General features: G+C 45.2%; 1 protein-coding gene across 2 annotated transcripts; it reads right to left on the bottom strand.

Moving 5' to 3' along the window:
* Positions 1 to 3,330: 3,330 nt before the first annotated feature.
* On the bottom strand, positions 3,331 to 72,781 carry TOP1 (DNA topoisomerase I). Of its 2 annotated transcripts, none has more exons than XM_082325752.1 (21): positions 72,467 to 72,781; positions 71,775 to 71,799; positions 41,952 to 42,054; positions 30,518 to 30,644; positions 29,885 to 29,940; positions 26,956 to 27,051; positions 25,651 to 25,726; positions 24,542 to 24,639; positions 19,889 to 20,004; positions 16,452 to 16,573; positions 15,600 to 15,722; positions 13,944 to 14,131; positions 13,154 to 13,298; positions 11,926 to 12,069; positions 10,566 to 10,751; positions 8,897 to 8,965; positions 8,140 to 8,254; positions 7,278 to 7,405; positions 6,058 to 6,152; positions 5,119 to 5,268; positions 3,331 to 4,718 (listed from the first exon to the last, which is right to left on the bottom strand). In XM_082325752.1, the coding sequence occupies exons 1-21, from the start codon at positions 72,497 to 72,499 to the stop codon at positions 4,616 to 4,618; spliced, it is 2,298 nt and encodes a 765-aa protein (XP_082181878.1). In that variant the 5' UTR covers positions 72,500 to 72,781; the 3' UTR covers positions 3,331 to 4,615. The 2 variants fall into 2 exon arrangements, with proteins under 2 accessions (XP_082181878.1, XP_082181879.1); XM_082325753.1 differs by lacking the exon at positions 72,467 to 72,781 and adding an exon at positions 41,046 to 41,612 and having other exon boundaries at positions 71,775 to 71,802.
* Between the last annotated feature and the right edge of the window lie 30,134 nt (positions 72,782 to 102,915).

The following is a 102,915-nucleotide window of genomic DNA, read 5'->3' as shown; positions in this document are numbered from 1 at the left end:
GGCATCCTCCTGCCCCTTCCAGGCATTGCAAGATCCCTCTGGATTACAAACCGGCACCTGATGGGAAACCCGCTGCAGCTCCAAGTTCCCTGTCCCCGCTCCCCGATGTTGCTAGGAGAGCACACGCTTTTTTAATATCCCAAATTCACCTGGTTTCAATTTCCAACCCCTGAATCCTGTAAGACTTTAAGGGGGATGGGGCTGCATCCAGCAGGGTTTGCAGCCTCCCCTTGGCCATCGGGCCCTGTCCATTGGTTCGCAATGCACAAGATCCAGTTTCAACCTAAATTTTGCCCCCTCCACTGGTCACGTTACCGCTGCCTCAGTTTCCCTCGCTGCCAAACACAAGCCCTATTGCGGGGCAGGAAAGCCATACTGGGGTGGTGGCACTGGGGCAGGCGAGGACCAGGCGCTGCAGTGGTGGGATGCAAAACGGGATGCAGCGTGTTGCATGGCCATTTCTGTTTGCACAGCGAGTCACCGGGATCTGGGAATTCTCCATTCGAAGTGCGGGATGTGCCACAGGCAAAAATATAGATTAAATCCTCCTCAGGTCCCCACCCGGGACAGAGCCGGCGGGGGAGCGCCGAGTGCCTTTTCAAGGGCTGGTTTTGCACCAACATACTTCTCCCTTCCACTACCAGGGAGAGGCACGGCACACTCCAGCCTGGGACACCAGCCCGGCCTCGCACCTCCAGGCAGAGCACGGCCCGAGAGCCGCAGCCCCCAGCCCGGCCAGGGGCACCCCGCCCCGGCCGGGGAGCAGGCGGATCTGCCAGCATTACATATTTGGGGTGGGGGATCCCCCCTGCACGAGCACATCCCTCCCCGCTGCATTCAACGGGGCAGGGGGAGAAGCGCATTGCTCAGCAGCATAGGGTATGGGAATTTAATTTGGCTGAGGGCTGTATAAATAGAAAGGATATTTTTATGGGCTGCGCTGTTCCAGGCACGGGCAGGTCGGGAGCACAATGAGCCACTTTCCCTCTCCGCTGGCATTTTCTCCGCTGCACCTTGGAAAGGCCCCAGCGAATAAATGGTAACTCCTGCCAAACTGTAAGTTTTTGCAGCCACAACAAAGCGCCTGAAAATATCGCAGCGGGCAGCAGGAAGGCCTGCTCGGCGCTGGCTGCCGGGAGGCTCCTGCAGCTGGCGGAGCCCGACCCCGCGGCCACCCTCGTGGGGTTTGGGAGCCCAGCGAGTGCTGCCTCAGCATCGGGGTGACCGCGAGGTGCCTGCGGAGGAGCCGGGGTCTGTGTCTGCTCCAGGCTCCCCAAGGACACAGGGCTGCTCTCCAGTGCCAGGGAGATGGATGCATCCATCAGCCTCATCGTCCGTGTCCCTGCCCAGCCTCCTGCCCTTCCCAGCCACGAAGGGGGGAGTGCTGCTCTCACTCCACCCTCCTCCCTGCGGAGGGCTGAGGGCTAATAAAAGGCAGCAGAGAAACCATGCTGGGAAGAGCAGCTCAGGCCTCATCACATCCCACTGCTCTTGCTCTCTGCTGCACTGGGCAGGGGTTTTCCTGGGAGCAGGTGAGAAGAGAGCCCGTGGGAGGCAAGGCAAACCGCTGCCGAGGTGCGCTTGTATGGAAACCCACAGCGACCACTGGTCAGGCAGGGGTGAAGCAGGAAAGATCAGAGCAAGGCAGTGCTCCGATCCTCCTGATCCTCCTCTGATCCTCCACAGCCCTCCCGGCTGGGGGGAACACGGGACCCCCCTCTGCCAGCAGCGGGCACTGCCAGCCCCTGGGGTCCATCGTCTCTCCAGCGGGAGCCGAGGATCCCGAGCTTGTGCAGCACGGGGGAGAGCAGCCCCTGCCCTCAACCCCCCACCCTCCAGCTCCTTGTGCCGAGCGGTGCTCAGGCACCCCAGCACAGCCCCGCTTCCCGCAGCCCCCTCCGCACCCAGCGCCAGCATCAGCCCCAGCAGCCCGGCCCCGGCCCCTCTCTCCTCCGCAGCCTCTCCCGGTGCGCTAGCTGGAGCACTGGGCTGCGATTAACCTGCTTTTGGCCGGAGCAGGGACGTGGCTGCCAGGGTCCTGAGCACACACCACGGCCTGGGCACAAAGATCAACGCAATGTTCCCATCAGCAACACGGAGCAAAGGAAAACCCCCCCACTCACGATGCCCTTCCCTGTGCTTGCTGGCGCACCCGGCTGCAGGTCTCCTGGCTCTCCGCACAAAGGCACCCTCTTCAAGAGAGGGTGAGCTGAAAACCACCTTGCCGCAGGGGCCACCCGGGCCCACGCAAGCACCATCCCACCCCTTCTGCCTGCCACAGGTCGCTTCCCGTTTCACTAAAGCAATGGCCTCCGTTTCCAAGGATGCTCGAAGGGACCCCAAACGCAAAGCCACGTTTCTGATGTTCCCGCTAACTCACAAGTGCGGCCGATGAGTCCCAGAGAGGATCGAAGGATCTTTACCTGGCATCTGCAGCCAGGCCTCAGGGCGAGGGCAGGCTCCGAGGGCTGCTGTGCAGGCTGCACGTGGACAGGGCTCCAACAGGGACCAAGCAGCTTATTAAAAGGGAATAAAATCCTTCAGGCGATTCCTGCTGGGGTTGGGAACAGGAACGGGGCAGCTCTGTGCCCAAAGAGCTTGGAGAGTCGGGTTGCTGACATTTAAGCGCATTATTCAAGGCAGTTTCCCCCGGGGGTGCACAAACCAACCCCGACAAGCACACTGCCACGCAGGGAGCACCGATGGGGGATCTGGGAACCAGGCGAGCTGATGGAGCACCTCGAGCCCCAGCACTGCTGTGAGCTCATGAGCAAGCAGCAGGAGCGCAGGCTGGCGGGACAGCCTGCTCAGCTCCCTGTGCCCCTACCCAGGGCTCCAAAACACCCCGCGCTGTGATGCTGCAGGACCAACTCCTCCACCCACCGAGGGTCTGGCTCCACGACCATACCGACCACAGAGCCCCCGTGACTCAACACAAGCAAGCAGCAATGAGTTACTCAAAACATGAGGGGAACATTAGCAGCTGTGGAAAGCGTTATCCCTTCCAAAAGCCAGCCACGGCCAGGTGCTTCCTTTCAGATCCCTGGCATCATTAGGAACCCACATGCTCTCAACTCACCCCTGACGAAGACACAGCTGCTGGGTCAATCCCAACGCACCTGGCCCTTGCCGTGCCCTCAACGTCCTCTGTGCAGCCCTGTTCAAACGAGAAAGGCTCAAGCGTCTCGCTACGGAGGCCGCAGAAACAACACGGTGCCGGGCCCACCATCTCCCCCCCCCGACCTAGGGGACCTCACGGCCCAGGGCCCGAGGTGAAAGAACACACAGACACCAACACTCAGTTAAGTTGTAGGAATTTATTTTAAATAACCTACAGTTGATTAAAAGGGAATTCATGATAAAAATAGAAGATACTTGTTGAGGAAAGGCTGCAGGAAATGGTCTTCGCACACACACTACGCTAACAATGCCTCTAAAACTAATGATTATAGCAAAAAAAGGTTTCACATTAAAATTCTGCTTTTTAATTTTTTAAAATTTTTTTACACAATTACAAAAGAAAAAATAAAAGCCCTAAAATCTTGATTATTTTCCTTTTTGGACCGATGCTCATTTCCCTCGAAATTTATTGACCTGTGAAACTTCTTTTTACACAATAAAATCTTTCAAGTAAAAGAGGGGAGTGGGGCTTAGAAAAAAAGGGGGGGGAAGGTAAAATAGTCTGACAAACCTAAAAAGTAGATATTCTTGAAGTGTACAGAGCGTGTTCAGAACAAAGGGTGATGGGAATGTCATTTGTTGCCAATTTCACTTGTCCTCAAATTCCACACGCATCTCCCCATCACACGGCCCCCTCCCTCCACCCGCTCCCCAAATCTACACGATCTTTAAGATCAAGAAGGAAAAAAAAAAAAACCAAAAACCTGTTTAAATATTTTAAAATAATTAAAAGAAATAAAAATTCACATTTAAAAAAGGAACACTCAAGTCAGGAGGCCGATTTCCCATCACGCTTTGCTCTGAACAAATGTGGTGGATATTTGTAATTCATGTTCCAATGCCACAACTGTTTCAAGTGACAAATTAAAAAAGATTGGGGTATTTCCATGACTATAGTGACAGCTGTAACAGGTGCGTTGGGTTTCTTAAATTTTGTTTATTTGTTAAATTCTGAAATGGGGCAGGAGGGGAAGGGGAAGGGCAGGGGTTAAGGAGTCCATTTTCTATTAAAATATAGAAGTTATTGCAAAACCCTAACTGTAAAAACGCACCAATATAATTGGATTTTGTATACAGTAGCTAAAGATTCCCACGCTCTCAGTGTGATGGTGAATTTGCCTGGCGGAAGGTTGACAAATCCCCCATCCACTTGCCCTGCCTCAAGAGAAAAACCACACAAACCAGACAGCTAGAATTTGGATCTCTGAAACATTTTTAAATAAGTTGTCCATAGGACAACTGGCTCAGCTCCTTTAGGATATTTCCAGGTTATGCTTTCTGCAAGATGTTGGCTGTTTTATCTGATGCTCACTTGCCCCTTTCCTCCCCCTTCCCCAGCATCCAAGGACAAGTAAGGCTCACAGTTTATCAATCTCCCTAAAAACCAGGCTACTCCCCCTTTTTTTCCCATAAAATTCAGCTCATTAAAAACAGGTTAAAACTCATAGTCTTCCTCTGCCATGTCGATAGCCCAGGCAAATTTCTCTCGTTGGGTTTTGTTATAAATCTTCTCTATAGGGATTCCCCACTTCTTACACCTGCAGAAGAGGAGATGCTGTTAGAGTCAACACAGCACAGGCACTCAACCCCTCGCTGTGCAGCAGAACTGCTCTCCCCCGGCACCTTCCTAGCTCCGCTCCGTTACAGGACACACCACCCAGCTGAGGATGACCAGCCTCCCCGTGTTAGACCCTGCAGGTTCTCAAACCCACCACCTCCCAGCGCGGTGCTGGCTTTGGCTGGCATCTTACACTTGCCTCAAGAGACTCTCTTACAACTTCCTGAAATTATTTGAAGATACAACAGAAGGCCACAGAGACAGAAGTCTCGGGCAGGACAGGGGCACTGTTCTCAGCCACAGCCCTCATCTGCTAACTGGGGGGACAAGACACAAGTGCAGGGGTGGTTCCTTCCAGCACACCCCGGGCAGACGCTTACCAAGCAACGGAGATTCTGGGATCCAGATAGTTGAGTTTGGAGGTGCCCAAAGCGATCTGCTTGTTCTCCTCCCTATCTGTAGCCTGAACCTCCAGCTTCATCAGTTGCTCCTCAATCCTCTGCACTGCTTTCTTCTTGCTCTCCACTGTCCTGGGGTGGGAAAGAATCAAAGCATTTACTGCCTAATGCCCTGCTGGGCTTGAGATTGCAGCACTGTGGGAATCCAAAGGGACTCTGCTCAAGGTAAGCAATGCCACCAGCCACAAAAGGCAGGTGTGTCAGCACAGATGGTGACACAAAACACTCAGCACATGCAATTAAGAACTGACATTTTCAGAGGCAGAGCAGAAATCTCAAGCAGCAGTTTTGTTTAAAAGGGTTGGAAGCAACAGCCTGAACTGTACTGATGCTACACCCACTTTAAAACCAGCCCATCTATCCCTCCGTAATAGTCATGCTGTGATTCTGCTTTCAGAGCTCCCTTAACTCAGCACCCCTGTGGCTATTCTGCAGAGACCACACGGAGTCCAAGTACATCGTCTGCACCGCAGGCTTCCAACAGAGCAGAGCAGCACCCAGAAAAGTGCATGTGCAATTGCGTAACTCCTGGCTCCCCATTAATATGGCAATGCTGCGCATCAGATCCATTCCTCTGCTTGTCCCTGGGCAGCAGGGTGGTTGAGCACTGGTTGGTGCTCAGCTCAGAGGGATGACACAGAAGAGACTAATGCTAGTGACCACATCAGGAGCTGCAGTGTCAGACCACCCTATAGTCCTTAGCTTGAAGGCCATTTCTTCACGCACAGAATAAAGAGGGGACAAGAAAGCCTGAGGAAGTCTTCCCAGATCACAGGCTGGGGAAACAGGACACTGGGTGAAGGACCCATTTGGAGCTGAGAGTACTGGGAGCATTGCACAGCCCGGTAACACCAGCCTTACTTTTTAGACTTCTCATCCCTCCGGACCTTGGCATCAGCTTTGGCGCTTTTCAGTTCTCTCCTGGCATCAGCTAACTGCTCCTTCTTGGCATCGATCTAGGAGAGGCAAAACCAGATGGCAGCACTGTCAACAAGCTGCTGACAACTGTGGCAGTCACCCCTGGGCAGCGTGACCCAGGGAGTGAGTTTGTGACCACGTTCACAATCTACCAGCGCTCAGACCCACTTCTGCACAACAGTTAGGCCACTGGCCTTTCAGTTTGCTGCAAAGCCTAGTGTGGTGAAATGTTCCCCTCATAAAACAGGGCCCCACACATTTCCAAAGGCAAGGTGGCGCTGGGAGCTTTCTCACACAGCGACAACCAAGCAGGTGAAGGAATTGGCTTGGCCTGGGACTGGCCAACAGCCCCTCCAGGCAGCCTGTCTGCCTCCACTGTATCCCGCCAGTACCAGCTCTCTGATGGTAACATGGAAGGATGATCCCTGTTCCCTCAGCAGGAATCAGTTCTTGCCCCAAATCCTACAGGCTGAAAGCTGTTAAGGCTTCAGGCAGTTCTTCTCCAGTAAGTTTAGGATTCAGGGAGATTTAGCATTTTGCAGCCCCTGTTCAACCATTCCCCTTCAACATCCCCCAAGCTCTAAGATCTAGGGTGAAGGCAGCCATGTTAGGTGTTACAGAAGCAGGGGACACTGCAGTGCCAAACCAGAAGTCCTTATTGTGAAGGTTATTCTAAAGCCAGACCAGGAACAGACCTAACCCCTTTGGACCTCATGGCCTTCACCAGAAACAATCTGCAAAGGAAGAGGTCAAGTCAGAGGGGCATAATGTACTATGTACACAGCCTGCACTGACAGTGGCCTGGGGTTCATGCAACAGGAGTGGATACCCGCTCTGGGTTCTTTAGGGGACACAAATCAGAGCTAGAGACTGTTGCTCTGAAGTTTCAATGGCAGCAGAACATATAGCTATGGGAGGAAGGGCAGATAAAAAGGGTCTGGTCTTGGTCTTTACAAGTAAAAGACAACTCAGACTGAAAGGTGTCCCTTTCAGCTCACTATTCCTCTCCAAGCAGGCCCATCTCCGAGGCAGCACTAACCAACTCCCGACAGGGAAAAGCAGGCTCTGCTTTCATTTCACCCCAAGTGAAAGGAAACGTGACTCCCGAGATGCAGCACTGGGAGCCCTGCCCCAACCCAAGAGCTGGGCAAGGGTGGGGGTACCTTGCTCTGCAGGTTCATCATGGACTTCTCGAAGGTCTTCGGCGGAGCCCTCTGGTGGTTACACAAAATGGCAACCGCTCTGTTGGCACGGTTATAGGAAAGGATCTTCGCTGGGATGTTGTCGTCCGCTGCAAAGTACAAGACAGTGGTGAAAAGGTGGGTTCTCCAGGGCTGTGCAGCCCCAGCCAGCGTCCCACCAACTCTGCAAGCTCACAGTCACTGCAGAACTGACCTTCCCCTCTGATGTGCCAGTCTCAACACTGCACTCTAATTACAGTCGTAAGAGCCTGACCACTTCCATCCTGGGCCCTAACTCTTTCTGGGACGGTTTCTTCAATAGCAGCAAAGACACCATTTGCCACTCAAGAGAGGGGAAGCACATCCATGCTCAGAGCAGAGGACAGCAGGACCATACTGCTCAAGACACTGGTGGGCTTCTCGGATGCAACGTGCTCACTTTGTAAAGTTGTTAAAGTGTAAGCTAGCAGTACTCGACAGAGAAGTTGTGAATGAGCAGCCAAGAAACACGGGGCTGTTACAGATGCATCTGCCTTGCCTGCCACCTACAGCACTTTAGAATTAACAGAAAGCAAATAAGAGGTTTGGTAAAGGACAGGCATAAACTAGCAGGCACATCTTGGTGTGCTCACAAGTCAGCTCTGCCCTGCCTCAGTGCTGGGCTGCTCAACTACCCCAAAAAGATTGTCCAGCAGCAGATTTTTGGTCAGACCTCAGCTGTCTGACATTTGCACTGGGAGAGGAAGTGGTGTACAGATACAAGACTTGTGGCTAAGCCAAGGAAGCCAGGTCTGTATTGCAGGATAAGCTCTGTTCCCCTCACAGTTTCAAGGACAAGACTTACGATTAGTGAGCTCCTTGAGCTGCTGCTGTAGCGTGATGGAGGCATTGTAAGTACGGAATACCTTGGCTGTCAGTCCCTCCATAAGGTCTTGAAGGTGTTTATTTAAGATACTGGTCTAAGGAAGCAGAAAGGAGATGACAGTTAGCACTAGAACCGACCACAGCATTTGTGAAATTGTTGGATGCACGGCTGATGAAGACATGCAGCTCAAGGCTGAAGCCTAGTGTACTCAGACCTGACCACACCAGAATGGCCACAACATTACTGAAACCACAGGAAAAGTGAATAAAGAACCAAGAAGTATTAGATTGGTATCAGGTACCACAAGTGGCCAAAAGTTTTCTTCAGTGTGGAGATTTTGGTTCCCAACAGGTAGAAATGTGCCTGTCCCATCCCAGGGAAGGTGCCTGAACCACCACAGTGCTCCCATACAGCCAAACGGGCAGATGGGGATGGCGTCTGAAAATCTGTCACCTCACACAATCATCTTCTCTGAACTCTGAAAAAACCTCCCCAAGTCAGAGCCAGACAGGCTCGCCAGGACCAAAGCCCTTCGCTTCAGGAACCTGCAGGCACAGTGGACGATACAGACACCAGACTGAGACAGACTCTCACTGCTTTTAGGCCGCTCAGGCCAGCTCTGGAAGAAAATTGCTGCTGAAACCATTTCTGGAACAGAGCAGCTGTTACTGTCTGGTGCAGAGTGAGCCTGTCATGGTGCTCTGCCACCATCCCTCACCATTAACTATATGCTTACATTGAGGCGGTCAAAGAGGTCATCCTCAGGCTGCTTGTTCTCCATGAACAGCTGAAGATTCTTAAACACCTGCAGGAAAAGAAAATCCGTAACTTCAGGCACAGAGACCAGACAGTGCTGGGTAGCAGTAATACATATGGAGGCAACACTGCCAGGGAGCCACTTAAACTGTTTTCAGGCAACAGTGACGATGCTGGATGTTACTTTCCAGCAGGCAAAGACTCATCTCTCAATCCAACGCTTGTGTTGAAGGTTGCTCTCCAGCAACAGGAATGCTGAGCATTCAATGCCCTTTATCCTCATCCTTTAGATAAAGATTGCAGGAGACCTGATTGTGCTCTGGCTTAGCTGCTAAAGAGAAAGAGACCCCAAAGCTACCACCTTTCCCTTACTCTCTGCTATTACTCTATAGCCAAAGAGACCCCTGAGCCATTTCCCATGGAGTGAAGCTACTAAAACCCAACCCTTCTCATTGCTGCATTAAATGTTTCATACAGTTCCATCCCAAACAGGTCTCACTGGGGTAGGGAGAATAATCAAAGCATCTTTGATTATACAGAGATCACAAATCCCAGCTCTGCCTGCTCCAAATCCCCAGTTCCCAGCTTCTCAACAACACGCATTCTTCTCCTATAGACGCCTAATATAGAAAGACTTCTATTTCCACAATAATCAATTCCCCATTGTAAGCGCTGAATAAGAGACACCAAGAGATACCAACACCAATACATTTATACAGGAAAAATGTTTTCTTCTTTAAACAAGGAAGTAAGAATTCCAGCACACGCTCATTTTTATAGCAGCCATAGTTTGGTTTTTTTCCCAGTTGTTTTGCTCCCTAAGAGGTCAACATTTACTGCCGATTGTCATTACAATTACCACAGTATTATACATGTGGTATCTAACATACTGTGCTGACTGCAGAGCTGTGGGCCAGATGCAAAGCTGTTACACCCACAAAAACAAAAGGCATTTTGGGTAGTGCCCTCCAGGTTCACACTGCTGGATGGGGATTTATTCTGGAATGAAGTCAAGATCACAGCTGATTTGAAACTGGTGGATGACAAAGAAATAAAGGAATTAACATTGCCTAGAAAAGAAGTCTTGGTTGGTAGATACCTAGGTTCATAGGCCAGAAGTATCAGTGCACCTACTCTGTAGGCTCTTGAGCACCCAAGATCAAGACCTACCTCACTGAGGACTCGGCTCCAACATGAAAAAACCACTGTGACAGAGAAGCTAGTATCATCAAAGCCCAAGCTGAACTGCTACTCCTGTCCAGCGCTGTATTTCAGAACCTTTTATGCTACTACTTGTCATATGGGCCTAGAACTCTACCACCTACAGGTGATAAAACCAACTCTGCTGACCAGAACGAGACCCAAGAAACTCATCTAACATGGCTGTTACAGTTACGTTATGTCAGCTCTTGACACTGAGACCGCAGGGAAGAGCAGTAAGATGTTTAAACATCTCATCTGCTGGGTTATGTCACACCACCACAGCCTTATCTTCCATGGCACTGCCAATAAAAAGGGAAGAACATTAACTGACTTATTTTCTGGCTAGGTATCTGACCAGTGACAAAGCACTGTTATTGCCATCAAAACTGTGTTGACCACATTTTTCTGCAATTCAGTCTGTGTATGTGTTTGTGGAGATGCCTTACCCTCTTCTCCACGGGGACTTTGTTGTAGTATCGGATGGAGTCTTTTCCGAGGAAGTCGAACTCAACCACGTATTCCTGGCCATCCAGTTCAGGATGCAGCTTGATATGTTCTACTCTCAGAGAGCAGCAGCCCACAGTGTCAGCTGTCTCTCCTTCTTCTTTTTCATTACCAGCTCTCAGGGCAAGCTACATTTATATCAAGACAAGAGAGGTAAGCATTTCAAACCATCCCAGTAATGTAGAGATGCTGTACATTTTCAGACACTGGCCTAGAATCAGCAGTGTCCATAGGAGAAGAGAAAGGGAGAAAATGCGTTTGAGCGGATAAAATCGACACTTATAAAATTCTAATAAAAACACCCTTAAGTTCTCTTTAAACCTGTTTTAAATAACCCTACACTAAAGCCACAAATCTACCAATCTACCAGAATACCTCATTTTCTTTAGGAGAAGTTTAAAGGAAGATGTTTTACCACTCATTAAGTAACTCAAACTGTAAGTTGGTTCTGACTAATGGAAATCCATTTCAAAACGTTTGATATTTTTTAAAAATCAAACTGACTCCCATGTGAACTCAACCTGATACAAAATAATAAAGTTCAGTTGTTCATCTTCTATGATCCTACCTCTTCACTGCACACGAAATAAATACACTTTAAATAGCATATAGGACACTTTGGGTTATATAAATAATCTAAAGGCTAGATTCGGCTCCATAAAAAATGTGTTTTAACAGTTCTGGCTAAAAAAATTTCTAATTTTTGAAGAAAAACCTTCAGTGTTCATATGAAACCACAATTATTCAAATCAAACTTCCCTAGTTTACACCAAACCATTTTGAACAAACCCTGTTAATTTAGTTGGTCAAGACACCACACACTACTAGGGCAACAGCTCTCTGGGAACTGGTTTTAAGTAGCTTTAAATGCATCAATATAACTGCAGTTTTCTTTACACTGTGGCGAAAAAATTAACGTAATTATGAAACCTCACAACTGTGACCTCAAACTAAAGAGTTGACAAACCAGCAGAAATTCCCAGCAGGAAAACTGAAACAGCTGGAGACAAAAGGCCCACACAAACTTCCCAGTAATCCAACTGAGCGATTCTGGAACCAGGCTGTGAATTTTGCCTGAACTAAAACAATGCTGCCTGAAATAGCCATGGTCAGTACAATAGTTTATTGCTCTGGATTCCAGGTAATGGGAAGGAAAAGGAGACGTGAGCCTGCCCACCAGGAAGTCTCAGGATACCTTAGTAACTGGGCTCAATTCTGCCTTAGGAACAGACACACAGCATTCCCAAGTATTCTCAGCAGGACAGGAAAGGTACGAGGAGCGTGCTGGGGAATGAGCCTTACTTTATCAATGAAGTACAGTGCCACGGCTCTCTGCCGTACTTTCATCTCTTTGGATTTCCAGTCTTCTCGATATTGATTTCGGATTTTATCTACGCACTTCTTCAACCTCCGAGCTGTCTCATACTTCTGCCAGTCCTTCTCACCCTGCAGAGAAAGTTGGAATCCAGTCAGCATCAGAAAGCGGGCAAAGGATCAGTTCCAATTTGCATCTCAAGGATTGCCAGTCTGTGTGTGGCAAATGGTCTCACTGTACAAAAGCACTGAGATTTTGCTGCTAAACAGCTCAGCTTCAAACTATGCTGCCACACAGCTGTAAGCAATTCAGATTTCCACGATATTAAATGCTTCCATGGAAGCGACTATAAAGACACAAGAGATACTATGTCTTCCATGCTTCTCAACATATAAATGGTTTCCTCTGCTTTATTCAGATGACACTTATGTTCTTTCAGCTGTGTAATTAAATACCCATAAAACATAAAAGCAACATCAACAGTTCATCATCATTATTATATATTCAAGCCATGGCAAAAAGAGGCCATAAATTCACAAGGAACAGATATTTTTCCCTATACTTGTAGGAAAAATCCCTTGTTTCCAATCCAGGAAAAAAGTCTCTTAAAAAAAAGACTTAATGAGAAGATCTTAAATCCTACCCCTGAAACTGAAGGCTACTTATCTTTCAACAGGTTTATCATTGCTTTGATGGAACTGATCCGTTGACTGGTTATTTGCTCCCACAGCAGGGTTTGTTTTCCTTCAGTCATGAGCTCCTTACCAGCCTTCTCAGCCAGTAGCCTGGCCACATTTTTAATTTTACAATTGACTACTTAGCAACCCATGGTTAGAACTTCATTACATGATCAGGCAGGGTAAGTTAGGACCAAAAGTAGATAAAATATCCACCAGAGCAAGTCTGTTCTTGGATAAATTGCTTCCTTTTAGGTTTACACAGAGTAAAGGATTCCTACTAGGAATGACACAATGATGCTTTTCAATAGACATTTTCCAGATTTCATCTGCTCTCCTGTGCAGCAATTGTATTCTTTCTTTTCAAGGGGAACAGAAGCACAGAAACTTTCCTATGTTTTTCAATCAGTGTAGGATGAAATAGCAAGACAACTTTACTTCCTATCTCTCTCCCAGCCAACAGCTACGTTTGCTTCTTGGAGACATGACCAGTAAGATTTTATTTATTTATTATTTTTTTTTTAAACTAGATCTTTACCTTAATTCTTGAGCTAGGGTTCAACATGATGTATTTGATAGAGCCTTGGATGTTCTCAGTCCATGACACCAGCCAGGTAACCTTGTTATCATGCCGGACCTCCTTCCATTTGTGTCCTGGTGGAGGGGCAGGGATCTTGGAATCCCTGCAGAGAATTACAAAACAGCAAATAAAAACTATTTAAAGAGACTTCCACAGCATCAAAATAGAGAAAGTAATGAATACCGTCACATAAAGATAGCACAGGGGACGAAACTGAGGCAACGTAACTACATATTTCCACAAGCAGGAAATCAAGTGAATCAAAGTGAACAGTCAAAGATCAGAAATTTAACTGCTATCAATATGTATCTGCGGAAGAATTATACTATAGGTGGGAACACGCGTTGCTAGGACCAGCTTTGATTTGTGGACACTGCAATAGTGTGGACACTTATCAGGACAAGACTGAAGAGAAGCCCACCAAACCTTAGCCTTCGACATCAAGGAAGACAAAGTAGGGCAACCTACCTAGAAGAAAATTAATTTCTGGCAATACTAGCAGGAAAGACTGTTCAAGCAGATGTAGGCTGCAGGCACGAGGAAGAAAATATGTTGACAAAGTTCTACATGAAACCCACGATAGCCTTGTTCAGTCTTTGCTTGTATGACTCAGTTTCTTATCCATATAAGAATAAGATAAGCAGCATGCATATTTCTGTATTCTTGAATATCAACCTATATAGGATTTTAAAAAAGAAGCTATCCTATCTAGAAAGCAACGCCAAGGTGTGAAGCATCCAGTGCTCACTTGCTGCAATTAATGATGATGTCTTCTGGCATGATGCGTCTCTTCAACATGCCCATTTTGGGATGGTTCCCACGACCTCTGAAGAGACCTGGGGGTTCGATCTTGAAGTTGGCAATCCTCTCCTTGTGGTTGTCCATCACGCAGTAACCATATTCCTTCAATAGCCGCTCATTCTCCTCTTTGATTTTCTGGAAAAAGCCCAAAGCAAAGATGATACGGTATACCCAGCACCACACACATCTCTAAGTGCCCAGACTTAAAGAATTTTTGTATTTGAGCCATGTTGATGCTGAATATCCAACTCAAAACCAGATCACCATCACGCCAAGTGCTGTATCAACACACAGAGCAGCAGACTGTCCAGAAAAGCATTCATAAATGCAAGCAGCACAAACAAACCGGAAAAGGGGAAAGAATGTGCAAAAACTCTCTTAAAACTTATATTTGAGGGAAACAGATTAGGGCTGGTGAAGACAGCTACAATTTTGCCACAACAGAGGCATTTACCTCTATCAACATACCACAGCTACAAGGGCAGCCCCAGCACAGTACTGCTGCTTTATAATCTATATTCAGCATTTGACATCCACCGGACTTTACATCTTGTTGTTTATGTACAAAAACCTCAGACTTGTGTTTGAACTCAGCATTGGAAAGCAGAGGAATGTCTCCAGTCTGCCGCATGTCAAGCCTGTGTCAGCAAATGCTCTCATAACTAGAACACAGTCTCCTACGTAAAAATGTGCTGAGATTTCACTGCATACTTCTGTGCTTGAACTTTAATTATATGGAAGGAAAAATAGAAACACTGCAGCCCAAAATAAAACATCTGACCCATGGACAGCACTGGTGCACCCACTAAGAAACTAACAGAAAAAGCCACTTCTGTTCCATTGTAATAGCTACCACGGATGGAACTGAGAAGGGCTCACCCCCATGTTTATCAAATGGCAACAGCAATAAGACATGGGCTCTCTATTTTGGTGGGACCCCTCTGACCCCAAAGGCCATACTTCCAAGCTACCAGGCCCCTCACTCAAAGGACAATTACTGTAGTGTTACAAGAGATTAACTGAGAACTTGGGGCAAGTTTCCAACTTCCATTGCAGTAAGTCTCAATCATCTAAAAACTATTTATTTCTCTCCACACAAGCCACTGTAGCCATACTACTGGAAAATAAAGTTCGGTTTTTTTATTCAGAAGACTGCATTGCCTGATATTTAAGATTTGTTCTCTCATTTTATTCACTAATGTCATTGCTGCACCCCTTCCACCACCCCAATTTTGCCCTCCAAACCCAAGGAGCTTCTAAAATGAAAAGCTATCCTTAACTGAGTATCCACTGCTCATTATTGGCCAGGGACCAAGGCTCCCATGGAGGTAGCACCTCTGATTCTCTTTATTTACTTCAGCAGGATCAGGAGCCTTAGCCCTCTCAATACCATTTTAAGTCAGGATGAAGATTCAGCTGTAAACACAGTGCTTTGCCCTACCTGCGCTGCACAGTAAAGATTCCTACAGTTAACATGAAAGTAATAATTTGAAAGCTAGTAAACACTGCTTTATAAATGACAAGGCAGGCAGAGGAATGATTACACAAAGATGTTTACAAGCCAGCTAAGAATCAAGACGTCTCCTAGAATTCCCCCTGGTACCTGTTTCTCCTCCTTGGACATCTGTTTCCTAGCTTCCGTTTGAGCTTTGAAATACTGGCTCATGTGGGTGAAGTCACACTTGCTGAGGTTGGTGATAGTGCTCTTCTCTTCAGAGGTCATTTCCTTGCAGAAAGAAAGGAGTGCCTTAAGTTTTCATACATAGTAAGTTTTCATGCATAGTAGAGCTTACCCTACCCCAGGCAGTTTAAACAGGGAACAATAGACATGCTCTCACAGTAAACCCCCAAGAATCCCCAAATTCTTGCACATGCTCACTCCAGCTAAGGTCAAAGAGAAAAGGACACAAAGCAGAGCACATGGAGTGCTGGCCTTCCAGCAGTCTGATCTCTGTGAGCGCTGGCAAGGCTGCACCACCTCCCAAAGCGCTCTCACACTGAACAGTGGCTGGGACTGTTGAGGAATAGGGAGAAAAATCCAGTAACCCATTCAGGAAAACTGCATCAACTGATCTAAAGGTTTGATCTTATGGCTGATAAGTTCACTGAGGCGAAGTTCTGAGTTTTAGGTCTTTGGAAGGGGTTTTCTTCTAATATAAGGCTGACTCTTCAACAAGGCATGGAACAGTCATATCAGCTATAGCCCATCATGCTATAGCAGGCAAATTTGGCTGGGAGAAGCCTGACTTTGTTGGTGTAGAAAGCTATTTATGATAGGGTCCTTCCTGGTGAAACTACAGGATAAACTGGAAACTTCACAGCTACAATCTGAGGCAGCTTTTAGTTGCCCCAAGCTAACTTTCCTGTGCATGGAACAGTAGCCCCTTTTCACTGCCCAGTGCTGAGGAGACACTGGCCATGCCTGCAGTCATTGCGGCCAGGACTACACGCATACCTTTCTCCAGTCTTTGAAAAAGTTTTTCCTGAAGATCTCCTTTGTAGTGTACTCATGATCAAGCATTTTTGCAAAGAATGTGGCAACTTCTTCTGCTTTGGTGCTCAGCTTCATGACTTTACCTACAAAGAAAGGTTTTCTTTTTAAACAAATGGTAAACAGGAATTGAAGCCAGAAAGAAGACATAGTAACTACCTTAAAGGACACTATTTTTACCACAGAGAAGTTTTTCTTAAAAATGTTACATAGTACAGCAAATTGGATGGACAAAGGAAACAGAGAAGCACAATTGCTTGACTTTCATCATAAACATTTTGAAAAAAGTTTCCTCTGGAATCTAACCATTAAAAAAAAAAAGCAACAGCAATCTGATGAGACAGGTCTGAGAGACGCAGGGCAGGAAGGGGAAAAGGCCTCCTGCAGGAAACCCCATGCTGAGACACCCCAGTGCTGTGTATGCTCCTGGGCAGATACTGCTGTTTGAAGTGGAAGAGGCAAGGGATTTTATTAAATTTCATGTTCCGGCACTCCGACATATGGGAAATACAGTCTCTGTATTCCTCTTCTACCCACAGAGGGACTCCGCTCTGGAACACCCCTTCTAGCCTTTAGCTATTTCTAGCCAGGAAGAGCCCTTCCTATGTATACGCCACAAATAGGCTGGAAAGCGATGCCAAATATTTAACTCCCCTTCATTGCAGGGAAACGTGTCAGGATTCTGCTAATCGTTCACTTTGCTGTGGGAATGCACTCCTGCGTCTCCAAATCAGTCTCAAAAGCCAGTGATTTTTAAAAAAGACTGAGCTTTCAGTGAATGGAGAGGTCACGTTTCAGCTTCTCTGCAAGACTGCAGTACAAAGCGAAATTGCTGCAAGGGAGGACTTTAAAACACAAGGGAAAAGAAGCTGCTGCAACATCGAAGCTGTGGATTCGACATCTAACATTCCTGTCGAGCGTCTCTTTGGTCCAGATTGCATTCCTGACAACACTTGAGGTGCCAGTGATCTCTGTGAAGGATTTTGCATGCAGCTCACATCTCCAGCTAGTTGCAAGAAATATTTAAAGTCCCAATGGGCTGGAAGACAGTCAACACCTGTGGATTTTTTTAATGACCATTTTACTGCACAAAAGTCAATACAAGAAACGCTACTGTTGATTCTATGCTCTTGGAAAAAAACACCACACTTTTGATTTACTACATGTTTTAAAAAGTTGCATCATCTCCAAAATTAAAGCATGAGAGTCAGCTATAAAGCGTTAAGATCTATAAACCCTCGTAAAACAGGACTTAGCAAAAGGTCCTCCCAACGATCCGAGAATATTCCACAATTAAATTAAACCAACGGTAACTCTGCCAATTTTTAAGCTGCAACCTAAAATACAGCATTTGTTTGCTTATAACAGGAAATGGGGGAAGGGAGAGACAGCAAGGGAAACGGTTTTTCCAGGCTGCAAGTCTAGCTTGAAAGAGGCTATCAAGTTAGTAACATGTTATGGGGCTAAAGTGACTGATATTTTTCCCAAATTGCTGAGGGCTCAGTCACCTTTATCTAATCACTTTAGAATATATTTCATTGGACTCAATTTCCTCTTTTTTTACAAAGGTTTGAAAAGGCTTTCAGTGACAGGGCTGGAAAAGAAAAAAAAAAAAAAAAAAAACAAACCTCTGTTTATTCCAGAGCTGTGAATTTTAGTTACCCGACTTAAAACAGACAGCAGCCAGGGAACATAACCAGAAGAGACTGAAACACAACTGCCACCATCTACTCTCCTACTTTGCCCCATCCACAGAAAAACATGCAAGTTCAAGCCACCTCTAGGGTATGAGCAGTAGCTTGTTAACCCACAGTCACTCAAACACATAGACAACCCCTAAAAGATGGTTTTGGCATTTCAGGCTCCTTCACTGAGTCTGGTATTGTAAGCACTAGCAATAGGCCCAGCAGTCATTATGTTAGATGAAAACAGGCAGTCTCACTGCAATGCAATCACTAGGCAAGGGACAGATTCCTCCAGCGAGAGCCTGCAGCCTGGCAGCTGGCTGGCCAGCCACAGCGTGATTATTGGACTCTACAAATCATCCTAGGATAATCTTGAAATTAGACAATGCCTTGTGAGCACAGACAGCGGCTCTCAGCAGCTGCTGTGTAAATCAGACATCTGATTTTTTGCCTAGTTTCTCAAGGAAGACTTATGTGATTGCTTTATTTGCCAGACACCCCTGCCCACCATGTAATTGTTGAGCCTATTGATGAATTTCTGCCATGAGAGAGACAGAGGTTGCAAAAATCCCTGCACTTCCTAGAGGTTTCGTGAAATAGGCAGCTAGATAGAAGAGGAGCTTATTGCTGCCTGCACCAAAGGGCTAGCTACAGTGCAATTTGCCCTCCCCTTCTCTAGACAGCCAGAAACATGTCATACATTCTTCAAGAAAGGAAAACAATTTCCAACTTCGTATGAAGTTCTTATCAAAGCCTAAGAAAGAAGTCTGTAGACATCCCTGATCGCTGTGCTACTTGCTTGCTGATAGCCTTTAATAGGATGCAATATGTTTACTTCACTATTGTTGCTGAAAATGAATGCCACCTATTTCTCAGTATTTAAAAACACTGTGCCATGTCACATGAAAACAGCATGTTGCTCCTGGAAGAGTTCCATGCACAGATGTCCCCTTCACCAAAAATTACATTTTCATCCATTCAAGTGCCTCCCACTTAATTCAATCCTGGGTTAATTTGACCCTTCATTTAACATGATCACAGGACTACAAGGAAACACACGGGTCATCAAGTCTGGTCTCCAGCACGCATCACATCATATAATCCCTTCCACGTGAGCCTCTAACAACCAGTCAGCCCAGCATATTAGACTCCTACATCAATTAGTTCTACCACATACAATGGTTAGCGAGTGGGATCATGACTTACACCACAGGGCTTTGTCCTTGAGGCCAGGGTCATCCCATGCATTCCTAGAAGATCCTAATAATCTGTATCAAAATTCAATTGTCTTTTATTCCACTCATGCCACCAAATGATCATGAATTTCATCACAGATGATGGAAGTTGCAATTCATAAGGTTAAAGAAAAGAGAGCAAGCCTAAAGGTGACCAGTGATGAAGTAGTTACAAATACGTACTCTACTGGTTATACACTGCTACTCTCAGGCATAAGACACTCTCATGCTGTTAAGTAACCTGGGAGATTTACCACCACCATAGCAGAGTGAGAACAAGTTCATCTCCATGTCAACTCAGTTCAGCAGGCTGTTCCTTTACTTCTACAGATCATTCTTCCACTCAGCCATTGAGGAACTTCTTTTAAGCTAACCACTAAACAAAACCACCTCCTCATCTCTTCAGTCCCCGGAAGAACACCACGATACCCTGAGAATGTTTATTTCTCTTCCCAGCAAGTGGAAACACAGATTAACTCACCATCATAATAAAACTTGACATTTTCAGGCAGAGGTTCATATGGTGGAGCAAATACAGGACCTTTGTGCTCTAGGAACTTCCATTTAATGCCTTCAGGGTAGCGCTCTTCTTCCCACCTTCAAGAGAGAAATATGAACCAATATAATTTTAAGCTCCTAATCTTCATTTTATTACTATGTGTGTATAAGAGTATGCTAAAGAAAAATCAGCAAGCAATCATTGCTTTGCCAGGCACAGACCAAGTACAAATGTCACCATTAATTTCCTCCCCCCCTTCTTTCCCCTTTTTTTTCTTTTTTTTTTTTTTTCTTCTTTTTTTAAAAAAACACAACCATGTCCATGAACAGAACACTCTGGGTCACAGGTTATCTGATAAGACCATAGTCCTCACCTCCCATTTGCTGCTCTTTTCACAAAATCACACAGCTGAAAAAGCTTAGAACTTAAGAAAATGAAGAATTCAGTCTTGCAAAGCAGCTAGGATTATGCCAAATTAGAGTCAGCTGTGATCAGCATCAGGTCCAGGATGCCTGCTCAGCAAAGCCAAACAATTGTAGAATATTATGCAGCTGCTTTCAGATGTGGACAAGTATGCCATTAAGGGCAGAGATAAAGAAACAGATGTTCATTTATGACCTAAATGAGAACAAACCTGCTCAGATGAGAAAGACTGAAACCTGCTTTGTCATTTTAAATTCATTCCAATTCTTTGGGTAAGAAAAGCATACTTGAAGAAAAACAGAGTAGCACAGAAAAATTGCAAACTTGCCTTAAAGCACCTCTATACAAATGTTTTGCGAATGATGCATTAGGTATTGCAACACAACAGGGTAGGCACCACCAATCCCACATTCCAACTGAACAAACTCACAGGGTCAGCAATTCATCCACAGAGAAAAGGGGTCCTGCCAGACCAGTATCCTCCCCGCAGTTCCCAGTACTCTGTGCCCAAGCCACTGATTCTGTACTCCTCCCCTCTACACTTCTTTCATGATTACCAGAACATTACTGCTACATGCTGCTGGCATAGGATTCCCTGCTGAGAAAGGCTATTTTACCTTAGTGATTAATCAACTGGAAGACCATTAACCTGTCACAGCACTCAGTCTTTGAATTGCCCAGACAACTTTGTTGAGCAGCCGTGACAATAAAAAAACCAAAAAGTTTAAGCTTCCCTCTAGTGTCAGCCCTCCGGAGCAGTCTCGTTCTGGGTGCAACAGCAGCTGAGAAAAGATGTGCATGTACTGCCTGCATCTCAGGAATCGTGATGCACAAATACACATCACTTCATCCCCAGTGAGGTAACAGGGTTACCGTACAGAAGATAAGCACTGCAGAGAGAAAAGAGCTTCTGCTAGAAGACACCCAAAATGCTTCACTGGTGCCTGTACATCAATAATTTAGGAACAGCAGCAGTTGTATGGGACACAATGCTTTGCTATACTTGGAAAGGCACCATCTTTGACCACAGCACTAGCTGACTTTTTCTCATGAGAAGCACAGTAACATCTTTAACAGCAAAGTGCACATTCCCAGCTATCAGTACAAAACCTGCATGTCAGATTTCAGTCCCTGGCTGGGAAGAAGGCTTGAGTAAACTATGTTAATATAAGAAACTAATATTGACATTTGACGTCTAGATCCCAAATATTTACATTCCTAATGATTGTTTTTTAAATTAATTAGAAGCTAGAAATCTAAATATTTTGTCAAACATAGGCCTAGGTTCTTGCACACAGAAGCTCCTTCTAGCAAAATAAATCTAAACCATTTGCCTCTCCTCCCAGCCAGCGAAAGGCTATCCTCTCTGACAATGAGTATTTTTATTCTGGTAAGAAAATGAGGGAATTCACAGTAGCTACTACTTTACAGGATAGGTTTGTCATTCTTGCTTTTCAGCCGTGGCTTTTTAAGATTTATCACTCTGGTATTTACTTGATGGGAAATTCGGTTCCTCTACCCATTCCTGTTCTTTTATAAAGGACGCATGCAAAAGGAGTACTAGAAAGGTAGAAGTTTAAATAGATAGCTGAAGCACATTGTGCCTTTTGGGAAGGCTACAAGGAAACATGGGATCCATGGGGTGCTTTTGAAGCCCAAAGCTACCAGAAAGTTTGCCACTAAAAGATCACAAACCATTCCCACCTCCACCTTCCTAAACCTCGTACATAAACGTTACGACAAAAGGTAAAAGTGAGCCTCCTGAGGTTAGCCAATTTTTCATCCTCATTTGGTTTTAAACAAACAAACAAACAACCCAAACCAAAACAAAACCAACAAAAAAGCCAACCAAACAAACAAACAAAAAAAAGCACTACAGCAACACTGCCCAAGGTAGCTCCTGGTCCTAAAGCAATGTTCTACACATGATTTTGTGGGAGCAAGGAGAATGCTGCCTATTAGGAAAGCTGCCTTACTGATTTCAGCAGAAACTGTGCTAATCAGTCATACAGGTTCTTTGATTAAATCCCATATCAAACCTGTCTAAGAATGCCAGGGTGTCTCAGGAAGGTAGAGCTGGGGAGGGTTTTTCAAGTGGAATGCAAATAGAGAAGATTATACACAGAATATACCTCAGGGATATGTTATTTCAAGGAAATGAACTTGCTATAACACAAGGTGGGAGAAGTGCTCATAAGACATACTTCTGGATCACATATTCTTCACAGGCAGCAGGGTGTGAAAATGACCTCTAAAAGAGCTCCACATGGTGATGAATGAGGCCAATGCCTTGGGAACGTCTAGCATCGAGTATTCACGTAAGTGACGACGAAAATGCTCAAGGCAGCAAGCACTTGAGGAAGCAGCCAGAAAAAGATATCAGACATTCAGAAAATTGACTCAGATGGAACACAAAATGCCCTTAAAAGACACAATTGAAGTGCAGATGAAACCCTGTCCAGCAAAGACACGCTATACAAAGCTGCAGATGGACGACAGAACATCAGCAGAAGGATGCAGTTACCTACTGCCAAATTTTGCAAAACATGCTTTCAAAGGCAGTTTTCCTCAGCAGTAAGCACAAATCGCAGAGCTTAACACAGCTATCTAGGACTGTGCTGCCAAGGCAGGTGAGGGGAGAACAGTATGGCTTTCCAGTCAAGGTTTGCTGTTGAAGGATACAGACTACAATAAAAGGGAGCTGTGATAACAGAATATTTAGATAACAATATTTAGACAGAACCAGCAAGGGCAGCTGAGACAAAGCCAAAAAGACAACAGATAGTTAACGCTTAAAGAGACCTTCTGTAGCTTCCTATTGCTTCATGTCCCTGTAGTTTGTTACTGTTAAAGCACATAAAAAATATGCTGTCAAAGGGACTGAGAACAACAGTAGATTGCTCGGGGGGGGGGGGTGGGGGTGGGGGTGGAGATCAGGATAGTTTTGGGGAGGGGTGCGAAAACCAAATTTCTAAGAGTTTACAAGTATGGAAAAAAATATGCAAGTGCTGATGTTCTGAGGAAGCTGTGACAATCAAAGAGAAATATGCAAAGACTATAAACACTATAGAAGAATTTTTCTTTTTAAAGGTGAATCAATAAGAGTGACAATAAACAGGTGAAAGACTGAACCTGAAAGGATTGAAGAAGATTGCAAAGGCATTCCCCAACACTACAGATCTATTAAAAACCGCCAAATGATCTGAGAAAAGAAAACACTTGGAAACATCATCCCCAAAAGGTCATAAAAATACATTGCAGGAGATTACAGGAGTGCAGAAAACACACATGCTTTTGAAAACTAGATATGCATTACACTGAGGGAAGTACTAAGGCCCAAACTTCAAAACACACAATAGCTCCTCAAATCTAGCAATAACAATAGCTTAAATTACTGTGGATCGTTAAAAAAAATCCAGCCTGTTTCTTACAGAGAGCACCACTGGTGCAGCACAGGCCTGTCTTCCAAATGAAGCACGAAGTTCAGATTTATTTAAAAAAAAAGTTCTAAAAAAATTTAAGAGTGAGTGAAAACACAACTTCCGTTGCTCCGTGATGTTACTTTAGGATCCTGGGCAAGACAAAAGTGCTTCCCGTTCAAAACGTATTTTCAAAATTCATTTTCCAAACAGCCCAAGCTTAACCGGTCACTTCACCAACTTTCATTTTTGTGCCAGGGGCAGGAGCAGGTTTGAAAGGCACACAGTTGACATCCAGCTAGAATAAAAAGGTGGACACCTACTCATGTTGTACCCTCTATATAACACAGATAAGATCTACTAGAATACTAGTTAATACCTCGGCATATTTATATATTCCTGCTGATACCCCCAAGCCTAGAAGTTTTCATATTGCTCTGAAAAGTGTCAGCAAGGAGCAGGTTCTGGGCATAAGAATACTGGTACCTGATCATCATAGGTAGCCTCTACATTCTTTAGATAGGGGGGAAAAGGGAAAAAAAAAAAAAAACAACACAAAAAACTTCTTTCTTGTTTTAGGTATACCAAAAAAAGTATTTCACTTCTACTTCAGAGGATGAACATAGTGAATGAGATATTTGTTTAGAGCTTACCAGAAAGTAAGCCAATTATTCAGAACAAATCCTCATGAATCAATGACAGAGAAAGCCAGATGTGCTTACTCGGTCAGCATGGGAGGTAACAGGGAAAGCCCAGGTGCAGAGGGCAGCCTACATCACTGATATATAGTTACCATTTCCATTTTTGCTCCTCCTCTTTTTTCGGCTTCTTTCTCTTGTCCGCTTCAGGGACTTTCTTGTCTTTGCTCTTAGCTTTCTTTGCTTTGCTGTCCTGCAAAACGAGTAAGAATCTGTCAGCACAAGCTATTGTATTTCCCCCCTCCCTGAAAAGATGTTTTAAAACTAAAAGACTGTCGCTTGGGGTATAAAAGTTTGACCACAAACAACTGAATTCCTGTGGTCTCACTACATAAATGCGCTCTTAGATCATCCTATTAAGTCAAAGTCTGCTGACAGTCCCACTTATGTTTTAAGTCAAATTCTTTTACTTTACACTTGGGACATGCTAAATGCCCACACAGCCAGTTATTCTGCCTCACCTGATAAGCGGCAAGTCTGGGCCATAGCAACATGATTGCTTGGTTACAGAAACACCCTCCTTGGCCTGCACTAGTGTTATCTAGTCTGGCAAATGCTACAGAGCACACCACTGTGAGGTGGCTTCTGGGAACATACTGGTGTATGCTCACTACAGAGACACTTTTGTTGAAGGGAAGAATGAACCATGTTGCCACGAGGTGCTTGCAACATGTGTCTCAGAAGGGTAACTTTGCTAGATGCGGAGCGTAGTTCATTAGTCTCCAATTACGGCTAACCTCTCTTTGCCAAGTCCCTCTCCAAACAAATTTCCACCCTAAGCTCCATCTAAAAGCTGTAAGTGTCTTTCTAGCAGCTAACCTCGGTTTCCTCTCCTCTGCTCCTGGACTGTGCTACATCATCTGTGCAATTACCAGATGTTGTTAGTGAGGCTCCTCTACCCTCTGTGAGCTACTTAACAGAAGGACTGTGAATTGCCTGGAACAGGCTGGAAGTTCACATCCTGGAGGCATCTTCTCCATCCGTTGTTTTAAGAGTAGGAGAGAAAGTTTTCCTGACTTTTTATACATTATGGCTCAGATAAGTTAACCTGCACCATAGGTTAATCTACCACATGCAGCTTTGTCCCAGACTGGCCCCTGCCTTCTCACCCTTGAATCAGATTCCTCCTGCTCTACATAATTCAACACCAAATTGTCAGCTTTGCTGTTCTTGATCATAGAAATAAACTTGTCTTTCACATTACCTCTTCTTCCTCTTGTTTCCTTTTCTTTGCTTTCTTGATGTCTTCTGTTTTGATTTTCTTGGGTTTGTACTCAGCACTGTAAGAACAAAAAGACTAGCTGATGAAAATAATCAATTTTCCAGTACAAAAAATAAAGAGAAGTCATACTTACACAAAGTTTGGGTGCACAAGTTCACACTATTTCTGGCATGTTTAATTTCTAAAGAATATAATTTTATGCCCCACTCTCAGAAAACTGAATAATCCCTATCCAGCAAAACAGCCTACAAAACCCTAAAACCCATAAGCTGTTACTGTTTAAATATCTCTCCACAAGTTTCAGACTGCTGAAGCAAAAGTCTTCCTTGTTGAAGAATCGATTCAAAAGCGTGAGTAGCTGCCCAGTGATTACATGGGATGGAATAAACGGCCAAAAGCTTAGTGGCATGTTCTACCCTTTCCAGTCCTCAGTCTGGGGTTTGCCCACAAGACTCACTTTTTTTATCTCCCACTAGTTCAAACAGTAACAAAAGTGACTACTGGCAAATTCTTAATCTTTCCATTGCAGACATAAGATGGGAGGTCACAAAACCAGAAGACAGCAAATGATTACACAAAAGATGTCACACCTACCTCTCTTCGAAACTGAGAAATACCCCATAGGAACAGAATGCCACTATGGTTAAACCCTTCCAATCCTGTAACTCCAGACTGCTCATAAGGTCACCCTATCTAAAGAGCTGGATGCATAGATGGTGACAGATCACAGTGTGATCTAACTGGGCTTTTATTTTACTGGTTAGGCTACTATATCGGGCAAACATCATGTGTACTTTTCTTTTGATTTAGAATCAAAAATCCTCAGCACAACCCACGACATATTTAGACTCCAGGCAAATCATGCCAAGTGGTGCAGGCAAACTTCTCCCCCACCCCCAAAGAGGCTGACAATGCATTTTCCTCCTCTTGTGCAGTCACTTCCTCACCCAACAGAAACCACTGCAGCCACGTAGCTAGCATAAATACCTCACTTGCTCAGATTTATGTTTTACAGTCTTTATCAGTGTATTTTCTCTACCTACCTTCTGGGTTTTTTTCTTTTTTATCTACTAGCACTGCAACATTTTGCAGCAGCAGGTAATGGTATTTTGCCTTGGACACCACAAATACTATCCTCGCCCTGCTCAGGTACAGCACAAGGAGTCTGGTCTGCAGTCACCCATCTGAACAAGTTTGTGGTGACAACCTGAAATCCCACCTGCTCCCTATGTTATCTTTTTAAAACTAAAGGCAAACATCCAAGTCATCAGCACCCACGCCACTTACTCATCATCTTCTCGAGGTCTCTTCAGGGGTTTGGAGTCCTCTTTAGGTGATGCATAAAACCCATCATCATCTGGTTCATCTTTAATACGTGGTGGACTACGAAAGAAGCAAAGAAAGGTGGTTCAAACTTCAAAGAAGTTTCTTGGAAACTAGCGACAACTCAGTTTTCAGAAATTGTCATCTGCAAAATGGGCATGTCTTCCAGTCTTGGAATGTGTTGTCATCTTAAGAGCCCAAAGACCTGAGGTGTGTCATTCTCGAATATCCACAGACAGCACAAGGAGAGAGTCTTTCAGCGTCTACGTATTTACCATTTCTCAAGCAATATCAAGATCAATTTCAACTCCTTAGATTCTACTGTGTTTCTTTGAGGTTTTGAGTAAAAACAACTGCAGCTTCCAGCATTTTCAAATATACTTAAAACAAAACTGAAATGTACGCATGTGTGCAGTCAAATAGCAGACATTATTTAGTTTCAACTCAATATCCTTATTGAGCCTGATAAGAAAGAAAAAGATTATCAACTAAACAAAGATGCAAAAGCTATTCCCCTGAATCTTTTGCCAACTAAATATTGAGGCATGTGAAAACCAGAAAAGGAAATGAAGATTTGGCAAAGTTAAACTGATCAGTCCCTTTGCTTGCTTCCCGCAGTTTGGACAGTGAAATCTTCTCCCTTTCAACTGACCGCAAATATTAAATTAGGCTCAACATTTTCAGCCATAGTGTCCCAAGACACCACTAATAAGGGGGGGTGGGGGGGGGGGGTGGGGGGGTGGGAAGAGTATGAGTGCAAGAGAGACCATCCCTTTAAACAAACTCATTATTTCTAGATTTCAGAGAAGCATTTCACTTATCTTCATAAAGAAAAAGATGTCTCAATAAGTCCAAAATTACTTTTTGAAGCGCTTAGTACTGCTCCGCTCAGGTAGAAAATGTAACAGTGCCATCTTGGGCTTTCCTCTTCATATTCAGTCAGCAATTTTTATATCAAATTGACTCAGTTTCCAAGTCAACATGCGGATTTTGCAATTGCATGGAGTGGGAGAAAAAAAAAAAGCAGCATTCTGCTTTGTAGATCACAGTCAGCAAGAGACATTACAGAGTCTTATTTTAGCTGGTAATATGTCCATGAAGCAGAACAAGGTAGTTTGCTCTTTCATAGCCATAAAGCCGCTGCAGTGCGGGCAGATGCAACCCAGGGGAAACAGATACGTGCTGCCATAAGAAGCCATTTCTGTGGCATTGCCTGTGATTAACTAAGACACAAGTCTGTGGCATGTAGACAGTTGCAAAACTTCTATGGAAAAAGAGGTATTTGTCCCATTTAATTTATTCTCCCTTCCAGGCAGAAATGTAGAACTACTGTTTATTAAGTTGATAGGAATTTTATCTAATCTATTTTAACATTGAAATATTTCGCAACATTTTGTAATAGTAGGAAATAAAGTGTAATTATATTAAAAGAAAGGAGCTGTATGACCAAGCTGAACCCTGACTTGCATTGTTTCCAAGACTGTAACATTGCTCATCATACCAAGTCTTAGGGAAGAAAATCAAAACCATCTGAGTAAGGACATTTTTCTCTTGTGAACTTGCAAAAGAACATTTCAGCAGGAAAAAAAGAAAATAATTACTTTACTCTTAGCCAGCTTTTGGCCCTGAAGAAAGCACAATTGTGATGGCTCCTCCAAGCTTTCCTCAAACACAAATAAATGCTCTTGGACCTAAAGAGAACCCAGTTACCTTGATATGAGAACACCCAATGTCTCTGGTGAGATTAGCATATGCTACTTCTGCTGAATAGTAGAGGCTAGAAACAGTTATTAACTATCTCCTACACCACAGAACACCTAAATGTCATTGCTTTCTATTTCCAGAGCATCCCCAAAAGGGCCTGGAGAGGGCGCCTCTTCCCTGTGCCAAGCGTAACTACTTAGTTTGCATTTTTAAATAGGAGTCAGAAAATGAAACAGATGGAAAGACTCATATCAAGAGGGCACATTCAAGATACGCAAAGAATAACTACCAGGCATGGACTAGACAGGGGTCTTCTCCCAACCTCTCTGCATCCACAGAACATGGTGAGACTGGAAGGATTTTGTCGTGGTTTTGGGGGTTTTTGTTTGTTTTTGTTGATTTTTAAAGTGGATTCATAAAACTGGACACAGGATTGAAACCTTTTCCTGACTAACAGATATGAACACATGCATCCACCATACCACAGACCTGCAATAAGTCAGTTGACTGGATTTACCACCTTAAAAATAACCAATTGTTAGATTTAAACAAGTCACAAGAGATCTTAGTCGACTATTAAGAAAAAGTACTCTTCTATCAATTGCTCACTTCAGGTTTTTAATAAGACTACTTAGTGATGACTGATACAACGCCTAAGTCCAGGAGGCTCTATTATTAGCAGGAATTTAGTAGAGTAGGACATCTAGGCATTTTCTGAAGGTACTTCCGATTTTACACAAGCACCCTCCTTACTCGCCACTCCTCTGCAAAGGCTTTAGGCTGTAGTCACTTACAGAAGAGACACTCAGAGGCAATCTGGACTGTATTTACAAGGCCCCCTCTCCAGAAGACTGCCTGCAGGGTTCAAGTACCAATTTTACAACAGAGATTCTTTCAACTCCAGCTACCAATATTTCCATAGTTCAATCTGTCCTCAGCAGAATTCAACTATTTAATACTTGGACAAACCCAGCATGCGCAGGCAGATACCAGGTATTCAACAGTTCCCATCTCCAGTTACTAGGTAAGCTGATCAATTACCAATTCCCATAATTGAGAAGAATATACTGTCTGAAGGGGTAAAAGCATTCCAATTTTTTCCTCAAGACCAAGTGAGAGGAGTCAAACACGGAGCACCTAAGAAAAGTCAAACTGCTACTTTTTTTAGATCATAGACCTGATTTCTTACCTGGAGAAACCATTTTCCTTTTCCTTCTTTATTTTTATATCACCAGATGATTTCATCTGAAAAACATTAAAAGTAGGAGCTGATTAGCACTGCCCAGAGCACCTTATGTTTTTCCAACATTCAACACAGGCAGGATATTTAACTTGCGGAAGGAACCAAAGGACACTGTGACTGTTTCTTCATCCTCTGTAGCCCTTAGTAACCTACATGACACACCAAAAAGGCAACATTTTCTGTAAGTCTTAGCCAATTCAGTATTTTCTGGCCCTCCAGTTTCTTCAATAGTTAAGTGTATAGTTTGTTCTTGCACAGAATAAATGTGATCTAACAGATTTTTCTCCCTTGTCTCTAAATCTAAGCATGGCAAAGTGAAAAGTAACAGGGAAAAAAACGTGGAGCCAGTAGACACAGCTCCACTGTGGAACTGTTTCCATTCACAATACCTGCAGATAAAGCCCTTACAAGTTCATATCTAGCACTCCACAAACCAAATCTCTGGGTTAGTGTTGAGATAATTCTCTCCAGGTTGATAAAAACAGGGAAGTATAAGCTACATCTAACCCACTGAGTTTGTACCATTCAGTAGTATAAACGAGAACCATCCCTCTTGTCTCTCCCACAGGAGACACCTACCTTCTCTTCCTTTCTCTTCTCCTTGTCTTTATCTTTGTGTTTGTCTTTGTGTTTCTCTGAGCTGCCATCTTTGTGTTTGGTTTTCTCCTTGTCTTTGTGTTTCTTTTCCGAGGAATCTTTGTGCTCACTGCAAGACAAAAGAGTACATTTGCAGAGGGGAACACGAGGAGATTTGGCTAATCCAGACAACTTGCAGTGGTAGAGTGTCACAGGTTTTGAGGATGACAAACCCTACAAAATAAGGGATCACCTTAACAGGAAGATCTACCACAGTCTCCCATCACATGTCACCCATTCTCCTCAGGAGGAAGAGGAACAGGAGGGCAACATATCACAAAACCACAGCTGCTACATGCTCCACTTCAGGAAAACCCCCGACAGCCTGGATTGCTGAGGAAATCCACAGCTGCTACACTAAACTCAACACTTTAGGTTTAATTCCCACTGTCTTTTCCTCTTTTTCCTAGTCCACGTAAAAGGTCACTGGGACAGAGCCGCCAGTCCCATCAATGCCCGTGTCAGCTTTTGCTCAGACAACAGTTTGTCATTGTAGCAGCTCTCATCTCTGGAACTTAAAGAGAAAACCGCTGATCTCTATTATTCCCAAACAGATGGGAAAACCAGAGCAAACAGGATATGTGATGTCCTTGTGTTTATGCAAAGTCAAACAGAAAAGGCAGGAATAATGCTGCAGTCCTCAGTCGGAGCCGCTTCGTCAACTGTGCCTCACCACCGCGGCCAGCCCAGCTCCGCTCGGCTGAGACGACCCTGCCACGCAGGACGGGAGCTCACCAAAGGTGTTTCCAAACGAGAAGCTGGTCTGCTACTACTCAGAGTCTGGTGCTAAGGATAACAGTATTGAGAGTTTAAATACCTGAAATTACTTAGTCAGAACAGAGGAAAAAAAGCCCCCAAGGAGAAGAAAATCAATCTTTTTTTATTCTGTTTCTACCTCCTTCTGATTTCTGAGACATTTGGGTAAATTTGGATCACATTTCCACGTTTTTCATATCAATCAGAAAGATGCATGGCTGTTTTCAAATAAGAATTAGTTTTCTCATGGAACAACTTGACCCTTGGATCCAGAAAGTGAGGAAACGCTCTCAGGAGACTCACAACAGAAACTGCAAGAACTGGCCATGAGGATTAGCAGCACCGTTGTGGAAGGCAAGCAGCAAGCCTGTCAATTCAACAGGCCTTCAATGCACTTTTGTAAGGTTGTGTGGAGTCCTTGAGGTCACCCTAGGCTTAAGCAAGCCAAAGGCATGGTGGAAATCAGGCTCTCTTCTACTGGGCATGGTTAGGCACCAAGCAAGCTGCCTTCCTCATGCTGGCAGTTCACGCTCCTCCTTCCTCAGCACTTCACTCCCATCACTACTGCTCTCTGGGACACACTCTGCTTCTCCTTAGGACTACGCAATGCAATGCAAAGCTTTACTAGAAATAAGCAGCTTCCTTATTTCAATTATTTCAACACTCAAGCGCAAGCCCAAACCGATCGGGGGGAACACAGCCCTGAAAAACAGCAAGCCTGGAAGGCCAGGTAAGAGTATGATTTTTAAGAACGAGATACGCTTCGAGTCTTCTTTCTATCATAAAAACCAGATTGCAAAAGGGTTGGATGCTTGATGGCTATAGAAAGCAAGCAGCACATTAACCAGCTCCCATAAAGCTTGTGTGTGATTAAGAGGAAGGCAACCACAGTCACAAATATGCCAACCCACACCCAGCTGTACAAGTGCAGAGTAAAGTCCAACGTGGAGAGTTTCAGAGCCTCACGTAACACTAGCACAAATGGACCTGAACCTGCAAAAGGTCTAAATTATTCAAGCTCAGAGTAGCACACACTCCAATAAATACAGACTAGCATTCCAAGCCCAAGCAGCTAAAGCATGAAAATCCATCTCTGAAGGAAATCACTACATTCACACAGTGTCACATTAAGACATCAGTAGGAAGAGAAACCAGTTTCGTTTCAACTCTCTATCAACCTCTTTATACTACATATAAAACTGTAAAGGAGTATCTAAACATTAAAAGGCAACTGGCACTCTAGAAATTCTTGTAGATAGACACACAGCACCACATGTTGTCTGTGAGTGAAGATTCAACAACTGCAGACTATTCTTACCCAGCAGATCGTGTTATGTACACTGTGTGATCAGGACATGCAAGTACATACACAGAACATCCTGACACTGGATCTCGGAAATCCACCAGATGCCTGCTACTCTTGCTCAGATTTGACATCCCAGTTTCTGTACCCTGTTTATTCATCACTATCTCAGACTCAAGACACCTATTTCATTTTCCTTTGCTCCAACAAGATTCATTGACTGTCTGAAAGCACAAACCCCACACATGTTATTAATCATTTTTAAACTCAAGAAGGTCTGGAAATTCTGACTTCATATCTTGTACTGTTACCTGGATGCTAGGTATCTCATTTGCCAAAGATTTAAGTTTTACAACAATTACAAAGGTATAACATCATACAGGAAAAAACATAACGAACAAACATGCAAGGCTTAGACCTATTTTGCTCTCTGCAAGTCTGCTTGTGTCTATTTTCTGACTCTTTCTTGTTCTTATTTGGTATTAAAATCCTACCTGAAATAACATAATTTACTCAGACAACAATTTGCATCTTCAAAGCACAGTACACACTGCAATCGATGGAGTTAGGTCTCTAAGGTAAAGTTCATGACAGTGTCTGTTGCTTGGGAGTTTGGAATAGCAAAAAAAATGGAGAAAAAAAATAGTTTTAAGTTTTCAAAAGCACCATACTCACTCTCGCTAGCAGCCAAAAGCACTAGCTTTCAATACGTGACCAGTAGAGCCCTGGGAAGTACATAGAACGTTTCTAAAAGCAAGTTAATAGATTACAATCTACACCTGCAAAGCTAATACTGAAAAAGTAAGAAAATCACATCGCCCTAGAGAAGCAGTGGCAATTTTTGTGTGAGTTGAATGCTTACAGACTACGGTAGGAATTAAAAGAGTGCTAAAACTTAGGCTTGCTTAAGTAGAAGCTCAAATAACATCCCTCTCAAAAGAGAATAAGTAGCCACCATTGAAAAGCTGTTATGCAATCTAAAGCGGAGATTTTTCAGCACCAGAGTCAGAATCAAGAAGTCTGGATTCCTGAGTCAGTCTTTGTTGTTGTTTTTTTTTTTTTTTTAATCACAAGACTATCCTTCCCCTTTGCTCTGCAGCGAGCAGTAAGATTTCTCACCAAAGCAATGTGGGCTCAGATAACCCAAGGGAAGTCTTGTCTCCAGGTTCACTCTGCAGCTTCATTTTCAAAGCAGCAGTATTGGTGGCTAGGCCCTGCGGTCCTGCTTGCTGCTGCTCCTGGGATGTGACTGCAAGAAATACCCCAGATAAAAACTGATTTCATGTGCTACTTGCTCCAATGTAAAAAAGGAGCACAAATTTCTTTCCCTCATTTGTAAGTAGACTGCTTGTCAGCCCTACGTGTTTCTAGACACTGGATCGCAGCTCTGACTTCAACAACTCAGTCCAAAATTTTCTGACATGTGCAACGATGGATGCACGTGCCCCTCTTCCCTAGGAGGGCCTGAAATCTGCATCTCTCGGAAAAGCTCATTTAGAAATGCGCTGATAACAAAGGCCTCAAGCAACAATCCTGAGAAGAGTAATTTTTTTTTTTCCCCCTCCAAAAGCAAAGTAAGTTGCACAGATATTACCTTCAGTCAGCAAGCTGAGCAGCTTTGGTCTTTCATTTGGCTAAGATACTTATGTGAGCCTCCAGGGGAACACAATTTAACCACCAGACTAATCTCAAAAGAAAAGAAAAGGCAACAGGATGCCATCCTTACCCTGAAGATGATGTTTCAGCCTTTATCAGAAAGCTATTTCCAGACAATCCCAAAGCTATTATTAGGAAGGACTAGGAACAATTTAAAGATCAGAAGTCTGTCTTCCTGGCTGATTCAAAACTGAAAAAAATCACTTTTCTTTAAAGAAACCAAACACAACCAAACAAAAAGGTCTCAAGACCGCATGCACCCCGATAATTTTAGCCTGAATTCATGTCTCGGAGTACTGTGGATCCTTCGTTAGCTTTGCTGCGCATACCCCTCTGCCAACAAGCCCGCTTGAAGTCACTGAAGCAGGACAGCAAAACCCCCGTAAGACAGAGGGAAGCTTCAGTGCAAGTTAGCCTGAGGACAACTGGATCATGAAACAGTTGTTCGCGATCTGTTTTAGAAAGACACAGCTTTGCTGACAAAGATCCTCCTTTTCACTCAGAGCATTACAGTTGAACCACTGCAATGGCACTCAGAGTTTTACACCTCTGAAGGTGCTTAATGCTGACAACCCGCACTGTTTTTTTTTTTTTAAAGGTAACGAAGTACACTAGGACACCATACTAATGCAGGCAGAACCAGCAATTACATCATCTAGAGACTTATCACAGTACTGGCTTAGTTTAGACAATGGCCAGATGAATAGAAGTGCATCTCCTAAAGCACTACAGCCTTTTTGCTAGCTTGCTTACTGTCTTTCACTTAGAGTTTTAGTGTGAACAAGGACATCTGAAGGCCTTGGAAGACTCAGGCTGAAGCGCACGAAGCAGCAAATGCAACAGAAACAGCCGCTTCCCTTGAAAGCACGGCTGTATTTCCCAGCGAGGATGCCTGCAGGAGGACAGGAGGGAAGAGGGATGGGAATGGAGAACAGGCACCTGGCAGCAGCTGCTCAGGCTACGATCACACGGGAAAGTCACAAGTGGAAAGTGTTTCCAAAGAATGGCAGATGTGCAGATCACAGCTTCCTTCTTCAAACTACAACAGCTTTGCAGTAATTTAACACCGCATTCTTCAGGTGCCATTTATGTACGTTAATAATCCCTTCCCAGGCCCTTTCCATTCCAGCTTCAAAAATCACAAGCTGGGAAGGATGCTTTATCTAAAGTGTCTCTTATTTCCTCTGTCTCATATTCTCAGCTGTAATTAGCTCGTGACCGGGAATCTGCTACTAGCAAGCACCAGCGCCTGCTGCAAGCGGAGCTTTGCTTGCCTACTCGGGAGCTGCTACAATGCAACTGAAGCGCAAAATGACAGGGAGCTGTGATTTTAGTGAAATCTAAAAACGCAACAGGGACAGGACATAGGTTACACAGCCCATGTCTCGTTTGACGTAATAAAGTATTAATGGAAAACTGTGATCGTGTTCAGACTAACGCATACCAAGGAATGGCTGACTGTGCAGGGAGCATTTCAGAAACAGAAGGCACACTAGCGAAGGCCAAGTTTTCAGCTGGCTTGCGGTATTTTATGCTCGCTGGTAGAGGGTTATCATATGGTATTACAGGGAATGAACACGTGAGCCCCAATGTTCTGCTGGGATTTCAGCAACACAACAAAAAGAAAAACCTGAAACCACTTTTCCCAGAGTTGAAAGGAGTCTTTTCACCAGTTTTCACAGATAATAGATCAAGCCTTCAGCAAGAGGAACAAGATAAAAAGCTGGACTAATCAACAGCTGATAGGAATATTAGAAATTAGAACAGTATTCGCACATTGAGATGAGGATCAGGCTTAGCATGCACTTTCTATAGATGTGTAAGAATCAGGTATACTATTAAATAAAAAGCAAAAGTTTTTACTACTGGAAGGCAGCGTCACATTAGAAAGCTGATCAAGGTGACCTGTGCGCTCAAATGGGGAATAAAAAAAAAACCAAACAAAACACCAGTGCTAGGGAACAGGGGGTGCTGAAATATTTTTTTTTTTTTTAATTGCTTTTCCCCTTCTGTCAGATATCCCTGCCTCTTCCTGCCCCCAATGCACACAATTCTTAGCGGTTCAGGATCACATAATAAATCAAAGGAGGTGTGCAAGAAGTCTGAACTGAAATTTATCTTCATTCACGACTAGCAAACGCCTGGAATCTGTGTTTTTCCTAGCAAAATCATAAAACTTAAAAGGTGCCAGTGAAGATCAGGTCTATAAATCCCTTATGCGTTCCACACTTCTGTTCATCTCAAGCTGTGATCACAAGAGATTTAGTAAACGGAGGAAATATGCAATGTGACAGAAGATTTCTCTTCCTGCGGCTCAGATGCTTGTCACATTGACAACACGGATCAGTGCTGCAAAAGCAGCCTCTCTACTCCCATTCCCTGTCACAGCCGTTTCTGCACTCTTCAGTCTACTGGCAGCCCACACTCCGTGCACAAAGCCCAAGACACCTGGCAGAAAGACACTTGTTACTGTGAACACTTCGAAACCAATCTCTAACAACTCTTGGCTTCAAAGGACTCGTTATTTCATTATTTTGCATGGTCTACTTGTTTGAAACGCTCGTCTCCCACAGATCAGAAACCTACCGCCACATCAGATTTGTCTCATTTTATTTTTTTAACCACAGACATTTATATTTAATGGGTGTGTACTACATTTTCTTTTGGGGATTGGGAAGTACAGGGCTGAGAAAAGGAACAAAAGAAAACACTTTGCTTGACAAAGGTTGCTTGATAGCGATGTGGATTTATTCTTTGATACTGATTTTTCTTAAGTGGGCTTTGCTTTTTTTTTTTTACCTTGAGGGGTGACAGAGAAGATCTGAGGCATACAAATGTTCTCTCCCAGTTTACTACAGCTGTAAATGAGTGGTTAAGATACAGAAGTGTCATCTTGTGGGTGGGAGAGGAGGAAAGCAAGAAGCAAAATTAAGAAGTTCTACATACCGCTCCACACACTTCTGCCATATGAAATCAAAATTATCTATTTTAGGTATTTCTGAGACTTATCTTGGCAGTTTAGAGCCTTCAAAGTCTGGATACAGGAAACGTTTATTCTTCTGCATTGGAGTTGTTCTGCCTTCTTGATGCAAGCTTTATTTTAAAAGCCTTTTTTAAGTACAGGGCAGGAAATGAAATTGCCAAACTATTATAGACAGAAATTAAAACGATCTGCTTCAAACACCACCAGACAATGCTCTTAACTGTGTACAATGTCCGATGCAGTACCATACTTCTCAGAATGCACCGAGGGGACTCTTCACACACTCTGTATAAAATGCCACGGAGGTACAAACCCAAGTTTCACCAACAACACTGGCTTGGATTTCTGCTCAAGCACTGTTCAACCTCTTCGAGAATTATCAAAGATCCAGCACATCGTTTGCAATAGCACAGCAGCTTTTCTGAAATACAGAATGGATTTTCTGAAGATCTACATGCAATTCTATTAATCTAAGATAAACTTTTCTAAAGGATTCGTTTTCAATTTTAGCAACAGGTGACAAGCTTTTATTAAGTGCTTTAAAAATTCCCCATACAGGTAAAAACCATTGGAAAATCCCACATTATTGTTATGTTGGAGATTTTTTTGTTTAATTTCTAATGGAGTAATGGCTATTTTTTCACTTGTTCTTCATTGTCAAAGGAGAAACTTCAGTAAAAACAGGCAGGGGTTTTTTTTCCCCTTCAAAATTTTTCTGCGAAGAAATATCTCCTATCAAAATGGCTGTTACCATCCTCAGCAGGGCAGAGGCTCTCGGGGGTCTGCTGCGGTCCCCTGCAGTCGGGCTCAGCTGGTGTCTTTGCTGCAGATGGGAGGTGCTGGATGGTCACAATGGAGGGACAATAACATGGTGGCACTGCTGCGGGGCTGGGTTTTGGAAGAGGCACTTCATCATCTTTCTTTATAAAAGCAAAACCTTTGACCCAGTAGAGTCCTTACAACAAGTTCTAATGAGATGGGGAGCGACCATGAAAATCTCTTGTACCAACAGAGGTTCACCGCTTATCTCGCAGCAAATGGCTTAAAAGAGCTGTTGAACTTCAAGAGTTTCTTTTACAAAAAGGCAAGCGTTGCAAACTTGCTGATGACCGGTTGCTGTCAGTGGTATGCCACCTAGCAGATATTATCCAAAAACTAAACACACTTAAGGCGCCCCTTCAAGGTGAAGGTGCCATTTGAATAACAACGGGTGAGAAAATAACTGCTTTTCAGAAGAAACTTGTGCTATGGAGAGAGCATCATGAAAACAGATCCATCAGTACGTGATTTTGTTGCCAAAACCAATGCAAGTGTGTCACCAAGAAAAACTCTCCTAGCTGCACACTTGAAAAACTTGGAAACAGAATTTTCTAACCTGCCTGAAAATCTTCCAAGTGAAGAGTTACCTTGGGTTTTGAACCCATTTGCTAAAAATGCAACACCTATCAGTTAGTTTGCAGGCACAACTGGCTGACACCAGGGAAGATGGACATTTACCAGCTCAGTGCCAAGAAAACCCTTTGCCCAAGCAGTAAATGGGTTGAAAAAATAGTATCTTGTTTAATAAGCACAGCTCACTATGCGCTTCTTCCATTTGCATATACACATCTGCATGAGGAATCATTTTCAGTAGTGATGGCCATGACAACCAAGTATCAAAATCAACCGGACCTAGAACCAGCCCTTTGGATGGCTCTAGCAAAGGCCTAAGCCAAGATTTTAAAAACTAACGAAGTGTAGGCAATCACAGAGCCCTCGCTCTTCTTCTCCCAAGAACAATATTCCTTTGGGTCTGGCTATACCGCAGCTAAGAGCCCTTCTGAAAGAGGACAATTCTCAAGTATTTCCCCACAAGCAATTTCTTCCCCTCCCACTGCTAGCAAAATTAAAAGCTATTAAAAATGGCAAAGTGATGAAATGCTCCCTTCTCACCACTGCAACCCATCTGCTTAGCACTACAACACTAATGGACACTGGACTGTCACACAGGCCATCCTAAAATTCTGATTTCTCTGTTCATCTTGGCTCTGTCCAGGAAAGTATTTTAGTACAGTGACTGTAATAATGGAACCCAAACTGTAACTCAGCTTGCTTCAGTCCTTCCCTGTCCTGTTCCATAACTCACCAGTCTGGCCTCTGCCATCCTTGGATTCACACCTTCCATGTGAACACTTGGGAGTTGCCCGGCCACATTCAGGTCCTTCCAGCAGCTCTGCTCTAAGCAATTCCCTGCTCACCACAGATCTTCCTCCATCTCCCACATCGTGGGCTGCTGGGCTATCTCCTTCACAAGACAATACTTATCTAAACCTAATCTTCACAGACTCGACTTACATTTACGGAAGTATGTGGATGACAGCTGAATCAAAGGGTTTGGGGAAGAAATGCATAAATTTCGACTATGAGGTCAGTTATTTCTAAAAAATTTGTCTTCGAAGTCAGCTGGCTTCACACAGCAAGCAGCTGTGTACCCTGTGCATGGCTGAGCATGAACAGGGAGTGAAGATTTTGGAGCACTCCTGAAGGAGCAATGCAATCAGAGCACCACAGGCGTGTCCGCGTACATTATCTTTCCTGAGTACCACCTTCAAGACCAGATCTCATGATTCAGCACTGTAATACATTCATTAAGGTGGCAATTTTGAAAGCCAGAAAACACACTATAGAAAACTTCCGCAAGCTGTGCACTCAGCCTGGGGAAGCGAAGTCCCATCTCATGCAGGGACCTGGGGCCAAAGCAATATTGCCTATCTCCCCCCAAAACATGCCTTGAACAAAACCCCTGCACATACATGCACTCAGTCATGCCATCCACATAGGTGTACCCTATTACAGAACTCAAAGATGCAGTACATTGTGCTCACAGGACAAATGAACACGTAACAGATAAATGAAAGTGACTGGAAGCTTTAGGCACAGTGCCTAGAAAACATGATGCCTTCCTTACAGGGATTTCAAGGCAACACTGTAGGGAGGAAGGAATGACTTCAAGATAAAGCATGATTACATATCATCTCATGAGCCACACCTCACCAAAACACACCAGCCATTCTTATCTCCTTTCCACTGTTTTGGTATTTATTGTTTACACAATCAGTAGCATGCAGCTTCAAGTTATAAGCCACAATTATTTCTTCCAGTTAAAAATACACTGACCATTTCCAACTCCTCCACAACTAAGGTCAAATCATTAATAAATTCTGGAAATTTAAAGATAGTGCTTACATTACTCCTTACAAAAGGATGTACTTTAAGATTGCAGGAGAACAAGTTTTCAAGTGAAGCAATGAACACCTGGAAACGCAAGACAGTATTTTGGGGTGCATGCTTGAAAATCAGAAAAATGAAAATCAGAAATCAAGGCAGTGTAGATATGTGAGCAAAGAAGAGTGCAAACAATGTGTCCAAAGCATTTCATCTTTGCTGTGAAAGCCAGTAAATGCTGCAAGTTATTTGGCCTAGATTTTTTCCCCTCCCATCAACCATTTACTTTCAAAAAAAAAAAAGAAACATACTATGGAACAGTAAGGTTGTGTAACTTCTCAGAAGTTCACAGAAAACTCAAGTGTGACCCCAATAAAACAAACCCACTGCTCAGCACAGACTCTCTCATTCTTTCCGTGTTTCTTTTTATTAGAAATCAGTTAACACAAGCTTTTTTATTCATTTTCAGATTGTGTTATCACAGTTGCACAGCAATTACTTAGTAACACTTGCCTGGCCATAGCATAAACACTATCTGCCATTCAGCAAGTGTCACAACAGAAACTTACCCTCCAGGGACTGTTTTTTTCAAGTTTCATTGCCAATGTAGGCTCTGCAGCACTCACGTGTCAGGAGTTACAACTGGTAAAGCTTTTCTGAGTATCATCCTGTGTGCGGTACCTGCCCTGTGCTCCACCATACCAAATCACCACGGACAGACCTGCATGTCCTGGTGCTTGCAGTTCACAGCCTAGGCTCGGGTATCAACTGGACCGTTGAATTCACCACCTCAAGGTCATCACAGAGTAAGTAAATGTTTATGTTCAGTATGGATGATACGGCAGGTGACTGGCATGAAACACCTTCCCCATATAGTGGCAGTGCAGTGTATCAATCACATCAGACGAAACAGAATGCAAACCTTTCAAATTCATCATCTAATCCAGAAGTTCATAACACTGCCTCACAGTGTTGAGACATTCAGCCATTGTGGTAGGAGGCCAAGGACATCACCATCATTCTGGGGGATCATCTTTCCAGACACTTCTAATTATTAGGAGGCTGAGCAGTCACATCAGGTTCATCTATGCTAGAACAGTGGGGTTTATACCACCACTTGAGAGAGCTCCACATTTCTGACAGACAATTGGAAGCACACACAAAAAAAGATTATGAACAAAACTGATCAATCTTCATGAAGACGGGGTTAAACTAGTTTTCAATGCCTTTAATAACACTAAGCTACAATAACCTTTTCCACATGAGTATTGGCTCACGTTTGCAAGAAACACTAGTTCAGCTACCCATATAGAAATGCATGCAATGACAGAAGTTACGCTTAAAGCACCTACACTCATATAAACCACACTCAAAATATAGCAATTCCGTCCTCATATATTATCAGAGTAATTCTTTTACGACTGCACGTGCAACAGTGATTTAGCCTATGAGGACTTCAGCGACTTTTTCCTCACCTATTACTGTGCTTGGACTTTTCCCGGTCTTTTTCCTTGTCCTTCTTGTGCTCTTTGTGCCGGTGTTCTCGGTCTTTGTGTTTATCTTTGTGTTTGTGAGAATCTGCAAGCAGAGAGGCAAAAAAAATTAAGAAATCAAGTTGGGAGAAAACTCCACGCCTCCCTCATGAACCTCTGCATTTTTGCCCACCCCATACCAGTATTTTCTGTGATTCAAAATGTGTAACAAAAATCTTAGTTTCAGAGGTCCTAGATGGATTCATTGTTCCTGCAGCACAAGTTAATTCACCTTGGCAACAGCTGCATTTATATGGTCTTTAGTTCAATGCTTTACAGACCCTGAAGATATGCAACCTTCTTATTAAATAGGTAAGTACGGCTATAGCAAGTTCAATCTTATTCGGCAGATGGGAAACCTAGCTTCCTTTGCCTGTAAGTATTTCATGTAAAATAGATTATAAGGATACAGGAATAGAGCAAAAAGCTGAAATGCTAGGCCTGCTGAATCCTAGTATTTAGACTGCTGCTTCCACAAGTATCTAGTTTAGACAAAGCAGGGTCCCCCCCAAGTTAAAATCATCTTATTCTTATCCCCAACAGTGCGTGATATGACAGGCATATGGAAAGGGAAAGAAGGAGTAATGAGGGAAAAGGAAAAGAAAGGGTGAAAAGAAGAGGGCTAGGAATTCTCTCCTCATGCTTCTCTTCTGCAGGAGACACTTACCTCCCTCCGATACCAGCCCCACCAAGTAAATCCAACATGACAGCTGTAATGAGCATGTGCTGGTGGTAACCCACCTACACAGGCTAGGACTGGTCCAAATTAAGTGACAGGTCAGAAATGGGAGATGGCACTCAAGCAAATCTACATGAACACAGCGATTTTATTGGTATCAATTTCTATTCTGAGTGACATTTCCCATCCTCAGTGACAACTGTACTGTACAATAAAGTCCTTTAAAGCACCAAGGAAATAGATCCAGCAGAGAAAAAGAGCAACATAGTTGAATTGTAAATAAACTCACTCACAAGAATCTTTAGGTCTTTCAATGTTCTTTATAAGTAGATGAAAAAGGAGCTGAGGCTGAACTAGCACCTCAAACCCACCTCAAAAGGCACTATCGTATACAGTCGAGGTCACTGTAATGTTGGGAAGAATGTGTGCGTGCCCAAAGACTCCCCCATTTGGGGGGGGGGGGGGTGTTGGGGTTTTTTGGTTGTTTTGTTGTTGTTGGGGGTTTTGTTTGTTTGTTTGTTTTGTTGTTGTTTGTTTGGTTTTGTTGGTTGTTTTTTTGGTTGGTTTTTTGTTAACATGCTTCTCAAAGCTACTAAAATTAAGTAAGCTCCTCAGGATATCTAAAAGGCTGTGCTGACTTTGGCAACTGTTTTCAGATTGTAGCGCCAGAATTTCCACCAGAGATCTTGGATGCACGGTATTAATGCTCAAGTAATTGTAAAGATGGTACCGTGCCTCTAAAAAGGCTGCTATCCCTGCACTAAGAATAGGAAACTGCAACACAAGGATTTTGTGACTTTCGCAGTCACATGGGAAATGCATTGCAGAGCCAGGAACAAGCCTCATTCTCCTGACTCCAAGTCTTTCACCACAAATTCATTTTTCTCCTTAAGTGACACCAGCTCTTACAACCTCAAAACATTCAACTGGTTTTAGTGGAAACATACCCACAGTGACGTTTCCACAGAATATGATTTTAATCTATTGCTTTCTATAACTTCAGGTATTGTTTTCAGACACCTGCAGTAAGACAACATAAAACAACATATGAATGCTGACATTCAAGCCTCCGACTTGCCTTCTGCGTCTTTCCTCAATCCTCCTGAACTTGGCGACATTTCCTAGTGCTTTGGTGTATACAGCATATACATTTAAAGCACAAGATTTAGTTTTCTGTCTTTTGATTACAGGCACGTGGCAGGTTATGTGGACCATTTGGTGTTACAGCATAAAACACCTAAGAGTTTTCAAGTACCGAAACAGTAAAATCTATTTCACAGCAGGCAGAGCTTTGCAGGCATCTCTGGCAAACTGTGTGGGGACCGGACACCTACACTCTCTGAACTGCCAAGAAGCAATTTCTCAGTACCCTTCTTCCCACCAGGACAACACACATTTCACTGGCAAAAATGTTTTCGCAGTGCATTTCACACTTGAGATTCTTCAGTTCAGCCAGTAGCTGGAAGCTCAGGCTGTTTGCAAACTGCCTGGGTTTTATTCCACAGAGAGTTTACTCACTGATTCCTAAAGCACTGGCTGAAGTGAACAGCCATCTATTTACACTTGATGAATAGGTAAATTGCTAGAAAAACCATCACGATGCTATACATAGAACTATGTACACTCATTTTATAACATACTCACTTTTTAAGGCAGCACATACCAACAGAGAGTCCATTTTTTTTCTACCAACCAATCGATGGAAAACGTGTGCAACTAAGCTCAAAGCTATTCTCTTTAGAGCTTAGAACCGCAAGATTATTTTTCACAAAAAAAGCGGAAAACGGAACACTCTCTTACCTTCATCACCAGATTCCCTTCCAGCTGACTTGTGCTTTCCAGCTGAAATTAATATTTTCTCTTGAAAAGTAGTTCCAGGGCTATACCCTGGAAATGCTGGAGTCAGACACCTATTTCCCCAATCCTCTGCACTGCTTACAATGATTTGGTTTTTTCAGACAATTAAAGCCTGGTACAGCAGCAAAAAAAGTGCCTGACCAGTTAAACTAGCTCTGCTTGCTCGTATTTGTCACAGCTCAGCTTTCCTTTGCCGTCTACCAAAGGATTTCTAGCTGGAAGGTCTTTCATAGAGGTATTCTGGCTAAAAGGCAGGCCAAAGCAGCGGGGGAACGGGAGGTTGTACGCACGGTCTTGAAAGCAGAAGGGAAAAAAACTGACAGGAGAGCTTTCACCCAAGTGTAGTCGTGGCTGCACAGCTATTTCGCCTCTCACACTGGACAGCACTTTAAATTCAGTACTTCCATGGAGATAAGGGTACTACCTCCCAGACACATCTCCTAAGAATTAAATTATTCTGGAATATTTACCTAGTATTCAGACTCAATGGTGTTGCTTTCTGACATGATGCCATGAGGTAGATTAATAATGAAGACTTCAAAAGAGTTTATTTAATAGTCTTGAGCTGACATATGTATGTCTTCAGAAGGCATTAAAGCTCTTGGTCTTTTTTTTTTTTTTGAGGGTGGAGCTGGATGAAGTTCAGGAGACTGGGTCATTAAAAAGGACAGAATTCTTTTTTTGACATATCACACAAAAGTGCTTTGTTCCAGATTGTCTTTATCTAGGAGTCCAAGTTGATGGTTACTTGGTGGCTGACATGAAAACAGTTCAGCCATTTCATTCCAGTTTATGTACCCACTCCACAGAAACCAATACAGCATCACCTCCAGCTGAATTACACAGGCAACAGATGACTGAATTGGGAACAAAACTTTAAGACACCATGGGCCACCTCGCAGCAAACCTCATCAACACAGAAGCAATCAATGGAAGTGTTCCTGTCTGTAATATATCTTCTTCGGTATATTTAGCATATTGATTCCTAGAAGAATCTTCCAGCCTCCAGTAACTCTCTCCCAGCTTGCAGCTGATCAGCAGTTGACTGGGTCCAGCCTCACATGAGCTATGGAATGAGGTCAGACATTATCACACATTCAGATTTGTTTCCTTCCTTTTATGTCTTCCATTAAGTATGTCTGCTCCCTCTAACACTAAACAAGGAGATAAATACTATTCCTTCTCCAAGAGTACTAGCAAAATCCACTCTCTACTGTGAGCAAAGTTCAAACCTCCAAAAGCTTGTGTGATATTTAAAGGATTTCAGAAATCAAAAAGTCTCTCCCCAGCATCAAGGTTACAGTGGGGACAGGGGTTATGCTCATTGGGCAAGGATCCATTACTCCTAAGGCTCTCCCTTCAGTATCCTCTAACCCAAACAGAGCTTTTGGCATCTCTTCTGTTCCAGAAAGCTTGATGTCTTTGGCACTGGATTTCTGTCTGTTAATGTCGAGCCTGGTATGTCTCCAAAAGATTACTGCAGTCCCCGTACTATTCCTGCCATTCCCCCTGTACCTCCAACAGTCACGAGCAGCTCTGCATTTCTGTATGTTGATTCATCTCTCAACTCTGTTTAATTACAAGGATGCCTGATTTAAGGATGGGAAATTCTAAGCACTTTTGGTCTGTGGCTCTGTTTTGTCCCCGTCCTCCCCCCGCCTTCGCTCCACCGCTAAGTCTCTGGGGAAAGGCTGAGTCATAACCCTATTTGCAATACTTGTATATACGTATTACTGGAACAGTGCAGTTTTACTCCTTATCCAGGAACAGAGCTGTAAAAGGCTAGGCATCTCTAACTACGGCATGATAAGAACTGAGATGAAGTAAGGGAAAGCCCTCCTCCAGCAGGCAGTTGCCACCTGGAGAGGTAGAGTGCCAACAGACAGCAAAGGTGAGCCGTCTCCTTTCATAAGGAGAACAACCCCTGGATTAATAGATTAGTCTGGTGGCAAAACAATTATGTGGGACTATACTGTTTTAATTAATGAGATAAATGAATTTGCTTTTAAAGCACTTTTGAATACCGTTCTCCACACCCCACTCCTCCCCAAAAAGATTACTTGCATATTACAATCAAGGGAAGCAGGCCTACTTCCTACATTAATCTCATTTTTGACGGCAACTTTTCTAATAAAATCCTGAAATCACACAGATGGGCATAAGTTCTTGTATGCCCAATGAGTACAGCTATCAATATTATTTGGGAGAATATTCCTGGCACATGATACAGGATGCTGTAGATGCCATTTTATCCCACTCCCACAGCCCACTTTTATCCCACTTCCATTTGATCCCATTTTCATCATTTTGCATTAGAATCTTTTTTTTTTTTTTTAGAACTGAGAAAAAGATGTGAGCAACAATCTGGCCCTTCTCATTTCTCCTAAATTAAGTGAGATGGCTGGCAAATTAACACCTGGTAACCCCAATTTCTGGTCAACAGCAGCTTTTCCAGATAAATCTATTAGCCATCCATATTTGCTGTCTTTCGGTTCACATCCTTGTAAGATTTTGTGGGCACAATTTGAATACCTCATTAACCTGCTTACAGAAAGGTTTCTGCAAGCAGTCTTTGTTCTTTTGAAATGTTTTACTAGGTTCTAGGGATAAAGACTTTTTGTATTTTCTTTCAGGTTCCAGCAACACCCCAATTGCTTTTCCTCTCAGACAGCCTAGAAATACCTCAACTGGTACGTACGCTGGTATTTTATCCATTTGAAGCCTCATCTCAATGCTTCTCTACACTGATGTCCAGAAAGGCGATTTAAGCTTACTTGATTCTTGGGACTGAAATCTGTGCCCAAATCTGAAGACACAGCATGAAAAATTCATCACATTACCAACAAAGAAAAACATTTTCACCTTGTTCCTCCAGTAACTCTTCTGCTTCAGATGAGTGGCTGGAATTTCTGCCCCAATTTAAGTCCAGTGCCTTGATACTAGTTATTTGTTACAAGAGAAGCATACAAGCTCTCAGGACCATTGCTCTGTACGAGTACAGTGCTCTCCATTACCAGTACATTCAGCCATCCTGAACCTGAAGCATGAGCAAGAAGCCCTTCGCTCTCAGCACAGAGGACATGTATGATGAAAGTAGCAGGGTCTTTTCACCCTCTCCTCTGGAAAGGAGAAGAAAGTCTTAAAAGACTTCTCCAGTTCCACTGCTAAATTATGCAGCTGAAAGGGAGGTAATTCAGTAACACTGGATTAGGTTCAAAAGCTGGTCAAGTTCAAAAACTTCTCATGAGCCTTCCTGTCACTTGAGAACAGTCAGTCCCTTCTCAGCTGAAGCTCCACCTCCACGTTAGACCATTTACTCAACAACTGCAGCCTTTTCACTATTTAGGGTGATTTCCTTCTCACCTGTTGTGGTGCAAAAGTAAGCAAAGCAAAGAGACTCTGTATGACCTAAATGAAACAATTTTACTAATTTTTCTCCTCCCCCACAGGCTCTCCTCAAAAGTAGTCAGCTTAAAACTGCACATCATCAGAAAAAGACCTCTTACTTTCAAGTTACTCAAGTTCTCATTGATTACCATTTATTTTGCCAAATCATATTACTTTTAGAGCTTTAATTTCTTATATCCTGGGTATAAAAAGACTACTATTAAAATTATCAAGGTTCAGTTGCTGAAATGATGCCAAGAAGGGCAAGAAAATTCAAACATGTGAATGCAGTTCAGAGTATCTACAATACTCTTCATCTTCCTGGCAAAGAACATGTACTTCTGCCTTAGGCATCTGATCAAAATGGTTCAGTGTTGTACTAACTTTTACAAGATATAGATTACATCAGCAAGTAGAAAGACTAACATTTAGTCATTATCTAAGATCTTTAACATGAATAGTGATGGGGTTAGCAGATTACCTAAACAGGCAACGGTAATCCCACGTGTACAGGTTGCTCTGTGAGGTTCTGGTCAATTTATAAACTGTCCACCTGAGAAAGCAACTACTGTGCAGGGATGAACAAAAACACATCTATAGACCCCATTTGGCCCCGAAGAGCAACCATACAGAGAAAGTGGCATGGTCTCAGGCACAGGGGACCAAGATCCTCACCGTTAGACAGGTTATGACTTTGGACTAGTCATCTGACTTTACATGTTTTGATTTAACAATTTTAAAGGCATGTACAATCATCCCACCTAACCAGTCTGGAAGAGGTTTAAACTTTTCTAAAATATTTGTATTCCAACAGGAGGAAGTCACAGTATGGTCATGATGTTCCAGTAATTGATGACACAGTGTTTCTGGCGCTTGTTTAAATGGATTGCCATTGCCGTAGCCCCAAAAAGGGGGAGGAAAAACTAGTGGACAGAAAACAGAACTGCATCCAGGTATCGGAGACAAGACAACACCTTTCCCAATAAAGCAGGGCAGACTGGGGCGGGGGGAAGAGAACTGAAGGTATGAAAGATACAGAAACTGGAAAACATCTATATGCAGCTGGAAGTGTCAAAAGCAGAAAAACATACCCAGAAGGCATTGTTCAGAGATGTGACTGTATTGTAGATGATACTCTGGAGCAGAAAACCATAATCTAAAATAAACTTCCCATGTGAAACTGGATATGTCACTTACTGGCCCTATTTACACAACTACAGAATACACATAAAACATTTACCCTGGAAAGGTACTGCAGGTCTGTTTGCTGTGCTGTTTTATTTCTCCAATAACTGACTGCAAAACATTTGGAATCCTGAAATGAGAGTTACTGAAACAGAGACCATGATTTGAGTCCCCCATAACCATTACCTGGATACCAGACTCAAAGTGAGAATCACCATCATCATCTACTCTAACAGAAACAGAGTTAGGGGAAGCAATGTTTCCCAAGCATGAAATTCAATAAAAGCAGCACGACCTGGGTTTTCAGTAGGTGTCAAGAAAGGAAAGCAACTACAATGATACTGAAACAAGAGTGCTGGGCCTCTGCTTCCTCATTCAGAGTGCCAGGCTTAATGGCACGGATATACCTTTCAAAAGCAACTTGACATGCAACCCTTTACCAGTGTTGAAAGACATCTCCACAATCAACGTTGCTACAGAAAGCTATTTCTAAATCCTTAAAAATCCTTCTTGAAGTCAAATTCAAATGAAGTGCAATTACTGTGCTATCACAAACTTATTTCACTTCAGGTGCATCACTCGGGCAGATGCTCCAGTTCAGGGAGGCTGACACTTCAACAGTGCTCACTGTTTCCCTCCATAAACCAGAATAAAATCTGAGTTTTATAGTTTACTGCAAAACAACTACATTAATTTTGACTAAGCATAAGGAGAACACAGAAAGCAGCTCTTGGTTGTGAAGCTTCAGATCCTCAGGCATTTGTTTTCCAATCATACAAGGGAAGAAACAGAAAAAAAAGAAGTGTGAAAGCTTCATGAAAAGGCAGCCTGGAAGAGTACAGCAGAATAACCAAACAGTTTACCCTCTCTAAGGCAGGAACTTCATTACTAAGACTCCAGAGTGCATTCTTCCTTTTTCTAAGGGTTCACATGAAGAAATATATCATCACTGAATAGATTTGAGTCAACCTATTTTCCAGGCTACAGGTACTCCCAGACAAAACTCCTTCTGAGCCAGAATGGACCACACCACATGGCATCCAATTCTGCCAAAGCTTGAAGATGTAATACTTTTGATAAAAACAGAGTAAAATCAATGACCTTACAACCCCTCTCCACACTTCAACAGTTATTTGAGGCAAAAGATACTACAGGGACAGACAGATATTATGCCTTTTTCCTTAAAAGGACTGTGCTGGGAAACTTGGCTTCAGAACAAGACAGACCCCTTAGTTACTGCATTCTTTAATTTAAAAGGCCTGTATTCCTTTCTGTTGAACAGAGGGAAAGGAAGAAACTTGTGGAATTACTTGGTGATGAATCTTGACAGGGATACATAGATGGATAATCGTCTCCAGCCATTCTCTGTCCTTTAGAATAGCTCCTACCAACTTCTTGAGAAGTTCCACCTACTCTCCAGCAGAGTTTTACTACGCAAGCAAGAATCTTACACTGCTTTTTAAAAACAAGAAGTTTGCAAAACAAGACCAATGCACCTTCTGCTCCACCGAAACCCCAGGGTAACTTCAATCTAAAGAAGAGAGGTAAACAATGTGACAGGACTGCTAACAGTGAGAGAGCTCGGGAGGCAGAGGACCAAGTCTGCAAGCTAAGCTGTACAGTCATTTATCCATCCCAAAATTTAAAAGCTTATCATGGATAGGTTAAGGAGGCCAGAAAAAAAAAATCTCAGACTGTTCACTTATCTTGTGTGACTGAAGCCTCTGGGACATGAAGTTAACCTGAAGCAAACGTCATCACTAGCATTTCATCACTCTAAACCAACCTGCAGAAGCTGGGTAGGTAAGCAAGACTTGCTGCAAGAGCTTATTCGGAAAGAGAAGGACAGATACTCTTTAGTGCACCTTTTGAGCCCTTCAAATCTTTTTCAGCCACACTGGATTAATCGCTTATTTTCTGTGTGCCTCACTTTCTCACTTGCTGGGAAGTACCTAATATTCTGCAGGTAATTAATGCTTAAGTAATTGAGGTAGCTATGTGGTATAAAGGGATGCTGACCTTAAGAAATTGCCACACTGCAAGCATTTTGCAGCAAGACAACTAATGGTGTAGACAGCAGCAGCAAGTTTAATGACCTGTCAGTGCCTTTTACATGGCCTCTTCTGAAAGAGGTGGCACATTCACATATGCCTATTCTGCAGCAGATCTTAGTTGCTGTGTAACAAACGCGTAAAATCACTACAAGTAGAATTGCAGTAGACAATATTACACAAAGGACAAGACTGAGGAAGCCTTATAAAGCATGAAAATACATGTTTGATCAGTACAGAAAGGCTAATTTAATAGCTGCTTCTTACACATGCCAAAGGGCTCCCAACTGAGAGGCAACAATGAAGTTTCAATCCATTATTTGCATTCAAAAACAAAAGAAGCCCAATGTGAACAGAAACATGTGTTTCCAGGGATTCCCAAGATGTAAAACATTCTCCTGTAATTGTATAAATAAGAGTCAAAGACTGAAACCCATTAGTATGTTTCCACTAACAAAGCAGAATAAAACAGAACAGCAAGTTAAAACTTCAGGGAAAGGACCAGCATCAGCGTTCAGCTTAAAATGCTGCTGTGCTGGCATGGGAGAGAGGAAAGTCCAGAGTAGTTTCTTAATGAAACAAGATAAGAGCAACCCTGTTCTTGTCCCTAGTAATATTTATTCTTACAAGGCTACACTCTTTTAAGAGTAGAAGTACTTACTTTCCATAGCCTCCTTCATTCAGAATTTGAGTACCTTGCATACTAACACTCTTCCCTTCCCTTACTGGGGCAGATATAGTTTCAGCAGTTTTTTCCTGTTGCTTTATGAGTCTACATGCACATGAATAAACAAAGTTATGCACTGCATGTGCATCTTCAAAGAAGCAGCAAAGCTGAAGATACACTTTTGCCTCAGGTTTCAAAAGCCATGGCCCATCACATCTCTGCACATCAGGAGGCCGGAATGAGGCAGAGACCAGGATCTCTGGAAAAATCCACGGTGAGCACTGTGGGACTCGGGAAAGCTCCAGGACACCCCAGAAATAAAGCCGTGCTGGAAGCACATGCAAGTTTACATGGTATCTGCCCACTTCACTCCTAGCTGTTGTCCTGTCCAACAACTGCCTTGCTTTCAGTAAGCGCTTATTCCTCCTCCTCCCACCTCCAAGTGGCCCAGAATGACCTTCCACTGCCAGTGAAGGGGTCCAAACAAGATAGAAAAGTGGAAAGCAAGGCAACTGTAGCAGCCAATGACCCTTTCCAAAGCCAACTCTGCCTGTATCTGAATATCACAACCAGATCCAAAAATGCAAAATGTAAGAGCAAACAACAGACAGCCACAACAAGCCTGAGCTTCATTGCCTCTCAGGTTTCAAAAGCCTTATACTCCGTGCAACTAAATCTGTACTCCAATTTGCTAATACACATATATACAGGACTGAGACCCTGGAGGACTTAAGGGTACATAAAGTGAATGTTGCTGAGGGGAAACAGCTGTTATCAATCAGCTCAAGGAAAAAATTTTTGCATAAAAAAGTAGTTACAGGTACATTCCCTGTGGATTTCTTTTAGATACCGAACAATTTTTACTAGAGCATCTCATCTCAGGCTTTTCCAAATTCGCACCCGTTTCCTCCCCACTGCGCAAAATGCAGTTACCATAACCGGCACAGCAGGAAGGACGGACTCACCGAGAAAGCCTGGACAATTGTTCACAAACCAGTCTAGCATCCAAGAATGTAAAACTAGTTTAAAATTATGAGAGAAGGTAAAATTTAAGGGCATTCAAATACATAATGCAAAGGGGACTAATCTCATTTTCAGAGTTAGAAAGCAACCAACCTTTAGCACAGAAACCGTCACGGGTGCTAGCACACACAGTCTTCTCTCGGGAAGAGACAAAGGGAGGGACGCACGCGCCCCACCGAGGGATGTACGCGCCTCACCGGAGACAAGAACTGCCCAGGGTCACCCGCAAGTGTCTCAGGAGCAAGAACCAGAGGCACTCACGCCTCTGCTCGCCTTCTGCCCTGGTTCTCTGAAGTGTTTGCTACAGCAGAGCAATTACAAGATTTACAGTCATGTTTAGACTTCAGAGCTATCAGGGACTGCAGAAGATAACCTATCCCTTACTTCAAAACAATCTAAAACAAAGTGGTTCACTTAACCCTTATTTTTCTGGTTTGCAGGAATCCTCTTCCTTAAGGAGCTCTTGGCTAGCAGTTTGGGCTGCGGAATTTTTGGGACAACACATTGCTCTTCGTCAATCCCCTCTCGTGAAGGATGTGCAAGCCAGGGTGGATGGAAACACTCACTTTTGCTCAGCCATGAAACCCACTTACACCAGAGACACTTTTGCTCTTTGGCTGCTTCACAGCTCAGAGAACCCCAGCTTTTGCTCGACTGTAGTGTAAGAATCAAGCCTAGACCTTAAGCGAGGAGTGCAGTGACTGTGCTCCTGCCTGCATCATCGCTGTCACAGGTAGGTGGGCTGAATCATCTTCTAGAGATTTTTGACAAAGAATTGCCCAGGGAACAGCTTTGAGAGTTACTTCAGTAGAGTGGGTCAAGTGCAAAGAAAATCTTTTGGTGCAATCTGTGACAAATTCACACTGCAGACAGAGAACTTCATGTACTGTACTCCATCCGTAGACTGAGTCAGTGCCCCTAGCAGAAGGTTTTTCCGCCTCCAACTGCTCTTTGTACCATCATTAGAAAGGTGCAAACAACACAATTTGTGATGCAAAGTCAACAGCTGCTTACTGCATGCAAACTTTGAAGACAGGTGAATCAAGAGAAAATAAGGGCAAACAACTATAAATCCTAGTCCTTAGAGAGGAAAATAGAAACTTCAGCTATATTAGAAAATAAAGTGATTGATATTATTTTTGGAGCATAAGAAAAGTTTCAGTTCTAAAAACTGCACTAGCCAACAGGAAAATTGCTGTGTTGTCAGGAATAATTACACTGCAATGATGTCAACCAGAAAAATATTTTCACTTGCTAACTGTGTAAATCACTAGCATTTTTGGATTCACTAAAAAGAAGTTTGCAAAGACTCCCTGAAATCCTGACACTTCCTCAGTGCAAGAGTGATGTCTCAACAGTAGCTCACACAGAGCCTGCATTCGCACCAACGACAGACGAGGACAGGGCCGGCATGCTTGACTATCCTGGGTTTGACCTAGAACGAGGGCTCCCCGCAAGCAAAAATTTTACAGAAGATCAAAAAAAAAAGCAGTTGCGTTGCAATGCTTCTCTTGCAGCAGCCGATGACCAGCCTCCTGTCAGCAGTCAGGATCACACACAGTTTATACACATGGGAGTGGTACAGGCTGTGCTCAGTGTCCTCAGCGGAGAGGCGCTAATGGCATTTGTTCAAAGCCTTTTATTAACCATCCCTTGACAACATGATGTGGCTTTGGCCAGTGCTGGTCTCTTGCTTGCTGTAGGGAGGAAAGATTTGAAGACGCAGCACCCTTGGGAACAACATAAGGCCTCCGCAATCCTCAGTATTAGAGCATAAATCAAGTCTGCAAGACAAAGTAGTTGGTACGATCTTGAAATCACCTCTGCCAAGCCGTACTGCTGTTTTACACGCTGGAGTCAGATATTTCTCCTACTGCTTGTTTAGTATCATGCCTACTAAGCTGAGCTGATGGGGGAAGCATGGCCCAAGTTTTTATAAAAAGTTTGTTTCAAAAGTCCAGGCACTTATATTATTTTTTTCACACTCAAGCTGGTTCCTCACTGCAGGAAGAGCTCCCACATTGATTCCAGCTGGTGGTTTGTGTGTGGTTTTTTTTAATATATCTACAATCATTTCTTTCAAGTATAGGGCTGCACTGGATGGATACAGCCCAATTTCACCTCTGTTCCCATTGTGGGCGAGTTAAGTGGTCACTCACCCACGCCAGGCTAATTCCAACAGTTGTCTGCAAGCATCTTATCACCGGAGTCAGCTTTGCCACAAGTCCCACTCTCAGGAGAAGGGAGGGAATGCAATTCCCCTGCCTTAAGGGGACATCACTGCAATTAGCATACAAGAAGAAACCTGCTTCTAGCTAAAATACACAAGAAAGTAAACAAAAGGTAAATGCTTAAAGACAGTTGAGATTTCTGCACTTCCAGCTGTACTCCAGAGTCTTCTGAAAGGGATAGAGTACACAAAAAGAAGCATTACCGCAGCAGTGTAGGTCACAGTAGCTTTAAAAGCGAGTTTTAAAATAAGGGTATGATTGCAATACTTAAATGTAAGTACAGCTCCTAGATATGGTGCACCAAATTTCACTGGAAGTCTTCAATTTACATCAGTAGGCATGAAATGTTACTTTAAGTCACTGATTTTAATCTCATTATGCACCTGTAATCTGTTTATTTTGTTAAACCCAGGTCAAATCTCACTAGCTGGCAACTGCTAAATCACACTGATACAGAATATAAAATATAACCTGTTAATGCAGGATAATATGCTGTGGTTACTTTATTATGCACAATAACTCCAAACTTTTTCAATTAAAAAAGCTCCACACAATATATTATCAGTTTGTTGAGTTTCTTTGTTGGGCTTTTTTTTTTTTTTTTAAACTAATGGCTTGCACCTTTGGATGGAGATCAGAATTTTATTAAATGCACAGCCAACGTTTTCAGATTCCACCTTATGCAAAACTCACATCTGCCTTGAATGACACTTATGAAGTGGAAGAAAAACCATTTGCTTAATTTGTTTCACATCTAAAGTCTATTAAAAGAAAGGAAGCACAATCCTTGGAAATTGAACTGAACCAATTGCCTTTGGTTACCTGGTTCCTCAATTTTAAGATTAGTCCTTTCTTTACCTATGCAGAAATAACTAGGTGTGAAAAGTTAGTTTTCTTTTTTCAGCTTTCAAATGGCTTCCACTATCAGTCACTAAATGAGCTCTTTAAACTGAAGGAAATATGCTGCAGGTGCAGAGAGTCATCAAAAGTTTGTTTATCACCACACTTCAAACTCCAAGTGCTTAACTAATGACTTCCATCATATCAAAGGTTCTGCTTTACAACTGCTGCAACACGATCACACTCTCTACTTGTCAAGTTTTCTTAACATGAAACCTAACATTATTTAAATATTTTAAGGGGTTGGTTGGTGAGAGGGTTAGAAACATACTTGAAAAACTATGAGCACTACAGAAACAACCACAGGGATTCAAGACTTTCTTATTCCTCTTTAATATAACCCAAAATGAGAAAAACAAATGATATAGTTTATTTTCAGAAGTATTCCAAGGGAAAAATTAAGCAATACTTCTTTCCACTTGATTATTTGGTGGCAGAAATAGGCAAAGGAAACAAGAGGAACATCTAAGAATATTTACAATCTGATAATTTATTCCTGAATGATTCAACTGTAAGGCTAGGAAAAACTATTTTTAAAAGTTTCTTGGCTGCCAGTTTTACATATGTTAAGACAAATTTTTAAAAGGTTATTGTGATTCTTACTAGAGTCAAAATTAAATCAATACATCTGTTAAAATTTATGATGAATTTTACATGAAAGACTAACACCACCTTGAAAGCTGTAGCCACTCCAGCTGAATTAGTAGTTTGCTCCTACGCAAACAGCCCAGAGCAGCAGCTGTACTGTTCCCTCCTACCCTCCTCTTCCAAGTATTTCAGGCCCGTGCTAGACAAAACCACTTCTGGGAGTGAACGCGCCATCCAGGTACCCAGCAGCAGAAGCAACGCTCACACTCCTCAGACTCCGTTCTGCTTTATGCAAAAGAGCACAGCAGCCCCAGCGGTTTCTGAAACTGGAATCCCTGAATACATTTAACCTGGTTTGAGTTTGCATGCATTCCAGTGATACTATTCTGCAAGTTTTAAAGTGTACCAATTTATTTTTTAATTTGGATCTGTTTTACAATTAGCAATTACCTTACTTCATGTACTCTGGTCCCTAGCAGACCAGAAAAAACTCCCTCTTTTTCCTGTGATCACAATTGCGACCCGTGACCAGCTTTACCTAATACTATCAGATGTAAAAAGGCACCAATACTGAAACACTGGAGCCTTAAGCTTTCGCTAATACATAGTGGCAGTACTAAGTAAAGCCTGTAAATGGGAAAACTACACGATGAGCAGCCTTAATACCACAAGAAAGAACGAATACGAATAACCTATTCTGAAAATCAGCTAATGACACGAGATATTTAACGTCACGTCATCCCCAAAACTAACAAGCTGCATGGAGAGATCAAGATATCCCTGGAGAAAGAGATACAATAAAATTGAAAGTTAAGTAACAGCTTGTAACAATAATGCTTCTCCTAGTGATGGTGTGCTAAATACCCCAAATTTGTTGGAGACAATACAAGTTCAACCTTGTTTCCTAAGGACATTTGTTTGCATCTTTAAGAGGTGAAACAGTTCAGTAGTCTCTGTTCAACAAAGGATCTAAGACCAGAAAAACAGTTCAACATAGGTTTTCACAACAAGAGACTTTAAAGAAAAGGTACCAGTTACCTTGAGATTAAAATATAAAACAAGATACTTTCTGCCACTACAGTCTCTGTGACAAGTACTGGAATCTTGTCCGCTAGCACCTTACAGTAACACAGCTATCTTGAATTTTTTTTTTTTAAGTGAAAGCAATAACCACAGACAAGTAAAACAAGGAGACAAGTTGCTAATACCAACCATCACATTCCCAGAAAAATCTAACTTCGCTACAGTGAAAAGTGTGCAGTTCATGTTAAGTCCAGCATTTGTTCCATCAAGGAGTGCATTAGAAGTTGCCTTGTGAACTACACGCACATCTGACATACAAGAGTAATTCTGGTTTGACTAAGCCCAAGGGAAAGCTGTAGTGACCAAATGGAGGAACATGATTTGACTCGGTGTACACAGACGCTTGACAACTTATTTCTGTACTGATGCCTTTTTGGAGTACGAATCTCCTCAAGTAATTTGATCTGAATTTAGTTCTGTCTGTAAATAAGCCCATTCGGATCACAGGATTTGGGAAATCACATACCTGTAGTTAGCAAAGCGCTAACCACACTGCCTAATAACGTACTATTTAGATACCTGGCAGCGATGGGCAGCAGACAGTTAAGATTTAAGAAATAGCTTATGAGATGAAGAACTTAGCAAGTGCCACAATGCCACCAACTGCAAAACATGGAAATAAGAGACCTATGAGAAACCTTGAAATGACACAAATTTGCCTTCATTTGTAAGCCTTCAAACACTTCATGGATGCTTAGAAGAAAGCCCTTCTGAGCACCAGATCTTGTCGGAACTGAAAACTAGTGGGAAAAGTTACCTTTCTGGTCTCTGGAGCAACTATGATAAAAATCACCATTATACTTGTTTGTAGTACATATACTACAATTTATTTTTAAATACTTTTTTCAGTATTGAGGAAAAACAATTAAAGTGAGGGCTTCTTTGACTCTGTTCTCCTATAGAGCTAATTGCCAAAGACTAATTCCAGCGCTCTGCTAAGATTAAACCGTTAATACACACAAAAAGACTATAAAAATTCAGCTTAGGAAAAAAAAAATCAAACAGCATATTTATTTCAGCTCCATTCAAAAAGTAAATATTTGCCATGTACGAGTCAGTAGACTTCTTCCCTAGGACTTCTCTATAAAAACGAAAATGAGAAGTGTTCCTTTCCCCAGCTCAATGGCCCTCCCAAAACACAAACACAGTGATGCTATGCAAAGAGGACTCCTTGAACTGCACACTAACAAGTTCCCTTTGGGATTTAAGGTTCCTTAGGCTGGATTAGAGCCTGAGCGTGAGGCTTCTATGCCTGGGTGGATGGGTGGGGTATTTGCAAAAAGGGAGAAAAACCACACGAACTGAAATTAAAAACAAACTAATTCTGTCATTAATAAATGAGGCTCACATCTGTTTTGAACACTGTTTCATGTTCTTGTGAAATACAGCTACAGGGGACTCATTTCACAAAACAATGCTCCACAGCTTCATTCTCTATAAAGGAATCCATTTAAAAATACACACTTTAGCTTCAGTACACCAAGACCTTGTAAACCTCCCAATCCTTTGGAAACGTGGCCAGGGCATTAATATTGTCTCTCGTCTCACCAAGTACACTGATGAGCGACGGGCAAAGCCCAAGCACAGATCAGTTCCTAGGAGATCCAACCCGCCTTCTGAACTAGCTATCCCTGCTGCCAACAGCAAATGTAACCTGTTTGCTGAACTGCACGCAGACCAGATTCAGTTGGTGTGCAAAGACAGCACCAGCAGCTTGGGGGGGAAAAAATATCCATCAGATTCCTGAAAGAGGCAAATATTGTACCGGATGAGTGCTGTAAGGGAGGCCTACTCACAAACATAGAGAACGACAGAATATTTTAACTCAAACTATGGTTCAACAATAAATTCACTTTTTCCTCTACACAGATGAGCTCGCGCTTTGACAGTGATGGATAGCAAAACCATAAACTGAAGATTATGCATCACTGGACAAGAGTCTCAACAACAGGGCTGGGCAGAAGGGAAGGGGCAAACATGTTAGACACAGAAGGCAATGCCTGAAGAATGACAGCTTTACACCTCCATTTATGAAACAAGAAACTGATGGACTCATCAAATAAAGCGCTTCTGCCTTTTGCCTAAGATTCAATTTAAGAATTAAATGACTGGGATAGCCCATTTCTTGCTAGCTGCAGTCTCCAACCACTGCAACACAAGCTACGGACTGGGGCAAACCAAACTACATTGTGCTGGGCTCTCCCAGGACCACATGCTGACAACTAAAGAAGCCAAGCGTGGAGCATCAAGTACCAAGCTGTACTTTCCTCTATATCTAGACAATTAGAAGAGTCTAAAACCTAGAAAGAAGCTTCCTTTAGATACAAGTGATGCTGAATAAGCCTACTTGATGATAAAAGAAAAACATTGTTTATGACAGCTACCAAACTCCAGAGAGCAGCATATTTTAAATTAGAAGACTATCTACTCACAAAAACAGGTATTTCAAGGGCAGCTTGCTTATGCTTCTCTAATGAAGTGCAGGTGACATACACAGCTATGATATTATGACTCAGACAAGATGCTAGCTCCTCTGAGAGGCTTCCCGCTTTTGGAGTAGGAAGAATGCAGGAGGATATAAGAAAGCAAAAGTTAAAAAGGCTCTTGAAAAATGCATGTTATCCACTATCACGTCCAAAGGTATCCTGGACAGCTAGAGAGATGTTCCAATCTGCTGGAGCAAGACAAAGTAACCCAAACACCTACACAGCTCCAGTATGACAACTCACCAGTAGCAGAATTAACAGCACTGATATCCTGACTCTGATTTGTGCCAGTGTTTGTTTACTAAAAAGACGGATCACGATGACACCTACACCAGGACTGGGCAACGCTGCAGAAGTTAATCAAGGTCACTGTTGTTAAGAGTTCATCTTTTGCACTGTATTTGTAGTCACATGAACCTACTGCCTCTAGATCTGCCAATTTACACTTGCGTACTGGAACACAACTTGCACCTTACTTTTTCTGCCAGAAAGCACTCAAGACTTTTTGCTCTTATCCCTGAGGTCCACTCTTACCAAACTGATGGAACCTAATCTTCAGTCAAAACCAATGCTAAAAACTAAGCGTCGAGGGGAAACACCAATAAGGAAAGCTTACTCTGATCCACACATAAAGGGGTTTCCTGTGCACAAGACGCATTACAACAGATACAGCACATTTTAACTGCCTCAATGACATTCTCAGTCCTCAAAAGAAGAGCAGGCAGCTTTTTATTCCCCATCTGGTGGTCATTAACTCTAGAGTACAAACCTCAGGGTACGTCACTAGTACTACTCCATCCCTCCATTTTGTACATGTGGCTTGTGTTGCGATGAATCATACCCTCACATGGATCTCCAAAGAGCTCCTGCTTCCAGTTTCCCAAAAGGCTAGATTAAAATGGAGAGTGCTCGTCTAACTTGTAAGTGTACCTTCTTAGGCAAGTTAAAACTGGTACCTGCCCACCCCACCTGTTTTATCTCTCCAATAATTGATCTTACTCACACACTTGCTAGCATTCACAAACTGGCAGAAGACATAATATGCTCTTCCTATTGCTCAAGGCACAGTTAGGAGACACTTATACCAAGGTGATGCATGTATGGTGCAAGAGGCTAACCTGCAAAGTACTTGATACCAGAACCCTGCACACGGAGCAGCAAACCACGGCTCTCCCTACTGTAAATCCAGTGATTTCGCTAATTGCAAAACGCAGCACACAAAATTTTAAGTGTTTGTGAAAAAATTTAGTACCATAGAAAAAAAATGCAGGCTTTAGTTCCTGAGATGAGGTCTGTATTTAAGAAAAAATTACAACTTATGCTAAAACTGCAGAAGCTGCCTTTCTTTTTTTGGTACTGCCCTTTGCTAACCACCTCAGTCCTCAGCTTGGGAGAGAATTAAAAATCGAAATCAAAAGTCCAGGTTGGAATTGAGTCTTAGTCCTAACCAGACAGCTTTATATCTATTTCTGTGCTGGAAGAAATCACTCCCACTCTGTTCTTGTTCCTCCACCTCTGAGAAGAGCATAGTACTCCCTCTTCTCCTACTGTGGTGCCTATTTAAACAGCACGGCCTTAGGACAGGATAACAATGTACAGCACAAAGGACTTTAATCCCAGGCATAGCACCCATATGTAACAGAACATCCCTCCCCAGTGCTTTCCGCCTTCAGCTTCAGAAGAGTCTCTCTTCATATTCAACCCTTCATCTTCATATAGCCTGACCAGAGCATCAACTAATACAGACTATGCTGATAGCTCGCAAGACAGCACCACACAAAACCAGAAGCTGGAGTAAGAATTGCCAGGTTAGCTACTGATCCCCCTAAGGGCAGAAACAACTCCATCCACCGCGGAGCAGATGAAGGAAGACAGCCCTCCTACCTGGTTATCAGGTGTCCAAGCCATCTCATGTCACAAACTATGTAACAGGGTGTCCCCTGCCACATGTGTTTTTCTCCTCCTAAAACTCTGCTTGCAGACAACAAAACCAGAAGCCTCTTAGTTGTGCTACCCTAACTCCAGAAATCTCTGTATTTCAGTTAGAAGACCACTACATGTTTCTCAACTCTATCTCCAAATACTCTGCAACAGACACTTACCGTATTTCAAAGAAAAAAAAACCACAGAAGGCAAGAGCCCACTTTTCTCTCACCCTCTCCCCTAAAAGGTCTTTTTAGGCCACCTCTCCAAAACAAGAAACTGCAACCTCAGAGGAAGATGAGCAGCTGTTTTTACAAGTCTGGCCGTTGTTCAAATCCTGGAATACGAAAGCCTTGAGCAGTAATACGTTGCCATCAATAAAAAGTTCAACTAAAGTACATCGCTCTGGCCCTAAAACACAGGTCATCTATTCCATGCTATATACAAAGAAAAAAAAGAAAAACCACACTGTCATTCAAACTGAGAAGGTGTACAGAAGAAAAGTGCCAAATAAAGGAAGAAAAAAGGTCCTGGATAACACTCTACAAGTTCATGTTCTCATGTGTCAGAAGCAGCGTTAGGCAATAGATCACAGTAAGTGACAAATGCCAGGAAAAATTAAAAAGCTATCTGTACTTGGGTATTGTTCCATTCCTATTAATTATCTTCTTGACTTTTTACCATGAAGCCAATGTCTGTGGTCAATGTCTAAAAAAATTTTTTAAAAATTCTTAAAATCATTCCATTTAGACACTGCCACACATCTTCTAGCTGCACCAAACTGACAGACATTTGGATGGAAACAAGACAACTTCCAATCCCATGCAGTATACACTGTGTAGTGGAGTGAGCCCAACACTTCAGAAATGACAAAGCATTTGGTAAAACTCATTCCAGAGCAGCCAGACAAACAGTGCTCATGCATTACCCCAGCGGGTTTCAGACAGGACAAGCTGTACGCAGTCTTATCCATGTTGAACACAAGACCTCATACTTAATTTGTTCCTATCATTTATTTCCTAACACAGCAAAATGCTCTACTGCTGAGGTCCCAGATGCTTGCTGCAGAAATTAGTACGACTGTGCAAACCAGTGATTAGGATTTCAAAATGAGCAATAAGTAGTAAAAGTCACCAGGGTCTTATTTTTAGAAAATCATTGAAAAACAGCATTATGGGAGAAAGATGGACGTGTTGAAGAATCGGAACTATGCCTTCATTGAGAATGTAAGAGTCTTGCTCCTCCAAATAAAGTTGTACTATCTGCTAAATACTGTTTGTTTGTAAGAGACTATGTCAGCTGTATACCGCAGCTGATGAGACATAACAGACACTTAGCTAGTATATCCTCACCGTGGAGATGTCTTTAATGGACACAGATATGACCTAGCCAAAGATGAGTTACACAGACCGATCAAAATATTTTAGTGAAGCTACAAGTACACTCCAAGTTTTCCTGAGGCAGAAATCAATCTCTCTTCAGTCATGGAAAGATACAGCCAACTGCAGAATCACTCTGCTGCAGCACTGAATTCCATGAATGTCCATCTGTCTTTAACAGGCAACCATCTATGTTGGGCAGAATTATAAAGGAGCAAATCTTCCTCTTTCGGTGGGTGCCATGAAGCTCGGCACTCTGCAATACTGCCAGAGAAGGAAGCCATTGTCTTTACAACACTCCCTAAAAAACCCCTTCTCTGACGAAGGTATAAGATAAAAATACATACATGCACACCCACACAGCTCACAACTGCGCAAAGCATATGGTAAGCTTGTGAACATGAACAGATACATTCATGTCAAAAACGTCGATAAGGAATCCAAACAGATCTACCGATCAGAAGCTTTGTGGGAAGCAACTTTTGGCTCTAAGACTAACAGGTGCCTTCCAATAAAACAATTTCCCAATGGCCTGATGCTGTCCCTTCCTCACCCTCCAATCATCCCAGAAGTTACAGTCTTTAAACTTAAAAAGGGATTTAAGTACTTCGGGTGGAGACACGGGTTGTTTTTCTTGATGAGGTATTGTCTGCTGAGGCTGAATGACAAACACCTACACTAACTTTCCTGCTATGCCTCCCATATTTGAGGCTGCACTGCCCCCATCCCATCAAGATAGGCATTTCAGACATTTTCCAGCCCCCACCTCCAAAGATTTCCAAGACAGGAATAAAGTATGCTCAATGCTGTCCATCCTTGTGACTCCTTCACGTTGGGAACTGGCAGTTTCGAAATACACAGCAGCTGTCAGTACAAGTTAATTGTCTAAGCTGACTACTACTGTGACCATCTTCAAGTGAAGCTATTGAGATTTAAGTAACAGCTATGAACAAAGGGAACTTCCCCAAGGTGAAGCAACAGTATCAAATGTAGTATTCACAAGAACTGACTGGCCATGCCTTCTTTTTTGCAAAAAGCATGTTATTCTAGCAGACAAGCAGGCCTTGAGATGATGGAAAAACATCACTAGAACTTTGTGTAACACTCTAGCAAATTTGTGAGGCAATTCTTATTTGAACCACCGTCCCTCTTCTACTCAGCTTTCCTCATTACAGGGCTCCAGCTCTATCCTTAGCTATTAATAGGGAACTGATTGCCAAGGTCTCCCACTTCCCCAAAAGCATCGAGCCTGATCTCCACCAGTTGCGCTGCAGGATCTCCCAGAATATTGTTTGTTGCAAGGACTGGTGCAAAACTGTGTATTTCATATCACCGCTCCTGCCGAGACCGCAACACAGACTGAGGTTTAACAAAATCCTACTTTTATCTCAAAGAAGTCCAAGAATCATTTACATTACTTAGATGTCACAAAAGAACAAGTTTCAGGAAGGCTGACTGCAGCTCCATACTCTCCACTTTGATTCTCAAGTCTGGAGTTCTCACTTGTTCATCAGGTGAGTGAGTAGCTACAGAAATCAAATTTAGAAACCAAATTTCAACTTGAAAACATGCATGTACGCTCAAGTTTCTAAAGCCAACAGCAGCTTTCTACTGCTTTTTATACCTTGCAGGTCACAAGACTACAAAATTAACTTCACCCTTTCTTTTCATGTCACCTTCCAAATGTCCTACCTCTCACTGCGACACCAGAAGATATTACTGCAGTTCACTCTTTATGATCATTAGCTTAAAAAGCAAGCATTCAAGATTAAAATCCTTCTAACTATAAATCTGATTAAATCCACTGGAACTATTTAGTATTTATGTCAGCCAGGACATTTTGAACAAATGCTGTGCTAAAAATACTGTAGTCTCATACACACCAGGAAACCACTATTACAACTTGTTCAGCTGAACTAGTAAATAGCAGGAGCCTGCAGTAGCAAAGGCTCTCTCTGCTCTGCCCAGAACAGCTCTTCAACACTGTATTAACTCCAGTGTTCACCAGTGACAGGCAGCGAAGCTCCCGAGAGCAGACAGTTAATGGCAGAGTAAGGACAGCAGTAACTGGGAGTAATGTTTAAAAGGAATAATCCTACTGTAGCCAAGAACTGGGTTTTAAACTGGTTTTCTAGCTGTTCTTTCAGAAGAACAGGTCAGCAGCAAACTCACTGCTGAAATAACAGCAAGTCCATACCCTTCTCCTGTTCTCTTAACGGGAGGAAGCATTTTGAAATCTAATGATGATACATATTTAAACGCTGACAGTGCTAAACAGCTCAGAACGGAGAGTCACGCAGGGAGAAGGTATGGCTGGGCATATTTGTCATACGCTGCTGTCTCAGTCAAATGAAACAGCCCCAGAAAAGCAAGGTGATACACACCTATTTCTACAACGAATATCCTCTCTCAGATTTGGAAACCTAAGACACAGTCCTTCAAAACTGCAGGCAGGAGCGGAATACATAATGCTAAATAGCATTTTGCTCCCATGCTTTGGAGTGTGAGGTTTTCTATAAAACTTGGGGCAGTTCCCATAAAACTAGCGGCTGCAAAGGCAATTCAATTTAATAAGCCAATAAATATTCCTGAATGACTGCATGTCTTACAAGGATATGAGAAATTATATTAGCACAACCAGCTCAAGCAGACTTGAAAGATAAACTATCCCATCTTGAAAAGCCACAGAAAAAGAAATCTGCACTGATTTCTTATGTTAAATTGTCCTTTTCTTAAATAGTCATTGTATCATTAAAGCCCATCCCTGCAGTCCAATAACAAAAAAGCAGATACACTATCAGAGCTCCGCTGATTTTAGCGGAACTACAGCAATTTACAACACCAGTAAGAATCTGACCTGGAGCCTCTCTCTAATAGGGCAGTGGCTTGTGCTATTTCAGCAGGTATTACTTTAACAGGAATCCAGTGAAATCATTAACAGAGGAATTTGAGTCAATGAGATGTTAAGTACTTGCTATAATTACATATTATTACAGTTTCTGCTGACAACGCAACTCAGGAGGTTGAAATTCAATGAACTATCCAATAAATATCTGAAGTCACAGTTGTAAATGAAATTAAATCTGAATTTGTGTTCAATCATGTTTATGAGCTGTGTGCCTAATTTATGTGAAGCCATGTAAAAAACCACGCTTCTACATTGGTCCCCTTGTTAAAAATTTTTCATGTTTTACAAAGTAAACAAAGTAGCCCTGATAGCATGTTAATAACAGATATTGCTTAACACTGTAGTAAAAGGAAAAACATCTTAAGAAAATCTGCTAGAAGTAGGAAGCACACAGGCCATTAACCCCCCAAAACACATCTTCCAGCACATTTAGGTAATTCTGCTGAGTTTTAACAAAAACAAAAGTTGGCCGCAGCTAACAGAAATGCATTCAACTCCCCACTCCCACAAGACACCCATTAAGTCTTAACCTGAATGCTGAATGTGTCAGAACAATTAACACAACAGACCTCAAGGTCTTTAGCAAAGCCCTTCTGAGGCTACTGCTGGGAAAATAGATGCAAACAACTTATGTTGCACATGATATTTAAGAGCAGCTTACCAACAATACATCGATTTACATTTCTGAGTCTGCATTTCTGAGAAGTGTCATAAATGGTCAATTTGCTCCACAGTACCCTCACTTGTAATGATGTGAAAATTCCTATAGTAAAGCTACGCTGTTGCGTTCTACAAGTCCTGCAATAGATTGCTGTGAACGTATTGAAAATCAGTGCTAAAAAACAAAATTCAGAAATTTTGCAGAGATTGGCTCCTGACGTTAAATACTTCTAAAATAAAAAAAGCTAAGTGGTTTCAGACTTAAAACTACCCCAAGTATTGTTCTGAGGCTGTGGGCAGCACTTTTTACAATGCGGGCTCATCAGCCAGCACCACAGCCTGGAAGTGAAGGCAGGGAGTGACTCAAGGCTTGTGTTGGAAGGAACAAGTTACATTCTTCAGGATTCACATCTCCACGTATCACAAAAAAGGGAAAGGAAATTTTCAGTGGAGATATCAATCTGCACGTAAATACCATTAACTACCTTTTGTATTTTGGATCCCTTGCCAAACATTTGACATTTAAATGCATTGGCGACGACATGCTCCCAGGGAACTTAGAAGAGAGTTTCGCCCTGAGGTGCACAAGGCACAGATAGAGCACAAGAGTTTACCTTCAAGCTTCCTAACTTCATGAAGTTTGTTTAGTACAGTGGCTCTAACAGCAGCGCTAAGGTACAGAGCCCTATGTCCTCCTCCAAAACACTCTCACCGATCCAGAAGGCGCCAACAAAGCAACAGCAGCAAGGAAGAACAAATCTGGTCGCCAGCAGACTGTTTCACAGCCACTGAAAAATCTTAAGAATCTCTAGTTATGGTGCTTTTCAGTTTGTTAGCAGTTAAATCACCCTCACCTTTTATGTGCCCAGCTCTATCACGCATGAAACATGAATTCAATGCAAAACACAAAACGTGCTGAAATTCCTTAACATGTAGCTTAATTTGTTCAGCACTCTTGCTATTTAATTTAAATTGCCCTCTTGCTCATTCCCCTTCATATCTCCACCCTGATATATATACAGAGGTGCCATATGAGCGCTCAGGCCAACATAAAAAAACTGCCAGCTTCTGATAAGATGCTGTACCACCAAGAGCTTCTTTTTTTCCCCCCCAAAAAATTCACTGTTAAAGCAAGCCCCTCCTTCAAGTGCGTTTGACTTCCAGAAGCCATCTCTACGATGCTGGACAATCAAACTCACACTTGACTCCTGTTAATATACTGTAATGGTTACTACAGTGATACCGGCCTCAAAAACATTATTGGTCAAGTCAACCAGAGGAAAAAACACCGCTTAGGGTGATGTCTTCACTTTCTACACAGCACGGTTCCTGATTTTACACAAGTTCTGATCACAGGCTGCTGAACAGCCAAGACACTAGCAGCAGTTAGTGGAATTTAGTAGCTTTGGAACGCAATTTGCTTATTTTGCAAACAAAAGTAATTTTTATCTACTGCACTCTGCAAACACAATGGGAGAACTGAAAGTCAAGATAAATTGCTTTTAGTCTCAACACTGTCCTCAGTAGTAAGAGATTGTTATGTTCAACCTTAATAACAAAGCTCCTAAAGGCAAAATTCAATAGAATCTAAACAGATTTTGCATCTGAAGTGATCTGCAATTTTACCAAGTGAGAAAAAAAATTAGAACGATTCCCTCCCTGAGCACACAGTTGTGACTCAACATTCACATCTGTGAAGAAGGGGTCGTTTTCCATGACCAAGCTGTACTTGGAAATGACAGTTTTAGACTACCATTTCCCTTCTACAACGCTGAAGACTGCGAGGACGTTACTTGCAAGAAAGGCTTGCTGTTTCAGCACAATATTGTTCTCAGGGTGGTTTGCAACAGGCACTGCTACGACTGAACATGGAAAATTCTTTGCAGTGCATACTGATACTAAAAATACAGTTAAGGTGAAAAAAATACCCACTATGGCCAAATTAAACAAGAGGGAGAATCTGGATATTGAGACGGAATGCAATTACCCAAGTTGGAATTTGCCCAGGACGCTCTTGCTTGGAGTGATCTGGCTATTTAATGACAAGAAATAGCCAGGAAGACATACTTACTGCTGGCATCCTCTCTCATACCTAACACTACCCTGCTATCAATGAAAGGGGTGTGTAATCAGATCCAAGTTCTCGGCTACAACCAGGGAGCTCCTTGGTGACCTGTAATGGGCCAGCAGATCCACCTCCACCCACAGTATTTCAGCAGCAACAACTGGTGCGATCACCACCGCAGGTAGTATGTCCATTGACCTAGATATGAACATTAGCAACTTCAAAGTGCTTAAGCTGCTCTATTACTGATACACTATCCAGAAGTCACCCAAAACATTCTTTATTAACAAAAATGTTTACTGCTGGTACGTTCAATATTTAGAATGAGTCAGTACCAGCCCCCAGATAAACTTCCCTTCTCCAAATGTAAAGGCAGCCTAAAAGGAGGCTTTGGCTCTACTGTTAAGCACTGCCTAACAATAATCAAAGTACAAACCAATTCTAAACATCTGGGGGGGGGGGGGAAGTACTTGAGATTCCTACCACCCACTCCTAATCTTTGCCACTAAATAGGATCAAAACAAGAATATAAGAGCTAGAGTCTCACCGCTACGCCTAAATGAGAACCGCTGTTCTCAGAGCCACGCATGACAATTCCTGACACAGAAGTGCAAAGAACTCCTATGTAGAGGAAACAAGGCTCGGAGCAAGCAGAGGTGACAGGTTTTCATCAAGATCAGTTGTGGTCACAAGGTCAGAGAGGACAGTGTCTATTCCACATTATTCCCTTAACGAGGCTAACAGGGTTACACGCACCTTTCAGCACTGAAAAGGATTTTGGATTTTAGGGGCGTCTGATCAGTCACAATGATGTTACACAACTGCCATAAAATAATTACAACAGGAGGAAAAAGGTGCCAATACCCAACAAATCCATACCAGCGTAGGTATGCTTGATTTACCAGGAATTCAGTTTTTCCATCAAGGTATCTTACTTTGAATTTCTGTATCAAATTCCTCCAACACATGGTAGAAATAAAAACTGGATGAGTTTTAAGTGCTGCATGCCTAAAACTCTTGAAAGAACAAAACAGCACATGGCCACAATAGAGGACAAAAATCCCTCTAAGAGGTTCACTGGAAGCTGGAGTGGAAAGGTCAAATATGCATCATTTCCCCTATGTAAATCAGTACATAACTAAAGCTTACCAGGGAGCACTTTTCCCTAAATGAAGATGATCCTTAAGTAAATATTTCCCAGTGTAAGAAGGCCACAAGTATTCAAATACATGCTTATATTTAAGTTACTTCGAGAGTTACTCCTGCACTTCTTGGGAAATCCACTGCACCCTTTTTTCTGTTACGAATTATTCATAGAGCCCTACTATAGATTCAGAATAGAAATAAAACTTCAAAAACTGCATATTCGCTACAGCCTGCTCCTATTGCACACAGATAATAACATTCCAATGAACTGACAGAAAGAAAGGTGCACACAAACGTAGATTTGTAAATATTTACACGCAGTAGCCTACAAAGCAACCAGGCACATGGACATCATCCAGAAAAGCATGCTAAAAATCAGTATATGTCAAGCAAATATCTTCAACCATTTTTTTGTCCTCTACCACCTCACCAGTCAGAGGACAGCTCAGAGTTCCTTACACACCCCGAACGGTGACAATAACACATACACACAAAGGTAGGCTGTACGTCCTCAACTTCCCTCCACCCTGCTTAAGCTCTTCAATTTGACACCTACCAACTTGGGGGGGGGGATTGCAATTAACTCACTTCCTAGAAAAATAAATAAGCAATCAGAAAAAGTTAGCAGCCATCAGACTGACTAGAAAAGATAATATTATATGTGTGTGTATATATATGAATATAAACATATATAGACATATAAGTGTATTATATTCATATATAAATATATACATATATATAAAATTACAGGACTCCTATAATGTTTCTGAACAAAATGAACAGTTAGCTTGCAGACTTTCTGAAGTGATGCTGTCTACCTTTCTGGAATTGTCTACACTGTTGGTTTTGGTTTGGTTTTTTTTTTTTTTTTTTTTTAATGTGGGCTTTTATTTTAATTAAAAAGCCCCACCCAACAAGGTAAAGTTACATCAATTAAATAGCAAGGAAAGAAATAAGACTGATCTTAAAATGGATGCAGCAGATTCTTTTAAAGAGCAACATGTTGCAATCACCTTTCATTTTAGGGGAAGGGAGGGATTCCCTGAAAGGAACAGAGACGGGGAGCAGTGGGGGGAGGGAAGCTGCGATAAAAAACGGCTTGGGGATTTATTTTACTTAAAAACTTTGCTTTCTCCTCCGTTAAGAAGGGGCTGGGGGCCGGGGATCGCCGCCCGGTGCCTCTGTAGAAGGCTCCTCTCCGGCAGCTCGGGGAGGAGGAGAAGGAGAGAAAGCCACACAGAAGAGAGGAGAAAAAGAAAATGGCGCAGAGACTAAGTCCCGACCGTCGACAAGGCGACTTTCCAGGGAGGAATCGGGGCCCAAAGGGGACCCCGGGAGAGCCGATGGGCTCGGATCGGGGGCCTCCGGTGCCCCCACCAGGGGAAGCGGGGGTCAGGGGGGGCCGAGGCCGCCGGGAAAGGGGGGCTTTTGGCAGCTCGATGGGAACAATGGGGCCGGTGAGCGAGGAGCCGGGACTTAGTCTCTGGGACGCCATGTCTGTGCGCGGCCGGCGCGGCGAGGCGAGGGGCGCGCCGGGGCCACACTCACCGTTCGCTCGGAAATCCGCCTCGATCTGCGGGGAGAGGAGACAGGGAGAGACCGTGAAAAACGCCGTCCCGCCGGGGGATTATTTTTTTTTTTTTTGGGGGGGGGGGGGGGGGGGGCGCTGGGTTCTTCCCCCCTTTCCTTCATTCTCATTTTTAGGGAAATTAAATATCAAATGAGAAACGACCAGCGCGATACAGAGTGTGCTCTCCGTGGCGGGGGGGGCAGGGTGAACCGTCCCCCGGCACCCTCACAGCTCCTGGGGTGACCCCCTCCCCCCCAGAGGGGATCGAGCCAGGGAAGGCGGCCAGCCGCCCCCCTCCCCTTCTCCCAGGCAGGGGGTCACAGACGAGGCCCCTCTCCCCACCACCGCCCCCCATCTGGGCAGAAGCGGGTCCCGGGGCGGGGGGGGGGCTCGGTGGATGGGGCGCCCAGCAGGACGCGGCGGGGACAGGCCGGGTTGACAGGGCTCTCCCCAGACGCGTGGGCTGCCCCGAGCGGTGGCAGGCGGGGGGTAGGAGCAGGGCACGTCTCCCCTCACTGAGGTTAAAGGCGGGGGGGGGGGGGGGGGGGCGGGGGGGCAGCCGGGCCCCCAGGGCCGACCCTGAGGGGGAAGTAAGGACCCCGCGGCCTCGGCAGCGAGGAGTCGGGGTCCCCCGGGAGCGGGTCCCCGCGGGCGGTGAAGGGGCGCTCACCTGGGAATCGTTGTGCAGCTGATCCCCGCTCATGCCGGAGGGCGCGGGAGGCCTGAGGGAGCGGAGCAGGAGGAGAGGAGAGGAGAAGAGAGCCGAGCCGCGCCGCCGGGGACGCGCGGAGCCTGGACGCGAGGGAGAGCGCAGCCCCTGGCCGCAGCGCGGTTGTGTAACAGACTAAGTCCTCGTTTCGGCGCACTGCGCAGGCGCCACGCCCGCACCGGCGGGGCGGGGCCAAGGCGGGGCCGGGCAGGACGTTGGGGAAATGGCAGTTCGCTGATTTGCATCCGAGCCCCGCCCCCCCCGGGCGCGCGAGCCGGCGGGATTTGCATACGGACCGCCCCCCCCCCGTGCGCTCCCTCCGAAGGCAACGGACCTGCGCGCTCTGCGCCGGCTCGGCTTTTACATATCCGGTCCCGCCTCTTCCTCCCTCTTCTCCAATCGCGCAGCAAGAGCCGGCCCTCATTTGCATTCTCGGCACCGCCCCGCCGCTCCCCTCCCCACCCGGCGCATTGTGTAAGAACCCCTGCCCCGCCGTGCGCGCAGTGCGCATGCGCCGCGGCCCACCCCGCAGGCCGCCGGCTGTATTTGCATACCAAGCCCCGCCCCTCGCCCCGCAGGCCCCGCCCCCGCCCTGTCAGGGGAGCATGGCGGCGGCCGGCGGCGGGGCGGGCCGCCGTGCGGGCTGCGTGTGCCCCGCAGCCCCCGGTAACCGGCACAGCTACATCGCGAGCGCCCTGCGAGGCCCCACAGCCCCTGCTAAAGGAACGGGCTGCTGGGCTTCCCTGGGGGCCCTCGGGGCGTGCCCTGGGCTTGGCCGGGGCCTGGCAGGCCTGCCCCTCACCCCCAGGCAGGGTTTTACCGTCACCCGGGGCTGGACGTCTCCTCACAGCACCCGGGAACAGGTTATGGCCGCGCTTATGGCATCCTGGTCAATGCCAGGCAGGGCTGCGGTGCGGGGAAGCACGGACGGTGGTGTCCAGGCTGGGCGACTCCACCTGGGTTGTGTCTTCCCTCCAGAAGGGCTGCTGGTGGGCTTGGGGCCTGGCGGGCCTTCCTCCTGCGCCGGCTCTCCGCAGGAGGAACTCTGCGAGCTCGGCTGAGTTACGCCCCTACAGAACCTATGTAAGCACAAATGGCCTGATGTGCGGTTTGATTTCGAGCATTTCAAAATGATGCAGCTGTCAGTTCCCTTTGGCAGGAAAGGAGCCGAGCTTGGTGCGTGCATCTGTCCCGCAAAGAGCCTGAGCGTGTGACTGGCCTCTCATTGACTAGTCTGCCTACGTGACTCCATTGGGCTGAAACGTAGAGGCCACAGTAACCAGGCAGAGATTACGTTGTGCTAGGCACTGTACAACTACCCTGCATCCATGTAAGAGCGATGCTAAGGACGGACACAGATCGGGCAGGTTTGGACTGACTTGACTTGATAAAAGCAAGGACAGCAATGGTGCATTGCAAATAAGAGCTTTCTGCTTTAAAAACGGATCAGGCAGCAAGATTTTTCTTCCAGTTTAAACAGGCCCTTTAATTTTTTTCTCTCACGAGGAAACGGAGGGTAAAAAGGAAACAAAAGCTTTATTTTCTTTTAGCTAATGTGAGGATGAATCATGTAACTCCCTAGAAAAACACCCCCCCTACCCCAATACAAATCTGAAGACATTTATTTCTGTTCTGCAGCAGCTCTACTAAGGGGGTTTTCTTTTTGGTGTACTAAATGGCAGGTTTAGTATGCATGGCTGGTACATGTCTCACAGGACTGCCTCCAGTCTTCTGCTTGGAGCTTCCAGCCTGTGCTGCAACACAGACTGTACCTTTCCTCAGCTTCTTTACACAACCAGAGCTTTGATTTGACACTAAAATAATCTGGCGCTGCCAGGCTATCTGAAGAGATACATCAAAATGTAAGCAGCGACAGCAGCCACCTATTTGCACTGCATATTTATATCCTGTAAAGGGAAAACTCTGTCGCTTTCTTACAGTCTTCAGAAGAGGATCTGAGGACTTCCTTTTTTTACTGAGAGCAGGCAAATATTTCTGGCTCTAGAGCTGTTTATTATGCAAACTGTTAGATTTTTAAATATAAACAATAAAAAGGCTGTTTCAAACACCTCTCCTGTTGGAAGAGGTGTTTGCCCCCAGCTCACAAGAATGAGATGAAAGGGGGCTTTGCTCCTGGTTTGAGCCCCTCCTCGCTGCCATCCGGGGGTGTAGAGGCTGTGTCCGCCGATGCGGGACTGGGAGCAGTCTGGCACCTCCAGCTTTGTGCACCAGAGATTCCTAAAAGCCCTTTCTTTGAAGCAGCAATTTCACTTTAAATCTTACGTATCTGTCTCCCCAAGAAGCCTTGCTCAGGTGGCTGTGTGCTGCCACAAGAGAGGGACCGGCTGCAACCCCCACCATGCTGCAGCTGCAGCCAGCCCTGTTCAGAGGAAAGGATCACTACCTCTTCTAGCAGCTGCCATCTTCACAGGCATTTGCAAGCGCACGTCTGGTTGCAAAACAGAGCCTCCAAACTGGCACATGAGAAGCCCGGTGCTGCGTTGTCTGCAAGAGTCTGCTGACAGCCAGATAGGAGCGCTCTGAATGCAAAGGGAGCTGCCCAGTTTGTTAGCTCAGGTCCTAATAAAGACCCATGGCAGCAGTGCGACAAGCAAAACCTTGTGCCACTGCTGTGAAATACCACTCATATGATGGAGGAAATCTCTGTCTGAGACACCCATACCTAAACCAGGCAGAAGCGTCTCCCAAGGATCACTTCCCATCCTCCATATTTTGTCTCTGCTCGCCCGTAGGCTTAGCCTGGAGTCTGAGTGGAGCCTGCGCTCCACTGTTAAATCCCAAGAGGCAGGGAGATACATAACTTGTTCAAAAGCATATTAAACTGTAACACCTGTGCGGTCACATCTGTTGCAACAAGCTGTATGATAAAAAACCCATCTGATCTCACGGGACCCCGTCCAAACCTATAACCTGCTCCATCACACTCCCGGGAGTCTGCACCTCCCTCATTCCCTTCCAAACTCGCATCCTTTGTTGCTGGGGAGGCTCTACCCGAGGAAGGGAAAGGCTCTATGGGACATGCTGCTGTACAACCAGCCCTTCCAACGGCAGAGGCTGGCAGTGAAGTGGTTAACACGCTTGGACCTGCTTCCCCTGGCAAGGCTGTGCACACCCCATCAAGATAAATGGGGGAAGTTCACACCTCTGAGTGCTGTTGTCTCTCTTTGTCTCTCCAGGGCTCCCCGGGACTGCAGTACATCACCATCAGGTTAATGTAGCCTAGGTGATTGCTTGCAAAAAGAAACGGCTGGAAACTACGTGTTTAAATTAAATCATAAATCGTCCTGGATATAAAACCTGTAGGAAACCCTCCAATTCTTGATGCTGGTGAATTGTGAGATTTATTTGGTGTACTGGAGACTTCTTGCTGTGCTCAGGGTGCCTGTTTTGGGAGAGGGAGGCGGGTGGCTTTTTCCTGACCGGCCTCGTGGTCCTGTGTCAGGATGGGATCCTACACCTTGCTCCAGCTTGAGTTCTTGTGCATGGATGAGATCTGTAAAAGCAGGAAATCCCCTTGCCAGACCAGGCTTGTGGCTGCGCTGTGCCTGCCCGGTGGCTTCAGCCTCCGCTTCTGCACTGCTGCTTTCTGGATGCTGGAGCAGAGAGTTCAGGAGGGCAACAGCTTCCACAGCCCTGCCTCCCTCATGCAGCAGCTGGGCCAGTGGCTCTCAGGGGGCTCTGCAAAGGCTTTGTCAAAGGTGACCCCAAAGGTTGGCCGGTGCTCCATGCAGCAAAAGCAGGACTCCTGCCTTCCCCGCGCATCGCAGCCAGCACGGGCACCATGGGGTCACGGTGCCCAGGCCAAAACAAGTCCGTGCTGTCCCAGGCCTAAGAAGCTGAAGGCAAATATAAAAGTGAGGCTCTAGGACCAACACAGGACATGAAACCTATACATCCAAACCCCTAAACCCTCCATAGCCCTCTTTCCAAGCCATTACCTTGCTTTTAGCTTCATGTGAAGCCATCTACATTGTGTTCCTTCACTTAATTCTCTTCTATATTCATCTTTATTATATGATGCATTTGCAAGTGAAACAGATTTGGTAATTAAATACATCCATATATTGAAATTTTTTATTACAATATCAAAAGTTCAGGTCTTTGACCCTCTTTCAGAGTGCAGGAGGAAGGACACGACATTGCCAACTCATCCAATTTTATTAGCAGCCCCACGTATTCAAGTTCACTTGTTTTGTTTTCCTTGGTTTTATTTCATAAGAATCTCTGCTTTTGTTAGAGGCAGCAGCAAGTTTCTAGTACTTATGTTTTAGGAAAAAAAATATATTTAAAAAAAGGCTTCTGAATAGGAAACAAGTGCATTCTGCTAATGAAGAGGTAACAAAAGACCAGTTACAAAACAGATTTAAACCCGAAAATCTCATTTTTAAAAGCCTGTCATGATTTTTGAGTCTCAGCTCATTTGTAAAAGCTATGGTTTGGATACTTATATTGCTAGTCTACGATTTTTCACAGCCAGAGAGACCTGCCTGATGTGCAGGATTGCAGATCAGGGTAATCCTGCAAACCTGCTGTCACTACAACAAAGTGACACTTGTACAAAATAGGACGTCAGATATGCGACTCTCATTTTTCATTAGAATAACCTGCTCAAAACACTCATACCTATTATGTACTGTCGAATGTATTGAAACTAAGTGATGCCAGTGCTTTGAAAGCTCTTTATTTTCCACTTTAATAAACTGCAGCAATTATTCACGGTTTTATGTGTTAGACAGGGGAGCAAATTAAGCAGAACCAGCAGATACCATTGTAAGTGGGAGCTTTCAAAGGTCAGTCTTAATTACCGAGTTTCACCTGGGACAGGAGAAGCTTGCAGAAGTCCTGGGAAATTATTAGTTAGAAAACAATAGCTGATATCACTTGAACTTTATTATGTCCTCATTTGCCATGGTTAAGGGAGCCAGCAATGGTAGAAAGGTTGGTGTAACAGAAAGAGGAACATTTGAAGCATAATCTGAAGAGTATGTAACTGGATTTTCTCATGGAGCCAGCTAACATACACAAACCCATATACACCTGCTGTGATGGTTTGTGGCTGCTGTATGACCATTGCCTAACGCTGAACGCAGTCAGGCATATATATTCCGTTATGCCACATTGCCTCCCTGCTCCTAGCAAATAAAAGCGACTCTCCTGCTTGAGAAAGCAACGGGAAACCCGTCAACAGCACCTTGCTTCAGCCTGTCCTCCCAGTTTTACTGTGTAGAGCAGAGCCTTGGATTTGGAGCTTAGCTCATGGCCTGGGCTCCCAGCAGCAGAGCGTGGGCGCTTCGGGAGCCCCAGAGTACGGGAGAAAAGGCACCCTTGCATGACGTGGCAAATGTAGGAGGCAATAGGATGGCTCTTTTTGAGCGTTGACGCTCACATAGATCTGTGCCCCTGGAATGAATTTTGGCTAGCTGGTTTCACTTCTTTTTTTTCTCCTGCAGCTGATTTCAGTTGCTATTTCTCACATAGTAGCATAATTCTGTGATACAGATTCCTGACATTGCAAGGAAAGGGTCCAAACACTTCTATTCATATCAGAACTGCTATTAAAAAAATACCCAGAGTTAAATTTGGTACCCACAGTTAATAAATGGTTCTCCTTCACAGTACAATGAGATAATATTTCCCCTGTCTGTAGGGTTTTCCATCCAAAGGAAAGAAGAATCCCCATTTTGGGAAAGAAACTGCTCACTTGGAGTGCTTCCATTTCTGGAGCTGTGCCACATGAAGAATGCTGGGCCCAATTCCAGGAGATCTGAGCAGCCTAAACCCATCCAAAAATCCACAGGAGCTCTGATACTCATCACTCCAAGCGCCAGGCCAGACGTATCCCAGAGACTGCCCCTGCTAAACCCGAGAGCACTTTTGAAACAGAGCCTTTAAAAACTTTGCTCAGGTCAGTGGCAAAAGCTGAAAATTCAGCAGAGGCTTTTAGTACACCTTCCCATCCGACATGCCAGCGTGCCATTGCCCTCCTACCCCAAGACTCATGCCAAAGACCCGCTTTAGCCTGAGGGCTTTGAGATAGCCTAAGTTCAGCCTAGCCTGGAAAACTCAGTGGAAGAAAGCCCTCAAACCATGGGGAACTGCCCCTTTGCTAGCTTGCCTTGCAGGCTGAAGGGGAGTCTGACCAACTGTGGGTGCATTCAGACTTTAAAGCCTGAATGAAGTGTGAATTGCTCACGCCTTAGCCAGGGGGTGACATGTGGCTCTGTTAATGGCTTTATTGGCTTTGGTGGTCCCGTGCAGCTGGGCAGTGCTTCCCAGGGAGGGAGGAAAGTCCTGTGCTCACAGGGCTTCGAGGGCTGCTCCAGGGGCACAGACTTACTCTTGGGTGATGCTTGCAGCCGTGGCTGTGCCCACCGAATTGCTGCTTTCACATGGCAGCGGTGGATGGGCCAGCAGGGACTGCCACAAAACCACTGCACCCTGCTTGGTGCACCAGGCTGTTTGGGGGTCCCATCCTGCACCCCCTTCAGCACAGGCTGCTGCCCTTGGATAGCCATGCCAGCACCTCAGCTCTCAGCAGTGGCTCCAAGCGTTTCTGCCACACGGGATCTCAGCAGGCAGATGCAGCCTCTGTCCTCTTCTGCGGCTCTTTCCAGGTTCTGGTACCCTCTCGGCACAAAAGGAAAATAAGCCAGAAGGCCTTTTACAAGTTGATACTTTGTGAAGTTGAGATGGAGACAGGCCCTGCTTTTGGGGTTGCAAACCCCCTACACCAAGGGCAGCCTGCTACAGGTTACCCTGCTTTTAGCCTGTCTGTGCTTCAACTCATTATCTGGCAAATGAGGCTCATGGTTCCTCCCTACCGGCACAGGTGATGGGGTGAGAAACGTGGGTGTGGGATCCCCTGCTGATCAGGTGAGAATGATTCAAAGGAGTCCGGTCTTAAGCTCATCGGCCTGATTAATAGTGCCATTACTGAGCAGAGGTAGCTCAAGGCTGAGTCTGATGAGGGCCACCCGCTCCCTGGAGGTGGGTTAGACCTTAGCACCCCCTCTCAGTCGAGGAGCGGCCCATCAGACCCTGCCTGGGTCCAGCCTAGGTGCAAATCCTTGGCTTAATATCAAGATGCAGCAAACCATTGGCAGAGGCAAGCGCAGAGCGTGCCGGGGTTGTTCGTTTAGGGCAGGACTGGCATGGTTCACCCCGCAGAGCAAACCCATGAGCCAGCAGCACTTGCACCCATGGGTGCCAATCACGAATGTGATGCCCGAGTGGGATGCAATGCCCACAGGCAGCGTCACATCAGGCGGGAGAGGTTTTTGGGAGATGTTTGTGTCTAAGCCCAGTACTGTCCTGCTATCAGGCTAAGGCTGCTGCCTCTGAAAATCCAATGAGCTGCTGTTTCAGCTTATTAATTGACCCTGTAAATCAGAGTTTAAAGGGCCGCTGTTGGAGTGAATCTGACCAAATTTGTACATTTTATCAAACTAGATAGGTCTGTATAAAAATGTCTATATTTCTGCTTTTAAATTTATTTATCATGGTTTTAGCTGGAACATAAATCTTTCCTAAAATAACTTGCAATGCTAGTATTGTAACAGAGCTACAAAAGCCTAAGCGTGAACCCCTGATCAGGAAATCCACCAAAACCTCAAGTGGAAATAACTACTTTAAAGTAATTTTGTCAGGGAGGAAGTAATGAAGGTACTTTATAAGGAAACAATAATCAATCTCAAATAATGAATAAAAATAATTATGAAACTGATTTTAAAGATAATGAGGGTTTTTTTTGCTTGCCTTTTTTCTTTATTTTTAAAAGAGAGTTGTCACCTTGAATGTGCTTTAGATTTGTAAACTCCTTAGACCCTTCTAGAACATTAATAAATATTTGCATGTCCTATAGAGGTCTTTATAAAATGTGAGATGAATATTGCCAATGCCAAAGATTTCATAGCCCCTTTCAAAAATCCTCATCCCAGAAATAATGAGACTGAATTTAAAATAATAAATGTAACTTTCTGTTTGAATTCTTACCCCTGATGTCTTGAAGGTGCTTTTTATTATCATTTTTTATGATGAGGTGGAATAGAAACTTAGACCTGATCCGCTCAATATAGCTGCACTGATTTAACACAGTAGCAAATCAATTTAATTAGATCAGTGATTAGACCTTACGTGAGCACACCTCCATGCAAAGGGAGGCTGAAACTACTGGGAAATTACATCTTTAGGTCAGAGAAACAAACTGCTGGCTTAAAAATAATAATAATAATTAAAGAAAGGGTTTTCCTCTAACACAGGTGTTTTTCTGGACCAAAGTAGAGAATGGGGCAGGTAAGCTGTGAGGTGGGAAGGTGCAGGCACCCCCGGTGTCAAGGTGGCCAAGAAAAGGTGGTGGGAGAAACTCCTTATGGTGGTAACCTCGGGACCCCAATCACCCACATACCCACGTCTGGTTGTGCAAGATGGAGCAAGGCAGAACAGCGTAGACCATAACTAGCAAAAGGATTGTCCAACAGATCTAGTCTTGGGTCAGTACCATCTACAGCTATGTCTATATAGAGAAAAACAGACAAAAATTACCGTGACTTTGGAGAGCTCAGATGCTACGGAGGTAGCACAGAAACGTGGGTAACCAGCTGTCTAAATTGATGTTTAACTTAATCTAAGGCCTGCTGCCTGGTGCTGATGAGGATGCTTATTTTTTGCTACCGTTCCCATCATCTGCCAGAAGCTCTGTGCAAGCGCCTGCTTGGGAAGCTGGGGGTGCAGCAGGCCTGGGCACAGACACAGGCAGCCGGGTGCAGGATCGGTGCTGCTGCTCTCAGATCAGGAAGCCTCTCTTGGTGTGTCTGAGGGTTTCTTCCGTGTAACCCCAAGATCACCTGGCAGCAGGCTGTGACACAGAGAGCGACGACTTCCTAAGGCCGTCATCAGGATCGCGCACCTCTGAATTCATCATGGAGATGTGTTAACATTAACTCTAAGTAATAAAGTAAGGGTGTGCAGATGCAGTTATAAAGAGAGGCTTAACCAGCCCTAAGTAGAAGGAATGGGATCTACATTTAAACATCTTTTCATGCAGCTAATGTAGCTGGTGCGTTTATATGAAAGCAGACTGGTAGCAAAGCACAGCTCGTATCACAGCCCAACCGCATGGATGTGAAGCAGTCTTAAAAAATAAATGGAAATAACAAGAAGCCCATGGGAAAGTGTCTCTTTGGAGGCTGGAGCTGGTGCAGGAAGACAGCAATGGTGGTTTTGTCCAGCCCTTGCTCTCCCTGAGTTTCTGCAGCCATGGGCTGGGGTCACACATTTTCCTCCAGGGACATGCGAGAGGCCCGGCAAGCCCACGGGCCCTGCTGTGAGCGGCTGAGGGGAGCGACTGGCAGTGCCGAGAGGGAGATCGTAGGGGAGATACGAGAAGGAAAAAAGGTTCAGGAGAGGATGGAGATGCAGGGCAACAGCTGTCTCCTTCCAGGCACCAACACAAATGAGAACCCAACCGGGTGGGACAAACTCCTTTGTCACCCCCGAGCTGAGCCCCATCTCTGATTGCTACCCATGCCCTTGCCTTTTCCAAGACCTCCTGGATGCAGCAGGAAGGAGCAGAGCTGGAGACAGGGCTGCACAGCCACCAAATGCCTAGGAGCAGTGATTTCCATTCATGCTGCCCACAAAGACCACAGCCCCTTCAGTCCTGGGAATTGATTTTTCGTAACCACACTTACAGCAGCCTCGATGCAGAAGAAATAAACACAAATATCCTGGACAGCTACTGACATGATGCTCGATCCAAAGCCCCTTCAGACCAGTAAGAAAGGTTTGTTATGGTTCACAGGGCTCCAGGACAGGGTCCCAACCTGGAGCAGAGGCAAGGGGACAGATGAGACCAGAGCGGCTGCTCAGCTGAAGGGAACAGCATGGCCTGGAAGCACAGGGTGAAATCCCAGCTCCTGGGAGGCTGTGGGCATTGGGCATCAACTCCAGCAGAACGCGTTTCAAGTGTAAGAGAGTTCAGTGGCTGGATAACTGGACGCTGATGAGCCCTGGCCTGGCTCAGAGAGGTGCTGGAGGGGTTTTCCCAGGAGTACGGGCAGAGCTTTGGGCACACAAGGTGTTGGGCAAGCAAACAGGCTGTCACTGATCGTTTTACATGATGTGTCACGAGCACGTGATGCTGCCCAGTGCTTTGCCAGCTCTGTTATCTTCATTTTGCATGAAGCATGTTGAAATCGGCCATCCTTCATCTGTATTGCACTAATTAGTAGTAAAAACACAAAGCGCTGAACGTGGCGATGCAGATGGGTTGCAGGCCAGCTGTTCGCCTCGCCCGCCTGCCCGAGGCCCCATCCCTGCTGCGGGGATGCCTCTCTAGCAGAGGCAAGCAGCACCAACGCGGGCTTTGCTGCTGTGCCAGGACGCGAGGACGCAGGAGCTGTTTCCCGTGCAGCCGTGCCAGCTGGCAACCTGGCACAGGCAGCTTGCAAGTTATACTCCAAAATAGTCCCCAGTGAGCGGGCACGGGGATGAGAAGAGGCTGGGACCATGCCCTCTGCAGGGTGCAGGCTGTGCACCCCAAAGCCCTGTCATCCCACCCATGTGCAGCTCCTGACAGCGGCAGGATCCCGCTGCGCCTCCATCCCTGGAGGGAGGCACCCGGGGCTGGCAGGGCCCGCTGTCACCAGAGCAGGGGACTCATTCATAAATCCAGCACTGGCTGGGACAGGGCTTGGGGAGGAGCTGGGGATGGAGCAGGGAACAGGGGCTGCTTTGTTGTGACGGAGCCGATATGGAGAGCACACGTGCGTGGAGGGAGCTGGGGGAAGAGGATCGGTGGCTTTGTGGTTGAAAGCTCCCAGTTGGCTGGTCCTTGCATGGCTCATGGCAGGGCCCAGCCCACCCGCGGCTCCCAGCAGCACCCAGAGCCCCTGCCTGCTTGCCCAGCGCATCCCAACAGCCCCCTCCCCTGTTTCCCCCCAGAGCAGGCCTGGCAGAAGGGCTTACAGCAGGGAAGGGGGTCAGGAAAACTCCCTTATGCCAGCGCACAGGACAAACCCGCGGAGGTTTGCAGGCTCTTCTGGCCGCTTGCTTGTATCGGAGAGCTCCTCTGGGCCTCAGTTTCCCCTTCTGCAAAATGGGAGGGGGTGATGCTAGTCTCCTTGAAATGCTTCAGAGGGAAAAGCCCTAGCGCTGGTACAGGACAGGAGCCTGCCACCAGCATCAGCGGCCCTGGGAAAGGGTGGGGATGGGTGCTGAGCAAGGCGAGAGGGTCTTGGCTGGTGCAGTCACCAGCGGGTAGAGACAGGCAGCCCCGAGCTTGGCAGCCGGCTTGTGGCTGCTTATGGGACCAGGGCAGACAGTGGGGCAAGCGCTGCCAGTGCCCACGACCATCGTGCAGTGCCCTTCCTGCCTCAACGGGCCTATTTAAGCATGCCACGACGGTAGCGTGACACCCGCAACATCTGAGTGGAGTGACTGGGGCAGGTACAACTCCTGGGTGCACTGGGAGCAGCACCCAGCCCAAGGCATTTCAGCATCATCCCCTTCCTCGCCAAGATGGGCCAGGTAACTGTGAGACTGCATCAAGGACGGACTCCGGGACACTTCCCGAACCCCACCACATCGCCAGGACTCATTGCACTCTGCTGCTCTGCTCAAACCGCACCAGCAGCTCTGGAGTTACTCCTGATTTACACCTCATCTGGCCTCATTTTTTTTTGCTCCTTTGTACCAAATTGCAGGCGCGTGTCTGAGATCCAATTATTTTCATGACCGTTATAAAAGCTAATAAACTTTAGCAAAGCCTCTAAAAGCCCCAGCCACTCTGTTTGTGCGTCTGTACAGTCACCAGGGCAAAAAACATTAGTGCCGTCAGCACATACAGGCAGATACAGGCGCCCCCGGGGCAGTCAGATGCGGTCATATTGCTTAAGACCATGTACTACAATTGCTTGACAGGTAATTTAAATATAATGCAGCTGAATAGCACCAATACGAATTGCTATGAGCAAGAGACCAGGGGGGCAGGGCTCTGGGAAGCATTTTCTGCTTCAGCCAGAAAAGGATCTCTGCTGGCCCCTGACCACATACCCGAATCTGCGGGTGAAAAGGTGCTTTTGCCCTTTTTTGTTCAGTCTACTCCTGTTTCGACCAAGATAATTCCACCAGAATGAATTGCATGTGTCCCAGCAGGGGAGCATCAACCAGAGAGGACGGGTGCTGCATTTTTACCATACCAGTGTCACCACAACAGTGACCCATCACACCCCTACCCTTAGGCAGGGATGAGGGACGCCCATGGCCAGGCACTGGGCTGGGACGTGGCCCTGGGAGCAGCTGACGGTCACAGTCACCAACAAAGGCAGGAGATGCCCCAAATACAAATGCAGCCGGTTGGAAATCTCTGTGCAGCCAGTTGGAAACCTCTTCGGCCCTTGGTTCCTTGACCTTTGGGGCCTCCGGTCTCCTATTAGCATGGGCTTTGTTCTGGAAGGGGCTTTTCTGGGTCCTAGTGCTGCTGCCTGATGGAGGAATCTGGCTGCAATCAGCTTTTGGGTACAAGGAGGGTTATAGATAGGAACAGCCCCGTGCGAACATCTGGTTTGCAGAAGTCCCAGCAGCTGTGCTCAGAAGCACGGTACGGAGAGCAGCTCTGCAGCGAGAGGCCTCTGCGTGGGCTCGCAGGGCTGAACAGCTGGAGCTCAGCGCTGAATCTTTGGGACCCGGCTTGCCACCACCCATCTGCCCGGATCCGGGCAGGCGGTGCAGGGATCTCAGTGCAGAGCCAGCTCAGCTCTCACCAATTTCATCTTTCTGAAAGTTTTTCTGTCCTCTCTCTCAAACCGAGCTGGACCTCACCACAGCAGAGCTGCCTTCGCTCCCCCTTCAGCACCCGGCGGGTGATTAACCTGCCGTCGCATGAACCGCCCCGGGGAAAGGCAAGCAGCACACGTGGGTTTGCTGGTGGCCACGAGTTGCAGCATCGGTCAAACACCAAGTCCACTGCTGGGCTACAGCCTCACATCTCCCAGTGGAGGACACAACCCATCCTTGGTTCCCCAGGACCAGCTCATCGCTTGCTGGGACTTGCCAAAGGGTAGGTGGGGTGGAAACGGAGGCCCCTGAGCCTGGCTGTCTCCCGCTGCTATGGGGTAAGTGCTGCCTTTCCATCACTGGTGCTGGAGCAGCTCCTTCTTGCCCTGGATGCCACCAAGAGCCCGGTCAGCTGCGAGCCACGTGCACCGAGGCCGGTGCTCAGCAGGTCCTGCCCTCCCAGTCCTCCACCCACCCACGTACTTCCTGCGGCAGCACTACATGGTAGAAAGTGAATTTTCAGGGCAACATCTTGAAATGGGCAGCTCAGATTCGTTTCCAAATTACTGTGCGTGGCTTCCTCTCTTGAACTGCTGTGGGGGGCTACGGGAGAGGGCAGTGGTCCTGGGGAGTAAGAAGTCTCAAGGTGTTGTTATACTGGTGAAGCTGTCTTTCCTTGTAGCCCCGATTGCCCTTCAGCCTGGTCATCTCTCCCTGCTTCACGCGGAGATAAATGATAGCAAAAGTCACAAGGACTGGGCTGGAAGACCGTGAGGGTGGAGATGTGCATGGGGGGCACAGGGCTGAGCTGCAGATCGCCTTCTCCCATTTGATGCATTAACGCCTTCTCTGCTGGTCTCTGCTGCAGCCTTTTGTAGCGGGGTTGCAGGTCTGACCTGCCCTCGAAGCGGCTCCATCAGCAGCCTCCAGCCTTAGGAGCCAGGAATAAGGAGCAACAGCAAAGCAGTTAATGTGTCGCAGGTCTCCGCTGGTAACTAAAGAGCCCTGCAGATGAGCAGATTTGTGTTGTCCCGTGTGTGTCTGCTGAAATCTTCTACTATTTGCCAGCAGAAAAGCTTGCCTTGTCAATGCTTGGAGCTGACTACACCTGCTTGGATTTTCATGCTTTCAGACTGATCTTTTTTAGAATTCAAAACTTACAACCTATTTTATTTTTTATGTTTCATTCATCTTGGTGGCTGAAAATAGCCTACGCAGTTTCAATTCCTTTTTTTTTTTCCTTCTTTGTTTTTTAAATCATCAGTTTCATTCTCAGACAATCTCTTTGCTGCAAAAAATAAACGTGTCTTCAGATTAAGAGCTCTGTCTTGGCTTAAAAGCTACGGGGAGCATGGCCCAAATAAGTGCTACTTCCATGTGCCCTGTGACCATAAATCCTGTCTATGCTCCCTGGCTGCCAGTTTCTCCCACAGCTAGCCAAACTCTGATCCTGAGCGATAAATATCAAAGGGCTTTTTTTTGCAATTAATAAACTGATTAACAGACCTGCTTCTGAATTTCCAGAAAACTCGCCGTGTGACCAAGGAGAGGGGCTGTGCGTGGGGGGCTTGCCTTGTGTGTGGGATGGAGGCAGCCCCGCGGCTCTGGGCTCCAACCAGCCCAAATCACTGCGCCCCTGTCCCTCTCTCTTCCAAGCACACACACAAACCATGCACAAAATTTCTAACAAAAAAATTAAAACTGAACATTATAATTTCAGATGAAAAGCTATCCTCAGTAGTTATATATATATACGTGCATTTGTGTAAAGGCAACAAAACACACCAGCAAACACCCAGCACCGTCGCATCTTTGAAGGGAAGGTAAGGAAGCTGCACCTATTAACGCAGGGAGAGAGAAGGGATGCAATCGGATATTGCAGGCGAACAACGGCTGTTAAGACTGACTGAAATCAAAACTGCAAGAAATCTTTCCTGCTGGGTGCGCACCACAAGTGTTTCCCATCCCGGCGCTGGCGGCAGGGGAGATGGGGAGTCCATCACGCCTGGCAGAGCCCCGAGAGCCGAAGGCGGTCCCCAGCCAGGGTGGGTTCATGGGCTCGCTACAGGGCTCTATGGAGCTCTCGGGGTGGTGGGTTAATTATTAGTCACACCATACGTAGCTGCTGTCACCCTTCGCTTTGCATGCCTGATACGAGATTAACATCTGGTAAGTGCTGCCGTGAGATTGTCTCGATAGCCTCAGCTCCTCGCCTTGTTTCTCAGCTCATAGCCGAGTCCTCGTCCGCTCGGGTTAGGAATGAAAATAAACAGAGAATCGCAGCTCTGCTGCCAGGCAGGCAGGGGGACAGCTTCAGGTCTTCACTTGGATTCGGTTACAGCAGCAACAAAGTTATAACAGGAACCGATATTTTTATTCTTTTCATTTGCATTTGAAATGTCACTCTGGGGACGTTATTGCTATTGTTATTATTGCAAATACGCGCCTTGATCTTTTCCAATCGTGACCATGCTGCACGCACAGATACTGAGACTGATCTCCCGCCCTGCAGAGACTGGCCATCCACATTTCATTGCCCGACAGAAATTAATTGGGGTGGGAGGGAAGCAGACACCCTCCACCCAAGGAGCGTGTTACAGATCCGCTTCTGCACTCAGGTCCACTTAGACAACCACTTACAATCAGCTTTGCAACATTAAAGTTCCTCCTGAGTGTTATGATTTATTAATGATTAATTACTACATAGCCCAGAGCAGAGGTTTCTATTTAAAAAATATTCTTGTTGCTAGTAATTTTGGAGTAATGCCCATGGGAGGACTGTCATGGCTGGGACTCTTTCATGTTAGGTGCTCCACAAACATGGGACAAGAGGATAATTGCAGCTGTGCCCCAGAGGAGCCGAACACTGAGCTAAAGCCTGGTTTTCTAGGAGACCTCACCAGCCCCCCCTGCACCCAAAAACCTTATTGCAGCAGCAAGAGGGCCTCATGTGAGCAACGCGTGTGGCCAGAGTAGGTGCAGTTGTTATTACACATGAAAAGAGTCTGGGTTCTGGAAACGAACCCTTGGATTTTTCCCAGGGCAATGTACTTGTAGGAGAATAACAAACAGAAGACCACAGGGGGCTTTGTCAGGTCATGCACCATCTGGTCTCATTCTTGACTCCAGCAAGACTGAGGGGCTTGTCTTCAGCCCACCATCACTCTTGAAAATGGTTAGCATATGTGAAGGCTCTTGGCAGTCCCCAGTGCTGGCCAGGGAGAAGGGGCTCTGGGAGGAAACTGAGGCACGTGGAGATGAGCTGGCCTCCTCTGACCCTCCAGGTTAATGCTGCACCAGAAAGACTTGGGTGCTCAGATCTGCGCTCAGCTCACCAAACTGAGCTGGAGTCCATTTCACTGTCTGCGATGATGCTGTGATGGGGAAAGACGTGGGCTGGTGGGGCAGCGAGCCGAGAAGACACCCGTTCAACCAAGTGGCCATGACCACCAGACAAAGAGCTGCTCCAGCCGCTCTCCTTCCCCATGCCTTACCAAGCACCATCGCTCTGCATCGGGCTGGCGATGGCGGGTACCATCTCACCACGCCAGCAGCGTTGTCCTCTCCTGGGCAAACCGACCCGGCTCCCTCTGCTTTTGGTGGCTGCCGGAGCTCTTGCAGCTCTGCCGTGGCAAGCGCTTGCTCGTGGCAGGTAGTACAGACTCGCTGCTGGAAAGAGCTGGCATCTGTGGTGGTGCTTCTATTTCAGATGTTCACATTCTTTCCTCCTTGAAAACACTCTATTTCTTCCTCCTCAGTAAGGGGAAGAAAAAAAAAAAAAAAAGAAGGCTGCAGGAAAGGATCTGGAACATGCTAATAACTGCACCTGCCTCTCGGGGCACGTATCAATCTTCTCACAATGTTCCCATGGAGATGACCCAATACGCCGTTCTCTCCTTCCCTTTCAGAGCTCTTTAACCTGCTGCACAGGCAGGAAAAGTTTATAGAAACAAATCTCTGCAAATCTGGCTTGCAAAAGTTCTTTTGGGAAGGGAAATGTGGAGTCATCGAGACTTGGGCTGCAGCGGGGCTGCCCTCTGCTCCGCTGGAGAGAGGCAAAGCAGCGCACAGGAGGGGAGGTTCAGCCCCTGGGGAGGAAGGAGAGAGCCAAAGGAGAGAGGGGGACGCCCATCTGCTGCCTGGGGTGTCCCAGGGAAGCTGTGGGGTGACCTGCACCCATGCTTACCCTGGCACTATATTCCTGCCTGTCCCAGCTGCTTCCCTGCAGACTCTGGAGTGAAAGGCAATGATCTCAGGGAGCTTGTTACCCCAGCCTTGGGAGAAAACATCATGCAAAAGTCACGGCTACGTCTGCTGAGAGACTGGTAACCAGCGACCAACCCCCCTCGTGGTTAGAATAAGCCACATGCTAGCTCATAAGGACAAAATCTGAGAGGAATGGGAGGAAAATATAGCTGTTGAACGAATACATGTTTACTCAATGAATTCCTCACTTTTTCAAGTCACCTTGGAAACTTTGGGGAAGAAAAAGGCTTGGACTACATTGGTACAGATTCCCAGTGATTGCATCGTGAGGCTAACATTGCAGCGTAAGAGAGCACTCTCATTTTTAAACATACCTGGCCTATTGCTTCCCAATTTCTGAGCTACTAGGATGCACCCTGTCACTGATAGAAGTTTGAAGAAGAACCCCTAAACCCACAGAAGGTGCAGTTCTTACACGACCCAGTGACCCAAGACATGGAGAGCTCAAAGAGCCACTGCAGGGATGGCCCAGAGTCCTGGATGGACCAAGGTCACATTTGAGCAATTCACGGTGGCAGATTTAATGACTGCATCATCCAGCCTCGAGGCAGAACCTGTCAGTGCCGATGTGACAGTCCCATGGAGACACAGCCACAGGTACCCAAGCACGGCTTGAACCCTGGAGCTCTTTCCAACTATAGCTGGGCAGGGAGCAGACGAAAGCGTAGACACCACGGAAGGGGCTTTTCTGATCTACATGTGGGAGCTGACATCTCCAGGGGCCAGATCCGCCATGGCTTTCCCGTGGGAGCCTCTTCCTGCACATGCATGATCTCTGTGCACCGTGCCCCTCACTTTGATCTCTGCCTCCTCCCCTAAATCTGTCAGCTGGTGACTGCCGTAACTCCCCACTCCTGACTTCACAGGCTGAAACCCTTCTGGGTAAAAAAAAAAGATAAAAAAAAAAATCCTCCCCATCACCCCAGGCCCCGACAACACCATTATTCTCCTTAAGCATGTGTTAAGGATGCTATATAAGAATAAAATGTATCTTTTCTGATGACACAGAATCCTCGTCTTAAAATTTAATTTATGAAGGAGGCATAAATTGTGAATAGCTAGCTTTGCTTTTGCTAACTCATGAGAAAAAGCCTTTGTTCTGAAATCTTGCCTATGGTGTTATTGGCGGCAATCATTCTTCCAAAAACCTCACCAAGTTTTATCTGAACTCCCTTGCAAACACCACTTGAGTCATCATTTCGCAGGGAGCGATGCCTGGTTCCAGATAGTGTTTGGTTAATCTGGGCCTGGGCCACAGGTGGAGTGAATTTGGTAGATGCTCTTTCCCCTTTTCTCCAGCACAGATTGGGTGGGGACCCTGGTTTCACTCCAAACCCATCTGAAGTTCAGCTGTTGTTTGGGTCAAAAGTCAGCAGGAATACAGGTGCATTCAGCGAGATTTTTTTTTTTTAACATGGGGCTCCCCCTGCCCCAACGAAGTAAGCACCGATGTTAAGTGGTGTGACACATAGCTTTAAAAATAATGAATTTTCATCACACGACATTTGCAAAGTTTAATGAAATCAGATATTAAGATCTGCTGCAAGGGGCTTTGAACACCTAACACTTGCTATTTCCTTTGAAAATCGATGCCTTAGGTACCAGCGACCCACTCAAAGCATTCCTGTTCCATTCCAGCTTAACCAAATCCCCCATTCCCATCCCCTGCAGCCATGAGCTGCCCCATCATTGTGTGTACATCTGTCAAAACCACACCGCGGTTCAGTCTGAAATGCCCTATTTGCAGAGCTCTGACTACGCACGCTTTGCTTTTCAAACACGGCTTAAATCAGCAGCTGAGGAGGCCAGCAAGATGAGCTGAGCTTGAGTTTTCTACCTCTAGTCCCTGTCAGTACCAGAGCCCCGTACTGACTGACTCTCTGCCAAGGGAAACTCTCTAACTTTCTACTTGAGAAAAAAAAAAAAAAAAAAACAACAAAACCAAAAAACCTGGACTACAACTTCCCACATTTTCTTTTGCACTGTGGTGGTGGATGAGTGCTCCTGGACACGCTTAATGTGGGGCTCCACCACTCCCCATCTCCAGCTTTCGCTATTCCGCTGCCTGCCCTCTTTCTCCAACACTGAGACCCGATAGATCCACACAGCCCAAAGGTTTATCCTACTGATAAAGCCAGTGAAGTGACAGAACTGGTGCTGAGGGAGGCCGGGGAATAGCACTGCTGGGGAGGACTTTGCTATCAGGTTGGATAACGAGTTGTCAGGATTACGGACCAGAGAGCTGATTCCTGCTGCAGGGGAGGATGAGCAACACAACATCCAGAGAACTTCACCAGCCTTGTTTTCACTCGGATTCCTTTGGATCCACTGGGTTCATGCTTGCAGCAAGATGGTGAATAGGTTTCTAACCCCGTTACAGCCCCAGAACGAAGGGATTCAGCTGCTGCATGAAGATGTGGAGACACCTCCACGCTTGCAGCAGAGAACCTAGCAATAAAAAAGGCCCAATCTAGACGCGGCAGCGGTGTGATTGCACAAGAGTTGTGTCAGTCTGCAGAGGCTGTGTCCGTGCAACTGCATCTCCCCAGATGCTGCAGGGCGTCTGACACGAAGGGCGGCAGAGCTGGGATGTACCAGGATGGGTGCCATTATGCGGTGGGGTGCGGCGGAGGCCCTTGCAGAGGCACCATGGCCCTACAGACCAGTACGCCCCCTTAGAATCATACAAGAGTTTTGGTTGGAAGGGACCTTTAAAGGTCATCTAGTTCAACCCCCTTACAATGAACAGGGACATCTTCAACTAGATCAGGTTGCCCAGAGCCCCGTCCAGCCTGACCTTGCCATGGGCACTGCTGCACAGCAGGTTTCACCCTTCCCTGGGCCCTGGTGGGAACCATCGACAGGGAGAACTGGACAGACAGAGCTGGCGTGTTCAACACTCTCCACCCAAGTCTCTCTGCTGGCCTGGGAGGGACATGGGGGACATCCCTGAGCAGATGGAGAAAGCCCCGGCAGCGCAAGAAAAACAAGAGCAAGAGCTCCGAGCACCATCTTGTGGCACAGACCGGCCGGGTGTGCGCTCTGTACGCACCGCACACTGCTGTACATCACACACTGCTGTACATACTGCACAGTGCCATATAGACTGTGCATTGCTGGACAAATGAGACTGCATGCTGCTGTACATACTGCGTCCTGCCCTAAGGACTGCACGGCGCTGTACAAACTGCACCGCACCTTGCTGGACCTACCACACCCTGCTGTACACACTGCACGATGCTGTATAGACTGCACACAGCATGCTGCTGTATGTACTGCACGCTGGTATATGGTCCGCATGCTGCTTCGCGGACTGAACTCTGCGCTGCTATAGGGGCTGCAATAGCAAGGGGCGGTATTTTTTGACATCCCATCACCCACGCACATCCACTCTTCCCACCCAGGCTTAGTAGCAGCAGGGAAGCATTTACCCCACCTTTAACCATGGGAATCACCGTACAATATTCAAACAAATTCACATTCACTGAAAAGGCCGGTTCTTTGGCTTCTCGCAAGCACGGTTACTCTGGGCCAGCCTGGCAGCACCCTCTGTGCCACTGCAGGCTCTGGCAGGGCAGGCACGGGCAGACCTGCTCCCTCCCCTTCCATTCATAGAATCACAGAATTGTTAAGGTTGGAAAAGACCCTTAAGATCATCGAGTCCAACCATTAACCCAGCACTGCCAAGTCCACCACTAAACCATGTCCTCAAGCACCACGCCTGCCTGGCTTTTAAATACCTCCAGGGATGGAGACTCAACCCCTTCCCTGGGCAGCCTGTTCCAATGCCTGACAGCCCTTTCCACAAAGAATTTTTTCCTAATATCCAACCTAAACCTGCCCTGGCGCAGCTTGAGGCCATTTCCTCTTGTCCTATCACTTGTTACTTGGGAGAAGAGACCGACCCCCACCTCACTACCACCTCCCTTACCATAAATCAAACATCAACAAAAAGCTTTGATGAGTTTTACAGAAAAAGAAACTAAAGCCTTTGTAAACCTCTGCAAGAGGGGCACTGTCCCCTTGTTACCGCCTCCATCTCCTTTCCTGGGACGGTTTGACCACCCTGTCTGCAGCCTCACAGCCCTGTGCTCCAGCTCAGGCAATTCCTTCGTTTTAAGCAAACAGTTTAATTCCAGTGTTGCCCTCCATTTGGATTTGACCAGGAGTTTGTGATGCTCCAGGAGTATCTTACTAGTGCACAAGTCTGGAGTTAAATCTTTGTGCAAAAAGAAAAACCATCTTTCCTTAATAGAAAATTAACGGAGAAAAAGAAAAGGGAGGTTCCTGTTGGTGTCTCGATGCTAGGAAAGGGCTTCAAATTGAGAGCAAGCCTGGGGCACAACTGCACCTCCTGATCCTGAGCCTCTTAGGTATTTCAGAGGCCCCGTAACATCCCAGACCTCCCTGTGCATCCGAGAGGGAGCAGACAGGCTCTGTTATTTCATGTCTCTGCCTCAGTTTCCCCACAGGAAAGCGAGGAGCATCGTGCTGCCCCCATGACCGGTGATGCTTTGGTACACAGTGGTGGGAAACCCAGGGGTGAGGCTTATTGTAGTGAAACTTTTTCCTCTGGAATCGAGATTTGTGGCATAACCACAGAAGGCTGCAGGGAAGGAGAGGGATGTAGGCTGCAGACTCCCAGAAGATGGCACTCGTGGTCTTCAGATCAAGCCTCAGCTCTCTGAAGATGGCTCCCTGCAAGGGAGCCAATAAATAGCCCTGGACAGGCTGTCAGCCTGCGTGATTTAGGGACCAGAAATAGTGAAACTGTGGAGGTTTCTCAAAAATTAATTTTTCTAAAATGGGAGAAAGATGAAGCTAAGTAATTTTTTTTCCTGCCTCCCTTGCAAGCCTCTATCAGGAAATCAAATTTAACTCCTTTGCTGTTGTTGCCCCGGTGGGGTCAAGGTGGCCTTGGCAGGGAACAATCCTGCCTGTCTGGCCACTGCCCGTTCGTGGCTGCCGCAGCGCTGCGTGCTGCTGGCCGGACCGACACAGGGCGCCCAGCCTGGGGCATCTCGCACCTTCTCAGCCGTCGGCCACGGGGCAGAGCCAGCTGACACATCGCAGCAATGTTACTCCGTGGATGGGGCAGGCAGCAAAGCTTTCATCCAGCGTCATCAGAACAAGGCTAATTTAGGAGGGAAGAGTTAGTTACCAGAACTACATTTTGGCTAAGGCCCTGAGGTCCCCCCTCCCTCAATTTTAGCTCTGCAGGTCCTATTAGTCTGGTTTACACATCAGCTCTAACAACACACTTTATCTTTAATTTTAACCATAAGGCGTTGCAAATAAGGTGCACAAACACCAGCCTCCTGTTCTCCATCCCTTTGGCAGCTTGGGCACGGATTTCCTGGGAAGCCTACAGAGTGATCCCCTTCCCCATATGCATCAGGGAGGCATCCACCCTGAAACTCTCGGGATTTATTACGAGAGTTTTTTACATTAAAAAAAAATTACATTTTTTACATTACATTTACATTTTACATTTTTACATTAAGACTTTTGCTGCTTGGGTCCTGCAGAGGCTGACAAGCTGGGTGTCACCCCTGCTAGGTTCCCTTGGGGGAAACAGGCTTAGCTTGGCTCTGCACCCAGAGCACAGCCATGTCCTGTCTGCGAAAGGCGGCCGTGAAGGCCAGATGTGCCCGTAAATAGGAAATGCAAAGGTGGCTTATGCTAAGCCCTGCAAGCCCAGGCAGGGCAGGGGGCAAGGGCAGCCAGGAGAGCTGCAGCCTGGCTGCAAGGCAGCTCTGTGGCTAAAAGGCAGAACAGGCATTGCATTTTAACCACTACCCCAGGCCTTGAGGATGGTGAGGGGTACGAGGTACCAAGTCCCTTACAGGGCACAGATGTGCTCAAGCCACTGAGACTGGCTGTTACGATGCACGAGATGAGTTGCAGTACAGGCTTGTAGGGATGCTCGGAGCTTCTGGTGTAGGAGAGATGATGTGGATTAATCATCAAAAGGGGAAGAGCTGTGCCAAGGATCAGGGCAGAAAAATCTGACCTCTCCATATGAAAAACCTGCAAAATAGTCATTATGGGCTCATGCCCTCGAGGGAGAGATGGGATGGGATGTACTGAGCCCTGCCACACTGGGTCAGGCCAGGTCTGCCTGCAGGAGCATCCTCTCCCCTCAGAGCTCCAGGACAGATGCCCGGGGAAGGAACAGGAGAACAAACAAAACTGCTTCTCTCCTCCCACCACCAAAACCAGCTCAGTGTAAATTATGCCCTAATTATTGAGCACCGACTGCCCCCTATAAATTATGGATCTGTCACTGTTTGTTCCCCCAGGAGGTGCTGGGTAATTTTTGCGGTGTCTTTGCAGCTGCACTCCTACTCACACAGCAGTGCCTGCGCTGATCAGCCCTGCAAAAGCATTTTCAAACAGGGATTTTTTTTTTTTTAATCATTCCTGCCTTGCTTTTAAACAACTATTAACTGTGTAATAATTTAACAATTATTTGCTGCTGGTTTGAGTGTTCCCTCTTGGTTATGGATCCTGTTGTTAATGTGCTAATCACACCTACATCCCCTTGCTTCCCTCCGCGCTGGCAATCCGGGATGGTGTTATTGTGTTATTGTTTGGCCTCCTGTAATACAGCACGGTGGTGCCACAGAGGTATTATTGGGGTGGAAAAAGAGAGGCTTAGTCTGAGATCCTGCAGATATTGTCCAAACAGAATAAGAGACTGTCCCAAAGCATGTTTGTGCTACACCTAATATTTTCAGAGTAGTAGAGCAATGAGAGACTTGGACAAGTCAGCAGAGTAAGTCAATGGCAGGGCTGGGAGTGGGGTAGCAGGGTGATGGGAAAACAGCCATTTTATACTGCATTCACATGAGGTTCTTAATTACAGAGATCAATCAACACCAGAAAGAATCTCATATGATCTATACCTATATAAAACTGAAAGACAAGGGAGTCCAGACCCAGGATATTCACCATGGACATAGGCCAGTGATGGATAGAGAAAAAAATAAAACAAAAAAACTTTGAGGTAATGGAATATTGTTCTTACTAAGAGAGATAATATTTGTAGTGAAAGATCAGGAGAAAGAATGGACTCTATAAATGCATTTATGGGCAGACATCAAGGTGAAAAAGTTAAGAGGATGGTTCTGGTCTGAGCTCAACAGGTTGGAAACTGGATTATGAGTGTATTTGGTTTTCTGCACAGTGACAGCCGGCGGGGTGAGGGACTCCCTTGCACCCAGAGCCACCCCGGCTTTGCCCAGATTCTCCCCTCTGGTGCCCTCAAGCCATCTGCTGCAGGAAGCAACTGCACTTCACCCAAACCTCACAGACACTAAAGGAAAAAATTCAGATTGCCTCTCCCTCGATTGGCAAGATGAATTGAGGCTGGGGAGAGCTGCAGTCTGTCAGACCAGATTTGATGCTCCAGCACCCCAGCAGGAGAATAATGATGGGCAAGACAAAAAAAGGGAAACCAAGAAGTCCTGCCCCACCACTACGATCAAGCACAGGAAGCATCAGGCTCAGCCATGGTGCTCTGGAGAGCATTAGAGCCACACAGGCACCTGCTGCCTTTTTATAGCCGCTTTCCAAGCGGAACCATGAGGAGTTTAGGTTGGGATCTGCAAATATTGCTTCCCAATTGATTGATTTTAGGAAGAGAAAAATGACACTAAAGCTGAGCAGCCCTGGGCACTTGGTGTCTTGTATTGCTCTGTAACCCAAATGTGAAAATGCCAGTGGGCTCTGCAGGATTTCTTAGGGAAAGCCCCCAAAATACACAGCCAGTCCCGGCACTGCAGAGCTGCTCCGGCAACGCCATCACCTCAGTGATACACTTCATAACAGCTCTTCTCTGGAGGGAGAGGGGATCGTACAGACCTCAGCTGCACAGTCTGGAAATTCAGCACAGAGCTGTCCGATGTGTCATTTGAGAAGCTGCTTTCTCCTTGAGATTACATGATTACCAGCTATAATTGTTTAATAGAGTCACATCATCGTCCTTTTGCATGAGGCAAGGGAACTGACCACATCTCTTTGTCAAGACAGAAATCCTGGGAGTCTGTATTAGCCAATTACTGTAACCTACAAGTGTACCTAAAAGGTATTTTTGATGGATGAAACTGATTTAGGAACTTGATAACTTGTCACTTAAAAACAACAACAAAAAAATCCTTTTTTCCTTTTATGATGGCTGGAGAAGTTCTGATTTTTGTCAGCTCCCCACCTCTGTTTTAAAATCCACAGTGAATTCCCTTTTTCTTGTATTTGTGACTTTTTGCTCTGTAGACCTCGATTCTGAACCACCATGCTGCTATTCAGTCTCAGGGTGCAATGAGGTCTGGTGAGGGTTTGCGAATGCCTAGGAAAAACTGCCAAGCTGGGAGCATTTCACCTGATCTGAATTACATGGTCAAGATATTTGTGCAATGTCCAGTGCTGGAAACATGAGAAATGGACTTGTTTCCTCAATGTGCAATTTCAGGACCATTCCTGACAAACGAAGCCATCTGCTTACCTTAATCAAGGCATCTTGTTATGGGCTGGTCCTAGGAGTAAGTATTAAACATACTGTACTGTGGCATTATTTATGACTTGCACTGACACTGCATCACTCTGTTATCCATACTTATAGAAAAAGACCCACTGTAAGTATAATTAGTTAATAAATCACCATGAGTGATAAACAGAATGATGGATGCAGGTTTCAGTTGATCACTTTTTTATTAAGGAGAGATAAATCAGCATCGTATTGTTGCTGTAAACCTTTCAAATTGGTCAAAAATCTTGCCATGCTGAAATGCAGCAGGGAGGTGATTAACATGTCAATTGTGCAGCAACAAATTGTACCTGATAATTGATATCAATCAATCCTTTTAATTTCTCTCCAATGTAATGGGTGTTATACGTCATCCTGCTCTCCTGCCTCTTCAGCATGGCTTCTGCAACCTTTCCTCCACACACCGAGATCTCTCTAGGCATCTCCTCCAGCCTCAGCTCATCTCCCTGTGTCTGACTGCTACAGCTCCTGCAAACCTTTTGGCCTTCTCCAACTAGCCCTGCATTGCTCTTGGTTATCAGTGCTCTGGTCCCACCCGATATCCAGAAAGGACAACACAGCCACCATACAGCCTTTTGGTTTTATTTTTGCTAATAACATCACTGTCAGGGCTACAAGCCTTACTAATAAATGTTGGCCAAAATCTTCAAAAAGGCAGAGGGCGGGGAGCAGCAATGTTTGCAGATTAAGGCAAGTCCTGCCATCCATCTAGGTATTCACCCCAGGCTGGCTCAAAGCCTAGAAGTTTTGACCTGTTTTATTAATCAGGTGAGAAAATGGCTATAAGGGAGCAACATCCCTTCCTCCCAAGGAACAGATGGGTCAGAGGGGAAGCACTGCAGTTCTCTTAGAGGAAGGAGCTGAATTAGGGATGCAGAGAGACCCTTAGCTTTGCATAACAAGCTCTGTGGTCTCTTGGTGATTAGCCACTACTCCAAAGTCAATCATTATTTCCTTAAAGCCAGGCTCACAGCTCCACTGCTTGTTTTCATGATGCCAAAAGAAAAAAAACAGAATTTAACCCCCCTCCCTGCACATAATGCCCAGGGAGGAACATCTATGGAGATCAAGACCCCACTGCAATTGTGATTTTACATGACGGCTCTACCACAGGTGAGCCCATCAGCTGGATGCCCTGCTCTATAACCTCCAGATCCAGCTCTGCAAGGGACCAGGAGCCCAGTGCTAACCCGAGCACTACTGGGTGGGCAGGAGCAGGCGCATACAGCCACGCATCCCTGGTGTCAGGGAATGAGTGAAAGTATTTGGCCATGCCAATGACTCCTGTGCCTTGCAACTGCCTGTGCTTATACGCAGTAAGGGGGGACCAGCGGGCAGCCTGAAGGCCCTCCCTGGGTGCCTGGGGTAGGACACCACAGGGTCAGGGCTTGCACCACGGGTGCTACTTTAATTCACAGCTCCAGTTAGCTGTTTGATCTGTTACCAAGTCTAACAGTTTCTAGTGCAAGATTTTGCCTACAGCTAAATGCAGGGGAAAAAAATTGCTTAGGAATTACTTTCAGCTACAATTTTGCCAGGCTAAGAGAGGCTTACTTGGAGCAGCCCAAGAGCTTGGCCTGTGCTGCACGTCCAGAGGAGTCAAATGTGTGACAGAAAAGGAGCTGCTTGGTTTGCCAGCTGGAGCAAGCTCTGCGAGTACGCAGCTATATTTAGCTAACAGTGATATACGTGCCTTTCTGCCACGTTCCCAAGGGAGTCTTACTTCCTCTGTAAGACCACACAACCTTTTTCAGCTTATGTGCTCGCATGGCAAAGTCCAACCATTAGGTAGAATATTATTAGAAGTAATCGCTTCTTTGTAACATGCCCATACATTCACAGCTCATTCACAGCGGTCCAGGCCCTTGTTGCCACCTGTACAACAACCCACTAGAATTAGCGGGTGCACTACATGCCCTGGATCACTTGTCCACTGAACCACAAAGCAAAGCTGAGCAGCTCTTAAAAAGGGTGGGTGGTGAGCAGGGCTTAACCTTGAGTCATGGGTGGATCTTCAGGACTGTAATCACTGGATCATGTCCTCAGCTGGTGGGTATCCATATGGCTCCATGGAAGCAGTGGAGCAACTTCAGCTTCCACAGGTGGAGGACATGGGCAGCATCTCCCATTCTCACAACAGCCTGTTCTGCCCCATCCACATTCAGCCTATGGCTCTGGCTCTTCCTGCCTTTTTCTGTTTCATCACGGTCTCCCCTGTGTACATCGTATCTGTCAGGTCTCATATCCCCATGACATAGCATCCTCTCATATTATACTTGCCATAATACAGAGAAGATGAATATTGCCCCATAAATGCCTCTTAAGTTAATGTAAAACTACATCTCGCTACATCATGTATTCAACAAGCCGTCATTTTCCTCATAAATTTGGAGGAGCATTTTAGCTTCTTGAAACGATTGGCTTGTGCGTCCAGCTGAGAAATAATCACAGCCCATGGCCTAGGCTGGATGCAGGGGCTGTAAATCATCCCAGGGCTGAGCAGCCGTTCTGCCCTCCCATCCCAAGCACCCACATTTCCTGCTGACTGGCTTTATGGCATCAGCTCAGCATGAATGACCCTATTCAACAGCCAGCCCTTTAAATCAGCACCAGACAGGTGTCACTCTGCAAGGAAAATAGCCTCACTTTTTTCTCATGATGGAAAAAGAGGATTTCTGATGCTGTAGCATTGGTCGACTATGGCAATCAGCGCTCAGGGACACATTAGACACTACAGGGCTGTCATTCCTTATTTTACTGGGATATTTCTGACATTTGCACTCCTGCTATGGTGAGTACACAGCACTGGAACCATTCAGCTTCTGAACGTTCACCAGATTTTCCATTTTGGCATGGGGTCATCAAGCCCAGAAACCTTGCCACAGCCAAGAGTCACACTCCAAGCTGCAAACTGTGCTGCTCCTTTTCAGTGCGCATGGACCAAAAGAGAGGACCTCTCACTTGGGATGCTCAGCTTGAAGGAGGCTTTCAAGGTTTACTTACAGAACAGGGACCACTGACCACTTTTGACTGCACTTGTTCCAAATTGCTCTGCTTAAAAAGCACCAAGCCATAAAGATGCCCAACCACGGGGATGGAACCACCTTCCTAGAAATAAGATGGTGAGCTGCTCGCTCCTGTATTCTTCAGGGGTGACTAGAGATCAGGGAAGCAGAAGACGCCAAACCCTCCTCCCAATACACACCAGACCCTTTTTCTAGTAACCACCATGACCTTTAAACTGCAATAGTACGCTGATCTCCACAGCAAATGAGTTTCCAGGCCTCCCTTGGCAGTCATTCCTCTTGACAAAATTCATCATGCACTTTGGCATGAATAGCTAGCTTCAGCGTCTGTGTTTTTGGGGAGGTTTGTCAGCAATGACACAGATAATGTACACTGTATATGCCTGAAGTACACTTAAGATATATCTTGGGATTAGTCCCTTATTTTTCCATACACAGTTTTTGCTGCCAGAGGAAGCCCAGCTAAAGCCAAGTGACAGCAGACTAAATGCTCTTTTCACCACATTTTTTCCTACCTGACAAAGAATCCCCTACTCCCCAAGCAGGGTCAGACTTGTCATGGAGCTGAACGTGCCCATGGTCTTCAGGTAGCACCTCCCAGCAAAGCCCACCCTGCCCTGGCCACCGTGCTCATGCCGTGTTTCCCCCCAGACAGCTGCACTGCCTAGAGCCTCCCTTGGAAAAGGAAATGAATTTCCTCCCGGCCACCGCTTCTCTGCAGAATTGCCTTTTGGGAAGCTTCAATAACACCAATTCCCTCCTGCATTCAAGTACCCCTGAACGAATGACCCTGCTAGTGGTGCAGTTTTTCCCTTCGCCTGCCTCCCCCCTTCTCTCTCCCCCAACTTTGATTTGATCAGGCCAAATCTGAAATGATGTGTGAAAGTAATGATATTTTGTAATTAAATCTCTGGTGATGGTGCCTCTAATTTGTGGTACATGCATTGTTCATAAGGAAAAAGGCATCAATTCATTTTCTGACTGGCTACTCCAGGGACTCGTAATTAGACCCAGTTCATCTCTTGCTGCCTTGCATATTAAAGAGCTACTGAAACGCAAAGGGAATTTGGGAAAGGTTTTTTTTTTTTTTAAAGCCTTCTAATAATGTTAGCTCAATTAGAAACACTCAGGATTTTTTTTAAAAAAAAAAAAAAAAAAGAAAGTTCTGGATCATCCAGAAAATAGAGGCAGAATTTTGAGCAAGATGGCCAGGGCAGGTTGTTCACTGACCTGCTGCCAAGACCAGCGACCAGTTTTCCCTATTCCCTTAGAAGCTGTGATGTTTTCAGTATGATTCATAAAAGAACACCACGCTACAATACATGAGGCAGAATCCTGTCTTAAGATGCTGCCCTTCTGCTCTACCTCCAAAATAAAAGGGAGAAAACTTTCATTTACTACAATTTGAAGAGGGACATCAAGGAAACACTTGAAACAGCACAGTGGTGTGGAAAGGGAAACGAGCCAGGAGACACAGGTTTTTTTGTAGGGTCAATGCTATAAATGTATATTTACATACCACATTATTGTACATTCACAGAATTTGCGGGGAACATTTTGCAGAAAGCCTTGGATGGAGTATACTCAGTTCTGTCATAGTTACCAAATAACATAAGAAAAGCAAATTCAGTAGGTGCTGGCAGTAATAACCAACAGCCCCCAAAGACTCCCCACGCTTCCCACTTGCAGCAGCATGAGAAACTACATTCCCATCCCACAAGGATTTTAAGAGAACAAATTCTCTCCCTCAACTAGTATAAAGTTGAATTCTCAAAAGC

Source organism: Platalea leucorodia, assembly GCF_965183815.1.
Source record: "Platalea leucorodia genome assembly, chromosome: 13".
Taxonomy (NCBI): Eukaryota; Metazoa; Chordata; class Aves; order Pelecaniformes; family Threskiornithidae; genus Platalea; species Platalea leucorodia.
Note: the sequence above shows the minus strand (reverse complement) of the source record. Positions and strands in the feature narration are given on the sequence as shown.

Coding starts and splice junctions, on each gene's coding strand:
- TOP1 (XM_082325752.1), bottom strand. CDS start 72,499: ATGAGCGGGGATCAGCTGCACAACGATTCCCAG. Junction 42,055..71,774: donor GGCGGATTTCCGAGCGAACG/GTGAGTGTGGCC, acceptor CTCTGCTTGCAG/ATTCTCACAAACACAAAGAT. Junction 13,299..13,943: donor ATCATCATTAATTGCAGCAA/GTGAGCACTGGA, acceptor AATTCTCTGCAG/GGATTCCAAGATCCCTGCCC.